The sequence below is a fragment of the Linepithema humile genome, chromosome 4 (assembly GCF_040581485.1).
Source record: "Linepithema humile isolate Giens D197 chromosome 4, Lhum_UNIL_v1.0, whole genome shotgun sequence".
Taxonomy (NCBI): Eukaryota; Metazoa; Arthropoda; class Insecta; order Hymenoptera; family Formicidae; genus Linepithema; species Linepithema humile.
In genome coordinates, this window is record NC_090131.1 from 10859128 (window position 1) to 10990596 (window position 131469).

The following is a 131469-nucleotide window of genomic DNA, read 5'->3' on the forward strand; positions in this document are numbered from 1 at the left end:
TATAGTCAAAGGGCTGAACGGGCTCGAACTGGCATCACTGGCTACGCATGAACTTGGCGCTAGACAAGTCTCTTAATTACAGTCCGTGCAGTGATGCCAATTTGAGCTTGCTGGCACCATGAGTATCGTAGTGGAAGGGATATTCATGGTGCCAACTAGCTCGAATTGGCATTACTGAGTCCGTGCGAAAGAAAAGTATCGTGAAATCTGATCAGAACGTAACAATAAATCAGATTTTAAGTAGAAAATATTTATCTTATTTACAAACATTATATTTTTTTGATAGCATGAAACCAAGAAAGAATACAACATAATTTATTTTAAACATACATTTAATTGCAATATTTACAGTGTATTTTAAAACATTGTAATTACAAAAATACTCTTGCGCATCTCACACATGCAATAGTAGTCCTAAAGATACCTCCCCGAGAAGATATTACACATATGCATATGTACAATATATATTTATATATATGCATATCTCACGTTACAGATAATACTTTCATATTTCTCTGCAAGCGCTATTTATATTAAACTCATCAAATTAAATATATGATACAGTTACAATTATTGCAATATAGTGAATCCTTGATTTTACGGACTCCTATTTTCGGATAAAATTTTGAGAAATCCGGACAAAATCTGAGAACTTCAAAGATATTTAGAATTTAAACGGCTCATCAATAATTCGTAAGATAACCAATAGACAATATACATTGGTTAGGGTAGAAGACAAGCGCATCCTAATAGTATTGCTGTATGAGCCATGTTAATAGCCCAACACATCACAAATCAGCGTATTTGAGCAATAACATGGTAACACAATAGTCGTTTCACTAATTGTATTTAACTTCGGAAAATTCAGACAATCAGACCATTGTTCTCCCCTATTAGTCTGTAAAATCAAAAGTCTACTACATATTAAGAGATTCGAAAACACTTATTTATTTCGTTACTATATTGGATCTTAATTATGGTTGTCATTTATGCAAAGATAATATCATCGAGTTGACAATATGATCATGTCAACATTGAATGTACGCGTAATTCTCATTCGTACTTTATTTAAAATATTATTTTTTTGACAAGAACGGTTATTTATTTTTCGGCAATATAAAAATTAAAAAATCTAAAACTAACCAAAATAGAGATTTTTAAAGACAGAAGAATTCAGTTATACATTTTAATGTAATTTATATTAATGTTTTCCATTTTTTAGTGAAAAATAAATCTTGCAGTAAAATGAATTTATTATACTACAAAATTGAAGAAATCTTTAGCAATATAAGTTACTTAACAATTATTTGTGTATACAATAATACTATTATATTTAACTCTTAACTACACTGGCGGGGTACAAACGTACCCCACCGCACACAATTACGCAAATATTTCTTGCGTGGCACAAGCGACGTTGCTGCGCCTCCATGTATTCTCAAAAACATCAACTTTTAACATTTCAGTTAAAATTTTTATCAAAATTTGGAGTACAAAACTACCCCGCGGGTGTAGGTGTAGGCTAGATTTGGCCAGTGTAGTTGAGAGTTAATATTGAATAAAAAAAGCATTGATTTAGATATTGTATATTATTAACTATTATTATTGCGTTCAATTATTTTTTGCGCATTTGGGCTTAAGCGGTAATAAGGTGATTGATATTGCAAACGAAAATAGTCTAATTAAGAACTTGTTGAAAACATTCCGATAATATTTTGACGATATTCCATTTATATTTTAAAAATATTCAATATCTTGAGAGAAAATCCTTTCTCGTTCGAGATTAGTACGTGATGTGTCACAATATATACTGTTATATAATAATATAATCACATATTTTAATTGCATTATGCAAACACATCTTCAAGTATAGTATTACATATTTAATTTCTTGAAATGCTATTCTTGTAAAAAACATTTTATTATAACATTATCATTTTCATTGTAACACATGAGATGCCATTTTATCCAATTAGAGAAAATACAAAAAGTCGTTATATAAGAGAGAAAATAGGAGATTAGTATCCATCTCTAAAAACTTCCGTGTTTGCATCTCAAGCCAAGTTCGTCTAAATTTTCAAACGAACGGCCAGCTCGCGTGATTGAGGACGCGGTCACCTTCACTCTCGAGCAATTATCTGACCCGGACGTCGTGCCGGTATCCTGCGTCGAGGTGCCAGGAGACTACTCAGGCCATGTGTCTCTTCGTGCTTCGTGCTGGCCGCTGTGCTAGTTTCAACGAAGATTGTTTCGGTCGGCTCTATTTCGCCGGTCGACGTGGCCTCTTCCTCGACAGAAACGGAGTCCTCTTGACTCGATTGGATCGCCGGCAACATCTCCGTTACTTTGCGTCGTGGTAGCAGCGGTGATCTTCTGATCGCCGGTGGCAGCGATGGTGATTTTGTTGTCGTCTTCGGTTGGACTTGTAGTCGATTACGACTGCGCAATTTATTTAAGGGATTTGGCGTAGTTGCGCGCGCTTGTGGTTGACTGGTTTCCACTGGTGCCTGAAAAACGAAAGATTATAAATATATATTTAGTAAATATTAAATATATTTATCAACAGTTCATAGGCATTCTTTATAGATAATGATAAATTCTCTCAATAATTTGAAATTGATTTTTAACGGAAATATCGAGAAAGAGCATCATTTATTCTATTTTTATTTTTTAACGTTATATATTTTTGAAACTAAAAATAAATTTAAAAAATTTAATAGATATAATAAAAAAGATATTGAACCACGTAAGTTGTTCGTGCTAATAATTACAATCTAAACCATTACTATATATACTTAATTTCAGTCAACAATTTGACCCTTCAGTCCATAAATTAATAATTTACAACGTATACAAAGAGAAATCCTACGTTCCAAGCTCGAATGTCTAATATTCTTATCAGTGTGAAGTCAAACAGTAAAAGAAAAATTGTAAATAAAAACGCACGCAATAGTTTCAATTAGATATCCATTATATCTAATAATGTCACGCAGTAAAACTATAAAAATACGCTAACAAAATAATGTATTCGATAGGTAAAAAAAAATTAAAAAGAAAACATATTTGATTTTAATGAAACATGATGTAAAAAATTAAGACAAACGTATTCTCGTTGCCAATGTTTGTTGTTAAGAGGCGAGAAAACAACTGTAAGCGACGAGTATAAAGAATAATCAAAGAAGATGAAACATAAAAAGAAAAGATAGGATTAATAATAAAGGGAAGGAAAAATTTAGAAAATAAATTTTTTTTAAAGAAAGGTAATAAATTAAGGATCGGAAGGAATAAAAAATGAGTTCAGTATCACTTTGTTTATTGAACGATTCTGCCGTTTAATGTGAACCATTTCAGAAATTAGCTCTTTATCCTAAAATCGCTCGTCCAAGATTTGTATTGATATTGTCTCAATCAAATTCATAGTTGGTGTTTAATCGATGGTTAAAAATAACCGAAAGGAAGCACTTTTTTTAATATCAGCCTGATGCTCATGCAATCCTGTCTTAAGTTAGCTTTTAGTTTGCTTAACATAAATAGCATCATAATCACAGTAGGCAATTTTATAAATCACACCGCAATGCAACACCTTATCTAATTTATCTTTACGTATTCTAATGAAAGTATTAAATCTGTTGGCTCTAGAATAAGCTATTTTAAAGTCATGCTTTTTAACTATCGGTACAAATTTTTTGAACACAGTCACATACGGTGAAATACGTTTTGTTCTCAGATAAATTAGCATTAATTAAAAATTTTAATTGATAATTTTATTGAAATCTACTTGAAATTAATTGAGGAAATAGAATATAGCTGTTATTTATTTTGTGAATTACTAAAGCTTATATATATAGTTCGTAAAAACTGTTTGTTAAATCATTTATCACTCGAAAACTATCGATACCACAATACTCTCGCTTTAAAAAATTAAGAATTTGTTATTAAATTGATATCCACATATTTTCCAATATTTTCTTTAGGAAGAATAAGTTTGAGTAAGCTGCTATGTATTTCTAGACATATTTTCTTTTTATATTTTTCTTTTTTGCCTTTTCTATCTCGTTCTTTCGCGTGCTTATCAATGCTTCGCATTTTCTATTCATGACGACGAGGTCATAAAAAATGTTCGAAAGGTAAAAAGTGGTTTCGTGCCGTCTCCTACCGGTTCTTGTTGATGACATTTTGAAAGGCCATCTAGTGAAAGTGAACGTCGAGAGAGAACTTTATCGAGTGACATCATCATGGTATCCTCATACCTAATTTTGCAGAGTATACTTCGACCATGTATACAGATTATATACACGTATTTGAAGCATAATTTTAAATTTGACCTTATCTTTGGTACGCGGAATCATTCGTCGATCGATATCTACATAATTATATAGCTTGTTCGATAATGTCGCGTTTGTGAGATAGTATCAGTATACATATATATCTATTGAGTTAATTAAAAAATTATTTTATAATTATTTTATCATAAAAAAACTTAAAGCTTTTAAAATTATTTTTTAATAAATGTTTAATAATAAAATAATTTTGAAATCCTAGTTTTAGAATTAAATTAAATATTGACCTCGTGAGTCTCCTCCTCGGTTCCCTCTCCGGCCGGCTCCTCGACAGACGTTTCAGAAACTTCCGGTGCGAGTGTCGTCGTAGTTGTTTGTCCCGGTTTCTGCCTCAGATTAACTCTAGCGCCCGGTCTGATAACAGGTCTGATTGCAGGTGTGTTAGAGAGTCTCACGCGAACAACAGATTTTGGAGCGCTCGTTACGGCTTCCGATGCGATCTGCGCAGCGGTTTGACCAATCTCAGAATGTGTTGCCTCCTTGGGTTCTTCACTGCCCGGTGCAGCCGTGGTCGGTCGCCCGCGTCTTCGATTAATATTTTGTTTGTTGAAGGTGGATCGTGTAGTACCATTTGACACTGTACCACCATTCAAAGGCGCCAATGTCGTTGCTGAGATAGTGGTTTTGCCGCCGGAAGGTACACGGAATCTACTGCGGCCATTTGATAGTTTCTCCGTGTTTACTAAACTCGAGGTTTCTTTTTGCACGGTATCTTCTTCGATCGGTTTGTGATTACCGGTTGGTCGAGGTCGTTTGAATCCACTGCCATTTAAGCTACCGCTACCGAAGCGTCCCCGGGTTTTCTGCGTTGATTCTGATGCGGATGCTTCGGTAGTTGTGCTAGTGCTGCCATTGGACTTGAATCTGATGAAAAAGGCATTATTTTGTAATTTTTATTTTTTGAAAAGAAATGTTAATCCGATAAAGAATAGAAAAGATATGAATGACAATTAAAAATATCTCTTTATACTTAACGGAATGAAATTAATGATAAGTGAGATTTTATGTGTAGATAGAAAGGAAAGAAGATAAAAAAAGAATATATATTTCTCAATAACTAATTAATGAGGATTTGTGTTAATTATTTATATAATAAATATATAAAAATTATGTAAAAATTGTATAAATATAAAAAAAGGTATTATTTATAGGTTGTATTTATACAAATGTACCGATTTCTCGAGATAGCTGGACCGCTGATTCCGGGTCGTCGGAATTTCCCTCTTCCCACGGTAACTTGAGTGGTAGTGGTCGATGGTTCTATGGTAGTCGTAGTTGTAATTATTGGTTCGGTTGTTGTCGATGTCGTTGTTGTATTAGTGGATTCCGCAACGATCGTAGTACCAGTAATATCCGTTGTTGTTATCAAGTCGGTCGTGATTTCATCGTCAGGCAGCGTTGTGTTGTCTCCTGTTTCGCTAGTTTCACTACTAGACGCGTCTATCAGGTTGTTTTGTCCTTGTTGCAAGAAAGCGTAAAGATCTAAAGCAACCTTGTCCATGATCGACGAATATTCCGTCGTTGGGTTGTCCGTAGTGTCAGTAGTGATACTGGGAACGGACGAAATTTCGGTAAAATCTTCTCTTCTTGCCTTGTCTTCTAAAATTACATGTTTATTGACAGATCTTTCTGGTGCAGCATCTTCGTCGCTTTCTTCATTGGAGAGTATCGGTTGACCTCTGCTTAGTTCCGTTCCAGTCTAAAAATGTGTTTGTATGTGTAATTTAGAATTTTCTTACGTGGAGTATCTATTTAAGAGAAATTGTCAATTATAAGAGAAAGTGTCAATTATGATGAAATTACAGTGAATAATTACACTAGTTTACAAAGAAAATTTTTTAAAAATTATTTTGAATTAGACAAGGTGTTTTTTATAGATTTTTGGATGCTGAAAACGATGCCGCAAACCAGATCAGAATTTCAAGATAACTTTAACCTTTCTTACGAAAAAATATCAAATATCGCAAAAAAACCCATGTTTTACATATTAAACCTCAATTATTTTGGAATCCTGACGCTGGTGCTGATGAAATTTGGTTTGCGGCATCGTTTTTAGCATCCAAAAATCTATAAAAAACACATTGTTTGGTTCAAAATAATTTTTGACTGTAAACTAGTGTTATCTTTTCTAATGAGATATCTGGTTCAATTTAAATTAAAATATTTATTTTTATTTAGTTCAAGTTTCCGATATTGACTAATTTTTCTGGAAAATTGTATCAAAAAGTTTTTAGTTGTGAAATATAATTTAACATCTGTTCTGGATATTTAGATTCATAATTTTTGTGCATTTGATTTGAATTATATAAACATCAATGTTCCCACTTTTGATATTGGAAATTTGATATATCAATTGAACATATCTACATTCAAAATTTGATTGTCGGGAGAAACTATAACTTAACTTTTAAATAAAAAATCAATTTTATTAAAGCAATTAATGAAATAGTTTTGATAAAATTCAGTTAATTACCTCAAGCATAGGACGTCTTCTAGTAGCAGGTAACGGTGCGTCGTCGATTACTTCTTCGACAGGAGCTGGTTCTTGAGCTCTTTGTGGTTTTCGGGCTCTGATCAATGGTTTCTCTTCAAGGTCCTCGTTAGGAGTAACACCTAGAAATCTAATAGGTCCTTTCGGTAAAGTTTGCGGAAATTCAGGACCTTCTTGGTGAGTTCGGAAACTACTGGAATCAACTAGATCCAAATTTGGTCGTAGTCGATTGCTACGCGCTCGTGAGGGTTCCGTTGTGCCTGTGTTGTGATTTGATCGCGATCTGTTAAAAAGCAAACATATAATTAATTAATTTTTTATATCGAAACGTAGAATTTTCTGTGGCAATAAATGCACTTATTTATTTATTATTTATTATTAAATACACATTTATTTTTAAGATAATATACTTTATTAAATGTGTGGTAAAGATTGAGATTTAATAAATTATTGATTACAATAAATACCGTGGTGGGAAACGAGTGTTCGCGGGTAGCCTTTCTTCAGAAACGTCTTCAGTTTCGACTAATTGTCTGCCCCTGTTGCCACTTCGGTTTGGTATAACCTCGTTATTGCTAGACTCCATGGTGCTCGATCTTTCCACAGGGTTATACTTGCTTCTGTTACTAGTGTTACTTCCTCTTCTAGGTACGGAAGTTGTTCTAGAAGGAATGTCGTAAGAATTCGTCACCGCTGAGCCCGCTGTGTTTGCTTTATTTTCATCCTCCTCGTCGTAATAATAATACACGTATTCATATTCGTAATCTTTGCCATTTGGTCCTTTCTTCACCTGTTAGGTGTAAAAGAAACACAAAGTGATCAAATATTAAATGTAAAATTGTGAAACAATGTCTGGAAAAAGTTTAAATAAAAAAAAATTTCGACAGAAATATATTCAAAATTTTATTTATGTATTATCTTTTAAAATGTTCAGAAAAATAATTATATTTTTATCAATTAGATTAATAAAATTGCCGTTGCCTTTAAGCTTTTAAGACATAAAATACATATTCTTGAAACATAGAACATTTTTTTATACACATCTTTTTTAGTTATTGTTTAAATTATAATATAGAAGCATTTTGATATTATTTTTATAACAATTATTTCCAAAATTTTAATAAAAATAATATTTATTAAAAATAATTTCTGAGAATTTAAAAATAATATTATATAAGTTTATGTAAGATTATATAAGTCTTTTACAATTTGTAAAAGATTCTCGTTATATGCATTTTAATTTATTATATTAAACATGTGGTTATATACAAGGTGGTCAATGCAACTGTGTTGGGTTCTGGCACCTGTAGGAGATAGAAAAAAGGTAAAGACAATAGTTGAATGACATGACAAGACAAGTCAAAATAATCATTATTTACGTTTAAACATTTTATTATCTTACTGAAAATATATTCGCGTTTATTTGTTTCCGTTGGTTGTTTCTTAGAAGAACGGATTAAAATATATTTTTTACACACAAATATAAATATGATCATCCTGATGCTTGATGAAGAGTGATGAAGAATATGAAGAGTATGGAGTGTATAAAGAAATTGATCACAAAATGTTTGTGACACAGTGGAACGTTCAAATATCATTTTGAATAAAGCATATACCTCACTCAAAAATTTCAAATATTTCGTAAAATATTTACTTTTCGAGCACTTTACCCTAATACCTTTACACACAGAATATTTAGAAAAACCTATTTATGTACAAAAAAAAATTTTATTTTATTTTTAAAAAAGTGCAATTGCATTTCTTTGGTGCATCATTGCGCCTACAAAGGAAATGAGTTCATAGAAAAATATGTCTTGTTATGCCATTCAACTTTTGTCTCTACCATTTTTTCTATCATCAACAGAATAATTACTAGAATCCGATTCAGTTGTGTGAACATCTTGTATACAATTTAAGTATAATATTTATAATGTACCTGAATACGAGAATTTGTACCAGCCGGTATTAAACTCACGTCGCCCAAATCGCCAAAGTTCGCATCAGAGAAACGCGCAAAGCCATCTTTGTTGTCTTCTCGAATAATATTTACAGGAACAAAATCGAAGGGACTATTCTTATTACGTGCTTCACGTGGAGTTGTCAGAATAGGTAACATAGTTGTAGGATATTCCGCGCTAAAAGTGTATAAATATAGCATTATTATTAAAACAAAGAAAATTTTCAAAATTTTTTTGTGTACATATTATATAGAGTCATTATACAGTATTGCATATATCTTTTTTATGCCATAAAAATATGTAGGAATATTAAAAACATGAGTGCATGTGAGTGAGAGAATGAACGACGGAGACCCCTATTAAGTTGGATCCCCCACCATCGCCAAATCAAGTCGCACCTATCAATTAATTTAGTGCTAATTATGTGCTAATTAGTTGCCGCAATCCGGATTTTGTTGCTCTTACCGTTTAGCAGGAAATCACGTTTAAAGTGTGGGAGGGCGGGGGGCAGCTTGACATTAAGCTGTCCCCTCCCATATCAAAAAAATATATAGAATGCTCGAATCAAAAAATCATTTATACCAGAATTTGTTGCTATTTTGTTGCTCTAAGATAGCGTGAAAACATTTTGAAAAAATTGTATTATTTACAGTAAATGCGTAGTGTCGTATAGTGGTGTATACTGGTATATCTTAAATAATGCAATTTTTTCAAAATGTTTTTACGCTATCTTAGAGCAACAAAATAGCAACAAATTCTAGCATAAATAATTTTTTGATTCGAGCACTTTATATATTTTTTCCGCTATGGGGAGGGCTAACTTAATATCAAGATAGCTCACTTAATATAAACATCAATTCTTGCTAAACGACAAAAGCAACAAAATCTGGACTACAGCAACAAATTAGCACATAAATAGCACTAAATTAGTAATAATAAATTAATTAAAAGATGCGAATTCACTTGACAATGGTTACGCTGCACCATGTCATGTACATGATCTAAGTAAAATTGACTAAAAGAAATTTGTTGTTTGTATGATTTCGGTATCAAATTAATTTACAGACTCTGTACTATCGAAATATATAAGAAATATATAAGAAATTGAATTTGTTGCTTGTTCTAAAGTATTGAGAAGCGATACTTTGTCGTCGCGGACCGGTACGGCGCGGACTAAAAACGTTATAATTACTTTAAAAAATTTGTTGCTCGTATGTTTTTGGTATCAAATTAATCTGCAGAGTCTGTACTATTGAAATATATAAGAAACTGAATTTGTTGCTCGTTCTAAAGTATTGAGAAGAGACACTTTGCCGTCGCGGACTCCGAATGACGCGGACTAAAAACGTTATAATTAGTTAAAAGAATTTGTTGCTCGTATGTTTTTGGTATAAAATTAATCTACAGACTCTGTACTATTGAAATATATAAGAAATTAGCTGCCCCCCCCCCTCGTATATTCCACAAATATAAATAATATTAAGCTGATACAATATTTTACAGAAAGAAAATATATTTTTGTATTTTTCTGAACAAAAATGGATTAATTAAAATGCTTCATATTTTTTTATACGAGTAAAAATGCAAAGAATTTACTGGAAAATCATAGGATTTAACAGTTGAACAATCAAGCACCAGATACCGTTCTAAATGATCAAAGAAAATAAATTTCCAAAAGAAAATGTGAAAGATAAATCAATATTTTTAACTTTGAGAAATATATATGTAGGAATGCGAATGTATAAGTGTATGTAAATGTATTGATGAGCAAATGGAAAGAATGAGCGGAAGAGATCTGAGCGTATGACGGAAGTGATTGAAGTGTGCGGTATGACTGTCGGCGCGAGAATAAAGCGAGAAAAAACGCGAGAGTGGCGTAGACTAAAGATTGCCGAAGTCAACACAATCACCGAAGAAGCGCAAATGTATGAATCTGTGAATGCATGTGTTTCTATAAAAGCGGGCTTCCCAAAAGCCAAAGAAGAGAGTCTGAAACTGACTATTGTAGAGTGCAGATCGAGCGAGATTATTATAAAGCGAGAACGTTTCTTAATTTCCTCATTTTAACCTAATAAATCCCACATATATATAAATTGTACATAATATATCATATATAATTTAATAATTAAAAATTGTTTTTTGATAAATTATAATTGTATAATAAAGTAAAATAAGACAGCAAATTTAATCTTTCAAACGTTTTAGTATTAACACAAGGATTCAATTAATCGTGTTTATTAACGATTACTATAAACGATTACTATAAACGATTATAAACGATTGTCTCATTATCAGTGTACTTTATTTATTGAAGTATTTCGTAATTAAGCGAGCTAAGAAAATATTTTACCTGACGTAGACTCCCGGAATAATTTCATCCTGTTCGCTCGGTCGTGGCCCGTTAGAGTCAACTTTCTTTATTCCTTTTTCCTGCAAAATCTTTCCTGTATCACTGAAATTTTCGAGCTCGACTCGCGTTTGTCTTTTAGGGGTGAGAATCTCCAGATCATCTTCTTCAGCCGAGTCGAAACGTCTGACAGAATCGAAGGTAGCCATTTTCTTCTCGGTATTCTCATATTTCTGAATAACTTTTTTAGTATGCTTATTGTCTTTAAGCGCAACTCTTTTGTCATCAATATACTCATCATCGTCATTCAATGGCTTTGCTGCATTTTCTGGCAATTTATGCGATGTTACAAATTCTGAAAATCCATAAAAATTCTTAGGTTTTTGATCAATTGTCAAAAATTCCGAAAATGATATTAAAGGATTTTTGGTTGATTGTAAAATCTGAGAAATTTATAAAAACTTATGAGTTTATTTTACTTGTTAAATTAATTTGTTCTATATTTGTGACGGTGATTATATGAAAGTGAGCAAATAAAGTGAGTCACATATTTTTAATTTTGAGATATTTCGATTATTGCGTTTGTATGTACCTATTAAAAAATATTTTTTTTTAATGTAACAACATATTTTCGGGAACACTTATTCCAATAATGTAAATTTCTTCCGTGCTTGTAAATTTTTCGAGTAGCTTATAAGAAAATATGAAAAATAAAAATATGAAAATATGATAATTGAATTTTATTAAAAAACAAATTAACAAATATGTCTATTTATATTTACATTTTATAATTATAATTATGTTTAATTAATTTTCAGCAATATTCTAATTTTTTTTTTTCTTTTTTTGATAGTAAGATTTCCAATTTCAGAAGTCTCGAGAGCTTTAACATATTAATAATATGTGAGCACCTCAGAGATGAACTTATTAAGTCACATTTTTTCGAAAAATGAGTTATTGTTATTATAAGATGTTATACTCCAATTTTTACCCAATGGCAAATGTTTTCAATGAATATTTTTATTTCAATAGAGATTTTGACTGTATAAAGTCACATTCATCAAGTAAACAGTGTTAAGTCACATTAAAATCATATTCTGTAATCACATAACTTTATTTTCTGAAACATATCAAAGTTTGATGTTATATCTGTGAATACAAAAAAATCTGTAAATCATTTTAAGTATTTTATTGACATGAGAAAATATAAAAAGCGAAAAATTTCTTTAGATTCTTCTCCTGAAAAATTATGTTTATGTGAAACTTAACACAGTTACCTTTGATGTGCTCATATATTATTTTATCAGGAGACGCGGTAGTGTCTCCGGCTAAGTTAAAAAAATGACATTACTAAGTCTTTTATTCTGCGCCCTCAAACACTGAAAAAAATGTTTTGCTGATGTAGGTAGATTTCTAGATGTCACAACAAAAATGTATCGCTATTTTTTGTATCTGCTAAAATATTGTTTGTCACATCTAAAATTTATAACAGCAACATTCTAGCAATATCTTCTAGAAAATTTAGGTCTCATTGCCAAAAAATAATAATTGCATTGAGTAAATGAGTTTTGATACTGTAGCTAGAACGAGCTATATTTCTTGTGAGAAATATAGCTCGTTCTAGCTGCCGATTATAACGGGCATTATACAAATTATGTTAGATGTAAGGATCATACTCCCATAGCAAAACAAATCACAGTGATATCATAATGATATTACTCTGTGACGCTCAAATATGTCATAATAAAATCGTGGTGACATACGAATGTCTGCTTTATCACAGATATAATGTCGCTGTGACATTATTGTGATATGAAAAATAAAATAAAAATATAAAATAAGAAATAGATATTTATCTACTTAATTTCTGAACAATCAGTCTATCTAAATTTCCTGTTTTGATTTAGATATTAAACTGATAGAAAGTTATTACATCTTTAATATTATTAGCTGCCTTTTGCAAGTTTGATATAATTCTCATGATTAAAACTTAAATACGAGATAGATAGCGCATAAATGCGTCACATAGCGGCAAGCAAACGAACTAATGACTAAATACTGTTTTTGGAATGTTGTAATATTTCTGCGACATTTGATGTCATATTATGATGATATCACCACGACTGTAACTATATAATGATATCACTGTAACTTTCTGATAATGTCACAATGACATCTCAATTTTTCTGTAACCTTGTGACTCTATTGTAAGTCTGTTGTAATGTCACTGTGGTTTTTTTTGCTATGGGGGTATATTCAGTTGTCTCTCGCCGTTAGTCTTTTTGTGTACCACAGTCAAACTTTGTAACAACTATTAGCTTTAACATGAATAGGCGTCGCAGGAAAACTTTCTTTCTAAATTTCACAAATAGTTCATATATAAATTCTGTCTCTGTCATTTAGATTGATTAAGTGCCAAACATATTCGATATCACAGTATTTGCTAATTATTTATCTACTTTAGCTAATTTTTCGCACCCAAAAAATTTTTGCTGTAGTTGCAAAATTATTTTTTTCAGTGTGTGTGTGTGTTATGTCATCAGATAGGTTTAGATAAATAAATTTTATATAATAATACCGATCTTAATTTTCTTTGGCTCAAATTACTCGTGGCGATGGCACCTTTTAGGATATGCTATGTGTTATTTAAAATTTCTTATATTTTAGTTGCTACAAACTCCCGAAAAGTCGACTTCACTGAAAAAAAATAATCTTGCAACTACAGCAAAAATTTTTTGGGTGCGAAAAATTAGCTAAAGTAGATAAATAATTAGCAAATACTGTGATATCGAATATGTTTGGCACTTAATCAATCTAAATGACAGAGACAGAATTTATATATGAACTATTTGTGAAATTTAGAAAGAAAGTTTTCCTGCGACGCCTATTCATGTTAAAGCTAATAGTTGTTACAAAGTTTGACTGTGGTACACAAAAAGACTAACGGCGAGAGACAACTGAATATACCCCCATAGCAAAAAAAACCACAGTGACATTACAACAGACTTACAATAGAGTCACAAGGTTACAGAAAAATTGAGATGTCATTGTGACATTATCAGAAAGTTACAGTGATATCATTATATAGTTACAGTCGTGGTGATATCATCATAATATGACATCAAATGTCGCAGAAATATTACAACATTCCAAAAACAGTATTTAGTCATTAGTTCGTTTGCTTGCCGCTATGTGACGCATTTATGCGCTATCTATCTCGTATTTAAGTTTTAATCATGAGAATTATATCAAACTTGCAAAAGGCAGCTAATAATATTAAAGATGTAATAACTTTCTATCAGTTTAATATCTGAATCCAAACACGGAATTTAAATAGACTGATTGTTCAGAAATTAAGTAGATAAATTTCTATTTCTTATTTTATATTTTTATTTTATTTTTTATATCACAATGATGTTATAGCGACATTATATCTGTGATAAAGCAGACATTCATATGTCACCACGATTTCATTATGACATATTTAAGCGTCACAGAGAAATATCATTATGATATTACTGTGATTTGTTTTGCTATGGTGGTATGATCATCACATCTAATACTCAAAAAAATATTTCGCTGATGTAGTTAGATTTCTAGATATCGCAACAAGAATGTATCGCTATTTTTCGTATCTGTGAAAACATTGTTTGTCACATACAGAATTTATAGCAGTAATGTTCTAGCAATAGCTTCTGAAAAATTTAGGTACCATTGCTAAATGTTATTCATTGCATGATCTAACACGTGATTGATCTTATATAGATAGGCGCTTTAGAGAAACTTTCTTTTTAAAGTTCACAAACAATACAGATATATATTCTGTTTCTGTCATCTAAACTGATTAAATAATTACATATACAATATCACAACAGTTGCTAATCATTTATCTGTTTTAGTTAATTTTTTACACCTAGAAAATTTTAGCTATTATTGCAAGATCATTTTTTTGAGTGAACATAATTTGTATAATGCGCCCGTTATAATCGGTAGCTAGAACGAGCTATATTTCTCACAAGAAATATAGCTTGTTCTAGCTACAGTATTAAAACTCATTTACTCAATGCAATTATTATTTTTTGGCAATGAGACCTAAATTTTCTAGAAGATATTGCTAGAATATTGCTGTTATAAATTTTAGATGTGACAAACAATATTTTAGCAGATACAAAAAATAGCGATACATTTTTGTTGTGACATCTAGAAATCTACCTACATAAGCAAAACATTTTTTTCAGTGAATAGAAAAATAAGTCTTCCTCAAAAAAATTAAATGGTCATTTGTTGATATTTTTGTTGAAAAAGATTTTCAAACGGCTGTAACTTTAACTACTAACAATAAAAATTTGTATCAACTTTCTAAAAATAGTATTTTAAAATATCAAATCTCTATTTTTAAATGCATTTGGCTGAATTCTTTTTTTTCTGATTTTAATTTACGTTGATTGATTACGAAGATACAAAGTTAAAGTAAAAAGGACTATTTTTTTCTTTCAACCCTTGATACTTCGGTAACGAAAAATCGGACAATAACCGTCGACTATTCAATTTAAAGAAAAAGTTTCAAGCTTTTTAATGCGTATAATAAAGTTTTTTTTAGAATTTTTATACATGTACACACTCGCAAAGAAAAGCAAAAAATTTTTATTTTATTGGGCTCTTCTTTTTTTGTAAAGTAAAGTCCGAAAAAAGATAAATTTGGTCAAATGCATTTAAAAGTAAAGATTTGGAGCTTTAAAATGCTTTTTTTTTAAATTGATACAAAGATATTTTTGTTACAAAAATACGACCAAAAATTGTCTTTTTTTTTCAACAAAAATCAAGTAATTTCTTAATTTTTTTGAGAAGTGTATATTAAAAATATACACCAATATTCTAGTTTTTTTTCTTTTTTGATAATAAAATTTCTAATTTTTAAAGTCTCGAGTGCTTTAAAATATTTATAAAATATTATTTTATATTATTATATAAAATTTATTTACCTGAATTACTATCTGACATATTGAAAGAATAAATACTTTTTTTATCATACAACATAAGTTTATCAGGGGACAGTGACTTACAAGGAAACAGACGCAAATGTTTCCCTCCAATTTTGACGAGCTTTAAATATGTTGTAAAGCAGCTCAAAATAAGAGACACGTATTTTTTTTATCTGTTTTCTCGCACGTTTAGGGTTGAAACAACCCCTACAAGCTAAAACGGTTTTTTTTTTGTTTTGACTGAATATCGTCAAGACTGTAAGAGATATAAAAAAATGTTTTAAAAGTTGCATGGTCTTTTATAAGCTTTATAACCGCGTAGCTAGATTTAAAAAAAATTATATATTTATTAATTTACCCCCCACCCCTTATTATTTTTACAAATTTCAAAATTTTTATTGTGACAAAAGTTGTAGCATTTTTTACGCTGAATACAATCATATATGAATTTATTATGTTTCGAAATCGCATCTTTCAGAAATAAGCCGTCAATATCGCACTATATGCGTCGCGCTAAAAATATTATTGCGCAACACAAGCGCGGCATAAACGATATGTCATGCAGCGCGATGCATATAGTACGATATTGACGGCTCATTTCTGAAAGATGCAATTTTGAAACATAATAAAATTATATATGGTTGTATTTAGCGTAAAAAATGCTACAACTTTTGTCATGACAAAAATTTTGAAATTCATAAAAATAATGAGAAAGGGTGAGGGTAAATTAAAAAATATATAATTTTTTTTAAATTTAGCTGTGCGGTTATAAAGCTTATAAAAGACCATGCAACTTTTATTCAAAACATTTTTTGATATCTCTTACAGTTTTGACGATATTCAATCAAAACAAAAAAAAACCGTTTTAGCTTGTAGGGGTTGTTTCAACCTTAAACGTGCGAGAAAACAGATAAAAAGAATGCGTGTCTCTTATTTTGAACTGCTTTACAACATATTTAAAGTTCGTCAAAATTGGAGGGAAACACTTGTGTTTGTTTCCTTGTTAGATCACTGTTAAAATAAATGTGAACATTGTTTAACAGCACATTGACCAACGCCATTAAGTGATTCAATTTTGAATTATTTTTCAAAAATAGGTATATGTTGTTATAATGTTGATCGATGTAACATAAAGTAAGGAATAAATTCAATTTCCAGATTTTTTACTGAATCCACTTTCATAATAACTGACACATTTGAAACTTGTAAATTAATATGTACTTTCTTTATATTTCTGTTTAAATTAATATCTAATAAGTACCTTCAATTGGAATAGCTCGAGGCGGTTGATATGTTGTTGCTATGACATTTTTTGCTCGAGTCAAATTGTCACCGGATATCTGCACAATGTCCGATGAACTATCAGCTAGCGTGTACGTAATGACACCACATATTCTGCAAATTTTAATATAATGATACATTAATAAAGTTGAACTGATTATTTTCAATTACTATTATGCTGGTAATTATTTTTAAGTTACAAAGACTATACGGATGTTTTTTACTGTTTATTTTTCATATTTTTGTATCATAAAGATCAGTGTTAATACAAAAAAAAAAAAAACAAGAGAGAGAGAAAGTTATCATATCATATCATCGTGAATATATGATGATACATCAGCGAAAGTGATAAAACGCATGTGAAATGCAAAGAAGCAAAGAATAAACGCAAGGCGATGGAATGCATATAACTAATGCAAGGCTTAACGTGGTGAAAGTTCACATTTGATCGTCGAATCACAGACTTTGTTCGACTCATCCGGTTCTCTCAGTTGGACCACGCTCCATTCTTTACACTTATTGTGTGAAAATTAAAGTTTACTCACAATGACGAGAAACTTATGTCATTCACAAGAATAAAAATCAACAGTTTGAAGAATTTCGTAATTTTACATAAGTGTTTGCAAAAGTAGTTTGAAAAAATTTACTTTGTTGAGGCAAGAGATATTTTGCACTAGCGTAAAGAAATCATTTGATGTTTCAAAGAACTTCATTATTAATTTAATTATAAGGAATATTAAGATCGTTTATCAGCAGATTCCCGGATGCCAGTATACGATCTTGTTTCTCTTTTTTTCTCAAGATCATAATTAGTAACTGCAAGACACGTAGCGAAAAGAGTTGATAAATTTTAAACATTTTAATATTTACTTATTTTACATTCAGTCAATAACATCCCGACATTTTAATTTTTATTATTAATGTGCATAAATAATCTGCATAAATTTCTTGTTGCTATTTTTTATGTACCATTATCTCATTTAAAGGAAAAAAACGTGCTTTGTTAAATATTTTTTTAAATTAAAATAGCGACACTGTTATAAAATTGTGTAAGAATATTGCAGAAAAAATATTATTTCTAAAAATATTGAAGATTAAAAACATTTTGTTTAAATAACCAATTTAAAAATGCTATGTTTGTAATAATACTTTCTACATAAGCATAAGATTCTTCTAAAGAAGAAGAGAAACAAATCTTAATAAGGTCAAAGAAAGAGTAGCAAGACAATAAGAATCTTGATTTCGTGGCGATGCATTCACAAGGACGATCGGTTACTATCGATTTTCTCCATGAACGAAGGAGAGCCGCTTCTGAAATTAGCACGAATGTCTAAAGCCTTTTTTTTACGAAATACAGCTAGCAAGGGCATCTTGTGGTCATAAAATTGACATTTTAAAAGTGGTTTTTTGACGCAATGCCAAATATGTTCTTTTAATGCAAACTGTTAGGATTATTCATGTATTTTAATATTATGGCAGTTTCTTGCTGCCACTTGTGATTCCTTGCTGAATTATTATTTTTATAATACAAAGATGTAAATCTATTTTTGATAATTTCTTGAATCGTGTAAAAGTTTCATTCTAATTAATATGTACATTATGTTTTTTATTTGTGATTTTTGACTATTTTTATTTTTATCATAATTTGATAAGTATGCATCCTGCAATGATAATACTTACTTAATAAGAAAAATATATCTATTAACAGATGTGTGTCGGGATTATAGATTAATGTCTAGGTGCAACAATAGGTGCATTTATTCGTTTTTTATTCTTTCCTGTGCATAACTCTTATTAGACAAAAATAATAAAATCTATAAAGAGTACAAGAGCGTTTTTTTTTAATATCTTATTAACAGTGCACTTATATACATCCACATAGTTAATATAATTCATTTTTTCAGTTTTTTATCTTTTACAAAAAAATTAAACTTATTGAGATTTTTAAATATTCAATTAAATTGTAAATATTATTTTTTAATATTTATTTAAATTGTATAATCTGTAAAAAATTATAGACAAAGTATGCAAAAGCAAGTGTAATTGATGGTATGACATTTTTCTTGTTTTTTTATTAACGAAGAGACCATTTGGACTGCGCAAAAATGAAAGGTATTATATTTTGGCATTTTTTAAAAATAAAAAACTTGATTAAAAAAATTGTTTTATTATATTTTAAAAATACATATTTTACTGTTATAAAATAAAAAATAAAAAAGAATAATGTATCTAATATAGTTTTTTTTAATCTAATATAGCCGCTTTAAAAATCTGTTTTTCAAAGCATAACATTAGTATGTGCAATGTTATGTAAAAAATATTTATTTGAAACAAAAAACATAAGAGTGATTTTTAAAGAAGGTTCTAGCTATCGTCATATAAAATTTTTAAAAAATTCGAGAAAAAAGAAAAATTACGCATGTTTGAAAAATACTTCAAATTTTAAGAAAAAAATTCTTTTATTTTGTATTTTTTTCAAGAAGGAATTGTCATAAAATAAATTGTACGTACGACAATAGAGCACACTATTAAAAATATTCAGTAAAAATATTCAGTAATTCAAATTAATTAGACCAAAGCTAATTAAGATATGCTGCACACCAGTTCGATAAACTTGATTTTGACAAAAATGCGATTAAAGTTTTAGTGACAATATTAACTTAGAATCTCGCATAGCAAAACTCGTCATAACTTGATAAATTTTTCGAATTTTGACAAGCGACTTATGGAAAAATATTCTAGAAAGTTTAAACTCTCTTTTTAAATAAAAAACAAAAATTGATGTTTTGAAAATTTTAAAGTGATCTCTTCTTTTAAATAGTAAAAAGTAAAAAAGCGCGCGCGCGTTCTTAGCTTCCTTTGTTAATAGCACTTGCAATAAAATTTAATACAGGATTAGTAAATGACTGTGTTTAACTAACATTTACAACCCTATTTATAGCTTTCTTCGTTAGTTCGGGATAAAGTTTTTTTGGTTTTAAATTTTTCCTTGATGGATAATCCGAAATCTCAGCTTTCTATCTCATTATATAATTTGAAGAAAATTATTGAATGAGTATATAAATATTTATATATGTATATCAAGAACCATACATTTTCAGCAAATCATTTTTCACTTATGAAATTTTTGATGAACTAAAAATAATTTTTTTTTGTCAAAAAATGCCAAGAACAATTTTCTTGGTTTATGTTTAAATTCTTGCAATGCGTTAGATTTACTTTCAACTGATAAGACAAACTTGGAAACTTATATATTTAAACAAATTAGAATCTTTGTTCACACTACTGAAGTCAAATGCTTAAAAGATTAATTTATCTCCCTTTTTTTAAGTTGAAATAAATCTAGAGATATAACTCAATCTTGAATTGAAAACGGAGACTTAACGCAAGAATTTATCGTGAAACCATATGGAGAAAGCGGTTTCGCTTACAAGCGTATCTGCATAAATATACTGCATGTACGTAGGTATCTCCAGTGGCACGAGACATTGGCATTACGTAAGTCACAACACATTACCGCAAAAGCCTATTACTAGCTCGTAAATATTTCTTTTTCGTGTGAAATCTTTTTCTCCTACGAAATACAGCTTTCTGCACATAAATTTGTTAAAAGTTAGTTGAAAGAAGTGACGAAGTCAAATGGCTTGTAGTTTCTATTAATTTCCCCCATTCTTATATGTTGTATCAGAAATTACGAAAATATATATTCAACGTGTAAAAGTATTTGCAGCAATTTAATTATTTAAAAGAGATGCAATGATACATTTTATATCATACACAGAGTTTCTAAATCGCTATAAATGTTTTTATTGAAGTTACAGTTTTATCTGTAAATGTAGTGAAATATTTATCAACACATTTATATTCAAATCTCCATTAATAAAAATATATTGCAAGTTATGCAGATCATTTATCGCAGATAGCATTATTATAAAATTAAAATACAAATAACAAAGTACTTAACACTTTCGCGGCCGCTCATGTATTTTTACATTTATATTTTGGTATAAGTCAGTAGCCGGTCACGTATTTTTATGTTTATACTTCGGTATAAGTTAGGAACCGGTCACGTAATTTTACGTTTACTGTTTTTTGCATCATTGTATTAGGTCGTGTAATATGAAATGTCAGATTTTACATCAGTTCAATATAATAGAGTGGCTCCAAGCGTTGAGCAGAGCCGAATATATGTATAACGGTCGCGAAAGTGTTAATAACGCAGATCTATTCACTTAAACTTTCTATTATATTATGTACAGTAAGTTTTTAATTTTATAATTTTTTGCAATAATCTTACAATATGAGATATACAAATAATGACATGTTTTATCGCAAAAGGCTTCAAATTTACGTATTTGTAACGCTTTCGCCAAAGTAATGTGAATCCATAGTACATACTTTACCATTACTCACTTATTTTACTTTGGTTTTGAATCTTGTTTGAAAAACCTGGTATAAATAAAATATGTTTAAATTTAAAAATTAAAAACATGCATTGAATTGACTATTTAATTATTTAATTAATTATTTAATATATTTTTTTATTAATATTATTAATATTATTATTATAAATTTAAATAAATAGTATTGATCTAATTACATTAACAATGTTTCTATTATAAGTTATTTCTGATGCAAGCCTAATAAGATATATTTTTTATATACAATACTTTTGAAAATATAAAAAATGTTCAAATATATTTAGTGTGAAAATTTTTTACTTACTCTTCATATTTCAAAAATTTTTATATGATTAAATTATGATCTAGTTAGACTGATTTCTATTCTTGATCGATAATTCAAGATTAATAATTTAAAATTAAGGACAATGTCTGGAAGTTTCTCTCAAATAAATCACATGTACACATCCTTATGAATGAAACTGTGAGTAATCAGTGTATCTAAAAGAGTGAGTCGCTGTTCGTGCGCACGTTTCGCTACAATAAGTTGTAACTCAAAAGCGTAATATCTTTTGCCCATGAAAAGCCGTTTACTTTTGGATCGATAATCGTTTATAATCATTAACCAGGATTTTGTAAGTCATTTTAAATGAGACCTTTTTTCGCTATTTGCATCAGATACAACAGAACTGATGCAGATTGATGTGGATTTTATAAATGTTGCATACGTGTGTATCAATATGTATGTGTGTAAATAATTTTCTCGATTTATTAGTATGTCCTATAATAATTACCGCGCTATCAAACAATCATTAAAATTAACAATCGATAAATCAGCTTTGTTTTGTATTTTTCGGAACAGAATGCAAAATAAGTTGTATATTACATTGAAAAAATATTACATTGAAATTATAATACAAATATAAAATAATATAATAATAATATAAAACAAAATTTGATAATATCAATTGATGAAATTTGATGATGAATACCAAACTAGATATTTGAATGAATAAAAATGACGTAAACAGAAACTAATTTAGAAGTGCAGTGCATAGCGTGTTGATTGGATACGCATCAATTAAAGACACGCATGAGGTATTTACTGAAACTTAATTAGTATTTTCAATAAAAGAATATAGTAATGTAATAAAAGAATATATTTTCAATGTAGAAGAAACATATTAATGAAAATTAAGATTCAGATGAATAAATTGTGTCAAATCTGTGTTATTCGTGAACAATTCGTATTCAGTAATTAAAACTCTTCATAACTTTTTAGATTTTTAATATTTTTTAAATACTGAAAGCTTTCAATTTTTATAAATTTTTAATAATTAAAAATAATAATTTCTTTATATAACTTCTATTTATATATGGCGATGCGTATTCTAATTTAATCTAATGTATCATCTCTATATTAGCTAAATTTTTAGATATCAATAGATCAAATTACTTAACCATCATTTAAAGCTACCTACAGAACTATAGAGTTAACTATATATATAAAAATTAAGAAACTCTCTTTTATATCAACGGTTACGTCCTTTGAATATATTGATATTTGGTATATTTAATATATAGAATATAATATTAATATATAGAAGATAATATTAGAATACATATATTATATATATTATATATATATTTCAATATTTTATTATCATTAAATTATTTAATTATTATTATTATTAAATTATTTTTGTGTTTCCAAAAAATTGGGAATAATGTTCTTTCTAAAATGACCAACCTATATTTAAGTTCTTTACAAAAAATTTAATTTTACTCGAATTGAATTTTCACATGCGTCCGCCGAAAATCGTAAGATAAGTATTCAAAAATTGATTAATAATTGTTGATTAGAGTACTTACAGAAGTACGCTTCTTAACCACATGTCTGCACCACACACAATTTTTTCCCTTTTTTACTCGCTTTTTTTCTGCTAATGTCGTGGAAGGCAAACAGCTGGTTGATTTAAAGAAATGAAACTCTTGTTGATGAATCAGTATATACCCGGCGTATATCAGCACTCTCGACGATATCGGTATATTCTCTTTTTTTCAATTACTACCGATGTTTTATATATATTTAAATGTATTGTCACCGAACACTTGTGATCATATCTCTGCCCTTTTCTCGACCGATTTTAATCGACACTTGTTTTCCAGGCGTTAAGAGACAGTTTGCAGTTACTGTAGCTGCCGTGATGCGTTCACCGGGTGAGTGAATTCTCCGACGTGACCTCTGTTAAGTTTCGTGATGCGACTTCGACGAGACGCGGTACGAATGAACCAAACGGATGGCGAGGCGAATGCATCGAGATAGATGGAGAGAAAGAAAGATCGAGTGAGAGTGAGTGTGTATTGAAAGAGGGAGAGAGAAAGAGAGAGATAGAGAGAGAGGGAGGGAGGGAGAGAGGGAGGGAGGGAGGGAGGGAGGGAGAGAGAAAGAGAGAGAGAAAGAAAAAGTGGGAAAAGGAGCACTAGGTAAAAGTAAGAGGTAGCCGAAAGATGTGGTGAGGGTATGAGAACGGTGGCAAATGCAGGCCTCTACTTATACCGCCACCCACCACGGCCACCTGAAGACTTCCCCACCAGCCTATAAAAAAGTGAACACTGCGTGTACTTACAGTTGAATTCGATGCAACTTGGCACACTCGATCTACACACAGAGACAATAAAATACTTTGAAAGATCCTAGTAGACTAGTTAGCTAGTACGTTCGACTGATAGTTCAATTGAGCCCAACTTTTTTCGATATTATACTATATCATTACATATAATTTGCGATGTCCCGTCGATATATTTATTAAATTTAAATAGAAGAAAGTTATATTTATAATCAGGGACTCGGACTGAACCGGAATTAACCGGAAAAACCGGTAACCGGAACCGGAACCGTAATCATAATTGTTTTGTTTTTTGATTAAACCGAAACTGTATTTGAACCAAAATTTCATAAAGTTTATAACATCGGAACTATAATCGGATCAGTTAAATTATTTATTTTTTTTTTCAGTTTTTTTTTTCGGTTCCGGTTCCGGTTCTTATTCAGTCCAAGTCCCTGTTTATAATTGTTTATTTTATATACAATAAAAAAGTATATTTGCGTAGTAAGAAATACATTTATAAAATTTCTCTCTCTCTCTCTCTTTTTCTCTCTCTCTTTCTATCTCTCTCTTCTCTCTCCCTCTCTCCTTCCCTTCCTCCCATCCTTCTCTTCCACCTTTCTTTTATTCTTTCTTTTTCTTCTTTTTTTTTTAAATAAGAAAGAACTGAGAATGTTCAGCTTTTCACAACCAACTACAAAGTCTCTATTTCTTTATCCAATGTGTTAAAATCTTTATGTGTTACATGTGTTAATGTTTTTATCTTGCATAGTACATTACATTTGAAGTAGGAATTAAAACAATATATAACTTTAATGAGTTGAAAATCTTGAAAATATATTTAAGAAGAGGATTGACAAGCTTTATATAGCTAATGTTTACAGAATTTTTCATGCTTATTGATTACTCCTCACTGCTATTAGATTTCTCTTAAATTTCCCTAGTCATTCTTTTTTTAATCGCCCTAATATTTCTCTCACCATACTGCTAATGCAATCTTACCATACATCGTATGTTTCTTTCTCTGAAATTGTTTTCAAAGAAAAAAGTGAGGATTTTACAAAAAGGAATGAGAGATATCAGAGAATGTCACGATTGACTCAGACACTTTCACAAAGTGAAGTTTCATCTGAATCACGCAAAGTACATTGTACAGAAGATCCTTGCATTAGAAATGCGGAGCTGGTCAGAGCAGCTCTCGAATTTCGAATAATGATAAAATGAGAAAGACAACAGGAAACTATTAAATGCAGCATTGCTCTTTGACAAGTTTATCTTTTTTATCGCAACGACAACTAGCGAAGCGCAATTCCGCTATTTCGAGAGCAAAACGCGACATGAAAGAATCGATAATCTTTATTTGGGGAGTTGCTACGGCATCTTTATTTATTCCTACATTCAACAACAAGATGTCTTTTCGAGTTCTGCCTTTTTGCGCTTTATTTTTATCGTCTTTCTCGTAAAATCACAGATTTTCTTCTTCCGTTCAATTTATTAACATAAACTTTGTAACATAACATATTCTTGCTTAATAATCTTTTATTTTATTCAATTATTTTATATTAAGAAAATTAAAATTACTTTAATTATATCTTATTCAAGAATAATTTTCATTCAAATATGCTGCTGCGATAAATTAATAAAAACTTTAATAAAAAAAGTCATATTAAATAACATTTGAAACGGAGATCAAAATTAACTCTTTGAGTCCTTATGTCGTAACGTATATGATACATATATGTTAAATAAAATTACATTTTATGGTTATTTTATTATAACGGCAAAATGTATAATATGCATCAAAAAAATAATTGTTTTGGAATAATCTAAATCTAAAATTGACGGATAAAATTGAAACAGATTAAATTATTATTGTTCATAAAACGTGGATATCGAGATTTAATTTGTTGAAATAATGTTTAATTTATGTTAATTTAATTATTAACGAGAAATTATGCAAGAAATTTAACCTTTCTAATAATAATTCGCGAAGATGGTGCGTCTCGATCGTTAACCGTAGGTGTCAAGGCCTAGTGAAACCGACAGCCGTATAAATTACTCAGCCTGGAGCGTCGCGCCAAGAAATCAGAAAAAACAACGGCGCGGCGTTAAAGGTCTTTGCGTCTCTTGTTGCGCAAGAAGAATGTTGATCCATTAGGATCAAGTCAGGCCATAATAATTAGTCAGCAAATGTGAGAATGTGTGCGTGTGTGGAACAGTATTATATCGACTTCATTAATTTTTTTCCAAATAAATTTTAACAGAATGACATGTTTTAAGGAAAAAGATATACTCGTTAATGTGTGCTTCAACATCTCTAAGCGCGAAATTTCTTGTGCCGATACTTGGTTAACAGTTTCGATTGAATATTAGCGTTGTAATTTTTTAAAAAGATACAATGCAATTTTACATAAGAGTGAATTTCACACTTGCGTATAAATGTACAAATTCTATATTTTTTTGATTTTATTTTGAAATATGTAGTAAATTTTTTTTCACACATTGCGTTTTAAAGCACAAGATACAATCTAGAAATTGAAAATGTGTACATTTATCGTCAAATATAGATTGTAGAAGAAATACAACTTTATCCGTGACAATATTACATCTGGGATCAAGGCTGGAATGATCAAAAACATTCACTTTGTGGCACTTATATAGGAGTGCCAGTGTTAATTTGCATTAGAATCTTTCGATTCGTTTGCAAATTTTTTATATATTATTGTCATAGATATAATTCCGGTATCACATTTGTCGTGTTGTTATGGTTATTTTGATTGATCCTCTAATAATAATTTCATGTAAATATAAACGCGCAAAACATAAAAGAAAAAAAAATCCAAAAATATTGGATACATAACAAAAGTTTAAAATTAAAATTTAGCTGAATAATTATCTTTTAATAAATTTATAGTTTTCTCCTAAAGATAAATTAGATCAGATATTAATCAGATATTGGGATACAAATGTGTGAGTAATCATGGAACTAGACTAACATAAGTAAAAAGAAGAAATGAATCTAACAGTGTTGATAATTTGGGATAAAGAGCCAGAACAATTATCGCTATTAACTATTAAGTATAAGATTAAACAATATTTTACATCGGATTTAATAATCAAATGTTAATGTCACTGAAGATGGCCGAATCCTACGGCCGAAACGTATGATGATAAATTAAAATTGAATTGGATTTAAAATAAACAATTTTAAAAAACTCCGACATCATGCCAGCTCTTTACCTCAAATTATCAACACAGTTGAATATAATTACAAAGGTCTGTTCTACACTTATTTCTTAAAAATTGAATTTATCCCTTTTTTTGTGTTATATCGATCTATATTATAATAACGTGGAGCCATTTTTGTAAAATAGTTGAAAACGTCGCTTAATGGCGTTGAAAATTGTGTCATTAAACAGAATTCAATTCATATTTATTTTGACAGTGATCTAAGTCATTTATCACTCTGATAAACTTATATTTTGAAAATAAATATTTATTCTTTCGTTATGTCAGATGTAACAGTTAGGTAAATAAATTTTATATAATAATATAAAATAATATTATAAATATTTTAAAGTACTCGAGACTTCAGAAATTGGAAATACTACTGTAAAAAAAACTAGAATATTGATGTAGATTAATTAAACATAATTATAATTATAAAGTGTAAATGGATATATTTTTATTTTGTTTTTCAACAAAATTCAATATTTTTTGTTTCAAGTTATATTTTCAAGTTATATATTTTAATTTAAGTTAAGTTTAAGTTAAGTTTAAGTTTAAGTTATATATTTAAAACTTATTATTAATTCTGAAAACGGTTTAAGTTATTTGTGGTATAAAAAACATATTTTCTCACAAGTTAAAAAAAATAAAATTTTACAATCACGGAAAAGATTTATAAGTGTTTTGGGAAATATTTATTACATAACAAAAAAATATTTTTTAATATACAAACCCAAAAGTTAAAAAGTACCTAAAAAAATATATGACTTAGCCCAGATAATCACCGGTACAAATTACGTGTCAAATCATAGATTTTTACAATTAGCCGAGTGTTTCTATTTGTTAGAATGCACGGACCAGAAGATAGTCTGCGATGATTTTCTGTAGGCGTGTATATATGTAGTGACTGATACGTATAACTATGTGTGCATATCTACACACATATATATCTACGAGACTTTCTCTTACGGTAAGGAGAGCACCCGTACGCGATTCTTGAGTAGGTAGGTAAGTACGCGAAATGTGAAAGAACAATGTGTTTTTGCCAGGTTATTACACTGCAAATAGGGTGACATAACGTTAGTGATTCAATCGTTGAAACAAGCTTTTCGCCACGTAGGCGAACGTAACATGAAAATATTGCATTATGCACCGATCGGAACGAAATGCGTCGCAATGTAACATTTAAATCGCGAGATCTCGTGTGAGAGTAGTGAAGCAATCGAGTACAAAAGTAGGAGTCTTTGATTATGTAGAACATGATCGTTGCTTCGCTGCAGCCATACAGCCACGGAATATATAATCTTCTTGATTCTTTCGCAAGACAAATAATCATAGCACCTCAAAATTCACCTAAGCTGGCAGTTTGATTTCTATTGCGCTGTAAACCGCAATAATATTAGAATTAGAACAAATCGTTCTAAATTGCATCCGCAAACTATATTTTTATAAATTAAAACAAAAATTCCAAATACAGAAGTAAAAGCACATTATTTTTACAAAGATATTATCAATATCTAAAGATGATAAAAATATTATTTTACAAAATAAATAATATTATATTATGTATTCTATAATAAGATTACAAAACTTTATTTTAACAAAGAGTATAATTGTTCTAAATAATTAGATAATATAGTAATCTTCACTCCTATAGATTGTTCTGAGTGGAATAAAAACGTCACTTTTACGTGTTTTACACTTTAAATCAGAACACTTATTCACGAAATTAAAAATTAAAAGAAAGTTTTTTTCTATCTGCAAAAGGCAATTTATAAATAAATGTAACGGCCAAATATTGATTTTTGAAAACTTAAAAACAGATATACTATGTATTTGTATATTAATTATAATAAATGAAACGTTATTCGAATCAGATAAAAAGCTATTCTTAATTTACTTACTTAATTTACTTACTTACTTAATTTACTTTTAATACAAGTATCTATCGTAAATCTATCGTCTGTTTAAAATCCGATAATTTAGTCTTTTTGAAAACGCCTTTTGAATTATAATTTTGCTTAAAAATCTTTATGTTTAAATATTTCTTTCAATTATTCGAAAAAGGTAATTAAATAAAATATGAGTTATTTTTTCGCGAACAAGGTAAACTTTCTACTTCAGAATCTAATGCTTTCAGACACGATGAGCAGTAATAATGTTTTTTTTTTTATACTACTTATAGCATTTTTTTGAAACCAAAAAACTTTTTAAATTTATATAAACTATTTTTTTAAGCCTTTACGTAAACAACCAAAATTAATGATTGTAATAATATCAGCAATATATGATAACATTATGTACATTGTAGATCAGAATGTTTAAAATTAAAATTATATTCTACGCTATTGTCAGGGATGCACCGCGACTGGTCATCAGCATTATCATCGTTGTTCACAAAATCTTTACTATCATCATCAGCTTCATCAAATTCATCAATAGATTCTGCTGATTTTTAACAGTAATTTCATGAATAAACAATACATTATACAGTCACCATTTTTACTCGTATTTTATTCGTATTATCCATAAAAATTTGCGGTTCTAAAATAAAATTTTATAAATATTAATATAAATTTTATAAATATAATATATAATTTTTTAATATATACAGGGTGTTTCAGATCAAACGCAGGTCCTTGAAGGAGTGGATAGATCTCGATAACGTGAGTAAAAAATGTCCGTATAAGAAAATTGTGGGGTCAACAGTTTTTGAATAAAATGCATTTGAAGTTAACTAATTACGGGGTTCGCATTTCGCGCCGTCAGGGGCGGCGCGGCATGAATCATTCTCGTTTGCAATACATTCTGCCACATCAATTATATATCGTTTAGAAATTATTATTAACACTATCATATTAGTAAACATTAAAATAAAACTCAATTGTTTTAAACAATCGCTTGTGTATAAGAAATAAATTCTTCAGTTACTAGAGAAACATTTTTATTGCTAAAAATAACATAACATAAAATAACATCGTCAAATAAATTACTAACAACTGATAAGTGAGAGTAATAGTGAAATTAGCAATAAAAATGTTTCTCTAGTAACTGAAGAATTTATTTCTTATACACAAGCGATTGTTTAAAACAATTGAGTTTTATTTTAATGTTTATTAATATGATAGTGTTAATAATAATTTCTAAACGATATATAATTGATGTGGCAGAATGTATTGCAAACAAGAATGATTTATGCCGCGCCGCTCTTGACGGCGCGAAATGCGAACCCCGTAATTGGTTAACTTCAAATGCATTTTATTCAAAAACTATTGACCTCACAATTTTTTTGTAGACATTTTTTACTCACGTTATCAAGATCTATCCACCCCTTCAAGAACCTGCGTTTGATCTGTAACACCCTGTATATAGAAACTTTTATTTTAAAACATAATAATAATTTAATTAAATTGTGTTACGGTTTAGGTGGCCAAAAGAAATGAGATGTAAGAATCAGAATTACTTTAATATGTTAAACTACAAACTAACAATAAATATTGCTTAACGAGCGAGGCCCGGTAGAAAAGTGAGTTCCAGAACCACACATCATGAATGCGCTCGGTATTATCGCGAAAGTACCCCGCGAATCAAACATAAATCTTGACAACACCCTCGAATTACGCGCAGCAATGTTATTCTCGTAACACCTTCTCTTCTTATATAATTTCTTACTGCATGTTCTGTATTATTATGAATCTTATTCTTTAATTGTACAATCACAGTATAATACATCATATCACACAACATACAACCAGATACCGCAACTATTACTAATGTCATATTTGCTTGCACAAAAGTTTGACTCTCAACAAGTGCATTTAACGGTTCCGGTTGTGAAGGAGACGGAAGACACTCAGTTATTCTCTTTTTTACCTGATTCACAAGTTCTATGATTACTCTAGGATCACTTTCATTCCCTCGACTTATTATGTTTTCAATCGGATCATAAACATTATTTATATTAATAACATGTCTTGATATTGGAGTTGCTTCTCCAATCGCTTGGATTTGGTTTACGGATTTGTCTAATCCACGTACGACCATCATCTGATTCAATTTCATAATACACTTTGCCGTATCTCGCCATTATTCTATCAACTCTTCACTATAATTCCTACATTAGACATACATGCCTATTTCAAATACCATTTGCTTTTTAACTCTCATTTTTTCCTCTTCGCAATGAGGAAATATCAAGTTTAACTTACAAGGGGACATCTAAGCTTTGACATCACAGATTTTGCCGAATTTAAAATATATTCTACTATACCCCTCCGATTACTACACAGCATAATAACTCTTGCCAAATGCAATAGTTTATAAGAATTTATTATTTAAATCATTAATTTTCCGTGTGCGTAATCTACTGAGCCGCTAGAAATGATTGTCAAATATCAAGCGTAGCCGAGCAAGTAAGGCAACCGGCTGGAATGTTAGAGATCTCGAGTTTCAAACTCTCCTTCTTACAACTATTTTTCTGCATTGCTTTTAAAATGTGCAATCAAATAAATTATCAGTTAATATATTTGATATAAATATTTAAAAAATATTATCTTATAATTTTTTAAATTTTTTGTATACTTTGAAGGACATACTTTAAAGGAATAGATATTAAAAAAATTCTGATTTGCTATGGAATTAGAGAAAATAAAAATAATGTTGAAAATGCATATTAAAATTTATTAAAATGTATAAAAAAATTAAAATTGTCGGTTTTGGAATTTTGTTGACAATCAGAGTCAAGAGACAATCTGAGTTTGTGCACATTTGTGCACATGTTAACGTAGAAACACGTGAAACACATTATCAATCGACACCAAGCGCATTTAATAAATGCAACTTTTTTACACAAACACGGTTTTTTATTGTTATTGAAAAGCATACTTTGTTTACATTTTAAAAAATTTAACAAAAATTTTTATTTTTTTCTAACATTATACTAGTAGTCATTGCTTTTCTGCAACTTTGAAAGTTGTGTTACTTGTGGGAATTATATGAAAATTAAATTGTTATTTGTTATCTGTGGATAAAAGTGACTGTAAAAAAGTTGCATTTATTAAATGCGCTTGGTGTCGATTGATAATGTGTATATGTGTGTATACATACAATAGCTGTTTAGTATCAAATTAATACGACAGAAAAATTACATTAATGTTTAAATAAATTTTTCTTTACTACAGAATTAAATATCAGTATAATCAAAATCGATAAAATTATTATTTTGTCATTTAATTTATTTTATTATTTCTCATTATGTTTTATATTGAAAAAAAAAACTTATTTTCAATAGTGCAAGTTGTCAAATATTTAATAGAAAAATAAAATTAATAGAAAAAGTCATTTCTGAAGAAGTGCAGACTTAAATTGTTTGTATAAAAAATTATATATGTATTAAACGTATATGTACATAAAATAACATTTATAACATATTTAAAACAAAAAAAAACATTTTTGTTAATAATGTAAAATAAAAATATCACATAATTTGTAAGTCATTTGTAGATGATTTTTTAATTTCAAGCAATGAGAAAACTTTTTAAAAAATAAAATCTGTTAACTAAATTATAAAAAAAACTCTTAGTTAGGTAGGAAGAGCACAATAAAAACATTAATTGCTTTTGGATAATATAATAGCAATGAACGAATTTAAATAAATGCGACTATAAAAATAAGCTAGGGACACCAATTTTAGTCAAATAATATTATTTGATCTGGAATAAAGGAGCATAGACTTTTACATAAAGCATAACGCATAAGGAAATGAACCAATCAGACATCCGTAGAATGAGAAATGGTGAGGGAAATGAAGGACTCTGATTGGTTGACTCTCTTATGTATTATACCTTATGCCTTATGTAAAAGTCTGTGCTCCGGCCTTAAGTTTTTATATATTTCCTACTGACAACAATAATCTAATCTATTTCGCTTAGCACTTCTCAATTCATCGATTGTGCGACTGCGAACAGTCGATTCTTTGTATAGCATCATGGGTATCGAGGGGTTGATGACTTAACTTTCCCTTTATCTAACCTTAAAGGTCTGTCCAGACAAATTTGCATAGGTGCATATGCGTATGCATAGGGAAATGGATTGGTTTATGAGAAAATGCATAAGGAAATGGACCAATCCAATTCTTTATGCATATGCATATGCACCTATGCAAATTTGTCTGGATAGGTCCTAACTCGGATGAGCCACAAGTAGGATCATCCTCCGGTCTAAACCGAACATTATGCACCGTAATATATTTCGGCGATCAATAATTAGGTCGATAAGTCCGCGCTAGTCGACCGCTATTGGCTGATGACGCCACGGATAAACTCCTACGTTTCCCCCGCATCCCGAAGGGAAAGGAAACAAATCATGACAGTGTATATGACTTTAGGAGTTAAGAAAAGCACCTACCCGAAATTAGGAAACCACCCGGCATTTGGGCACTTTTCTCTATTATATACATATATACATATATTATAACTACGCTACAAGCAACAATTAAGAGATAAAAAAAATTGCTTAAAAAAGACAATTTTCAAAGCTTTGTAACTCCGCGAAAAGTCGTGTTTTAATTCGAAAAAAGCTATTTTGATAACGCTTGATCCATTAAAGTAAAAATTTTTGATGCAACTTTGCATACACCTGGCTTGAAAAAAATCGCGGAGAATTTCCATTAATTGCATCTTGTAGTGGAATCTTTTTTCTTTTGCTTGAGTGATTGCTGTGCGTTTTTTTATGACCGAGTTGAAGAATTATGACCAAGAATTAAAGAAAAAATTATTATTTTAATTTTGATCGTTTATTATTCGTAAAAAAATCATCGTGCAGTACAAAATAGCATTGGAAAGCTGAAAGTTAGTCTTTTCGAATACTATTGGTTTTTAGCTCTACTTTGTAGTACTTTTTATTTACTTAATCTGCTTTTGCCAACAAAACATCGCATTAATAAACATGTAAAAAAACGCATATTTTATGTTTCTTTATTAACTTAATATAATGTCGCGAAGAAAGGCAATTAAAATCACTGAGACAAGTTTTTTTAGTCCAATTCTATTCCAACAATAAACGATAACATTTATCAGCTGAAAAAATTTTTCTGTGTCCATTGTATTTGAATCAGTCGAAATTGCTAAAAATTAAAGGATCACTCTGTTCTAACCTCAGTAAATAAATGAAAAATTTCTAAAAACAATTTTTATTATTTTTTCTATAAAAGTTATCGCACAACTTTTTAAACAAAACATGGGAAAATTTTTTTTAATGGAAATACTCAAAATTACCCAAAACACACCATGTAAATCGTACATTCCTTACCTGATGTGCTTACAAAACATTTTAAATTCTCTTTTTATTCTCTCTATATCTAAAATGGAAACAACTCGAGGTTCTAGGCTCAGAAAAGTTTTTCTGAGATAGTATAAATTTCTTTTAATTTGATACTTTAAGTCCCATAACAGTAAGATGTAAAAGATCAAAATTCAGTACTTAAATTTCGACTCGGATATATTTAGTATTTATTTTTTATAATAAACGCTTTTAACTTCTGAATATTTTATAGTATACTCTTTTAAAAAATTCAGTAACAATTCAAGATATTAATAGTGTCTAAAAAAATGTATATGTTTATTATATCTATGTGGACGTTGAATTATTTCAGAGACTATTGTCATTCATTGCAGCTACTTCCGCTGCAGCGCCATATGTACTCTCTATATATCAGTCGAAGGTTAAATATGGCAGGCCATTGACTGCAAATCGTGAACACGCTTCTGGTGCAGTGTGTACGTAAAAATTCCCGGTATCCCAGCGGCCTTTTCGAATAATAATGAGCCATCGAACAAAGCCGAGATCGCGTCGAGGCAAGCAAACTGAAAAAAAAAACGACACAAATGAAGGAGAAATTAAAATCAACATAATTATAAAAAAAGAGATTTCTTTTGCGGTTAAATTTTTGTAATCAATATTTATATTTTAGCGATAACTATGCAAACATTTTTAAAATTCTTTTTTATATATTCGAAAAGTGTGCAAGTTTAAGAACTTGTTTTTATCAGAAAATACTTGTAAAGATCCGAATTCATAAATGTGGTTTTTAAATCTTATAAAAAGCGTGAAGTAGTTAGGATATAGATTAATATATAAAAAATAAGCTAAGAATTTGAAAGTCAGATCTTTTTATAGATAGATAATAATTTTTTGCTTTTAGCTTTTTTATTTAATAAAACTTGTTATTTTACTCTTAGTTTCTTAGATGAAAAAATAGGTATTATGTTTTTCTTTTACAATTAATTATTTTATATCTGATTATATCTTCTATAAAGAAATATTGTCAGCGTTATATAAGGAAACGCAATGGTAAATATAAAAAATATAAGAGAAATAAAGATTTGCCCTAAATTTTTTTACGATGAATGTCACGGTTGTCTCAAAAATGTTTGTAAATAAAAAACGTAAAAATTATTTCCAAAATACGCATTTCTAGTCAAAACACGTTAACATTAAACGAGAGAACATCTCGAAATAAATGAGAAAGGAAATTACCTGGACCGGTCGATCTCGGCTGCGAAACGAGTGGGAGGTACTTTCCATGAAATTCCTTTAGGCGCCAATGGATTTCATCATTACGCAAATCAAAAACATTCTTTATTATTATTCACATTTAAATTTTGTTGCCGATTTATAGCGACGGTAAAAGTTTTTGATTTTGCGTTATAAAAATAGAAAACATAAAAAATATTAAAAGAAATTTATTTTGCAAGATTGCGAATTTGCGTTGATTAAAAATTGGCGATTAATTAAACAATTTCTGAATTTTTTACTATTTTTTTCTCCATTTTTTTCATTTTGATTATGTAATATAGGGCGGTATTCATAGTCCGTTTTTATATTCAAGATTGTCTTAAGTGCTGACTTATATTCGCTCTCTTCGTCACACACAGATTGTGTCTGACGAAGAGAGCGAATATAAGTCCCTACTTAAGACAATTTTGAATATAAGAACGGACTATGAATACCGGTCATAATCATTTAATGTGAATTATGTTATACTTGCTCTTTAATTTTTTATTATTCCATTATGTCTACCATAAAATTAATTTAAATTTGTATTCTAAGTTTTAACGTAACAAATTCTGTGTCAATAACAAGTTTTAAATAGTTTTGAGTTTTGAGTTCACAAAATGTTAGTAAATACCAACGTATTAGAAATATGGCAATTATGAAATGTCACAATGTATAAGTTAAATCTGTTTTTTTTTAAAGCAGAAAGAGAGTCAGATACAGTTCTGTTATAAAGTTACAATAGCTACTTTATTGTTCTATCAAACAATTTTTGCCAATGACACTGTCATTGTTTTCGTAACTTCATCAATATTTGTGTGTGTGTGTGTGTGTGTGCGCGCGTGCGCGCGCACACACACACACACACTCCTTAGAAATTCCGGTTCTTTCCTGTCCTTAACATTGCATGTTTTAGTCATGTCTAAGTTTAAATATATGAGAAGATATTTCACATTGAGATTTCACTTCGATTTATTACATTTTCGAGAGATTTATAATTTGTTTTGTGTCTTTGCGTCTATAATTAAAAATAAAACATAGAATAAGAAAGAGAAAAAAGCTCGAATTGTAATCTATCAAATATACAGGGTGTCTCAGAATGATGGGACAATCGCTTGTATACGGATAGTGCGGTAAACTGAACAGAAAAGTCCTTTACCGTTTTGCAATTGTCGCAATAATAAGTGAGATATTAATTAAAAAGGATTGATGTATGATAGCGCGTTGCATGTGGCTAGACTGTGGACTGTACGATTTAGGAACAACGGCGTGCTGCAAAGCAAAGAAAGACAACTGCGCATGGCGAGAAGAGTAACACGCAAGCAGTGAGCAAACGAAAACGGCGCGTGAGGCTGGGTCTCCGTACTGTTGTTATTTTTTGTCGTCTTAGGACCTATCCAGACGAACTTGCATAGTCGCATAAACATCTGCATAAAAAAACTGATTGGTCCATAAGCGAATGCATAAGGAAATGGACCAATCAGTTTCCTTATGTATATGTTTATGCGATTATGCAAGTTTGTCTGGATAGGCCCTTATGACCACAGATATTTACACTATAACTAAATCGCTAACTTCCATTCATCTTGTACATAAAATTGGTATCCGAAAACCATTTAATATGGTGGTCGCACATGCAAAACGTTAGTAGGAAAGTAATATAGCGAATATCTGTGCCAATATCTAACTGGCTAATACGTACACGTATAAACATCATGTATAGTCATGTATATCGTACATAACATCAACCAATTAAAACGTGATTGCTGTCTTACCAACGTTACGCATGCGCGAGAATTTAGTACACAAATTTTGGGGTCATGATTTGACTCGAGTTAGCAGTCTAGTATGAGTGTTTTCCATTTATATGCGCTTGTGTCAACTTGTGTCGACTTATGTCAACTTAAGTTAGTAACCTCAAATACAATAAATGGAAAGCATTTGGTCAACCACGTTTAATCACGTTAGACTCACCATCTGAGCAGAGTCAATCGAAATCGACTTGTGTCATCGACAAAAAGCGACACAAATGTAATGGAAAGCAGAAATGCTAATAGGAATCATCTTGTGTCAACTTGTATCACTAAATGGAAAACACCATATATAGTATAGATGTCTGTGTTTGTGTCACGCCGCTGACTCACCTATACTTCGTCCAGCGAGAGAATATACTCGTCTCGGACGAAAACTCGTCCGTTTCGCGCAGGTCTTTCCTCACGGGACACTTAGAAAGTCCCTCCACTCCACATGACTGTACTGCTCGTGCAACTTGTCAATGCCAACGCTCTCCCCACTTTGGCCGCTATGTTTCTCCTGCGCAGACTGAGGTATATTCTCTTCCTGGGCAGAGTATAGATCGTACCCGTACTGGCATGTTTGGTGTCCCTTGCTGGCAATAAGAATTGATTATTTCCATAGCAAAAATACACGCTCGTCCTGATTAATTATTGATTTATTTATAATTGTGTAATTAATAAACTTTTTTATTATAAGTGTGTGATACTTTCAGTTGCTTCATATATTATATGTCACATATACAGGGTGTCAATTAAGTCCCGGGACGACTAAATATTTTCTCATGTAAGGTATTTTTGAAAAAAGTCAAGGTCATTTCTGAAGTAATTTTTAACGACGAATTCAACGGTGACCTTCAATTTGACCTTGAGTTTGACCTTCAAGGTTATTTTAAGGTTAGGTTAGGTTTTTTAAATAGAAACCCTTATTTTTGATTCCAAAATCTAATAGCTGGTGTCAAGAGCTTTTCAAAACACTATAATGAAGTTATTTTTTATTAAGTACTTTTCGAGTTATGAGGCTTGTAAATTACAGTATTTTGACATAAAATACAAAATATCTTGTAAAACATTTAATTTTTGGGAATCTTACCTTAATACTTTTATGCATAAAATAATAAAACGAATCAATTGGTATAAAGAAAACGCATAGTTGCTTTCAAGAAAAAATATGTAGTTTGTAACATGCAACTACATACTTTTTCTTGAAAGCAACTATGCGTTTTCTTTATACCAATTGATTTGTCTTATTATTTTATGCATAAAAGTATTAAGGTAAGATTCCCAAAAATTGAATGTTTTACAAGATATTTTGTATTTTATGTCAAAATACTGTAATTTACAAGCCTCATAACTCGAAAAGTACTTAATAAAAAATAACTTCATTATAGTGTTTTGAAAAGCTCTTGACACCAGCTATTAGATTTTGGAATCAAAAATAGAAGTTTCTATTTAAAAAACCTAACCTAACCTTGAAATAACCTTGAAGGTCAAGCTCAAGGTCAAATTGAAGGTCACCGTTGAATTCGTCGTTAAAAATTACTTCAGAAATGACCTTGACTTTTTTCAAAAATACCTTACATGAGAAAATATTTAATCGTCCCGGGACTTAATTGACACCCTGTATATTCGTATACCGTTGCACGTAAACAACCTACGGTCTAGCCATACGTAACGCGCTATTATTTGTCAATCCTTTTTAGTTAATATCTCATTTATTATTGCGAAAATTGCAAAACAGTAAAGCCTTTTCTATTTAGTTTACTGCGCTCCACCCGTATTAAGGCACTATAAAGTGAGTATTCTCACGTCTACTCACGTCTCCGCCATTTTTATTCCATTCCCCCACTCCTTGCTCTCTCGCCTCTGTCACTGAGCTGAGAAGTTTATGATGATTAGGTTATGGCTTCTAAGCTGCTCGAACTCTGTGTTTACGTGTATTTTAATTATCCGACTGTAAATAAAAAAAAGATACAAAATGCCTTGCTGCGTTGCGGTCAATTGTACCAATAGAACAGAAAAAGGCGCTTGATTATTTTTGTTTCCTGCAGATGATGTTCGTCGACAGCAATGGATACGTAATCTCCGCAGAGAGTTTTGGACACCAACCAAATCATTGTGCCTCTGTGAAGTAAGTTTATTCTCTTAAATTTCCAATTTACGTAGCTTTTTCTGTTTGTTTAGAATCATGGATCGTTTTTTAAGTGTAGTTTAGATTCGTCACCGTTTGAAATTACATAAATATGAATAACTGTAATCAATAAGGACATTTATCTTATAAGCAATTTTTTTATTTCAGAAACATTTTGAAGAATCACAGTTTAAGACTGGTCGAGCAGATAATTGGCGAAAATTAAAACCTACGGAGCAGTTGTTACGTGTGGCGGCTAAATAGCCAACCACAAATAGAAACAGAAATACCGTCGCTAGACGGAGAGAAAGCATAAGTTACAATATTCACCGCTAGAGGGCTACGACTGGCTAAAACTAACTCGTAAGTAAAAAGCCACGAGCTGCCTATATATGAACATCGAAAAACTATAATCGACACGTCCTCGGATCTGAGTGAGCTTACACATAGTAAGCCTCAGATCACAGACAAAGTAACCCGGCATTACTCGAGGTGTGCCAACTCACTTTGGCCCTCGAAAATTGCCTTTAAGGCGCGCCAATTAACTTTTGGCCCTCAAAAGAGATCAACGGCACTGTCGTGCCAAGACCACGGAAGAGGAGACGTTCCGACGAACCTCCTCAGCGGCTGCAACTTTCACCGAGGAAACCCCCTCTGCAGCCACCTTTCGAGGGAATAACCGAGGTACCGACAGGACCGCAGTCACTAGACCAGGGTGTCGCACCAGGGCAGGCAATTTTACCGTGGACTCTGATACCCATAGAGTTCACGATAAAGAGTTCCGATCCCCGGACAAGAAACCAACGGACACCAGCTTCACAGTCCGTAGCCACCCAGACCGAAGAACACACAGCCGACGCCACCACGCAGACGGAACAAGCAGTCCAGATAAGGTGCCGCTCGCCGAGTCCCGGCAGTACGCCTTTTCAACTTCCGCCAACACCAGGGAAAAGCCTGGAGCGGCTGGTAGCCTTCCGCAGACTAGAACGTCTTCTTGCGCGTCGCAAGAAATTCAAGACGTTATTTTAACCGGACTCTCGCAAGCCATAACACCGGTTGCGAGTAGTCCGCGCCTTAGGGCGCCATAAATCTTGTAAACACAAAAACCACGTTAAATAGAATAAACGAGATTGTTACTAGCTCTGACTCCTTTGTGCAACCTACCCAAAAATATCTGGCAACCGCCACATTACGAAATAATTTATTTTTCATATAGGAACTGTGACGTGACGCTTTTCGAGCGCCGTCACAAGGGCGATAGCCCGGCCGAGGGAGCAAGGAGCCCTGGTGTTGCTCCTCGCGTGGAGAGAGCAACCCGCGAGACTCCACAATTTTTGCGCGTTGTTTGTATTGTAATTCCTGTTTTTGTACCGTAATACCGTTTTTGAGTTGTAAGGCGAGACCCCGTGCGGGCGGCGTTGCGTGTTTTGTGCCTCAGGGCGAAGACAGCATTGCCAGGGAAGCCGGACACCGGGGGATCATCCGCAGGGGCCACGCGTTAGTGACCCCACGAAAAAGGTCAGGTACCGCGATTCCGTCGCCTCCGCCATCCAAGCCCTATCTAACTCCGCTTTGGTTTCAGCCACAAAGTCAAAAGCAACACAAAGACACGCAGCAGCGGACCTCGCCCGGCTGCAGACGGCTTCGAGGACCCCGAAGATGCTGCACCCGGAAGGACCGGAGTATGGCCCGGCCAGCCTAACCAGTCTCTTCCGGGAACATCGACTTACCGACACGTTATCAGCCGAAAGACTTGAGGAAACCACAGTGAGCGGAAGGGGGCGCCCTGGATGAACTGTGGGCGGTTCTCAGGGGCCCCCCTTTTCGGAAAATCGGCAGGATGCGCAGGAAGGCGACGCGAATCTGGAAGGACCTAGAGGCAGAGCCGAGAAGAGTCACTGTTCGGTGTGCCGCAAGTGCGTGAGGACGAACACGAGGACTCAGCCCCACGACGCCGAAGACGCCGAAGACGTCAACTCGATGTAAGCCGCCTCTCGGGTAGCCGTAGAGTTCCGTCCGGTTATGGCTGGTAGCGTGAGTCTGTTTTGTATTTAGTGTCTCTCACACAACTAACCGAGATTTTTGATACCGTGAGCGCGTATTGACGCTCAATTACCGCGTGTCCAGCCGGCTCCGGATATCGCGTAAAAGTCTCTCCGTCTTGCGTGAATTAAGCGCCGACAGTCTCTTTCTCGTTGCCGTTTCGTTTGCCGTTCGTTTCGTTACCGTACCGTCTCCCCGTTACCGTTTCTTTTTGTAGAATACTGATTAATTGCTACCGTCTTTCCGTTACCGTTTCTTTTTGTAGAATACTGATTAATTGCTACAGTCTTCCTTACGATATCGTTTGATTACCGTTTTTGTCGCGTTATCACCGTACCGGAAGTACCGTGGGTGGATGTCCGCGGACGGATTTTGCTCGGGAGCGTTCTCCGCGAGACCGCTGTTACCGCCACGTTAGCGTCTCGGCGAGAAACGTGAAAGCCCGCGAAAATAGCCGTTCCGCGACATCTCATCTCTGGCCGTTAGGCTACCGTCGTTCAAAGTATATTTATTTGGCCTTCACCGGCCGTATCGGATGGTCGTAATACAAGTCATTTGTTTTGTCGAATATCGTCGGATCAGCTGCGAATTATCGTGATCGCGTTTCCGAGATTTCATATGGTTACCGAAATTTGTTCTCGTTATCAATTGATTGAGCGAATTACCTTACTACCGTATTAAACTATTTCCGCCGTATCGGCTCAGGCCGAACGATCTACGCATCTTTACCCTTGTAACCGAATCATGGAAATACATTATTGTTAAATATTAATGATTGAGTTGTCCTTGTGTTCACCTCTCACTCCAGATATCTACGTTAAGTAAAAGAACTGCGCCCCTCTGCCATACTGAGCGGGGAGCGGCCGAGCAAATTTTGAGAACTATTAAAGTTACCGATACCGCGGTGCGATTATTCGCACCTGGCGCCCATTTCCGGTTACCGTTATCGCGTGAGTTACCTTGCTCCCGAATTGTGTGGAGTACCGCGAGTTACCGAATCGTGCAGTTATTGCCGATTTCGCGAGTTACCTTGCTCCCGACGAGCGTGGAGTACCGCGAGTTACCGAATTAAGCATCTGTTTCTGATACCGTAAGTTACCGAGTCGAGCAGTTATTGCCGATGCCTCGAGTACCGATTTCCATTGGGCGTGCTCCCTCGGATCTGGCGTGATTCCGAGGCTAGTTCACGTCGCAGAACTTATTCGTCTATATTAAAACATTAAAATGTACACCGATTTCAGATTGAGATATTTAGAATGTAAAAAAATTAAGTATATTGATCTCACAATGGAGAATTAGAATGCATAAATTAAATAGGAAAATTTTAAAAGAAATTATAAAGGAAAAAAGTATTACGTTCTACCCGGGGAAGGGCGGTCGGATCGTACAATTTATAACTCCAGGTCAGGATTTAAAGGGGTTTGACTCTGCGAGCCGAACGGTTTGTTTATTTTTCTGTAAAACGGGTCTACGGCGGATAGTCGCTCTTATTCGTTTAACAGAGTCCGTTCAATGATTCCTTTTTAGGTCTGAGATAGTGATCTCAATTACCTGGGACGGAACTCGTGCAATCTTTAAGGATTAACAGGAATGAAGAGGGTTTAGCTTAAAAATTTCATCGAGATTATAATGAATACATCATTTTTAATATTTAAATAGTAAAATTAAATGGTTACAAACATTATGACTGTTTCAAAATATAATACAAAGGAAAAATTTCTGTTTTAATTTAATCAAATTGTTAGAATTTAAAGAACCAAATTTTATTTTTAGTTACGTTTAGCCACTCATCAGTTTTTAGTTGACCTACCGTATGTTCATTTTCTTTTTCGATTAAGCGACATATTTAGTTTTGTTCTCTATCATTCTCTATGTACGTCTCTTCTGTCTTCGCTTCTTCTCTTGTGCGTTCTTATATAAGTAAAAGATCCTTCTTACTAACGTGAATTCTTTATATATACCCGTCCAAGTTCCCAAAAATCCAACAAGTTATGGGCCCAGGAACTAAGTTGCCGTAAATACTTGGACGTTAGGGTTCGTAAAAGAAATATTAAACAGTATCTTTCGTGAAAGACTTGACGATAACCTCTTTTTCATCAAAAACATGGCGTCGCAACAAAACTTATTACTGATGATCGAGAAGCTCAAGGGACGTGAAAATTTCAACACATGGAAATTTGCAATGCAAACGTATTTAGAACATAAAGACTTATGGAAATGTGTGGAAGGAACTGAAATTGATAAGAAAAAAATAACACGCGCAAAAGCCAAAATAGTGTTATCCCTGGAAAGCATAAATTATGTACATGTGCAATCGGCGAGAACAGCTCAAGAAGCCTGGAATAACTTGTGCAAAGCCTTCGATGATAAAGGCTTGACAAGAGTTGGTCTCCTCCGTACTCTAATTACTACACGGCTCGAAGATTGTGATTCAGTTGATAAATACGTAAATAGTATAGTGACAACGGCACATAAACTTTTGAATATTGGTTTTGAAGTTAGTGATGAGTGGATCGGCACGTTACTTCTTGCAGGCTTGATTACTATAAACCGATGATAATGGGTCTTGAGAGCTCAGGCATCGGAATTACCGGCGATACGATCAAGACAAAATTACTTCAGGACATACGGAAAGGTGATTTTGATCGTCTATCGAACAGTGAATCTGCCTTAATGAACAAACATTCGAAAAGGGTTAGTGTACGTGATAAGCAAGTGAGTGAGAAATCGGTTCCACGATGTTATGAATGCGATAAACCAGGACACTACGAAAAAAACTGTTATAAACGCATTGCTAGATTAAAAAAGGAAGGGAAATCTAATAAAAGTGAAATGAACAAAGAAACAAACAAAAAAGGAATCACAACCTAAAACATTTTGTACGATTTTTTCTGCGAATGCTATCGATCGCGAAAACTGATACATCGATTCTGGTGCCACCGCGCATTTCACGAACAATAATAGTTGGCTATCAAAAATTGAGAACGTACCTAACTCGACTTGTATAGTAGCCGATAACCAACAACTACGTATTCAGTCGGTCGGTAATGTAGAAATAGAGATAAATCATAGACATAGGAATATAGAGACGGAGCATAAGTTCAATACATAGACGAGGGGAGTGATGCCACTGAGGGACGGGTAGTGTGCCCATTTTTTATTGGTCAAAATATTGGTCAAAATGCGCATGTGCAATTCCGCTTAATATGAAAAATTGTCAACCATAGTTACGATTTCTTTCCTCTTTTAGAGAAATTAATTACTGTAAATATTAAATTGGTTAGTGATTAATTACTTTAAGTATTGAAAGCACTAACAACAGTGCTCTTAATACTTAAATTAAATAATAAATTATTAACCAATTCTGTACATTACAGTAATCAATTTTTCTAAAGATGCCTAATAACAATAAGAAAAGTATAACGGAAGATATCAATGGAAAATACGCAATAACAAAAAAAATTTACTAAAATTAATTAAAAAATATTTAATAAGAAAAAGAAAGAAAAATTTTTTAAACTATACACGTAAAAAATAATAATAGAAGAGGAAGAAAACAAAGAAGAGAGAGAAAGAGAGAGAGAGAGAGGGAGGGAGGGAGGAAGGGAGGGAGGGAGGGAGGGAGGGAGGGAGGGAGAGAGGGAGAGAGGGAAAGAGGGAGAGAGGGAGAGAGGGAGAGGGAGAGAGAGAGTTTAATAGAATTAAATACATCATTATATGATTATACAAATAGTATTTATTATTATATTATACTTACATGTTTATTATACAACATGCACTGTAAAAAAATATACATACATAGTTTATTACATACCTTTAAATAATGTTATTTTATTATACAATTGGCGATAACTAGGTTTATTTTTAAAATTTAAAGTTATATAATGTAATCTTATTTTAATGTATTTTTGAATAATCGCTTGTATTAAATGCACAATATGATTTTCTAGAGGTGACTGATCATGTGTATGCTCTTTTAAATCTTCAAATAAAGATATATTGATGAATAATTTTAAGACTTGATTAGAAAGATATGCCTCATGAAACTTTTTGTTCATTAATCCATTATTATCACTGACATGAAGAGCATGCCTAATCACAGTCTCACATTTATTACATATCAAGAGACACGGTAGTGTCTCGCGCCAAGTTCACGCGCAGCGCAAGACCGACCGTGTATCTTTACGCGAGCACATGAGCTGATAGGAGTCGAGATTTTCATATCTCAATAATGCGTGGACCGATCGAATTTATAATAGGCTCAATCGATAGAGCACATGCGATATACATGATAAAAGTATCTTTACTTTTTTTGTACATGCTTTCTAAAAAAATATATTAATTGCCAAAGTTTGCCAAAGTCGAAATATGCCGAAATCTATGTAAGTCTTGGTCGTCGTCGTCGTCGTCGTCGTCGTCTGTTCGTTATCCTTCTCTAATATATAAGTTTGTCCTTTGCCAACTAGAAGCATCAAAATGCGACATGGTTGTCCTTTTCTACAGCCCGCGAAATGTCGATTCCCGCATAAGAGCGTCTTTTTTCTTTCCTTTCCACTCTTAAAAAAGGCATGAAAGATCGATACTCGAATGTATCGAAATCTCGAAAGTATCGAAGTGTATTGTTGCATTTTTATCGCGACGCTGATTGGTTATCTCAATGTTGTCATGTGCAAAAGTATATTTTGACAGTTCATATTTAAATGGTTGTCAAGGCAATATTGATTAGCAATTTATTGATTAGCAATTTATAAATGTTTCTATGATACTTGTTTACATTTTCAAAAGCTGTCAAATTGTACAGACGTATTCTCTGTTATTTTTTTAAAAAGAGTGAAAAAAGAGTGAAAAAAAGTGAAAAAAGGAAAAGGAAAAGATAAAAGGAAAAAGTAAAAAAAAGGTAAGTAATAATTTTAAAAATTCTCATACCTATAGCGCGCACCACTTCCAGTACATGCTTTCCTCTCCGTATTTATTATTTGTCATTTCAAATTAATATGCTTTCGCTTCTTGTTAGACATTTATTCTTTACTTAAATTTAAAAAAACTGCACCGCTGTGATCTATCCAATCATTTTGTTACATGCTAAATTTTGGTAACTGCACATTGCATAATAATTGTATAATCTTAAATTACACAAATTTATCAACTTTTTAAACACTATTTTTGATGCATGATTAGCATTATGATATAATTTTAATGTAATAAATTCTTGAACATAAAATAAATTCTAAATTATTGTGGAATAGCAATTAAATATACAAAATATACAGGCCAATAAAATTAATATTAAAAATTATAAGATGCGATAAAATATTTAAATGGAAAGTAAATAAAAAATTATTTTTTTATGTGAACAAAAACAAAATAATTACAACGAATAAGATTTGCATGTGATTTATAAACGTTTATAGATTTCAAATTTTAAGTAGCAATTCCAAATTATATTAAACTGTTTTAAATAAAAAAAAGTCTTTTAATTAAATTTTCAAACTAAAATATATTTGCAACGCTGGTAAATGTTGTTCACTGAATCAAAAATTTCAAAATTTATTTAAGAAATAAATTTTTAGATTCTGGTTTTCTCTATCTTAATTATCTAATTGTAAGTCAATCCGTTAAAAACGGTGATATTTCCGTTACGCTTTTCGTTCCAATATTTGCGTTTTTGAATACATTATATAATTAATTAATTATTAATTAATTAATTATTCTATAATTTTTTCACATTTCAAGTATTTAATTACATTATTTAAAAATTTTAGAGAAATGAATTTTAACAAATATCATCTAGCAATTGCAAATATCTCAAAGTCGATCTTTCAAATGGAGATTGTTGCTTGTATGAAATTAAATCATCAATGTATTTTAATTTCATACAAATAAAAATTTTTATTTGAGAGATCGACTTTGAAAGATATTTGCAATTGCTCGATGATATATGTTAAAATTAATTTCTCTAAACATTTTAAATAATGTATGTATAAATAATAACAAGAAGATAGCAAATAATTTCAGCATTAACGATTTTGTGCTTTGATTAATGTATAATATTTTTTTTTACATTGGCTGGATAGCTTAATATTAAAACGGTTTCAGCATTAAAATAGTAAATAGAGTATCAAATTATAATTATTAGCTCAATATTAAGCTATCCAGGCAATGTAAAAAAAAAATATTATGCATAAGTCAAAGCACAAAATCATTAATGCTGAAATTATGTGCTATCTTTTTGTTATTATTTATACGTACATTATTTAAAAATTTTAGAAAAATTAATTTTAACAGATATTAGCGAGCAATTGTGAATATCTTTCAAAGTCGATCTCTCAAATAAAGATTTTTATTTGTATGAAATTAAAATACATTGATGATTTAATTTCATACAAACAACAATCTCCATTTGAAAGATCGACTTTGAGAGATATTTGCAATTGCTAGATGATATTTGGTAAAATTCATTTCTTTAAAATTTCAAGTACTTAATTACATTATTTAAAAATTTTAAAGAAATATATATATATATATATATATATATATATATATATATATATATACATATATTATAGACAAATTAATACACACACATACATATATGTGTATAAATATTAATATTTTATATATATAAATGTACATATATATATATGAATAATTTTTACCTGATTTGTTTCTTGTTACATATGTTAACGATTATATATGCATATATATTTATACACAAAATACCAGAAAAAAGGGAAAAGAATAGAGTGAAATAGAAAAGTAAGATATAGCATTTGAAAATGTATTATATATTACTCAATTAAGCAATTAAAGCGTGTCACAGTGTAAAATGGAAGATACGACATAGCTATTTTTGTACGGCAATTGTACATATTTTATACTAATTTCTGACAATGGCCACTTTTTGAGATTAGACAGTTTATTAACTTTAAATACTCCTACGCGGGAACTCTCGGAAGGTATAGTATAGAAATTACGTTTGTTAATAAATTCTCTACCGATAACAATTGGAATCTGCAAACGCTCACAAAAAGCTATGTTTTCAATTTGAATAATAGTTCCGGTAGCAGTACCACAGCAGTTATTTGGACTTTTATTAAATATTTTAAATTTTTCAAGAGCAACACCACGGTACTGACGTGTACAATCTGGTAATATCGGACCAACATTATGGGGATATAAAAACTTTGGAAATTTATTATCTAGATCTGTGAAATAATTAAACTCAAACGACATTATTTCCTCAATTCGTCGTCCGATTTGTTCAAGTGGCTTATTACGTCCTCTAACTTTTTTCTTAATATTTTGCATATAATTTTCGAAGGGAAATGCAGATACCGTATGTAAGGTAAAATCATCTAATTTGTCGACAAAATAATCTGCATCATCAATTATGTGAATATTGTTATGAAAATTGTGGGCAATAAAGTTTTGATTATATAATATTATAGTCGACTGAACAAAGTGTTTTAAAAGTGCTTTGGCAAATTGACGAAGTTCTTGTTCTTTGCAAAGATTTGAGTTTAATGTGATTAAATAGTTATATGGTATAATATATAGTTGGATGGACCATGATCCATTGTGGTAGATCCAACCATAATTTTATAGTTGGATCGATCATAATCCATTGTGGTAGATCCAACCATAATTTTATGGTTGGATCGACCATAATCCGTTGTGGTAGATCCAACCATAATTTTATAGTTGGATCGACCATAATCCATTGTGGTAGATCCAACCATAATTTTATAGTTGGATCGATCATAATCCATTGTGGTAGATCCAACCATAATTTTATAGTTGGATCGATCATAATCCGTTGTGGTAGATCCAACCATAATTTTATAGTTGGATCGATCATAATCCGTTGTGGTAGATCCAACCATAATTTTATAGTTGGATCGACCATGATCCATTGTGGTAGATCCAACCATAATTTTATAGTTGGATCGACCATGATCCATTGTGGTAGATCCAACCATAATTTTATAGTTGGATCGACCATGATCCATTGTGGTAGATCCAACCATAATTTTATAGTTGGATCGATCATAATCCATTGTGGTAGATCCAACCATTATTTTATAGTAGGATCGACCATAATCCATTGTGGTAGATCCAACCATAATTTTATAGTTGGATCGACCATAATCCATTGTGGTAGATCCAACCATAATTTTATAGTTGGATCGACCATAATCCATTGTGGTAGATCCAACCATAATTTTATAGTTGGATCTACCATAATCCATTATGGTTGAATTAACCATAAAATTATGGTTGGATCTACCATAATTTATTATGGTTGAATTAATATTTGGTAATAATTACTAAATCACTTCGTCCTAATTACCAAATATTTGGTAATAATTACTAAATCACTTTGTCCTAATTACCAAATATTTGGTAATAATGATTAAATCACTTCGTCTTAATTACCAAATATTTGGTAAGTTCTAATAAATATTTACTTGAATAAAAAAATTATTTACTTGATTCTAATAAATATTTACTTGATTCTAATATATATTTACTTACATAAAAAAAATCATTTACTTGATTCTAATAAATATTTACTCGATTTTAATAAATATTTACTTGATTCTAATAAATATTTACTTGATTCTAATAAATATTCACTTGAATACAAAAAATTATATATAAAAAAAAATTATTTATTTGAATCAAAAAAATATTTACTAAAATCAAAAAAATATTTACTTGATTCTAATAAATATTTACTTGAGTCTAATAAATATTTATTTTATTCTAATAAATATTTAATTAAATAAAAAAAATCATTTGCTTGATTTTAATAAATATTTACATGAATAAAAAAAATCATTTACTTGATTTTAATAAATATTTATTTGAATAAAATAAATATTTATTTAAATCAAAAAAATATTTATTTGATTCTAATAAATATTTACTTATATTCTAATAAATATTTTCTTGATTCTAATAAATATTTACTTGATTCTAATAAATATTTACTTGATTCTAATAAATATTTATTTCAATAAAAAAATTTATTTACTAGAATAAAAAAAATATTTACTTGATTCAAGTGAATATTTACTTGGAATCAAAAAAATCATTTACTTGAATCCACTCTTAAAAAAAGCAGTAAAAATCTATACTCGAATGTATCGAAAGTATTGTTGACGCTTTTTTGCGACGCTGATTGTTATCTTGATTATTCTGGCAGTTTGATAGTTTGAAAGCAAAAGTTATTTTGGCGGTTATTTAAAATTAAAAAAATTATTTTTAAATATTTAGATTTTATAATTATTAAATTGTAATAATAAGTGCGCGCGCTTGTACTCTTAAAAAAGGCATGAAAGATTGATACTCGAATGTATCGAAAGTATTGTTGACGCTTTTCCGCGACGCTGATTGGTTATCGCGATTGTTCTGACAGTTTGATACTTTGAGAGCGAAGGTTATTTTGACGGTTATTTAAAATAAAAATAATTTATTAAAATATTTAGATTTCTTAATTATTAAATTATTATAATAAATGCGCGCGCGTAGCGCGCGCCTGTATTGTTCTAGTCTTTTTCTAAAAAATGTCTGTCTTTTTCCAACATGGCGGCGCTCAGACCTGTCAGCTCGCAGCTTTGATGATATTAATCACATTGATATAATTAATATCGGTCGTAAAATGTATACATAACGTGTTGTGGAGACCAATAGAGATAGTGTATATCATCAAAATAATAGTATGCTTTATAAAAAAATTTTTTCTCGTCTTGAAGTGCAGAAGTGTATATTTCTCGTTTTAAAGTGCAAAAGTGTAGCAAGACACATGCTGACAACACTCTTAGGCCGGTATTTAAGAAAACTCTTAGGCCGGTATTATTTAAGAAAAACGGTAAGAAATTTCATATTTTAATATTCTTTTCAGTACATATTAAAAAATACATATACATTTTTCAATATTCTTTTCAGAATAAAAATTTTGCAGCGGCAGCAACAACGACAGCAATGTCAGCAGGGAAAACAATTTATATACGAGTACTACGTAAGTTATTTAAAAATTAAAAAAAGCATCCTGAAATGAAAAAAATTACTAATTATATTTGTTTTGTTACAGCACCACGATGGAATCGACGAAGAGGAGGCCGCGGTGGAGATCGCGGTGGAAACAGAACGTTCCACCTCCACTTTTAATATTAATATTAAATATATTTTGTAAAAAAAAATACATATTTTGTATTTTATTTAAATAAAATGTTAATGTATTTATATATATAAATAAATACCATGTAGTATTATATCTCCTGATTTACTATTATCCTGAAGTAGATAGAGTATAGTGTAAATCCTGAAATAGATAGAGTCGTGTAAAGACGTTTAATTTTTAATATAATATTCAATGTAAGAGACGTTTATCTTAATTGTTTAATTTGTGGTATTTACTAAATTTAATTTGTGGTATTTACTAAAAACGTCTGTGCACGGCTCTATCTATTTCAGGATTTACACTATACTCTATCTATTTCAGGATAATAGTAAATCAGGAGATATAATACTACATGGTATTTATTTATATATATATAAATACATTAACATTTTATTTAATATGTATTTTTTTTTGTATTTAATATTAAAAGTGGAGGTGGAACGTTTTGTTTCCACCGCGACCTCCACCGCGGCCTCCTCTTCGTCGATTCCATCGTGGTGCTGTAACAAAACAAATATAATTAGTAATTTTTTTCATTTCAAGATGCTTTTTTTAATTAAATAACTTACGTAGCACTCGTGTAAATTGTCCTCCCTGCTGCCACTGCTGTCGTTGTTGCTGCCGCTGCCAAATTTTTATTTCTGAAAAGAATATTGAAATATGTAATTTATGTTAATTTATGTTAATATGTATAAAATAACCGTTTATAATGTATGTTAATCTTACCATTTATAATGTATGGTGGTAAGTTGGATAAGTTGGATAAGTTCGATTCCAAAAGCGATAATGAGGGTTGGTGTGGTGACGGTAGCGGCGGCGGAAGCGGATCCGAAGGCGGCGGCGGCGGATCCAAAGGCGGCGGCGGCGGCGGCGGATCCAAAGACGGTGGCCTCGGTGGCAGCGGCGGTGGCCCCGGTGGCAACGGCGGTTCCAGTGGCAATGGCGGTGGTCCCGATGGCAACGGTGTATTATTAGTAAACTGTTCTTTGAAAGCCTTCATTTCTTCTCGCAATGCAGCGATTGCTGCAGCATCAGAAATCGCTGCATTGGGAGAAGTGTTTTCTTTTTCTGTTTCGCTCATTTCTGTAATCATATTTTTTTTTTATTACATTAATTCTATATTATATTATACTAATTACTTACTTTTTTCTGGCTCTGCGGACATTTTGTGTCATCTGTCAGAGTCGACAGCCATAGAGTCGCATTTATAAATGACTTACAAACTGTGCTACGAGAAGTGGAAATGCTGCATTGTGATTTGTCAGCTGTCATTATAAACGCGATTGGTTACGGAAAACACCAATTGAATACTTTTGAGGCGTAGCACAGTTTGTAAGTCATTTATAAATGCGACTCTATGGCTGTCGACTCTGACAGATGATACAAAATGTCCGCAGAGCCAGAAAAATGTAAGTAATTAGTATAATATAATATAGAATTAATGTAATAAAAAAAAAATATGATTACAGAAATGAGCGAAACAGAAAAAGAAAATACTTCTCCCAATGCAGCGATTTCTGATGCTGCAGCAATCGCTGCATTGCGAGAAGAACTGAAGGCTTTCAAACAACAGTTTACTAATAATACACCGTTGCCATCGGGACCACCGCCATTGCCACTGGAACCGCCGTTGCCACCGGGGCCACCGTCTTTGGATCCGCCGCCGCCGCCGCCGCCTTTGGATCCGCCGCCGCCGCCTTTGGATCCGCTTCCGCCGCCGCTAACGTCACCACACCAACCCTCATTATCGCTTTTGGAATCGAACTTATCCAACTTATCCAACTTACCACCATACATTATAAATGGTAAGATTAACATACATTATAAACGGTTATTTTATACATATTAACATAAATTAACATAAATTACATATTTCAATATTCTTTTCAGAAATAAAAATTTGGCAGCGGCAGCAACAACGACAGCAGTGGCAGCTGGGAGGACAATTTACACGAGTGCTACGTAAGTTATTTAATTAAAAAAAGCATCTTGAAATGAAAAAAATTACTCATTATATTTGTTTTGTTACAGCACCACGATGGAATCGACGAAGAGGAAGCCGCGGTGGAGGTCGCGGTGGAAACAAAACGTTCCACCTCCACTTTTAATATTAAATACAAAAAAAATACATATTAAATAAAATGTTAATGTATTTATATATATATAAATAAATACCATGTAGTATTATATCTCCTGATTTACTATTATCCTGAAATAGATAGAGTCGTGTAAAGACGTTTAATTTTTAATATAATATTCAATCTAAGAGACGTTTATCTTAATTGTTTAATTTGTGGTATTTACTAAACAAACGTATGTGCACGGCTCTATCTATTTCAGGATATTATCCTGAAATAGATAGAGTAGTGTAAATCCTGAAATAGATAGAGTCGTGTAAAGAAGTTTAATTTTTAATATAATATTCAATCTAAGAGACGTTTATCTTAATTATTTAATTTGTGGTATTTATAAAATAAATATATGTAAACGTCTCTTAGATTGAATATTATATTCAAAATTAAACGTCTTTACACGACTCTATCTATTTCAGGATTTACACTATACTCTATTTCAGGATAATAGTAAATCAGGAGATAATACTACATGGTATTTATTTATATATATAAATACATTAACATTTTATTTAAATAAAATACAAAATGAGTATTTTTTTTTACAAAATATGTATTTTTTTTGTATTTAATATTAATATTAAAAGTGGAGGTGGAACGTTCGGTTTCCACCGCGACCTCCACAGCGGCCTTCTCTTCGTCGATTCCATCGTGGTACTGTAACAAAACGAATAATTACTTATTTTTCATGTTTTTAATAATATATTATATTATACTAATTACTTACTTTTTTTTAATTCTGCGGACATTTTGTGTCATCTGTCTATCAGAGTCGACAGCCATAGTCATATTTATAAATGACTTACAAACTGCGCTACGCCTCAAAAGTATTTAATTGGTGTTTTCCGTAAGCCAATCTTGTTTATGACAGCTAACAAATCACAATGCAGCATTTCCACTTCTCGTAGCACAGTTTGTAAGTCATTTATAAATGTGACTCTATGGCTGTCGACTGACAGATGTTTGTGTTTACAGTGAAGCGGTGGAAATATTTATGGTGTTTTTGTATTAAAAACTGCATCAGTATATTACTTAAGGTATGTTTCCGTTGTTTATTTATAATAATATATATCCGAAAATATTGCTTCACATATTACAATATGGTCGTGATAGTGATGATATGGTCTATGTGAACAATATTTACTATAAATACTATGTAGTATTATCCTGACATATATTTATCACGATAATATTTATAGTATATATTAAAGTATTTAATATTTATTTAATTCAACATTTATCGTGTTAAATACAAACAATATATGTCATTTATTGGAGAAACAGAGAAAGACAGTGAGAGAGAGAGAGAGAGAGAGAGAGAGAGAGAGAGAGAGAGAGAGAGAGAGAGAGAGAGAGAGAGAGAGAGACAGACAGACAGACAGACAGACAGACAGACAGAGAGAAAGGGAGCCAATTAGAGGAAACGAGGAAGGAAACTTATTAAATAGGTAATACAAAATTGTATAATTACTGTAACATTAAAAATTGAAATAAAAGATTGTATAGCCATCATTACTTTATTAAATGTTTATTTTGTTTCTTGGATTTCCAGAGAAGTTTTTTTGTTTCTTGGATTCCGGAGGAGTTTAGGTGTAAGTATATATTTTTTTTTATATAAGAGCTGCTGTGCGCTTACAAAAAAGAAGGGTTGCTGTGCACCTTATAAAAGTATTACTGCGCTGTGCGCTTATAGGAAGAAGGGTTGCTGTGCACCTTCAAGAGTGACTGCTGTGCGTCTTTAAACACTTGTTATAAAAAGAAGAGTTGCTGTGCACCTGTAAAAAGCAATTGCTGTGCTCTTGCAAATAATAATCTAAAATATATATTTAATTAAAAGATAAAAATATTTAGAATGGAAAAACAAATTGAAACCGTGTGAGCTTTTCGAGCGCGGTATAGCTCGTCGGAATCCAGGTTCGGTCGGTTGGGGGTGTGTCAAAGAAAATGCGTTTAGTTAATGGTAAATTAGAAGACGTGTTTATTTAATTTAGTATGTTTGATGACTGTGTGTGTACATGCGATGCGAAAGAATTATTAAGCAACGGCTGAATAATTATTTGAGCTAGGTAAAATACATATAAAAGGATATATCGGTGAAATCAGTAACAGAATATCGGTGAAGTAATTATTTGGCAATGGCGAAATAATTCTTGAAGCGGCGTGGAATAAATATAAAGCAGCGTGAACGTAAGCGAAGTATCGGCGGTAGCGGAATAATTATCTAAACAATCGGTGGAATAATTATTTAAGAGCGGTGTAAATTAAATACAAAAACGACGTGAAAATAAATGTGAAACTATAAAGAATGACGTGAGGCGTCCCGGTGCGGTCGGCGAGAGCGCAAGCGGGTGATCGTGTCGCAACGGTTGGTACGATACGGAGCGCTTGCCGGTGAGTGCGTTCGTAGTATCGCGAGTGTTCGATCGTAGATCGATGCGGACTATTCGGCGGCGCGGATTGGTCGACGTGATTCTGCTTGCCGGACGGATTACGATTTTGAAATCCCGGCGAATAAACGCGGTGTCAGGACTTAGGCTGCCGATTACGCTCGGCGGGAGTACGAGGATGCTCGTACGAAGGCGGAATCTTAGAACGGCGACTTAGCTTGGTATGCGGAAATGCCCGCAATACGAAGTTCGGTGGCCTAGAGGAGCCAAGTACGCTCGGCGGGTATACGAATGGATTCGTATGCGGGAATCAAGAATACCGAGGACGCTCGGCGTTACACGAGGATACTCGTGTGCTGGCACAGGTATACGAAAAACCGAGTATGCTCGGTTGAGGACTACGAGGACACTCGTAGAGGGATGTTCGCTGTCTATCAGCGAACGGAGTCTGGTGAGAAGACGTTCAGCCGGGCGTCTTTTATACCCGGCTGGCAGCCGATCGGCTTTGAATCGGCAAGTATCGGCGGTTTCGGCGGCGAGTCCCCCACAAAACGGAATTTCGGAACGGTCGGGTGTGGGGGATTTTCGGCGGTTGACCGCCGCTGTTTTTGACAAAAAGCTTATCGGCGCTCGATGCGCCCTTGGTGGGCTACGGACGATGGACGGTCCGTAGCCGTAACGATGCAGCTTGCGGGCTGCACCGTTACAAAATAACGCTGTCGTCTGATCAAAAACGTATTATTGCTCAAGGCGAATGGTTAAATGATATACATATGGAGCATTTTGCACATCTTTTAAAAACTTGTTCAGATTATAGACCTGTGCAAACACAAAAATTGTATTCTCTTTATACAATACAATGTGCATCAGAATATAAAAAACATATACAGATATTATTTAGTTCGTCAGGTCTAAACGCATTAGATGGACATTGGATATGTAGCTATTATGACAAAAAAAATTTATTTATTTATGATTCGTTTAATAATAAAAAGTTGCACAGAGATTATGAACAATTTTTAAGATGATTATTTCCAACTTATCCTTTTGAAAAACGACCTATCAAATTTCCAGCTGTGCAATGTTAACCAAATAGTAATGATTGCGGTGTTTTCGCTATAGCTTTTGCAATTTCGTTACTATTCAATATTAAACCAGAAAAAGTTAAGTATGATCATAGCTTAATGCGTTCACATTTGATAAAAATTTTTGAATCTAATGTAATTGAACATTTTCCTCAAGATCCAAAATATGGTGTTCAAAAAGTACTTTTATTGGCATTAATAAAAGCAAAAGAAGCTGAAACAACTCGTAAGCGTATGATACATCAAAATAAAACAAATGAAAAGAAATTAAATCAATTGAAACAGTATAATCGTCCTTGTAAATTAAAGAAATTAAATAATGATTTGTTAAAAATGCAAAAAAACATAGCAAATTTAGACAAAATTGCAGATCTAACATTAATTAATAATAATCGTATTGATCAAGTTTATAAAAAAGATTATAAAGAGAATGAAGGACGTATACAGGTGTACTTAGAAAATGATATGCAAAATGAAAGATATCGAGATCAAATGATTATAAAAACTGAGACAAAAATAGTTTTGTCATCCGAACAAAAAAATATTATTGTTTAAGGTGAATGGCTAACAGATTTGCATATAAAACATTTTAATCATCTTTTAGAAAGATGTTCTAATTATAGACTTGTCGAAACATTGCTATTACAATGTCTTGATGAAATACAACCTATACCTGACAATAATGAACATATACAGATATTATATAGTTCGTCAGGTCCTGGCGCATTAGATGGACATTGGGTATGCAGTTATTATGATGCACAAAACTTATTTATTTATGATTCATTGAATAAAAAGAAGTTGCATAAAAATCATGAACAATTTTTAAGACGATTATTTCCGACTTATTCTTTTGATCAACGGCCTGTCCGATTTCCTACTGTGCAGCAACAACCAAACGGTAATGATTGTGGTGTTTTTTCAATAGCTTTTGCAACTTCATTACTATTTAATATCAAGCCTGATACAGTAAAGTATGATCATAGCTTAATGCGTTCACATTTAGTAAAAATTTTGGAATCTAATGTAATAGAGCATTTTCCTCAAGATTTAATATATGGAGTTATTCAAAAAGTATCTCCGTTAGCAATAATAAAACCAAAAAAAGTAGCTCCTTTACGTACAATAGGACAAAATAAAATAGAACAAAAATCAAATACATTAAAGAACAATTTTGTTGATCAAATTAATAACAAGGATAACCAAGAGATAATAAATATAGATGATAATATTACATTGACTAACAATTTTGTTGATAACAAAGAAAGTTGCAAAAAGGAAAATCAAGATATATGTGATTACTTAAAAAATCATGCGCATAACGAACGACATCGATATAAACAAAATTTAGAATATAATCGTGCTAAAAAGATACAGAAATATAAGGAAAATTTAGAAGATAATCGCGTTAAAAAAAAGCGCACATATAAAAAAAAATTAGAAGATAATCGCGCTAAAAAGAAGCGCAGATATGAAGAAAATGTAGAAGATAATCGTACTAAAAAGAAGCGCAGATATGAAGAAAATGTAGAAGATAATCGTGCTAAAAAGAAGCGCAGATATGAAGAAAATGTAGAAGATAATCGTGCTAAAAAGAAGCGCAGATATGAAGAAAATGTAGAAGATAATCGTGCTAAAAAGAAGCGCAGATATAAAGAAAATGTAGAAGATAATCGTGCTAAAAAGAAGCGCAGATATAAAGAAAATTTAGATTATAATCGCGCTAAAAAGCGGCAACAATATGATAAAAATTTTGCAATGCGATGCACGCAAGAGCGCATACGTTATTCTAAATTGATGCAAAAGGAAGAAAGTAGACAAAAAATATTAGAACGTAAATGGAATTATAACAAACAATATTATAAGAAAAAGAAAGAAGAAAGAGAAAAAAAGAATGAAACATTGAAATATAAACATAACATAAAAAATTGCAATGTTACTAATAACATCACTAAAAAATATAGAAATGTTCGGTGCAAAAATTCTATAAAATTAAAAAATGGTTCTTTGATAACATTCATTAAAAATATTTCGAAAAAATTAAATATTGAATGTAATATTGAAAAACAATTAGAAGCTGAGAAAATAGTACGTTGGTGTAATAATGTTAGATATAATTATATTGACGACATGAATAAAATATTATATAGACTTAAAAAGAAAGCAGAAGTATGTTTGACTCTTGTTGCTGAATGTCATACAATTGATGAACAATTGAATGCTTTGTGTGGAGTATCTAGACATACAGCTTCATCCGAAAATTATTTTGCAGATTCTATGTATTGTAAAGCAACTTTACAAGAATCTTTAGCAATGAATATGGAAGGTCAAGTTATAAATGTGTTACCTTTGACAACAGCACGAGCGAAAAAGTCATGGTCGTGTTGTCCCACTTTATGTAAAATTGATAATCCAGCTTTGATTAAACGTTATCAAAAATTTCTTGAAACTGTTGATACATGTGCTTTAAAAAATATACCTACATTGGTAGAAGATATGTATAAATGTACAGTAAAAACTTCAGATTTAAAATTGGGTCACGCGCAAAGTTGTTACATCGATTTAACTCTTTGTAAAGCGATGCTTTTACCAGTTGTATTGCTATCGCCTCACTTTCCAAAAGTAAGAAATATTAAACGTTTGATTTATCAACTCACAAGTGTTTGTGGACAAATGTTTAAGTTAGATAAAGCATTAAATTGTGCTGATTTAGATGTATTAAATAAAATTGTGACTGCAGCACAAGAAATAACAGATATGTACAAACGTAAGCAAAGCGATGCAATTGCAAATGAGGATGATATATTTTCTAAATATAAGAATGCATTTAAGATATTGAAAAAACGCTTAATGGATACACCGCGTCATGCTTGTGTATCATGTGAAAGACTTTGTTATAGAAGAAACGTTTCTGAGATCACAAGTCTTAGAATAAAAATGGATACTCCAATTTGGAAAGATTTAATGGAACATGTAAAAAAGCAACAAATTAATTCGCAGTACATATGTATTTATTGTAAAGGAAAATTTCGTGAAGGTTCGATGCCTGCATATTGCATCTTGAATAATCTTTGTACAAATCATGTGCCGGATGTGATATCATCTCTTAACACATTCGAAAAGATTCTTATACAGAGAGCTAAAGCGTTTCAAACTGTTGTTAAAATGGGAACTGTTATGAATAAAAAATTACCTGGAAGACAAATGATACAAAAAGTTAAAGGTAGAACCTTTCATTTACCACTTCCAATACAAGAGACATTAAACAAATTATGTTCTGAAACTGATGCGATAAATATTAATCATGAATTATATATCTTAGTTAGAGGTATTCCCACAAAATCTAAAGTTATCTGGGAAGAGATGGTAAATGTTACAAAAGTAATTGATGCATTGATGTGGTTGAAGAACAACAATCCTTTATATTCTGGAATAATAATACCGAATTCACACGATGATTTAGTTTTGCAATTGAATAATATGGAATTCCAAATGCAAGAGGATGAAAATGTTGAAGAAGATATATTTGATGAGGAACATGAATTATTAAATAATTCAAAATCCAAAATGCAAGAAATGGAAAACGTTGAAGATAAGGCATTGAGTCGACATGAGGCATTACTAACTCAGATTATTAATGATAATGATAACTATGAGCAATATTCTATATATCCATTATATGAAAAAAGGGAAAATAAAACTGCAACGGCTTTATATCAAATGTTAAAAATTCAGGATATACCTATGGATAATCGTGAAAAATGTTTGGATTTGTTGTTTTCCTGATTTATATCCTTACGGTATTAATGGAGAGCATGCAGATAGGGAGGTCAAGCTTCATGACCATGAATTCATTAAATGTCGCTTAATGTCCAAACATCCGCAGTATAGATTAAATCAACAATATCTATTTTATTTGTTAAACGGTACCAATATACGTCAGTTAAAACGTGGAATTTATCATAAAATGTATACTACTAATCAACGAGCTCGTTATACGGCTAAGGAATATTTAGAGGCAATGTCCAAAGATTTATTAGAATCTGATTTGAGCACAATATTTGCGTCGCTAAGGAATACGGAACAATTTTGGCGTAGACCGAGAAGTGATTTAAATTGTATGACACACCATTATGGACCCGCAACATGGTTTCTAACATTAAGTCTTGGTGAATGGTTGTGGGAAGAATTAGGTGAATACATTCGTGAAGTAAATGGATGGTGTGATACATCGTTAAGCACCAGTGCACTTATCGCTAAAGATCCTGTGTCAACATCGAGATTTCTCGATAACATGTTTTGGGCAATGCTTGATTTTATTTGTTCGGAAGATAATCCAATTGGAGAGGTAATGCATTATTTCTGGCGACGAGAATATCAAGGTAGAGGAATACAACATTTTCATTTATTAATTTGGATTAAAGATGCCCCAATTATTGGTGAATCTAGTATGGAAAAAGTTTCCAAATTTATTTTACAACATGTTAGCTGTAAAATTCCAAATAAAAATATCTCACCACTATTGCACAGGCGTGTTAATACACATCAACGACACAAACATAACGACTATTGTCTTCGTTCTAAAAAAGTAGGACGTAAAGTTGTTCGAGTATGTCGTTTTGGATTTCCTCGTTTTGTTACTGAGTCTTTAAAAATAATTGAGGTCAAAACTGCAGTCAAAATAGCAGGTAGAAAACAATTGAAACATAAAAGTAGGCTTTACAATATTCCTCGAACAGAAGAAGAAATCAATATAAATGATTATAATCCTGTCCTTTTAACTGCTTGGGAAGGAAATATTGATATACAATTTATTGGCGAAAAATCGACATTGCTTACCTGGTACATTACCAAATATATGAATAAAGCGGCAAAATGTGAGTTGTCTGATATTATTCTTGATGCTAAAAATAATACAAATAAATCATTGGCCAGCCGTCTTTGGAATATTGCTTTGCGATTTACGAGTAACAGAGAATGTGGAGCTCTTGAAGCTGCTGATACATTACTGGGTATCGCTTTATATGGAACCGATTCAGATACAACTATTAGATGGTTAGATGTTAATCGAATTAGATCACGAAAATTAAAAACTCGTAAAGAGATTGAGGCACTTGCTAGTCAATCGACAGATTTATTTCATGAATCGTTGATAGATGATCACTATCCACAGAGACCAGAAGAACTGGAATTTATGTCTCTTTACGAGTTCGCAAAATGGTATGATATCAGAAAAGCCAAACCACGAAATAACAAAGGTGAATTTTATAAAATGGGCAATGGTTACTATCTTATACGATGACAGCGAGGATATCTTATCAATCATTATAAATATAATATTAAGATACAACCGGAAAATTATTTCTTTTCATTATTACTTATGTTTCAACCGTGGAACAAATTAGAAGATCTTAAAAATGAATGTGATACTTATGCAGAATCATTTCACAAAGTAAAACTACATTTAACGGAAGCATTAAAATATCACGAAAAGCTAGAAGAATTGCAAGAAGCATTTGAAGCTGCTAAACAGTTAGTTCAAGAATGTTTAGATAAAGCACAAAAACGTGAATCACAGGATGATCCTGATAATCCGATAGGTGTTGAAAATATAGAAGCGGGTGAAGCAATGCAAGACTTTAAAGATCTCAGTGATAAGAATAATATTCAAGAAATTGATGTCTCTGAAATGATAGGACAATTAAACATGGATCAGAAAAGAGTATTTGACAGAATCATTACCACTATACAGTCAGATAATTCAATATTGCGACTGTATGTTAGCGGAGAAGGTGGTACTGGAAAAAGCTTTTTAATCAAAACTGTTACATGTTGGATCAAACAAAATCTCGAAAAAGATACTGCTGTATCAGCACCTACTGGTATAGCAGCGTTTAATATAGACGGCTTGACAGTTCATAGATTGCTTCAATTACCTGTTGAACATGGTCATACTCCTAAATATAGAAAATTGTCTGACCATGTGTTACCAATTCTGCGAACGAAGCTAAAGGATGTTATTCTTTTTATAATTGATGAAGTATCAATGATATCTAATTTGACTTTTATGTACATACATCTTCGATTGTGTGAAATATTTGACACAAGCGATTGCGACGATGGTTGGTTTGGAAAAAAGCATATTCTTTTGCTTGGAGATTTACTTCAATTACCTCCTGTACGTGAAGATTTTATCTTTGCAAACTTCTCAAAGGAAAAAATAGATAAATATTTCGGTTGCTTAGGAGTTGCAAATTTGTGGACAACATTATTTAATTATGATGAATTAACAATTAATATGCGTCAGAAAGGAGATGGATCTTACCGTGAATTGTTATCGAGAGTTCGTATTGGTTTACTAACAAAATCCGATTCTGACATTCTACAAAAGAGAAAGATATCTTTTGAGGGAGATTCCTTCGAGTCTAGATTAAACGAATTGTGTAATTTTATTAATAATATGACATCAGATACTGTTTGTTTGCTGCCTACTTGTCACATGTGTGATGTTTTAAACGCTGCAATGTTAAGTCGTATTTCTTCGAAAGAAATAGTATTAGTTGCTGAAGATACGGTCAAGTGTAGTCCATATGTAAAAAAGAAAGTGTTAAAGGTATTGGAAAATAATGATGAGGACAACTCTAAAACAGCTGGGCTTTCGAAACGTATTACTATAAAAATTGGAGCAAAAGTTATGATAAGACGTAACATAGATGCTACTTTAGGTCTTGTAAATGGCACGATTGCTCAAGTGATTTCAATTGTACAAGATATATCTACCGATCGCGTAGAAAGCATTAAACTTCTTTTACCATCAGGTTCGGAATATTTAATTCAAAGAGTAAGTGTTAAATTTGAGGTAATGGATAGAGTGTATGTTATTAGAGAACAATTTCCATTGTCTCTGAGTTATGGAATTACTATTCATAAAAGCCAAGGATTGAGTTTGCAGAATGCTATTATGGATATAGATAATTCTGTATTTAGTCATGGTCAAATTTACGTTGCTTTGTCACGACTAACATCTTTAGATGGGTTACATTTAATTAATTTTGATCCTTCATCTATAACAGCTAGTGAAGAAGCTATTATTGAATATAATCGATTAAAACGATTAAACAATGCAGAAACAAAAACTATTTCTCTTGTAAAAGAGCGATATCGTAGAATAAAAGATGTTTTATGGGCAGTGCCAAAAATAGTTAATTCTATTCAAGAGTCACATGAGAAGGTGCGAAAAAATATTACTTGGAACATGTATGGTTTCCAAAATGTAGATAAAGTTTCATGTTATGCAAATGCAGTATTACAATGTTTGTTACATTTAAATTCTATTAGAAAACAAATAGCCGATTATGATAAACTAAACGATTTAAATGTATTAATGTGTCATTATGAAAATAAAGTGCACAACTTGAATACATACGTTATACGGCAATTTTTAGGAGAGTATTTTTCCAAAAGTGTTAAACGAGATGCATGTGAATTCTTTACAGCTCTATGTACAAAATACGATAGTATAAAAAGTTTAATAGAGCATCAAGTTACTACCATTAAACAATGCAAAAGTTGTAATTATACAAAAACTATTGTTAATAATAATATTTTTATTTCAATTCCAATAAATAAATGCAAGAAACAAACTTATGATCTTAATGAGTTATTAAACTTAACATTTTCCCATTGGTGTCAATTGAACAACGAATAATGCAAAAATTGTACCAAAAATGAAATATTAGTTAAAAGTGAATTTACATTAAGCAGAGATATCATTGTTATTCATTTAATACCAATTCAAGACGGTAAATCAGTAAAAACAGATAAGTTTACTTTGCGTGCTGTTCCAACAACTAAAGTAATAATTGTTGGGCAATTGTACAAAGTAATGAGTGCTATACTTCATCATGGACCATCTATCGAAAAAGGTCATTACACAAGTATATGTAGAGAAGAAATGTCTAACATTTGGATTGAAGCTGACGATGCATTAATTAAAAAAAGACAATGGCCTAGAGGTGCTAAAGATGTTTTTGTTATTTTCTTACAGAAAATTGATCAGTAAAAGTAATCTGCTTTTATATATATATATATATATATATATATATATAAAATGCAATAATTTAGAAATGCAAATAGTTTTTTATACCCTTTTTATGATCATAAATAATTTTCTTTATAAAACATGTTGTGAAGTATAAAAAAATTATTAGATTTGTTAAGTTAAAAAAAGGACCGTCATATTGAAAAAATATGACGGGGGTGGTGGTGGGACCTCATTGGTAAAGTTTATTATTACCATTATTTTTACTAAAAAAAAGAAATAATATCTCACAAAAATAAACCTTTTTTTTTAAAAAAAGGTAAAAAAAGGGCGCCAAGTACACGCCTTGTTGTATTAAAAAAAAGTTTTTATCATAAAAAATCTTTCAAAAAAATTGTCTTCTTAAAAAAAGTTTTTCTCATAAAAAACCTTTCAAAAAATCTTTTTCTCATAAAAAAAGCCTTCCAAAAAAATTTTTCTCATTAAAAAAAACCTTTCCAAAAAATTGTCTTCAGAAAAAGTTTTCCTCATAAAAAAACCTTTCAAAAACAGTTTTTCTCATTAAAAAAACCTTTTAAAAAAATTGTCTTTTCAAAAAAAGTTTTTCTCATAAAAAAACCTTTCAAAAAATAGTCTTTTTAAAAAAAGTTCTCATAAAAAAACCTTTTCAAAAAAATATTTCCTCATAAAAAACCTTTCCAAAAAATTGTACTTTTAAAAAAAGTTCTATATACTAAACAAATTAAAATTTGCTATATATTCTGTCTATAAAAGAGGTGATATCAGAAAATGACGCCAAGTTTAAATAAAACCTTTCAAAAAAAGTTGTATTTATATATTTAACCAAGCATCGATAAGACTGTATTTAGTTATTTTTGCATCTTTATCTAGTTATTTAAAAATTATATTCATATCTACATTTAGTTTATTTTTTTTTCAAGCAAAACATTTTAAAATAATTGCATCTATATCTAGTTACTTTTGCATGTATATTTAAAAATTATATTTCTATTTACATCTAGTCAATTTTTTTGAGGTATACATTTTAAAATAATTGCATCTGTATCTAGTTATTTTTGTTTCTATATTTAATTATTTTAAAATGATATTTGTGCTTATATCTTATTACATAGTTGATTTTTATTAAGTATACTTTCTAAAATAATTGCATTTGTATCTAGTTATTTTTTTTATATCTGTACCTAGTTAAATAAAAAAATTTTTCAAACTTAATCAAAATAAAAAAATATTACAAAATTTCGCAAAAAACTTGGCGCTGCTATAAAATAGCCTTAAAATTTCGGCTCAAACTAGAGCAACGGAACGGCGAGCGGTGACGTTATAGCCAATCAACTTACAATTTTACCGTAAGAACAAGAGTTTAATTGGCTATCGCGTCGCCGTTTGCCGCTCTGGTCACTTTGAGTCATTATAATACTTATGCCCGATTCCACCAACGTAGATTAACTTTAATCTCGGTTCAACTTACTCTTCACCTTTTTTTAATTCTTAGAACTAGAAAAAGATGAAGAGTAAGTTGAACCGAGATTAAAGTTAACCTACGTTGGTGGAATTGAGCATTAATCATGTAAATTGTAAAATTATTGCGCATTTTCATTGCTCTATAATATTTTAAGATGTATAATAATAATATTTTAAGGCTATTTTATAGCACCGCCAAGTTTTTTGCGAAATTTTGTAATATTTTTTTATTTTGATTAAATTTAAAAAATTTTTTTATTTAACTAGGTACAAATATAAAAAAAATAACTAGATACAAATGCAATTATTTTAGAACGTATACTTAATAAAAATCAACTATGTAATAAGATATAAGCACAAATATCATTTTAAAATAACTAAATATAGAAACAAAAGTAACTAGATACAGATGCAATTATTTTAAAATGTATACCTCAAAAAAATTGACTAGATGTAAATAGAAATATAATTTTTAAATATACATGCAAAAGTAACTAGATATATAATTTTTAAATATACATGCAAAAGTAACTAGATATAGATGCAATTATTTTAAAATGTTTTGCTTGAAAAAAAAATAAACTAAATGTAGATATGAATATAATTTTTAAATAACTAGATAAAGATGCAAAAATAACTAAATACAGTCTTATCGATGCTTGGTTAAATATATAAATACAACTTTTTTTGAAAGGTTTTATTTAAACTTGGCGTCATTTTCTGATATCACCTCTTTTATAGACAGAATATATAGCAAATTTTAATTTGTTTAGTATATAGAACTTTTTTAAAAGTACAATTTTTTGGAAAGGTTTTTTATGAGGAAATATTTTTTTGAAAAGGTTTTTTTATGAGAACTTTTTTTAAAAAGACTATTTTTTGAAAGGTTTTTTTATGAGTTGTAATAACGTCATTCGACGGAAATATTAATGCTTTCCGATTTTTTATATTTATCAGATTGTTATTATTGTCATCTTTTCTTGTTAATGCACAAATGCATTCCTCACAACGTAGATTTTTTAAAAATTGTTTTGCAACATAGCCTGCTATATATTCAATAATATTTTTGGAAAAATTAGATATTTCTCAGCTGGTTGAAGTTTGGAACATTTCTGGAACAATTTTTTTAAAATAATTTGTCGCTTTTGTCCTTTTGCAGGAAGGAAGTTTTGAGACCCACAAAGTACAAAAGAGACCGATCCGATACATGCGTCGAAAGACATCCTTATACCCAAAAAACCACTCCCAAAATCACTTAAACAATTCTAGCCAAGCTAAAAATGATTTGTCGCTCTTTTTCTTCTGCACGGAGAAAGTTCCGAGGCCCTCACACGACATGCAAAAGAGACCGATTTGATACATGCGTCGGAAGACACCCTTATACCCAAAAAATCACCCCCAAAATTACTTAAACAATTCTAGACAAGCTAAAAATAATTTGTCGCTTTTTTCCTTCTGCACGGAGAAAGTTCCGAGGCCCTCACACGACTTGCAAAAGAGACCGATTCGATACATGCGTCGGAAGACACCCTTATACCCGAAAAACCACCACCAAAATCACTTAAACAATTCTAGCCAAGCTAAAAATGATTTGTCGCTCTTCTCCTTCTGCACGGAGAAAGTTCCGAGGCCCTCACACGACATGCAAAAGAGACCGATTTGATACATGCGTCGGAAGACACTCTTTTACCCGAAAAACCACCCCCAAAAGGGTGTCTTCCGACGCATGTATCGGATCGGTCTCTTTTGCATGTCGTGTGAGGGCCTCAGAACTTTTTCTATGTGAAAGTAAAAGAGCGACAAATTATTTTTAGTTTGAGGAAAATCGTTTAATTGATTTTGGGGGTGGTTTTTCGGGTATAAGGATGTCTTCCGACGCATGTATCGGATCGGTCTGTTATGTATGTTATGTGAGGGCCTCAGAACTTTCTCCGTGCAGAAGAAAAAAAGAGAAAAATCATTTTTAGCTTGGCTAGAATTGTTTAAGTGATTTTGGGGGTGGTTTTTCGGGTATAAGGGTGTCTTCCGACGCATGTATTGAATCGGTCTCTTTTGCATGTCGTGTGAGGGCCTCGGAACTTTCTCCGTGTAGAAGGAAAAGAGCGACAAATCATTTTTAGCTTGAGGAGAATGGTTTAAGTAATTCTGGGGGTGGTTTTTCGGGTATAAGGGTGTCTTCCGACGCATGTATCGGATCGGTCTCTTTTGTACTTTGTTTGTGGGTCTCAAAACTTCCTCCCTGTAAAAGAGTGACAAATTATTTTAAAAAAATCGTTCCAGGAACGTTCCAAACTTCAACCAGCTTATTTCTCTAACATCTGTTAAATAATTGTGATCATTTATTATATGAAATAGATTTTCAGCTTCAAATAGATTATCAGCAGAAACATTTATATCAGTATCATTAATCAATCGTGATAAACGTGTGCTAATATTTATAACATCTTCAGAATTAGACAATTTATTAGCTGATGAAACATGTAAAATTGCAATGTGTTCTAATGGAATACAATTTCCGGTATGTACGTCACGTACTTCTGCATGAACTAGTATTTTTTTAATAGCTGCTTTAAATTGACGAACAGTGGGATTATTTCCTCCATGACGTCTTATACATCCAAATAATAATTCAACATGATCCTGGCTTAATTTATAAAAAGGTATATACTTTAAAAGTTTAAGCTTTTCACAAACTTTTTCATACAATTGAAGCGTGCTGTGAATACAGATTAGAAAACCTATAAAACCTGTTTTTCTGCGAGAATTAATTAAAAATTGACCATTACTTGTTTTTAAAAATAAAATATATAACTTAATTTCATTCAATTTATTTGTTATTAATTTTATATTTTGCATGTTTAAAGGTTGCTTAAATTCTCTTTGCTTCATATTTTTTGAGTTTAAAATATCAAATAAATCATTAAAGACTCGCAAAAATTGAATTGTTCCTTGACAAAATTGAAACTCTTTTAATTTCAAATTGTCTTTACAAAAAGAAAGTGCATTTGCTACAGATGTACTAAAAATTTGTGATGCTAATTTTACTTTCATTTTCTGCTTGTAATAATGAATGTAAACACTTTGTAATTTATTTCCCAAATGCATACCTTTATTTTCTTGAAATTCATGCAATTTAAGTAAATCTGACCAATTAACAGATTGATCATTTCCATCAATAATGTTTTTAACATCTCCAAAAACATTACGTACTAACTTTAACATATGGCAGGGATCCGGAAATGCGAAAATTTCTTCCCCTGTGTCAGAATGTGGAAATGATGTCTGTAATGATGTAACATTATCAAAATTACATCCAAGAAGCTTAAATAAACTAAAATTTGTACTTGTTCCGTCACAAGTAACAGACACCACTCTCAAGCCAGTATTATGGATTGCGGAAATGCATTGTAGCGTAAGGTTTCTTTTTTGCTCGGCAGTAAGTTTGTTTATAAAAAAATATGCTATAGGAATTTTCCATGCAGAATTAATGCATACAATAGTAAAAACTAAAGCTTCAGTTGCAATAACAGTATTATCACATGCAATATAATCACCCATATCAACGTAACCACAAAATTTTGAACCATCATATTCCACATGCGAATTGCCATCTCATCAAAAATTAAGGATCCTACTAATGGATAATCTGTACTTTTTACACGTTGCTTAATACAATTCAATGCTTCCGAACTAATACCAGGTTTTCCTTCAATGCTACGATACCATTTAGCAATAGTTTTTACATGCGACAAGCAAGAATTAAATTTAGAGCGAACATATTCATATGCACGTGGAGAATAATAATGTATAGTTAAAGCAAAAATGCGCAATTGCTCATCATATTTTCTAGGCAAACATTTGTTTTTCTGCTTTATTAATTGTTTAAAAAGCTTAACATTCGATTCATCCAAATTTTGTAGAATATCAGCTTCTTCATTATTTAGTAAATTTTTTTGTTTTAATGTATTCAATAAACATTTTAATGTTGTTATCCGATTAGCTTTTCGACGCACATTTTGTTGTAAGTTTCGCATTTTCTTTTTATAATGCTGTTTCAAAAATGTTATTCTTTTCCTCAGTCTACATTTCTCAGGAGAGTAATATGTTCTGCTAGGTGATACCATGACTGCTTTGTTGTTTCTTGATGTTGAAGGTTGTGCTAAAAGTAATGATAATATAAATATTTCATTATTATTATAAATTTCAAAAATAATGATTAAAAATTGTTACATTAATTTAAATTGTGTGTTAAATTTAAATTGTTATAATTTAATAATAACTGCTACAATAAAATAACTATTTCTTAGATATGAAATTATTCATGATTGGCGTTGATGGTCTCTCTGTTGATTCTTTAATAACTGCTATATTATGTCCTTCTGTTTGTATTTTGTAAATATTATCTGTTTCCATTTGTGTATTTGATATATATATTTCACATTCTCTCTGAAATACATATATTTAACAAAAAGATATGAATTTATATTATACATATTTCAAAATATTTCTGTTGTTATTTAAACCTATATACATCGTGGCAAAACATTAGGCTTTAGTCGCACGATAGACGATGACGTACAAAATGCTTCTTCATCAAAATGATCAGAACATATACGTGCTCCCACAGATATACATGATGAACTTATGTTTAAATGCTCGAGCCACAACTTTCGTGTTACAGAATTTTTTGGAAAGTTAAAAACAGTATTCTTACATTTATTGATAAAACAAGCTGGGCAAGCAAGTATAACGCGAATTTATTACCTGTGAAATGAAATTTTTCGTTTTATTCTTCCGCTTTCAAGTAGTAGTAGTAGTAGTAGTAGTAGTTTGTTTATTGATCCCCTTAGGGTTACAATTTTCTCTTACATTTCCGTTTCTTGCCATACATTTCTTTCTTATATAATAACCTCATTCTATACTTAATCTCTACTTATTCTATTCTTATCCTAACTTAACATATCCGCTTATGGAGCAGGAGCGTGAGCCTTATGTACTCACCCTCCTCCTCCCCTCATCCTATATACACACACACTTCGCTCGCTAAAGGGACTTCCGTTTCTATTGCTTTCCTTCCATCTTATATGTGTTATTACTTTTTACTTTGCCCCTTCTTTCATTCTCTCTTTCTCTCTCTCTCTCTCTCTCTCTCTCTCTCTCTCTCTCTCTCTCTCTCTCTCTCTCTCTCTCTCTCTCTCTCTCTCTCTCTCTCTCTCTCTCTCTCTCTCTCTCTCTCTCTCTCTCTCTCTCTCTCTCTCTCTCTCTCTCTCTCTCTCTCTCTCTCTCTCTCTCTCTCTCTCTCTCTCTCTCTCTCTCTCTCTCTCTCTCTCTCTCTCTCTCTCTCTCTCTCTCTCTCTCTCTCTCTCTCTCTCTCTCTCTCTCTCTCTCTCTCTCTCTCTCTCTCTCTCTCTCTCTCTCTCTCTCTCTCTCTCTCTCTCTCTCTCTCTCTCTCTCTCTCTCTCTCTCCTCCCTTCCCCCTCCCCCTCTCTTTCTCTTCCTTCCCCCCCCCTCCCTCCCCCCCCCTCTCTCTCTTCCTCCCTTTTTCTCTCTTCCTCTCTCTCTCTCTCTCTTTCTCGCTCTCTCTCACTCACCCACTCTCTCTTCCTCCTCCCCACTTCTTTCCCTTTTCTCCTCCATCCTTCTGTCTCTCTCTATCTCTCTCATCCATCGCTCCCCTTCTCCCTCCTCACTTAGAACCCAGCCTATCGCCTCTTGCCAACTCCCTCCTCCCTCCTTTCACTCTCTACATACCTCTCATACGTGTTCCCATGTTTCCCTTTCTCCTCCACATAGTCTGCACTTCCTTTTCTCCTCTTCCTCCCAGTACCTTCCTTCTTTTATTTAATTTCCCAACCTAAATCTCGCCACCCTTTTCCATCTGCTTTCCCCCCATCCTTTTTTTAAGTATCCCGGTATTCTCGCCCCTTTTACTTCTCTATACCATCTGCTAAATCTAGATTCTTTTATCCTTTCCCATCTTTTCTTCCTCTGTTTCTCCCTGTCCTTCCTCTCTAACTTTCCATACCACTCCTCTCCTTCCTCTCTCTTCCTTTCCACCTCCTCGATTGTTATCTCCCTCTCTTCGAAGAATTTCTTTCTCTCCTCCTCCCAATTTGATCTTACTTTCCCTTCTTTAAATCTTTCCTTCATCTCCTCCCTACATTATTCCCTTGCTATTTCACTCCCTCCCCCCTCTTCTAGCCTTTTCTCAAACCCCCATGCCCTCCTGCCCGTTCTTCCCCTCATCTTCTCCCTTTGCAACTCTTCTCTTACTAAATATCCTGGTGTCCTCGCTTCTACCCCCAATACCCATCTCAAATATCTCTCTTCTATCCGTTCCATTTCTTCCCTTTCCTTCCATCCCACAGTGGGCCAAGAGACCAGAAAAACTGGCCAAAAGTCCGTCTAAAGTTAATTTTGTTTAAAATTGTGAAATTATATACCAATATAAGGTTTTTGGGGTCGCTGATTTCGAATTTAATATTACCATTTTGAAATTCAAAATGGCAAATCCAAAATGGCGAACATAATATGCAAAAACAAGTCAATTTGTACTGAAAATCTTTTTTTAACGGTTTTTGGGGTAACTGTTTACGAATTTGATATTATTATTTTGAAATTCAAAATAACAGATCCAAAAATCTTAATTTTTTATGTTTATTATAAATTATATGTTAAATTATATTTAAAAAGAATTTTCTTTTTTAGTGCTTTGAACTCTTACACCTATCGCTATCTAATGACGGAGAGTAGTGACCAGATATTATATTATTTTTGTCATTCACTATTTGGGGTGTTTTTTAGGAGTGAAATTTTACAGATCACATGTAATTTATAAATAATAATTTATGTATATAGTATAATTTATCTATAAACTAACCATTATATTTTTAAAAAATATTTTTTATATTAATTCTCCGAAATTAATGTTCTTCATCTGATAATTCTACTTCGTCCAAGCAAACATCAGTTTCGGAAAGTACTTTATCGTCGAAGTTGCAGTCGTTTGCTTCTGTTTCTTGTGACGTGCTCTCATGCTCGTCTACACTCGGAATTTGTAATAACTTTCTGGCCTCTTCTGGGAGTATAAAATGTTTTTTATGTTTTAATCGTGATTGTAGACTCAAACTCGATACAATCGGATCTGAAGAATCCATTATTCGATTAAAAATATCTTCGAGATTTGCTTTTCGACTGTGTTTTCGACTATGACGGGATCTAAAGTTCTTATAATCTTTATTTCGTGCCTCAGAGGCCTCCTCTCCGAGCATACCTACGGGAAGTACGCTAGTTTTAATTATTTGTCCACCATGTATTAGAATTTTATGTGTGGTTGATGTCATTGGATACCATGGATAAAGGGAGACATAAAGTTTGGCGGTTGAAATGCAAAATTCTTCGGACAGAATTGGATTAATCGGCAGATGAGAAGATAAAGTAATTAATATAATTTTGAATTTATATAACAGTTGTCGTTCGATTCCGAGACACTCCGCTAAGCAATCGATGTTTTCAAATGCTCTACGAGCAGTATTTCCGTCATTGCTTGTTCCACTACCACCACTTTTTGGTTTATCAACTGACAGCCCAAGTTTCTGAAAAAGCATCGATTGAACTTTTTGCTTTTGTTGATTAAATTTTATTTTTAATTTATCGCCTCTGACTTGCCAAGTTTGAATGGTTAATCTGTAGGAGATGTGCAAAGAACACTCGAATAATCTTATCCACGCATGAAGTGGACTAATTCCATACTGCAATGAGTTTGCTTCCGGTGAAAATTTAGGAGAATTTATATTTGAAAGATCATTAAATTGTTTGGGAGTTGCATGGCAAATAGGGCAAGTTTGCATAGATTTTGTATTAGTAATAATATTTAAAACCTTGCCATCTATTAATGTCATATGTAATGAAAAATTTATACGAATATGGCACTCTTCTAAACTCAGTTCAAAGGTTTGCAATCGATTAATTTGGTCATCAATATTTTGCTTTTGTTTTAAAATAATGTCTCGTGACTCCTTGACGTACTCAAGATGAATCGGTCGACAAAATCTCGAAGACTGAGAAGTTTGGTTAAACCATAAAATGACGTTTTTATCTATTGATAACTGCAATGGAATTAGTGTCGTTGCAAATAAACTTTCATCGCTTACATTTTCTTGCGATTTATCTGCATATGATTGTTTATATTCCGAATGTCCACTACTGCCATCGAACCCCCAAGAACACATAAGGACTACGTCTATGTTTGTTAACTTATTTTTTCTAACATGTTGAAGAATTACTGGAGCTTGTAGATCAATAAGTCTCTTCGCAGTATGGTTAATAAGTGGTTGGAGTGGAACTGAAGCAGACGTTTCGGAAATTGTCATCAATTCTTGTGATGGCCTTAATTTTGATTTTGCCATTCTGACTTCGTTATAAGACGGCCATATGTCTGTTCCAGATGCAAGTGTCTCTAAACGCATGTTTATATACAGTTTTTTAGACACATTGTTGTCTAAAATAAAATTTAATGCTTCTTCGGGGTTTTTTTTTCTGATTTGATTTGTTTTTGTAGTTATTAACTTTCGCATTTTTTCTGACTGTTCTGTACTCGATAAATTGGTTAGAACATAATGCAAATCATTATCGCCCGAATGTCTTGCAGCATGACGACCCGCCATTATAAGTTTTTCAACATTATGATCATGTTGGACACTGATCTCTGCCGCTTCGCGTCTTTTGGATCTATTTGATTTTTTATCGAAAGCGAGAGTTGGGCGACCCATATTAGTAGTCTTATTTTTAAATCTAAGATCAGTAGTTTGTAAATTGGGAATTTCAAATTTGGAATCCAACCATCCTGAATTGTTTGATTCATATCTATTTCTGATTCTATGAGCAGCATTAAATCTTGTATTATTTTTCGCTTTTAGAGAGGCTAGTGCAACTCGTAAACGTTTCAGTGCATCATCACTGACATCTGTGATATTTACATTTAGTTTTAAGAAAATATAATCTCTGACTGCATCCAATCCTTGTTCTTTATTTTCTTCTAGTACTTTAAGAATTTCACGTTTCGTGAAATGCATCGTTTCGATTAATGCAAAGCGTAATCTTAATATCAAAATTCTTTTAAATATAAACTGGAAACTAAATCAAACCCTTAAAAGCTATTTAATAAATAATAAATGAGAAACACTTAACTAATTTATGAAACAAAACGCAGAATATAGAAATTAGGATACACAATATTATTAAAGTTACAATACGTCTGAATAGCTTGATAGCAATCCCAAATCTGACTGCCAATATTTATCAATAACAACGTATCGTCCGTCATAGAGACATGAAAATAATATCCGATCTTATTTACGCAACCAGATCTTCAGTTGTCAGAATGCCGATCAATATTATCAATCAGTTCGTCAGCTGACGAATATCATCGGGCGACAAAATCAAAACGGCGAGAACGTAACAGTCTTAATAATTGTCAATAAAATTATAATCTTATATTAATATAATATGACCACCTTTGCACCAATCAATTGCAAATCTACTATTTTTTTTAGAATTATGTTCGTCTCCAGCACAGCAGTTATTTTGCATTTCATCGCCATTCCAGAGCTATTGCCAGTTTGTATTTTATTTTTTAAATTTTATTTTGTATTCTATATTAATTAATTAAGCGTTTCTCATAATTATTGTATTTAAATTAGCTTTTAACGGTTTGTTCTAATTTCTACTTTTTAGTTTTAAGTTTCATATTTTTCTATTTTTCTTTTAAGGTTTTTCTTAATCCAGAATGACACACATACGCACGCACGCATTCACATCCACCCACACACACACACACACACTTTTACACTGATACAAGACGAGCGATCGCGCCGCGCCGCGCTGTGAAGCATTGCGCGCGGCTTTAAATGCGATTTTCTCCATAGAGTATGAATTCGAGCAAAAATGTGCAGATTTTTCTTGAAGTGCACAATATAAATTATTGAATAACATGAAAAAAGTTTCGATTGGCCGCGGAACATTTTGGAACATTGAATTACAGAAGTCGACATCATGAAAAATATAAAAATTCACGACTCTTAAGCATCTTATTTTATAAAAATTTCAGTATATTTTTTAACTTTTTAAGTCTTCTGTTGTCTTAATGTTTCTATACAGACATTAGAAATACTTATAAAAATATTTTAAACTGTTAACTAACACAAACGAAGTAATCGCTACTACTGGTATGATATTCATATTTCTAAGTTCGGACTTGCACCAACGAAACAATAATTGATTAATACGCATAAAAATGGTCTCACATGTATATTACCATGTCTCAATGATGATGGCATACACTTTTTCTTTTAATGCCGTAAGTGACTTTTGCCCAGTTTTTCTGGTATCCTGGCCCACTGTGCATCGCCATATCTCTACCCCATATCCCATTACCGTCCAAACCAATTTGTCAAACATCCATATCCTTCTCCCTCAGTCCCTCCCAAATTTTTTTTTCCCTATCCCCCATACCTGCCCCATCACCGCTGTCGCTTTCTTTGCCCTCTCCCTGATCTGCGCCTCCTGTCCTCCGTTCCTTTGTATTTTGTACCCCAAGTAACTAAATTCTTTCACCTCCTCAATTGCCTTCCCTTTCCATTTCCATATCTTTTTTTTCCATCTTCCTCCTCCCTTTCTAAATCTCATTATCTTCGTTTTTTCGGTGTTCAATTCTAATTTTTTCCTCTCAAGGTATCTCTCTAGTCTCTCCATCATGCCCCTCATCTCCTCCTCCTCCTCCGCCACCAACATCATGTCGTCTGCATACGCTAATGAATATATCCTATGCCCTCTTAGTTTAACTCCCCCCCGTTTCACCTTTCCCATTTCCTCCTCTATATCCGCTAACATTATATTAAATAATAATGGGCTTAATGGGCATCCCTGTCTCACTCCTCTCGCCGTCCAAAAATTCTCCCCTTTCACCTCCCCTCCTACCCTTACTTTGCTTTTCGTTTCCTTTAACACCTCCTCTACCCTCTCCACGAGTCCCTCCCTTACCCCTCTCTCTCTCTCATTGCCCCCACCAATACTTTTCTATCTACAGAATCAAACGCTGCCTTAAGGTCTATAAATAATGCCGTCATTTTCCCTTTCTTTTTCCCTAACTGCCTGTTTACCAAGTAATTCATTATATAAATATTATCCAATGTCCCCATCCCTTTCCTGAAACCTGTCTGATTCTCCGGCACTATCTCCTTTTCCTCCACTTCCTTCCTCAACCTTTCTGCCAACGTTATCGTGTATATTTTATAACACGATGACATTAGTGTCACCCCTCTGTATTCTTCCACTCTCTCTCAATCCTCCTTCACTATTGGCACCACTACTCCCTCCTTCCAGTTCTCCGGCCATCCTTCCTCTTTCCACACCCTGTTACACCATTTCCATACCCACTCCTCCACTTCCTCCCCACCGTATTTCCAAGCTTCTCCTGGTATCCCATCTGCCCCCATCGCCTTCCCATTCCTTAGCCTTTTTATCGCTTCCTTTATTTCCTTCCTGCTAATCTCTTCCTCCTCATCCCCCTCCTTTTTTTCCTTCTTCCATTTCCTTTTACTACTTTCCTTTCTGCCCCCCCCCCTAATAACCTCATAAAGTACTTCTTCCATTCCTCCATCCCTATCCCATCATTTATCCTTACCCTTTTCTTCCTCTCTCTATTTATTATTTCCCACACTTTATTTTCCCTTTTTACCTCCCTTGCTCTTTTTTCCCATTTTTCATTTTCTTCCTTCCTCTTTCTTTCACATAATTCCTTATATTCTTTTCTTTTTTCTTTGTACTCCTTTCCTTCTCCCCCTTTACTTCTCCATCCTCTTAGTTCCCTTCTTACCTCCTTCTTCTCTTCACAATCTCTGTCCCACCAGCCTCCCTTCTTTCCCTCCTCTTTCCCCAAGTCTCTCTCTACTTTTCTTATTGCCTCTTTCATCTCCCTCTCCATCCCTTCCCATTCTACTCCTATTTCTTTCTCCCCCAATTTTATCCCCTCCATCCTTTGTTTGAATTCTTTGCACCCTTCTTCATTCCACACTCCTCTCCATATTCTTCCTTCTCCCCTGCTTCCGCTCCTCCTCCCTTTTTTTCCTTGTCTCTCCCCCTTCACCCATACCTTCAATGGTTGATGGTCTGAGTCTATTTTGTCCTCTATTCTTAAACTTTTTATTTTTTCCCTCGTGTCCTCATCTGCTATTACATAGTCTATCACCGTGTTCTTTTTTCCTCCTGTAAACGTGAACTCCCCTTCCTCCTCTCCCTCTGTGCATCCATTCAGTATTCCCCACCCTCTTTTCTCCAGGAACTCCACCATTACTCTTCCTTCTCTATTAATTTTCCCATCCTTTGATTTTCTTCTCCTTCCTTCCTCCCTCCCTATCCTATCCTCCTCTTCTTTTTCTATTTTTATACCTCCTCCCTTTACCCCCGTTCTTGCATTAAAATCCCCCCAATTATTGTATTTACCTCCATCTCTTTCTCCCCCACCCACTGTCCCATGCTCTGTAGCATCTCCTCCATATTTCCATTAACGTATACCCCCACTACCCTCCATTTCTGTTTCCCCTTTCTTATTCTTCCTATTATCAGCCCTTCTCTTTCTGTTTCTATTTTTTTTTCCTTTTTCCATCATCTCCTTTTTTATTCCCATTATCATTCCCCCCATCGCCCTTCCTTTTTTACTCTTCTTTTCGGCTACTTGTACTCCCCATTTGTAACCTCTTGGTAACTTTTCTTTCACCATCCTCCACCTTTTCTTGTTCATCCATGTTTCTACTAGTATTATTACTTCCCAATTCTTTAATCCTTCCCAGAATTCTCTATTTTTATTTCTCACTCCTGCCACATTCCAGAACCCTATTCTCCACTCCTTCTTCTCCGCTTCCTCCCGCTTCTTTTTTTACCCCTTTTCCTTTTTTTCTCTATCCTGTGTTCTCCTCTTCCTCCCTCCCCCCTTCTTCCTGTCCTCCTACTTTTATGTTACCCTTTCCATCTCTTAACACCTCCTCCTCCTCATCCCACTTCCACCACTGTCCATCTATTCTTATTCTCCCATACCCTACCCATACATTTTTTCCCTTCCTTTCCTCCTCTCGGGCCCTCTCCTCTAATTTCCATCTCATTCTCCTTTCCTTCCATGTCCAGTTCTCTACTATCCTTTTTTTTCTACCCTTTAATGTCTTCTTTTTCTACCATATCTCCCTTCTTTTCTCCTCATTCTCTATCCTTATCCCCACTATCTCTCTTCCTTTATCCCTGTCCTCCGCTATCTTCCATGTCTCCTCTATCTTTACCTCTGCTCCTATATCCTTCATTAACCCCTCTACCGCTTCCTTCTTTCTTCCTTCCTTTACCTCTATCCCTTTTATTACTAAATTCTTTCTCCTCTCCTCCCTCTTTTTTCTTTCCATTTTCCTTTCTATCTCTTTCAATCTTACAAGGAAAGGGACCCAAGTGTCTCCCTCCGATTTTGACGAGCTTTAAATATGTTGTAAAGTAGTTCAAAATAAGAGACACGTATTTTTTTTTATGTGCTTTCTCGCACGTTTAGGGATGAAACAACCCCTACAAGCTAAAACGGTTTTTTTGATTTTGACTAAATATCGTCAAAACTGTAAAAGGTATCAAAAAATCTTTTAAATAAAAGTTGCATGGTCTTTTATGAGCTTTATAACCACGTAGGTCGATTTTTAAAAAATTTTATATTTTTTAATTTACCCCTACCCCTTTTTATTATTTTTACAAATTTCAAAATTTTTGTTATGACAAAAGTTGTAGCATTTTTTATGCTGAATACAACCATATATGATTTTATTATGTTTCGAAATCGCATCTTTCAGAAATGAGCTGTCAATGTCGCACTATATGCGTCGCGCTGCGATATATGCATATATATGCATAACGCATCGTTTGTGCCGCTTGTGTAATCGATGTTTGACGCGCATGTGTAATTGATAAGACGAATAAAATTAGAAATAAAGATTAGCATATTATGAAATATTCGGAAAAATGTTCTGATCAAAGAACAAAGTTCACTAAAGTTGTTGCCAAGGCATCTCCTCTATATTACACTTTTATAGTTATACTAGAACAATACAAGCGCGCGCTGCGCCCGTACACTTATTATAATAATTTAATAATTATAAAATCTAAATATTTTAATAAAATTTTTAAAATTTTAAATAACCGTCAAAATAATCTTTGCTCTCAAACTATCAAACTGTCAGAATAATCGAGATAACCAATCAGCGTCGCGGATAAGCGTCAACAATACTTTCGATACATTCGAGTATCGATCTTTCATGCCTTTTTTAAGAGTGGATTATATCGAAAGAGAAATAAATAAATAAAAATCTTACAATTAAAATGCAATTTATTGTTTTTCAATGGTAATGCAAAAAATTCCAATTAATTTTAGGTTTTTCTATTCAATAATTAGGTTTTTCTAATCAATACTAGAAACATTTGTTTGTTTATTATTTTATTTCTTTTATAATAATATATGTCGAAACAATTACAACTTTACCTTCAACAATAACATACTACATATATTGAATATAATACATATATTAACATATATTAAAAACAGATGAATTTATGGAACAAACGTATCACAAAGGTGATGTTCGTGAAAAAAGTGATTTATACGAAGTGACTTTTTGCACCATGCGCAAGTAATTATTGCAGGTGCGCCACAAATATCGCATGTTGGTTTTGACTGTTTATGGAAACAAAATTCCACTGGTGTTTCGAATTCTTCGGGCTTATTTATTACGTATCCGCTTTTATACTATGCGTATTTCAATAAATTTCTGAATTTTGGCGATGAAAATTGATTATGAGTCAATGACTGTAGTTTTAAAATGGTGTTTCTTGCATGCAGATTGACTTCCAGACCTAAAAGCATTACAGTATCAGAAAAGTGTCTAATGAAATTCTTCCACAAACGAAAACCATATACATCCAATGGTTGTATTTTTCCTGTTATTCCAGCTGGTATAGTCAACAAAATAATATCTTCTGTAGATTCTGGTTTAGATTCTTGAATAATATTTGGACAATGACCAATCCACGAATCTAGTAGTAAAACAGATTTTGGACCTACATTTGGAAAAAATACGTCTTGCAACCAAATTTTAAAATGATGCGCTGTTAATTTTCCGGATTTCGAAGCCGTAACAAAAATATTAGGTGCCTTAAACATTGTTTCTTGCACTCTGGGACCAAATGTTCCACTAACTTCTTTCAGTACAATAGAAAGAGTCGATAATAATCTACCATCGGCTGAAACAGTAGGTTGTATAGTATAGCTATGCGTAGTTGCCGATACGGATTGTACTGCAGATTCAATCTTTTTTGTTCCTTTATATGTCAATGTACGACCGGCATGAAGTTCTAATTGGAATCCGCTTTGATCACTGTTGTAAATATTTTTAACTCCATATTCTATTATTTGATATTTAACGTTTTCAATAAATGTGTTACATTTTTCTTCAAAATCGACGTTGACATTATAGATGTTTTTCTTATAAATTTTGTTATTTTACGAGATACAATATTATGTATTATTTTAAATTTTCGTATTCATCGCGATGAAGCTGTAAATCCTGGTACATTTAAATTTTCCTGTGCCCGAATAGTCCATCGAGCTAAATCAGCGTCGTGAACAATAATTCTATTTTCAAGAGCTGTATGAAAATTATTTAATGTATATTCCGAAATTTGTTTTAATTTTTTGAATCTACTGCCACCTTGATTCACTTGAATTTCCCATCGTCGTAATTGACGTAATGAATATACTTTCCGAAATCTTTGTTTAACTCCTTCTAATGTTCTTGGCCTTGTTGTACTGCTTTTCCAAAATTCGACTGCATTTTTTTTATATTCATACGGAATACGTCCATCTGTAGTACATATAACTTTAGGATTTGCGTCCATAGCTCACCTTCTTCCTCTTTATCTCCTAGTTCGAATTGCTCTGCTGTTGGAATATCGTTATCGTTTTCATAATCTAAAGATTCTTCTACTTCCATTTTGTATCTCTCATCGCGCATTTCTTTCAGCATAGATTCTATTTTATGTGCCATTTCTCGTTCTTCAGATGTTATCGGACTTGTTGATAGATTAAGGGCCGAAAAAGTTACGTATACTAACATTATTACGTTAAATGGATTTAATTGAACCATTCTGAAAAATATATGGTAACAATTAAATATTTCTCCTTATTTGTGTACAAAAAAATAATACTTACTTTATAGTGAATTTGCTGTTCTTTTTTTGATGCTGTTTTATATATTGTTTTTCCGTAATCACTAACAAGCGCACAACTTTAAAGCGTAATATGCACTGCCAGGATATGACAACGCGCTGCGCTATAAATACACTCGAAATGCGATTATAAAAGTGTAAAATAGAGGGGATGCCTTGGCAACAACTTTAGTGAACTTTGTTCTTTGATCAGAACATTTTTCCGAATATTTCATAACATGTTAATCTTTATTTCTAATTTTATTCGTCTTATCAATTACACATGCGCGACAAACATCGATTACACAAGCGGCACAAACGATGCGTTATGCATATATATGCATATATCGCAGCGCGACGCATATAGTGCGACATTGACAGCTCATTTCTGAAAGATGTGATTTCGAAACATAATAAAATCATATATGGTTGTATTCAGCGTAAAAAATGCTACAACTTTTGTCATAACAAAAATTTTGAAATTTGTAAAAATAATAAAAAGGGGAGAGGGTAAATTAAAAAATATAAAATTTTTTAAAAATCGACCTACGTGGTTATAAAGCTCATAAAAGACCATGCAACTTTTATTCGAAACATTTTTTGATACCTCTTACAGTTTTGACGATATTCAGTCAAAACCAAAAAAACCGTTTTAGCTTGTAGGGGTTGTTTCAACCCTAAACGTGCGAAAAAGCACATAAAAAAATACGTGTCTCTTATTTTGAACTACTTTACAACATATTTAAAGCTCGTCAAAATCGGAGGGGGACACTTGGGTCCCTTTCCTTGTTAGTTTCATTTCTTCTCCTTCTCCTTTTCCTTTTTTCCTTTTCCCCTCCCTCTTCTTTTCTCCCTCTCCCTCCATCTCCTCTATTCTCCTCTCCAATCCCTTTATCTGCTTTTTCATCTCTTCTCTCTTCTCCTTCCATCCCTCCTCCTTCTCTCTAAATTCCTTCATTTCCCTTCTTATATCTTTTATACCTTCCTTTATTTCCTCTTTTATCTGTCTCATTTCCTCCTTCCAATCCTCCAGCCCTATTCTCATCACCTCCTTTATCACCCCCTCCATTTCCCCTTTTCATTTCCTCATCTCCTTCTCTCCCTTCTTTATCTCTCTCTGTTCCCCTTCTTTCTTTTCCTCTTTTTTTTTCGGTGATCTAGTTGTTTTTTTACTTTTAATAAAAATCTCTTTTTCTTCCCCTTCTCCCTTTTCCCATGCCTCCTCTCTCTTCCTCTTCCACATCTCCTCTATACATCCATGACTCCCACATCTCACTCTCCCCCTTCTTGCTTCTCTTATTCCTTCAGCCATTTCCCATTTCCTTTCCATCCCGCTGTGTCGCTACCAGTCCCCTACTCCTATTACTTTCTATTCTCTATACACTCTTTGCTCTCTTTTCCTATCCCGTTTGTGCCCGTCTCTATGTCCTATATTCTATGCCTGTCCTATGCCTGTCAACCCGTCGCCTTTTTCCTTGCCCTTTCCCTTTCTCCCTGCTCCGCCCCGTACTCCCCTCACTCACACACTCTCTCTCTCACCTCCACTCTCTCCTTCACTCACTCTCACCCCTCCTTCTGCTCTCCTCTCGCTTCTCACGTCACCCCAAAAACTTTGTTTTACTCCACGTGTCTCACTCTATCGCACCGGAAACGGAAGTCTCCCGCTTTCAAGTTTTTTTTTTCCAATTTTGATTATCAGATTTATTTTTACAAAAAGGGACGGAACATTGCACCATTTTATTTAAAATTATTATTTCACTTCACGTATTAAACTTCACTGAATTTACAGTAGAAACAGTAGAATCCTAACCTAAGAAGCTGTGACTATACGATACGACGCCTGCGTAGAGAGACAGCCAATAAAAAGTGGGCACACTTTACCTCGGCACCTTCCCCGCAAAAGCTTCCTTCGCAGAACGAAATGCTCCATCCCTATATTCCTATATCGATGGGATAAATAGAAATGGTAAAGAAGACAATATGCTAGTAACAAATGTGCTTCATGTTCCCGATCTATCTACAAACTTAAGCCCCTTGCACAATGCCAGGCAACAGGCAATAGGAACAGGGAATAGGAATAAGAAATAGGAACAAGGAATACCAACATACCAGAAACTATATATCAATGCAGAATAGACTGTGACACAGGAAATAGACATAGAATTTTCGTCACGTCGGAAATTCTGTGCCTGTTGCCTGTTGCCAACCAATCATTGCGTTCGGATGTTATAGGTTAATTTACGAATTCTTGGCGCGTGTATGCACATGTACAAGACTTTTATCAGAAGCAATGATGGATTATCGTGATTATTCCAGTCGTTTCGACGAGGACGAGGAAAGGTATTTTAGCGACGAATTGGAATCATTCGATGAAAACTCCAATAAATATATAAAATATGGTGATGAATTATTAATTGACTTAGTTCGTGCTCGCCCATATCTTTATGATAAAAGAGTAGACAATTATAAAGATGCGAATATGAAGGAAAATGCATGGACAGAAATTGCCACTACTTTGAACACTACACGTAAGTAAACTTTAATTTAACCTTTTACTGACTTTGAGTCTCATTATCAGAGATAGCCCTTCTGCGTTTCAGTCTCCATTCTGTCTCATTACCATTTTACATATCATAAGATTATAGTTGTTAATATTTGACGTGTATAATATAGTTATAGAGTGCAAGAATCGATGGCTACGTCTTCGCCAACGCTTCAGCAAAGAGAGGCAGCTGCGGGAGCAAGAGACGAGGAGTGGAGCTCAAAAACCTACAAGACAAAAATGGGTCTTGTTTGACAGTCTCAATTTCTTAGAGAGACATATACCTCAAAGAAGGTTTGTTTTGTTTCTTCAGTCATAAATCTATTAATAAATTTGAACAAAGTATATTCAACAACGATTTATCATTTCAGAGGCTTTTCTAATGTCAACTGTATGAAGCAATCAAGCAGTATCAGTGAGACATTGTTGAAAAATAAACATTCAATGATCATTCAGAAAGATGAAATATTCGCCAATGACGACTCCAATGTGCGATAAGTTTTTTTTATCAATGTTATCTTACTAGAGAAATATGTTTTGAAAATTCGTTTTACTCACATTACAGCACAAGACATCAGCTTCAATATCCGGCCAGTATACATTGTCGAAAGGAATAAGCCACACAGTGCCACTTGTAGCAAATGAAGAAACTTCATTGGTAAGTAATTTGGAGTCGTGAGTAATTGAATCAACTGATTCTAAGAAAGTGTAAAATTTACTAATTTTAATATTCCTTTGCAGTCATCGACATCTTCATATCGTTCTCAAACACCTGTTGCGGAGAGATCGGATTTAGTCAGTCCACCACTCTCTTGCTTTTCGGGGAACCAGCAGAGAGTTTTTAAAAAGCGGAAGTTTGACCCGGTGGAAACAGCGTTCCATCAAATGAATCATACTTTAAGTACAATGGCAGCTGAAGTGTGTTCCCAGAAGAAAGCGGTAAACGACGATACAGATGTTCTAATAGGAAAACTCGTCACAGCAGAGCTTCAAGCGGCAATAGAACCGCGTAAAAGTGAATTAAAGCAAAAATTTATGAAATTACTATACTTTTAAACATTTTCTCTTAATTTTATTTAAACATTTCTATTAATTTTATTTAAAATCCGTTATTTCATATTATATTTTATTTTTATTATTATTATTATGTAATTTAAAAGTTTTAATTTTGTTATAATATCAGGAGAAATTAATTTTAATTTGAAATACTAGAGAAATTAAGTTTCATTACAATACAAGAAAAATTTATTTTAATTACAAATATATTTTTAAATACTATAGTTTCTTAGAAATAAAAGTTTATTTGGCTTTTAATAAAAAACAATTTTATTTTTTGCATATAAAAGTATTTACTGTATTTTTCTATATAATAGTCATCACATATTATATTTATGTACATATATTTATATACACAAATCACACATATAAAAGTATAAAAAAATATATAAAATGGAATATATATATATATATAAATGGAAAAAAAAGTTAAATATTACTTATTACAGTACTTACTACAGAATATAATACAAGTTATATTAGATAATAAGAAAAAAATATTAAATCATCAAATATAAATAGAAATTTTAAGGTACATCGTGATGTTGCCCTCGACGTATGTATTCATATTGCCAAGGAACTTCCCCAGCTGCTGTCATGAAATATGATGAAAGAGTATCGCGCATTGTATATGCTTCTCTAGTGGCTCGATGTGCTCCTGCATTTCTCATAGGTCTTATTTGATCAATTTGTGTCTGTTGTCTCCATTCTCCTTCTATTAAATCCCCTTCTTCCGTTTCTCTGTCTGTAAATTGGGGATGACAATACCTTTGCTGCAGCGGGACTTTTTCATCATTTTTAGTTTTTAAAAAATTATGCAAGCAAATTGCTGCTAGCACCAATCGGTCAGCAACATCTGGACTAGCACATATTGATCTTAGAAATATTCTCCACCTGGCTGTAAAGATTCCAAATGTATTTTCAATTATCCTTCTGGCTCGGGATAATCGATAATTAAAAATTCTCTTTTGTTCATTTAAAGACCTCCCTGGATAAGGTCGCATCATGTGTGTAGACATTTGAAATGCTTCATCCCCAACGAAATAATAAAATACTTTCTTATCACTTCCTGGTAGAAGAGTAGTGCCTCCAGGTATGTTGAGCGTATCTGAGTATAGAGATTTTCCAAAATCTGATCTAGAAAGAATTCCGCCATCACTTTCACTGCCATACGCACCAACGTTGAACAGTGTAAACTTATATCGAGCATCACAAGCAGCCATCAGCACAATACTAAAAGTCTTTTTATAATTAAAATATGTTGAGCCAGAATTCGGAGGTGCTTGGATAGATATGTGCTTGCCATCTATTGCTCCAACGCAGTTTGGCAAATTCCATAATTCTAAAAAATCGCTGCTGATTTTCATCCATTCTTCTTTTGTGGGATGTTTCACATAAATTGGCATCAGAACATCCGCTATAACAGAGCATGTTTCCTTGACGATCATATGAGCAGTGGACTCTCCTACTCTGTATGCTAAAGCTACAGATAGCATCTGGTCTCCTGTTGCTAAATATCTGTAACAAAGTTGATAAACTTTCCAAAATTCAATCCATGCATAAAATGTACAGTTTATTATTTTAAAACACATAATCTATACCTCAGAGTTATTGCAAGACGTTGTTCTGGACATATCGGAGTTCTGATACTTCTTTTCTGCAAGAACGGACCCACTAGTCGCAGTAATTCATAAAATGTAGGCACATCCATTCTCATATACCGGAAAAACATATCTTCATCTTTTTTCAACTCCGCAAATAAAGTTGCGAAATCACCATACTGTGCACGTCGAGTATTGATGGGACGAACCCACCATCGCCTGTTCCTCCAACATTTGGATTTTTTCGTCTTCCATACAGTGTACAATGCTAGGCTAGCTACTTGCATTGTACAGAGAAATAATATCATGTTTTCGTCATCCATAGCAAAATTATCTAAAAAGTATATTAAAGAAAATATACTAATAAAAAAACCATATAGTATTATATATACAGAATTATATAAATACACGTGTGTGTATGTATGAGTATATATTTAACTTACTTTGTTCAATAAAAACCTTAAAATGTTAATATTTTATTAAATATTAATATTAATATTTAATATTTTTGCGTCACGTTGCTGGGATCAATTATAAACACTACGAAGCAGCCGACAAAATTCAAAAGTTCTGATTGGTTGGTTCTTGTCGCTATCGCATCATTCTGCATTGGGAGCGATAATTTCTTATTTCTTATTCCTGTTCCCTGTTCCTATTGCCTGTTGCCTGGCATTGTGCAAGGGGCTTTACTCTCTGTAAGCAAGATAACATAGCGTGGATACACCCATGGTGTAAAGAATATAAGGTGAAGCATTCCGATGGATGCGCAGTGGTTCAAAAGTAGTGGGGAACAGCGAACCAATCAAATATGCTCGGTGATGCAAAATTCAATATGGCCGGCGCACGATAGAATCAGTTACATAGTTTTGACAATGATTGACATCGGTGGCTATCACTTGTGTGCATGTGTGAATATTACTTGTGAAGTTTTGACAAGTCGACGACAAATTTTCAACCATGCCAAGTTGTTTCGTGAGAAATTGTAAAAATCGGACAAATTATATATTCAGCAAAAAAGTGAGATATTACTCGTTTCCTCAAGATCCTGAGCTGCGAAGAAAATGGTTACAGGCTTGCCAGAGGGATGAAAATTCAAAGATTACATGTGGTTAGTAAATATTACATTGCATTTACATTTTTCATATTAATAAACATATAATAATTGTATTGTTTAAATATATTATTTTTAAATAACTTACTACATTTATAATTGGCGCGTTTCCTCATCGGGCAAATTTGATTGGTTGAAATTTGAAGTCGCCGCCATATGCGCAATACTTCACCTTACATTCTTTACACCATGGATACACCGTAACATTTCATAGGGCGGTATTCATAGTCCGTTCTTATATTCAAGATCGTCTTAAGAACGAACTTATATTCGCTCTCTTCGTCAGACACAATCTATGTGTGACGAAGAGAGCGAATATAAGTCCGTGCTTAAGACGATTTTAAATATAAGAACGGACTATGAATACCGCCCATAGGCCGGTATTCATAGTCCGTTCTTATATTCAAGATCGTCTTAAGCACGAACTTATATTTGCTCTCTTCGTCAGACACAATCTATGTGTGACGAAGAGAGCGAATATAAGTCCGTGCTTAAGACGATTTTGCATATAAGAACGGACTATGAATACCGCCCATAAAAAGAAGTGCATCATCTATGACGAGGACAAGAATGTAATAGCCACGGACTAAGGAATAGAGGGACGGAGCACAAGCTGTACCGGGGGAGCACGTTTGCGGCGGGGGGGCGCCATATTCGTTTAGTAATCACCACACATAGAATTCACTATTTGCGTATGTGTGAAAAATGAAAGTCAGATCCTGCGCACAATAAACAAAATAGGAAATAGAAATAGGAATAATTATTAAATATTAGAAATAAAAAATTGGAATTATTTATTTTAAAAATAAAAAGAATAAAAAAAATTAATGCATGAATTAAGAATTGAAACTAATTAATATATTTTATTCTCTTGTTAGATGTAAAATAATTTCTCTTTTTAATATTAAATGTTTATTGCTATTTCTAATATTTTGTCTACTGTATGCAGAGCCTCAGAGTAATAAAAGTTAAAGTATTTTATAAAATTTATAGTACAACAATAATAAAACCGCCTAACCTCTTTACGCTTGTCACTCGTTATGTCTAGTGGCACCACTACACGAGTGTAACCATGTCACAGACACAGAATCTCTGTGTGAGAATCGCTACATCAATATGGCGGAAAGCAGTCCCCCCCGCACGCTTGAATTACCATCCCCTCTCGCCTAAATTAGGACTTTAGACTCGGTCCCTCTATTCCTTAGTCCGTGGTAATAGCCACAGCGATTAAAGATCACGGAATGTACAAACTGGATAAAACCAAAAACCGAGTTAATGCTGTAGTGACTGCGTTAGATTATAAAACTTGGCACGTTTAGGACACCCAAGCCATGACGCGTTTATAAAAATGAAAGACACTCTATTGGACGGTATAAAGTAAATTAATGTAATGAATAGAAATGTAAGGTATTTTTACGGCCGACCGACAGACGGCGCCCATAAGGCACCAGGCGATATATTGAATCGCAAGACATCAATTCCCGAATAATCAATGTAGCTAATCGATCCATGCGCGCGCTACCGGATCCGCCGAAGGTTCTACAACGTTCTGGAATCTTCCGAATCCGTAAGATTATCCAGAGAGAAATCCGGAGAGACACTCTGTTCGGAATCGGCATAAAGACCAGTCGCGTTTATTGTATTAGAGTCGTCGATTAAACCGTGAAACTAGTTCTAGTCAGTCGAACGATAGTCGAGATATTCTGTATTGGGTGCTTGAAATAAAGGCCATTTGTTATACAGTTCGAAAGTAGTGATTTATTCATACACCCCGGTTACAATAATAAATATAGTCGGTAGCCAATCGGAGCACGCGGTTTGAACAAATACGCTCAACGGACATTTTGGACGAGCGAACTCGGTGCTCCGACCGTTACAAGTTTTCTTAAAGAACTAGTCGGATTTTTGTCCAGCCGTTTCGTGCGGTTTGTCGTCGAGAAAACTACTCGGAGAACTTTCAGAAACATCTGTACATCTTGTATTAAGGGTAAGCAGCACCGCCTTCGCTCCGTTCAGTTCAAGTGTTAAACACACAACGCAATCGCTAGAACTTATTCATTCAGATCTTTGCGGACCTATGCAAAACAAATCATTCGGTGGTTCGCGATACTTCTTAACGTTCATCGATGACCATACAAAAAAGGTTTTCATATCTTGAAAAGTAAACATGATGTTCTCAGCTATTTTAAAGAATTTAAAAGCTTCGTCAAAAATTAAACAGATAAAAAAATAAAAACGTTACGTACAGACAATGGCCGCGAATATATTAATAATAAATTTAAGAATTTCTTACGTAAAGCCGGAATTAAACACGAAACAAGCGTGGTGTTTACGCCTGAACAGAACGGCGTTGCTGAGCGCTATAACCGCTCGATCGTAGAAAAGGCCCGTTGCATGATATTTGAAGCGAATCTTGAATTACCGTACTGGGCCGAATCGGTAAATACAACGGTTTATTTAATTAATATTTCACCTACAAAGTCACTAGATAACACAATTCCAAACGAGATTTGGTCAGGCAGAAAACCTAACGTATCGCATTTAAGGATTTTTGGCTGTAAGGCTATGGCCCACATCCCTAAAGAAAAAAAAACGAAAATGGGACCCGAAATCTGAAGAATATGTTTTTGTAGGTTACTCTGAAGAAACAAAAGGCTATAGGTTATTAGATCCAAAAACAAAAAGGGTTGTTATTCGACGAGACGTTACATTTATTGAAGATATAACACAACAAGGTAAAGTTGATAATAACGATTCTAGAAACTTTGTTCCGCTATTCGATGAAACGTGTGTAAATGACGAGATTGACGAGGATAACATGAATAGTGATTCCAACGCTAGCGATGAAGAAGACAGCTCTCACTATTCAACGGTCACGGAAAATCAGTCTGAGAGTGACGACGAAGAACAAACTATACAACCACGTCGCTCTACGAGAATACCCAAGCTTAAATCTTACAACGACTATTATGTATATACACTAAATTCTGCTGTTACAGATCCGACTAGTTTGCAAGAAGCATTAACTGGACCGCACGCCGATAAATGGAAGCAAGCTATGAGAAAGGAAATTGATTCGTTAATAAAAAACGACACTTGGAGTCTGGTTGAACTTCCGAATAATCACAAGGCTATACAAACCAAATGGGTCTTCAGATATAAACCAGGACATGAAGACGGTGCCGCTGAATTTAAAGCTCGTTTAGTAGCAAAAGGCTGTCAACAAAAAAGAAAAATCAACTACTCTGAGACCTATGCACTAGTGGTACGTCATGCCTCTTTACGCCTACTCTTTGCACTTGCTATAAGATACAATCTAGATATTGATCATATGGATGCTGTGTCTGCCTTCTTACAAGGAGAACTGTCCGAAGAAGTGTATGTAACTTAACCCAAAGAATTTAAGATCAAAGATTAGGGAAATTACGTATATAAACTTAACAAGGCAATCTACGGACTAAAGCAAAGTGGCAAAGCTTGGAATAATAAGCTGCATTCAATATTATTAGATATCGGGCTTAAACAATCCTCCAAAGATCAATGCGTATATTACGATATAAATGAAGACAAGATAATCATATTAGCAGCCTACGTCGATGATTTACTGATCTTCACCAATAATTCCAACAAAAAGAAAGAATTAAAGCAGGAACTTATGAGAAGATTCGAAGTTAAAGATCTAGGCCCGGTTAAAAATTGCCTAGGTATACGAATTACGCGTGATCGCAAAAACGGCAAACTATATCTAGATCAACAAGAATACGCTCAAGAAGTACTCAAAAAATTTAATATGATTGATTGCAATCCCATCTCGACACCGCTCGAATATAAAATTGAATCAGATTCCAACAAATCTGTGAAAACGGAGCATGAAGATCATACAATTCAAGAAATTCCATATCAAGAAGCTGTCGGATCCTTAATGTATCTGACAAGGAGATGGCAAGAAATGCGAAATACGAAATGCAATGAACCATAGTACGTTCGAAAGAGGGGATCGAGAGTATAAACACCGTAAAAGGATTTAGGTGAATGGGCCTTAGTTTCGGAGAAATTTGCATCTAAAGTTAGGCATTCGACCAGCTGCGCGTTAAGTACTATGGATATGTATCAATAAGCATGAAGCGCGTTGGCTGCACAGTCTAAAGTGCGCGTGTATCATTTTTGTCATTTGAAGCAAAGAGGTTCGAAACCTCGCAGTAACACATTTATATATATATATATATATATTTAACAATTCTATTTATTAATTTAGTAAGTTTTTTATATATATATATGTAAGAGTGGAATTCGCACTCTTAACTAACGTTTCTTAGAACGAGGAAATTAAGCCATTCGATGTCTCTATAAATGAGAATTTTATTTTTTTTAGTAATAATAACATCACAGACAGATAATACTAATTACATAGATTCGCTTTTAACCTAAAATGCGGTAGCGTAATATCTCCGCACTTTTCCGTTTGATTAGTAATGTAATTCACTGACCTATAAATGAGAAATCGAAAGTACTGTGGCTTTTCCTATTCCGAGTTTCTTTCTGGAGTTTTGTAATTGTTTCGAATCCTTACACGTGGTGTTACACTGTTCCTGACTCAATTTTGTCGGATCATCTCTCTCCTCTCTCTCTTTTCTCTTATCTCTCAATTTCACTCTTGTCACCTGCTGCCACCTTTTCGGATCGACGGCCGGACGGCCTTTCTCGGATAACCGCGCATTTTGAAAGAGAGATGTTTGCACAATCTCTACTTTTACATATATATATATATATATATATATATATATATATATATATATATATATATATATATAACAATTCTATTTATTAATTTAGTAAGTTTTTATTATTTTTTGTAGCAAAATAAGAATAATTAAATAATATTTGTTGTATGTAATACAAAATAATAAGAATTTTTTATATTGTCATATGGCATTTGTAAATAACAAGAGTTGTTCTTATATTTGTTGTCAAGACGATATCGATTAGCAGTTTAAAGGGTCTCTATGACAGTTTGTAAACAAGCTGTCATATGTCAGATCTTTGATAGCTGTCTGCTCGGGCGGACGTTTATGACAGCTCCGATCTTAGTATTGTATTCCCGGTTACTAATTATTGAGTTTTGTATTATTTATTAAAGTGTTCTCTTTTATAAAAAGTGTTCATTTATTTGTGCGAACTGTGCGACGCGTTTCGGAAACGCAACAATATATATAAAAAAAAAATGTTATTGCGAGGTTTCGAACTTCCTCGCTTCAAATGACAAAAATGATACACGCGCGCCTTAGGCTGTGCAGCCAACGCGCTTCATGCTTATTAATACATATCCATAGTACTTAACACTCAGCTAGTCGAATGCCTGACTTTAGATGCAAATTTCTCCGAAACTAAGGCCCATTCACCCAAATCCTTTTACGGTGTTTATACTCTCGATCCCCTCTTTCGAACGTACTATGGTTCATTGCATTTTGTATTTCGCATTTCTTGCCATCTCCTTGTGAGTCAGTGTACCAGACCAGATATAACATATGCTGTCAGCTATCTAAGTCACTTTAACCAATCACCTAATTTATTACATTGGAAATCTGTAAAAAGAGTAATGCGTTACTTAAAAGCGACCATTGATTTTAAACTTGAATGATCAAGAAACGACAAAGAGAAGTTAACTGGTTTCTGTGATGCCGACTGGGCCTCGAATCCAGAGGATCGTCGCTCAATATCGGGATACACCTTCACATATCAAGGTGGCTCAATCTCATGGGCTAGCAGAAAACAACCCACTGTTGCGGTTTCAACGACAGAAGCCGAATATATGTCTTTGGCAAATGCAACGCAAGAAGCCATCTGGTTGAAAAGTTTCTTCAAGGAACTAACATATAAACTTGTGGAAACAGAACCAATAAACATTTATTGTAATAATAAGTCAGCGATTGAACTGTCAAAAACCAGAAATTACAAACCCCGAACTAAACACATTGATGTCAAACATCATTTTGTTCGTGAGAAGATACAAGATAATACAATAAATGTCCAACATATCAGCTCGAGAGATATGATCGCTGACATTTTAACAAAAGCTTTACTCGCCGTTAGCCACAAAAAATTATCAAATCTACATTAGAGTTAAAGAAATAAAATTAAGTTCTAGGAGAAGTGTTAAAATTTAAAGAACCAAATTTTATTTTTAGTTACGTTTAGCCACTCATCAGTTTTTAGTTGGTAGTACCTACCGTATGTTTATTTTCTTTTTTGATTAAACGACATCTTTAGTTTTGTTCTCTATGTACGCCCCTTCTGTCTTCGCTTCTTCTCTTGTGCATTCTTATATAAGTAAAAGATCCTTCTTACTAACGTGAATTCTTTATACAGGGTGTCAATTAAGTCCCGGGACGGCTGAATATTTTCTCATGTAAGGTATTTTTGAAAAAGGTCAAGGTCATTTCTGAAGTAATTTTCAACGAGGAATTCAACGGTGACCTTCAATTTGACCTTGAGCTTGACCTTCAAGGTCATTTCAAGGTTAGGTTACGTTTTTTAAATAGAAACCCCCTTTTTTGACACCGGCAATCGAAAGAGCGGAAAATTTTACGTTTAGATATGTACTAAGTCATAGGTAGTGTTTGATCTTGAGGGTCACTCTAAGGTCATTTAAGCTCGAGTAAGGTCTGGATATCTTTTGGAATAGATGGTTTTCAGTTTTTTTTTAACGACCAAAACTAATAACTTTAACAAGGCGTATTTAGTAGTGACCTAGAGTATGGCATTGAAGATGACCTTTAAGGTTGTTTCAAGGTCAATTTTTTTTATTTACTTTTAGCATTACCCAGGAATAACGACGTGGACGTAGTAAAATCTATTCCCTTTGGGGTGCTTAATTAGCGTGAGTCCCCTTGCCTCTCACGTCCGGGGTGCTTGATCAGCGTGAGTCCCCTCGCCTCTCACGTCCGGGGTGCTTGATTAGCGTGAGTCCCCTTGCCTTTCACGTCCGGGGTGCTTGATTAGCGTGTTTTCTTTCAAGATTCGAAGTTTAGCGCAGATGTTCAAACTGCAAACCTTGAGCTTCTTGACAAAAAACTATGCGGTTGTAAAAATGAGATACAGCATTACGAATCATCACTCTATCAATTAAAGCGGCCTCTTGCATAATCCGATTCCGCAGTTCATCTAAGTTTTGTGGTTGAGTGGCGTATACTTTACTCTTTAAGTAACCCCAAAGAAAATAAACAAGAGGCGTCAGATCAGGGGATCTAGCAGGCTACTCAATTTCATCTCTTCTTCCAATCCACTTATGAGGAAACTGAGTATCTAAATACGCTCGAACGTCCCTACCGTAATGAGCGGCTGCTCCGTCCTGCTGAAAACATGTATCATCATAATTATTACCTGCTATTTCTCTTATTCTTGGCATAATTTGATTTCTGAGCAGCTGTTCATACATACCGGCATTGAGATTACCATCAATAAAAAAAGGGCCTATAAGTGTATCATTTAAGATGCCAGCCCAAACATTTAGCTTTTGTGGATATTGTGTGTGACTGTCCAACATCCAAGCAGGATTTGTTTCGGACCAGTATCTGCAATTGTGTCTATTCACTTCACCTTTTAAAGTAAAAGTAGCTTCATCTGAAAAAACTATATTGTACAAAAAAAGAGGATCTTCATCGATTCTGTTCATCATCGTTTCGCTAAATTCGATCCGACGATCAGGATCATCTTCATTAAGCTCCTGTACCAAATGAATCTTGTAAGGATGAAAATGTATGCTTTTCAAAACTTTACGTACTGTTTCATGAGAAGCGTCATGCTCATTACCGGCTCTACGTAGACTAAGATGCGGGTTTTCAACAAATGCTTGAGCAATTTCAATCTGTTTCTCCTCAGATGCTACAGATTTTGGCTGACCACTTCTCTCAAGGTCCTTGACAGTCCCATTATCCATAAAGCGCCGTACAGTCCTTTCGACTGTAGATTTTGAGACAGGACTTAACCCGTCTCCATTACGAAAAGTGCGATTAAATAGCACCCGAACTTCATTATAAGATCGCACTTGATCTCCCCAACCACGCATCATTAATAGAGATACCCTCTCTTGTTCCGAAAGTTTAGTATACGACATAATGTTTTCTTGAGATTAAGGTAATACGTAAATCGTATGTATGTATTTACGTAAATTTAGTTTTGATTCGTAAATTCGTAAATTTGATTCGTAAATTCGCCGTCCTCTTGTTCACAGGTCTGTTGTTTGTCGCTGTCACAATTGTTTGTCTTATTGCTAAATTTTTCAAAACTTGCTTGCTTATACAGATCATTCTTAAAGTCTTTTCACTCTCCTTGTAATTTCTAGCGGATAGACTCGTTATATAGGTCTCTTAAATAGATCGTTTTTCGCTTTTAGTACAAACACTCTTTCTTGGCCGTCTCGGCCCGGAATTATATCCACTACGCGCGCAAGAGGCCAATCTATACGTTTGTGAGTATCGTCGCCGATTAGGACGATGTCGCCCATCTTTACTTTTCGCGTTTCTTTCTTTTTTCCGTTTTTCAGCAGCAGCTGACCTAGATATTCGGTACGAAATCTTTTCCGAAGATCCTCGATAATTTTTTGTCTGTGTTTGAATTTCTTATTTAATTTTACCCGATATATTATAACATATCACAGTCTGGGACACCGTACTCCCGAATCTCTTATAAAAACATAGATGATGACAAAGGTCTAAGATCGTTTGGATCTTCTGATATGTATGTTAGAGGACGTGCGTTAATTATTGCCTCCGTGTCACATAGGATTGTATTTAAATTCTTGTATGAGAGACTCGCCTTTCTTAGGACCTTCCGCAGTAGTGCTTCCAAAATTCCTACGATTCTCTCCCACCAACCACCCCACCACGGTGCTGCTGGCGGATTAAAGTACCACTCGGCGCCAGTGAAATTAGTTTTGTTATCGCTGTATATAACGTGTGGACAACCGCGTCTAGCTATAAATCTGCATAGGCATTCGAGGAAATCTTGCGTAGATAGCAACGATGCCAATTCGAAATGTATCGCTCGGTATACGGCGCATGTAAAAATACAGATCCATCCCTTCCCTCTCCCGCGCAAAATTAAAGGTCCTGCAAAATCTATACCTATTATTTCAAAAACTGTTGCATCGCGAACTCGATCAGGGGGTAAGGGAAGCGTTTCGCATTCCATGTGTTTTGCTCTCTGTTGTGACGTGACGCTTTCCGTCGCGCCCGTCACAAGGGCAGTGGCCCGGCCGAAGAGGACGGAATTTGGAGTTGCGTCCCCCCGGTCGAGGAGGAAGCGATTTCTCCCGCTTCGACGGGTCTCGCGCTCTCATTTAAATTATGATAATCTACCGACAAGCTTAGAATTTTAGCGTTAGGGTGTATGATTAATTTATTGTGTTGTGTAACCAACGTCAGGAAGAAGCGGACGCCGTGGGATTTAGGAAGACGACCTCGCGACAGTGGAAAGGAAGCCCGAAACACCCATAAAAGATCATGTATTGAGTCTCGCGTTGAACATTGTCGTAATAGCAGTTACCGATCCTCCAACTTTACAGGACCGAGGTTATGGGGAAGCCCCGACAAGGTCCACGATAAAGGGAGCACTGCAGTGCGACCGGATACCGGATGACGTTGCCGCCATCACCAAGAGTCCAAACAGACGGTCGGTGCAGCCTCGGCCTGGCCAGCCGGGCAGATCGAACCGGAGGACATCTAACTAACAAAAGGAACACCAGAGATTATCCTCTCCGATTCGGCTGACTTTTATATATATGAAAGTTCAGTTCTCCCACTAATTCATGGTAAACTAATACGATTCACCTCTCAAGCATTTGCGAGAAAAACGCGTTTAAAGATTTTCGAGGTGGTAATGTACCAAGCGGTGAGAGTGAGTTGGCAAGCAGTGGCGTGGCGTAGTGAGTAAAGCGTCTGACTGGAACGTTGCATATCGTTGGTTCAAATCTTACTTTTACATTTTTTTTCATTTGTATTGCAGTGCATTATTGCATATGTGTTTAACTTTTAATATTTTATCATAAAACTTAATGCTTTTAGTTGTAACATTTTAATTGTTATATTTTAATTACAGTATTCAAAAAGTGTTCATTTAATATGCTGTAAATATTATGTTATTAAAATTTATTGTAATTGTAGGTTGTGTTGTGCAATTAAAATTTTATAATACAATTGAAAAAGAAAGGAAAAGGGATGACAATAAGAAAAAGGGATGACAATAAGACACTTTATTAGCGCGTACCTTTTCTTATAATGGTCCGTCTATGTCTGCTCGTGCGGCTCTCCCCACTTCAACCGCATATTTTTCTCGCGCTCGTCTTTTCTTTTCTGTCAGCGAATCGCGACATCTCTACTCATTTCTTTCCGGACAGTATTCAAACTCATTCCGAGATCAGCTAGTCAAGAAGAAGAGGATGAAATTTATAATACGTTAAATACAACATGTACGTCTAAATCACAAATTAAAAATTTTACTGCAAATGAAGTAGTAACTGCCATACATAAACTAAAACCTAAGAAAAGCCTGGATATGATTTAATTACAGGACTACTGCTGAAAGAATGGCCCAGCGAAAGGATTAAATTCATGAAATACTTATTTAATGCAATACTTGGTTCTGGTCACCTCCCACTGCAGTGGAAGATGGCCCAAATAATCATGATCCACAAGCCAGGGAAAAACACGGATGTAAAATTATATAGACCTATTAGTCTGCTTCCAATTCCGTCTAAAGTTTTTGAAACATTCTTACTTTAAAGAATGATACCGCTAATTATGGACAACAGCCTAATTCCAAAGCATCAGTTTGGCTTTAGACCCAAGCATGCTACGATTGACCAAATTCATAGACTTGTCAAAAAAATCCACAATGATTTCGAAGCAAAAAAGTACTTTTCGGCAGCCTTTCTCGATATCTCTCAAGCTTTTGACAAGATTTGGCACAATAGGCTACAAAATCAAACAGCTTGCCTGTACATTATTTCATGATTCTTAAATCATATCTTCAGGATCGCTACTTTATGGTTAAGCACGGCGAAGCCACAAGTCAACTATATCCAATTACCTTAAGAGTTCCTCAAGGTAGTGTGCTGGAACCAACATTATACTTACTATATACAGCTGACTTACCTACAAACGGGGTAATGATTGCAACTTTTGCAGACGACACTGCCCTGTTAACAGCTTATAGTGATCCCACTGAGGTATCTAAACTCTTACAAAAAGGACTAAATGAATTTTAAAGCTGGATAAAAAAATGGCGGATAAAGCCTAACGAAACCAAATCCGTACATGTAACTTTTGCTACACGCAGGGACACTTGTCCACCAGTAGTCCTAAATGGACATACAATCCCGCATGCAGAGGCCAAATACTTAGGAATGCATCTCGACAGAAAGCTAACGTGGAAGAAGCACATTTTTACAAAGCGGAAGCAACTGGGACAACTACTCAGAAAAATATACTGGATTCTGGATTGTAAATCTACTCTTTCCTTAGATAATAAGATCCTAATCTACAAGAGTATTCTGAAATCTGTCTGGACCTACGGGATTCAACTGTGGAGAACAGCAGCCAACTCAAATTTGGAAATTCTACAGCGATTCCAATCTAAAATGCTTTGCATAATTGTTGATGCATCCTGATTCGTCACAAACGAATCATTGCACAGAGATCTAAGAATACCTACTATCAAAGAGGAAATAAAAAATTTTGCTCTAAAACATAGAGATAGACTGCAGACGCACCCAAACGATTGCGCCGCTGGCCTGATAAGGGGAGGGAGAGTGGTGCGCAGATTGAAGAAGAAGATTTCTCAAGATTTGGTCATCTAAATCAAATTCATTAAATTAGGAGGTTTATATTGCTGAAGATATAATCCACTGAAGACACCTATTTTCTCATTTCATATGTATTAATAAATGTCCTCAGCGGGAGAGATTGTAATATCCCATAGAGTTATATAAAAAAAATGGAATAATATATTTTTTTGACTCAACTTCTAATAGATCGTTTTAAGACGCATAACGACCTATGATTAAAGATCATTCAACAAGATCGTTATAAATCACTGTGATGGAAAATAATTTACTTCAAAGAACTGATCGAACAATTCGGTGATTTACTTATTTACATACACACTGCTAATACAAATGTTCAAAATGGTGACCTTGAGCATCGATGCATACTTTAAGTGTACGGCCACACATCACGCGTACGACGGACCGGAGAGTACAGCGGAGTGGGCAGCGGAGCATCTTGCGGTACAAAGCAATGTTGCCATATGTGAGTGTTCACATATACAGCGGCGAGGAAAGTGTACAGCTAGCGGGCTAGCTGACTGGTAGCAGAGACATCAAATTTATTTGAAACGTTCTGGCGTAGTGTGCTGAAGTATGTCAAGTCAAGACTATAGTCTTCATGGATTGCGAGATTTTGATTAGTAAAGTTTTGATAAAGTGATGATAAAATTCTCCTAAAACTTTTTTTGATGTATTTATTTCATGTACTCACTTTCCGTTTTCTTTGTAACATACGAAATTTTAAAAATAAATTTTCGTATAGAATTAAATTAGAAATAGACATTTTAGCAGCAAGCGTTGTCTCGGCAATGATCTTGGTATATTCAATACTGTTTTTCCACTATTCCAGAGAGAATACGCTTTACAATACGCGTTTTAATCCACTTTATGTGTAGTCGCTTTCCGTTTTACGCTATGTTCTGCTCTGCGCTGTTCTCTCCATCACCCGTAGCATGTGTGGCCATACACTAAAGCGTTTTGATACGGATAACATGGCATGTAGAATTTTATTTGAATCAATTGCAGAGCAAGCTCTTCTTATACGCTCTTTCATGTCTTCTTTGGTTGTTGGTATTCGCTGTACACTTATTGTTAATTTTCCCCACAAATAGAAGTCCAAAGGTGTCAAGTCTGGGAAATGTGTAAGCCATTTGTGATTTTCTAATTGTCCAATCCAATGATCTCCAAAGTTTCTGTTAAGAAACTTTGTAACAGTCCGTGCAGAATGAGCTAAACATCTGTCTTGCTGATGCCACATGGATTATCATATGTATAGTGGAATATCTTCTAACAATTGTGGCAAAACTTCTGTTAAAATCTGTTTATACTTACGGCTATTTAATATCCCATCAATAAAATAGAGACCAATTATTTTATTATTACGAAGTCCGCACCAGACGTTTACAGACGAAGGTCTTTGTTTGTCCACTTCTATCAGCTACTGTGGATTTTCTACTGATCTAATGCATGTTGCAAAGATTAACTTGCCTATAGTTTGTAAATGTAGTTTCAAACAAAATTTTGATCAAAAACATATCATCGTTTTGCAATTTCCGTAGACCTTATTCGCACAATTCTAAATGATTTTGAAAATCATTACCATGTAGTTGTTGAGGTGAAATGTGAAAAAGGTCAAATTTGTTGGAATGGAGTATTCGCAAAACACTTTGTTGACTGATGCCACTCTCACGTTTAAGCTGTCTTGTACTGACACGTGGATTTTGTACTGTAGCTGCTAAAATGTTCATCGTGTTTCCATCATCAGTTGTTTTCTTGGATTGTTAGCGTTTTTTGTTATCACCGCTTCCGGTTTCTTGAAAATTTTTTATTATGGTTAAAAAGGCAGATTGTGAGGATTTGACACAATCAGGAAATCTTTCAGCATACAAACGCACTACTATTCTCATAATTTGGCGACATTCATTATAATTGAAAACCATATCAACTTTCTTCGTTTTCGTATAATGCGTTTTGGAAGTTTGAATATTACCAAGCCGCACTTTGGTCGGTAGCATATTGCAAACTAATAATAGCATATAACATACGCTGTCTTTATATTATGAAGCGTACAACATGATTTAATGTTTATTTACATTCTATGATCCGTATAGCGATTACAAGAGCAATATATCAACAACCAGAGAAGACATAAAAGTGTTCGATTGGTTCCTTGAAGTAAATTATTTACCATTACAGTTGACCTTTAACCACGTTAATTGATCTTTAACCATAAGTCATTATGGCGTCTTAAAACGCTCTATTAGAAAGTGAATAAAAAAACATTATTCCATTTAAAAAAACAAAGTTGACCTTTGCATCTCCTCTACATCTCCACCTACAAAATCGCCAAAAGCAAGCGAGTTATTCAAGCCTGTTTTAGATGTCTCATCCTGTATACTCAATATATGTGTATATTAATTAATTGATTTAATTAATTAATTTCGTATTTATTACGTAAGGTTAAAAATAAGGAAAGCATATATTTTCTTCAGTTAAATGTATACAGGGTGTCTCAGACTTACCGTATCACCGGTTAATGGTAGATTCCTGAGGTCATTTGGAGACAAAAATTTTAATGTTAACAGAGACGTCTCTGTTTTACCTTCTACTTTTCGTAAAATTCGTTTTTTTTGCTGCGTGGCTTGAAAAATCCTTTCAAATCGACCATCCGTAGTGTATTAGCATATGTACTTTACTTACAGAAAAGGACTTTTCATTCTACATAGCCAGAAAAAAATTAAGTGTATTTAAAAAAAATAGGTTAAACAGACCACTTTAGGATCACCTTAATCACAACGTAATTTTGCGACTGCTGCATTGGGTGCGAGGAACAGAATTGTAGTGCCCAACAGACGAATCAATGTTGCCGTTGAACGTCACGCTCGTATAGTATCGAATGAAGAAGCGGTCTTACAAACCGTGAATGATACACCCAGATATAAGTGTCCGCGAATTGAGTTCACACACCAACTGCAAAAAATGCGCTAATTCGTATTAAAAGTTTAATGAAAAAATTAATGTTATACGTACCTATTATAAAAGATGTTCAAAATGTCCACCATCGCATTGGATGTACAATTGCGCACGTCTAATTAAGCTTTGCTGCGTGTTACGCAGCATTTCCGGTGTGACAATCGCGAATGCCTCAGTTATTTTTTCTTTTAATTTTTCACGATTGTTGATGTGTTTGCGATAAACATTATATAGATAAACATTAGATAAACATATTCTTTTATCGTGCTCTAAAGAAAAAAGTCTAACGGAGTTAGATTTGGAGATCTCGCTGGCCAATTTACAGCACCTCCGCGGCCTATCCATCTATCCGGATAGCTCGCATCCAATACACGACGCGTGCGTATAGATGTTTGAAACGGCGCTCCGTCATGTTGAAAAAACATTTGTAATCTTTGGTTTAGTGGCACATTCTTCAATAATTTCAATAAATCAATTTGTAAGAAATTACTATAAAAGTGTCCTGTGAGTCTCGTAGGCATTTCAAACGGACCAATCTGAAATACACTGAGCAACAAAATTATCGCAACAATAAATTTATATCAAAATTTTACATAACTTCAAATAATCGTAACTCCGTGAAAAATTATCGTATTAAAAAATTTTTTTTTATTTTGAAGTATAAAGTCTTTACTTTAAAAAGCATTTGTCAGATTTTGAATTTATTCCTTTCTCCTCCCGCTGTCTCTTTAAAAGTAAAGACGTGTTACGTCTCCAAAAAATTGCACAGTTTGACGTACTCCACGGGGTGGAATAAATTTTTTTCGCAAATGTCACTATCGTAAAATTTGGACTTTTCCTTGCAAATTAAAAAAAAAAGGCATTGAGAGCCGTCGCGGGATGTTAGTGCAAAATTATTTAATTTTTCTTAAAGAAATTAATTTATTAGTCTACGTGAGACAGTTAAGTTGTACACCGATCTCTGGTTCGAGATACTTAGAGTGTATGAAAAGTTTAGTACATTGTCTCACATATGGAGAATCATTATGTACTGATAGGAATTATTGGAAAGAAAAAAAGAGAGAGAAAAAATATCAGGGCGCGAGTGGCTAAGCCGGGAATTGAACCCGGGTCTTCCGCTTGCCGGGCGACTGTTCTGACCACTAAACTACTCAGACCCCACGCTTCTAACATTTATCTCTCCTAGATTAGGAAATCAACAATTCTGTAGGACGAACGCGTCATAATGCGTGATTTAAAACACAAATAATACATATAATGGAAAGGCTCATATATGATAACTATCAAATAATATAATGATAGTTGGTTAATTAATGACCCGGTTCACAAATTTTGTCAAAATATTTTATGTACATAGCTGTCTGTTTAGTCGTCCAGTAATGTACGAAGAAAGGATCTATACCTATGGAATGCACCGATCCTTGGTGAACTTTATACTTCATTTGCAATATACTTTGTACAGGGTCTGTTACCGATACTTCTAAGTTAATATTGCATCTTTCCTCTTTCGCTTTGCGTAACACAGATAATTTCGGCAAATGAGGAGGTTCAGGATCACCTAAATCCATTATTTTGTCAGCTTCTTTCCGACGCAGTATGCTTGGCATAATATTCCCTTCGACCATTGCCGTGAAAGCTTTAACACGTTTGGTTCCTTTCAATTGTCATTTTTTACAGTATCGATAAGAAGCATAAAAATGGCGTACTTCGCACTCTATACAAACGTCCGATTGTGGAGCAGGTTCATTTACAATGCATCCGTGAAATTCATTACCGCATTCGTTACACGAACCTGTAATCTGTAGGTAGATACTACTTTCAGTCATTTTTGCTCTTTTAAACGAAAATGCACACGGCAGTTTCGTTTCTTTGTAAACAGCAGCGAATAAGATATTACTCCATGCTTTACGTTGTAATGTTAAGTATGTTCTACTGTTGAGCTTTTAACAGTGGTACTCACATTTTCAGGCTTAATTTGTAACCATTCTTTAAAAGTGAAAGAAAGGTTGAAGCAAAGGAGGATGTTAAATATAGGTCGATTTTGGCCCATGATGTGAAACCAAAACTACAAATGGTTTCTTATAGATTTCATACCGTAGAATCACGTGGTAAAGTTTGTTTTCCTCTAGACAGCGGGGAAAGTACGGAAAAATTGAAAAAAGACCATGAAAAATGCAATTTTCCGAACTGGTTGAAGTTTGAAACATTCCTGGAGCGATTTAAAAAAAATAATTTGTCGCTTTTGTCTTTTTGCAGGGAGGAAGTTTCGAGACTAACAAACAAAGTACAAAAGAGACCGATCCGATACATGCGTCGGAGACACCCTTAGCTTGGCGAGAATCATTTAAGTGATTTTGGGGGTGGTTTTTCGAGTGTAAGGGTGTCTTCCGACGCATGTATCGGATCGGTCTCTTTTGCATGTCATGTAAGGGCCTCGGAACTTTCTCCGTGCAAAAGGAAAAAAGCGACAAATCATTTTTAGCTTGGCGAGAATTGTTTAAGTGATTTTGGGGGTGGTTTTTCGGGTATAAGGGTGTCTCCCGACGCATGTATCGGACAGTCTCTTTTGTACTTTGTTTGTTAGTCTCGAAACTTCCTCCCTGCAAAAGGGCAAGAGCGACAAATCATTTTTTAAAAATTGCTCTAGGAATGTTTCAAACTTTAACCAGCTCGGGAAATTGCATTTTTATGGTCTTTTTTCAATTTTTCCGTACTTTCCCTGCTGTCTAGAGGAAAACAAACTTGTAACGGTGCAGGCCGCAAGCTGCATCGTTACGACTACGGACCGTCCATCGTCCGTAGCCCACCAAGGGCATATTGAGCGCCGATAAGACTTTATCATAAACACCGGCGGTCAATCGCCGAACGGACCCTCACATCCGACCGTTCCGAATTCCGTTTAGTGGGGGCCCGCCGCCGAAATCGCCGATGCTTGCCGATCCGAAGTCAGTCGGCCGCCAGCCGGGTATAAAAAAGGCCCGGCTGTACGTCTATTTCACTAGATCCTGTTCGCTGCTAGACAGCGAACATCCCTCTACGAGCGTTCTCGTAGTCCGCCGAGCGTACTTGGCTTCTATGCCTTTTGCTTCCAGACACACGAGCGTTCTCGTGTATCGCCGAGCGTTCTCGGTATTTTTCCCACTAAAGCACGAGCGTACTTGGCTTCAAGCGTCTTATACGAGCGTTCTCGTATACCCGCCGAGCGTACTCGGCTCCTCACCTCTCAGACACAAGCGTTCTCGTGTAACCCGTCGAGCGTACTCGGCTTCCAATCCAATTATCGCGTTTCTGTGCACCGGTATTTAAAGTTAAAATCCATCCGGCAGGCAAAACCGCGTCGACCAATCCGCGCCGCCGAGCAACCCGTATCAATCGACTATCGAACGGACTCGCGACGCATCTACGAACGCGCCCGCCGACAGGCGCTCCGTCGTACCAACCCATTGACGTATGAATATCTGGACGGAGCGTAAGGTCGGATTTTGGGCGAGGGGATCGACATTAGCGGGGCGGGGGATCGGCCATATTGTCTGGCGACATTTTGGCGCTCTGTTTGAAATTCAACATGAATTGATAGAAAGAATTGTATTATTGAATTAAAGGAAAGGAAGTGAGACTGGTTTTAATCGTTCAAAATAATATTTTTTTGTAAAATAAAATAATTTTTATTACAATATTTAAATTGATAGATGCAAGCATTAGATAATTAAATTGATACAATATTATTAGAGATACAGGCTGTTCCGATATTCACTGCAAGTATTAAAAATTGATAGTGTACATGACGTAAACTATAGATTTCCAGTACTTGCAGTAAATATCGGAAGAGATATAGTATACAGTCGTCAATTAAAAATTAAAAAATAAGATAGAGTAATTTGAAATACTATTGTCCTTGGAACAAAGTTAATTTATTGCGAAAGTGTCTTTCACTTTGTTTATTATCTTCCATAGCTTTTTTGCAAATATGATGTAATCTAACTTTAATATATTTGGCAGCAATTGCTTTTGTCAAATGTACTATATGGTTTTCCAAAGCATTTTGATCATGTGAATGTTCATTTAAATTACTAAATAAATTATTGGAGTCAGTAAATTTCCGAAGTACTGAATTTACAAGATAAGAATCTGTAAATTTTTTTTTCATAAATTTTCCTCCACTTTCTGCTAACGCAAAGCGGATAATTCTTTCTGCTTCGTGACAAATTTTCGTTACACTAGACGATGGGCATTGTAAATGCCCGCGGCTTTTTAATTGTATCAAAATAGAGTTGTCATTATTTTTATCATCTGAAGTTAACGCATGAACACATTCTTCGCAATATAATGATTTTTTAAGATGTTTTACGACAAATCCAGCAATATATACAATAATTCTTGACGAAAATTCGGTGATTCTACGAATGTCTGGAAAGTACCCGTGATCTTCTATAATGTCTGCAGTCACATTACAGTTTAATTGTAGATCATCATTTAATGATTGTAACGGAGTTGAAGCATTGATTATTTGTTCACTATTTTGGGAAGAAGTTACGTGTAAAATTGCTATGTTTTCAAGAGGTATACAATTACCAGAGCCCGAATCTTGAATTTCGGAATGAATTAGCAATTTTTTAATAGCTGCCTTAAACTGGCGACTTGTTGGATTATTATTGTAACCTCCCTTGGATCTAATGCAACCAAAAAATAATTCAATGTGATCTTGACTTATTTTGTATGTTGGAATATATTTCAAAAGCTTCTGCTTCTCACAAACTTCATTGTATAAGCCTTTTAAACTCTCGATACATATCAAAAATCCAACAAGCCCCGTTTTTCTTACAGAATCAATAATTGGAGTCCCATTTTGCAATTTTAAATTCAAAATATAAGTTTTACATTCTTCTAATTTGTCCATTATTTTTGTATAATTCCAAGAGTTAATAGGTTGTTTATAATTAAACTGATTCATATTTTTTGAATTAAAAATGTCAAATAAATCATTAAATTTCAATAAAAATTCTATTGTGTTGCTGAACAATCTTGAAACTGTGGAAGACGTAAGTTTTCTTTACAAAGTTGAAGTGCTTGAGCAACAGATTTACTAAATAACTGAGTAGCAAAACGAACTTTTATTTTCTGTTTTTTATATTGAATATGTGCTGACCGTAACTTATTTCCTAAATGTAAACTTTCTTGTCTTTGTAGATCATGTAAATCTGAAATGTACTGCCATTTGATATGTTGGTTTGATCCATCAATAATTAATTTCATATCTCCAAACAAGTTGCGAATAAGCTTTATCATATGACATGGATCAGGAAAAATAAATATTTTGTCATTTGTAACTGGATGAAGAAACCAAGTCTATAAAGAATTTGGCATTAAAATACATTGTAATTTTTTTGCCGTAGATAAATTTGTGGTAGCACCATCAAAAGTCAATCCAATCACTTTCACACCAGTATCATGCAGCAAGCAAATGCATTGATTAATCAAACCACTTTTTTGATCTGCCGTTATTCCATTAATAAAAAAATAGCCCACGGGTACTTTCCATGCAGCATTCATACATACAAAAAGAAAAACCAAAACATCTTTGGCAATGCTAGTATTGTCGTTTATAATTCCATCCCCAAAATCAACGTAACCACTATAATTTTTACCATCGTATTCAATGTGTTGTCTAATCGACATTTCATCAAAAATTAAAGTGCCTAATAGTGGATAATCTGCAGCTTTTACCCGTTCAGTAATACTATTTAATGCTTCTTGCATAAAACCGGGATTTCCATTAATTGATTTGTACCACTTACTAATTGATTTTGGGTGTGGAAGACATGAATTGAAATGTGTGCGTACATAGTTGTATGCTTTAGGTGAGTAATAATGCAAGCTCAAAGCAAATTTTCGAAGCTCAGGAGAATATTCTTTAGAAAGAAATTTTTTTTTGTTCTTTGATATTTTACTTTTTGCTGTTAAACGCTTTAACAAATGTATATTACTCTTACCTATTGTTTTTAGAATATCGGCATGTTCGTCTGCTAATAAACTTTTTTGTTTCAGTTCTTTTAGAACTGTATTTAATTGCGCGATCCGTTTCTCTTGCCGCTTATTTTTTTGTTTCAACGTTTGCACTTGCCTTTCATAATATTTCTTCTGATTCATTAACGTTTTGCGCAGTAATTTTTTCCGTGGTGTATCCTCCAGTCGCTCGGTATACGCATTATCAACTGAAGTAGACTCTTCTCTTTTTCTTTTTAATGTTATCGTATCGCTGTCTTCGACTTCTTCTCTGCTTATTTGCATTTCCGGCTCGCACTGTAATTGTACATAATATTTAAAATTTTATTTATTGCAATTAGTTAAATAAAATTAATCTTATGCTCGAGAAAAGTACTCACAGTCAAATCATCCTCGTGCACTGACTCTGTTGATGTAGCTGACACAGTAGCTGACAATGTATTACTTGACAAAGAGACTTCTTCTGCACCCGCAACTTTTGAAATATTTGACTGTAAATATAAAATTTATTTTAATATATACACTGCCGCTCAAAAATATCAGATTGCCTACCGAAAATATTCGCTAATTTTAAATATCAATAACTCAAGTCTAATTATCGTACAGAGGTGAAAAAAATGCAAATCAAAAAGGAGAAGCTTTCCAGTCGCGTTGATGAGCTCATGCAGATATGTCACCTTGTCACTGCATTGTGTTAATTTACTAACGTAGTTTTTTGTAATTTTTTTTACTATTTTAAACAGCTCCCGTTTTTGTGAAACTAATCGCACATGAAAATTATCAATTTTATAAAACTAAAATGTATACTAATTTTCTTATTATAAGATATTAATTTGTCTAATCATAAAATATTTAAAAAATGTATTTTGTTAAGAATGTATGTATTTGTAATATTAATAATAAATATATAAATATTTTTTATATTGTTTAATATTATTTATCAAAAATTAAATTTTGACTATGTGTAAAAAAATAGAGATGGACAAAAAATACGCGAAAAAAAAGTTGCTCCAAAAAATTTGAAATATAAATTCCAGCCGCTAGATAACTGCAAGACGCAACTTTTTTCCCTTTCGACGTAAGCGTCCAGTTTTCGAAATAAGAGATATTATAAAAATACCGCACTTTTGCACAAAAAAAATAAATATACAAAAAAGATTGTAAACAAAATCTTAATACTCGAAATTAAAGCTGAAACTACAAGCTTTCAAATGCTTTTTCTAATTTTCATGTGCGATTAGTTTCACAAAAGCGGGAGCTGTTTAAAATAGTAAAAATAAATTACAAAAAATTACGTTAGTAAATTAACACAATGACAAGGTGACATCTGCATGAGCTCATCAACGCGACTGGAAAGCTGGGAGTTTCCTTTTTGATTTGCATTTTTTTCATCTCTGTACGATAATTAGACGTTGAGTTATTGATATTTGAAATTAGCGAATATTTTCGGTAGGTGATCTGATACTTTGAAGCGGCAGTGTACATTTATCCATAAATTTTATATCATAACTGCTCTATATAATAATAATCTAAAGATTTTTTGATAGATTTTAGTATATCAATTATGTGATCTCGAATAAACTTTTCAAGCAGAATTATATTAACATAAATAAGATAATATAATTCAAATATAAAACGATATTTACAATTGGAATGGCATTTTCTCTCAATCTTATTCGCGTCTGAGAACTGCGATCAAAGTCATCGTCCGAAAAATGCAACGAGCATAAATGAGGAGACTTGGGTAAACGTTCCACCTGAAGGCCCATAACTTTAGCCCAAATTAATTTTTTTGATTCATCTTGTGGAAATCTAATAAAACACATAGCAACTAAATTGTATATAAAATAAATAGTAGCATGCAAGGTACATTTGAAAAATGTTATGACATGTAAATTTATAAAATTAAATATATAAAAATATAACATTAATATGTAATATATCGCGTATTGAAATTATAGCTAACTAGTATTTGAAATAATATTTTCAAGCTGTAGCGTTCTTGCCTTAGCATAATCTCAAAGGTTGGAGTTCAGGTAGTTGATGGCTCGCGGAGCGTACAGAACACGCGCACCGTCGGCACCTTATATTTACGCACGCACGCACTGATTCAATTTTACAATCACTAGCTTGTCTAATATTTTGAGTACTATTTTTTGACTACTTTGATACGCTATCGCGATTTTATAAAATAGAAGTCGCAAGTCTATTAATTGCTTTAATAAGAATTTTCAAAGTTATCGCTGCTCGCCGCTTACTCGCGTCGTGGCTTTTCGCACAAGAGAGCGAGCACGGCATTCGGCGGATCGCGGCAGTGTCCTGACACCCCCCCGATCCGCAGGAATGCGCCCCAAGAACGCTTCAATCTACCTAAGTCCGTGTGTAAAAACAGCGTTCACGCGGTTCACGCGAGGAGCTTCCGTCAATAAGCCTATATTTGCGTTAGAGACAAACAACTCGAAAGACGGATAATGTATAATGAATACAAAGAATCTAAATTATTTATATGAATCGACGAGATTGTTCGACGCTCAAACAGCAAAAACATTTTCATTAAATTTTACTTTATTTCAATATATAAAACCGGAGCAAATTTTATTTTGTAGGTTACAAATATACAGTATACTTACCGGTGAAATGTTATTTCAATATTTTTTTCAATATTAATTTGCTCTTTGCTTTTCCGGTAGCTTTTATTGCAACAACCGATTGCAATACAAAGCGGCATTTTTGTAAATTTATTTTTTAAGATAACTTTTTTGTACACACAATACACGTGTCATGTCACACAGAAACTGGAGCACTGGACGAACAGACGAAAACACAGTTGTTTCCTTAGTCTACTCATAGATGGCAGGACTAATGTCGCCAGACAATATGGCGGCCCCCTCCTCCCCTAAAATGTTCACTCTCCGCGCCTGTGGGCTCCGTCCAGATATTCATACGTCAATGTACCAACCGCTATGACTCGAGCGTACGCACTTGCGCTAAACGTTCCGCCGATCGCACCAAGACGCTTCACGTCACGCGTAAACGAATCACACACCGCTTTGACACATTCGTCACGTCTAGACGAATCATACGTCGCCGTTATATACTCAAACAGTTATACGAATCATACGTCGCATTTATTCACTCACGCATTTATATAAATCATACAGAGTACATTTATACAGATTTTATATCGCAATTATACACTTTGCACACTACATTTATACAAATCATACAGCGCATGTACACACAGCCATCAAGCTTATTATTCATTCAATAAACGCATTATTTTACTATCATCTCTCAAACGCGAGTTCTTCTTGACATACCCCCAACCGAACGAATCCGGATTCCGGCGAGCTATACCGCGCCCGAAAAGCTCACACGGTTTCAAACTTTACCACGTGATTCTACGGTATGAAATCTATAAGAAACCATTTGTAGTTTTGGTTCCACACCAAGGGCCAAAATCGACCTATATTTATATAATAATAATATATCTTAACGGGGGGGCGTTCTTCTTTCGAAGCACCGCCCGCGGCATCCAGACATTGTCCATTGTGCCTCCCCTCATAAACTTACTTATGAGAGACCCGTTTTTCTCCAAAAGAGAATCAGATCCCTCACCGGTAGCTCCCTGATCTGCTCGGGCCCAAGTAGTGCTGAGCCCAGCATCCTGTGTCTCAATCCTGCATGTGCAGGACAGTCACCGAGTACATGAAGGCTTGTTTCCTCGTCGTCTCCACATGCCCTGCACCTGGATGTATCGCAACGTCCAAGCTTGTACATGTGGTAGTTTAAGGTGCCATGACCCGTCAGTATGTGTACCGCTGTCCTGGCATCTCTCCTACTCAAAGCCCTTATGCTCCAAGCCAGTTCCCCATTAAGAGTATCTCCCATTAGAGCTCTAGCCTGTCTGCATTTGGACTCAGATTCCACTCTCCAGTGTCTTAGATGTTCTCTGCGGAGCCATTCTTTGATCCTCCCCTTTCCTGGACAAAAGGGGATTCCCAGAGCCGGTCCCGGTTCTACCATCGTTGTCTCTGAACTCGCTTTTGCCAGCTGGTCCGCACATTCAATACCCTGGATGCCCGAGTGACCAGGCACCCATGTAATGGTGACTTCTTTCTCTCTCGCCAATTCGTTCAGAACGCCTCTGCACTCCTGAACCAACCGCGACGTTATTGTCGGAGCCCCCAGCGCCTTGATGGCTGCCTGGCTGTCCGTACAAATTCTGATGTGCTCTTCCGCTTCTACCCTACTCCGTACGGTCTGAGCACAGCTTAGAATAGCCACAATCTCCGTTTGGAATACCGTGGCATAACTGTCGAGAGAAATGCTCTCCTTCCATCCCTCTCGACTACCAAAGAAGCCGGCCCCGGAGTCCGTGTCCGTCTTGGAGCCGTCCGTATACCAGACATCTCCTCCACGCGCTCGAGCCCCTAAGTTTCCACCATTCTTTTCCCACTCCTCCGGCCTCGGTATATGCACTTTGAAGCGCCTATCAGAAGCCTGAATAATAGGTATTCTGTCCTGTCGCATCTCGAATATTGGATCCAGTAGAACGTTTTCCGGCAGCCTCGTATGCTGGGCTCCCTTCTTCCATTTTAGTTTGCATCTTAGACGGTATGTCGCCACTGCTGCCGCAGCCACTACCACTTGATGAAATGGTTCGATGCCGAACATTACGCCCATCGCCGCCACTGGTGTCGTAACCATAGCACCTAGGGCCCCTCTCAAAATCAGAGCCCTGACATGCTCCAGCGCAACTTTGGCTGTTTTATTTTGCACCCTAGTCCACCATACTACAGCTGCGTATGTGAGTCTGGGGCGAAGCATGGCTGTGTAGATCCAGTGTATCATACTCGGTTTCAAACCCCAAGTCTGGCCAACGGTCCTTCTGCACATCCAAAAATACTGGCACAAGCTTTTGCACCGGTTACGAAGGTGCTCCTCCCAAAGCAGTTTCCTATCCAGGATAACTCCCAAATATTTCACTGATTCGGTCGGAACTAACCTTACTCCTTCAAGAGTGGGTCCCACAATGGTGCTCACTTTGTATTTGCAAGTGAAGACAGTAAGACCGGTTTTTAGTGGATTTACCGTCAAACCCGTCCTCTGACACCATTCTTCTACAACTTCCAGTGCCCCCTGCATGAGCTCTAGAAGCGTCTCTAGAAAAGGATTGCACAAGTGTTGCCTCGCACAAGTATTGCCACGTCGTCCGCGTAGCTTTGTGCAGTAAAGCCTCTATCGTCTAGTGCCTTTAATAAACTGTCTGCTACCAGGCACCATAAAAGTGGGGAAAGTACTCCGCCCTGCGGGCAGCCTCTTCCCACCCACCCACAGACTTTTGCAGTTCCCAGCGAAGTCATCAGACGCCTCTCTAGCATGCCCCGGATCCATTCGACGAGCTTTATCAAGACACCCCTTCTGGCGGCTTCCTCACACACTACCTCGTGCGGTGTGTTGTTAAAGGCGCCCTCTATGTCCAAGAAAGCACCCACTGCGTAGCCCTTCCTTTCCAGCTGCTCCTCAATAAACGCTACTGTTTGATGTAGAGCAGTCTCGGTGGAATAGCCCGAACGATACGCGTGCTGATTTTTGTGGAGAGGGTGACTCTACAGAGTTGTCTCCTTCAGATACGCGTTCACCAGTTTCTCCAATGTCTTAAGGAGAAACAATGTTAGGCTAATTGGCCTGAAATCCTTTGCCTTGGTGTAGCTCGCTCTTCCCGCTTTCGGGATGAAAACTACCCTGGCCAGTTTCCATGCGCTGGGTGTATAGCCCATCGCAATACAAGATCTTAAGGTTCGGGTCAGTGGGCCCACGATCTGTTCCAATCCCTCTTGTAGAAAAGCCGGAAAGACGCTATCCGGTTCCGCTGACTTGTAGGGCTTAAAGGTGTTAATTGCCCACTTGACCTTCTCGGGCATGACAATCTTGGCCGCCATTCGCCAGTCTGCTTGTCGGGCTCTTCTGAGTGAGCCCGGCTCCTTATATGCAAATAGCTCTCCCGGCTCCCTATGGAAGTCCGGAAAGCTCACTTCTAGTAGATGCTCTAGACATCGCTCTCCAGTCACCACCGTCCCATCAGGGAGTGTGATGGCTTCCAGAGTCGCATCCGGGTTCCTAGCGAGGATCCTGCAGATTCTTGCCGTTTCAGGCATTCCTTCTACTTCCTCGCAAAACTTTTTCCAGCTTTCCAGTTTCGCCCTAACCACAGAGTCTCTATATTCCTTCTGTGCCCTCCTAGAGAGCTTCCAGTCGGATTGGCGGCCCGTGTTCCTAGCTCTGTTCCAGGTCCTACGAGCCGCCACTCTGAGACTCTGCAGTCCAGGGGTCCATCAGGAAGTTCCTCTACTATTTGTAACCGCTCTTTCGGGGCAATTACTTTCGTAGCAGTTTACCAGAGACCTCTGCAAGTAGTCCACACAGGTCTCCAGTTCATCCTTTGTCCCGTGCCTCTTAGGGAAGCTTTTGAGACTGCTGGCTAGGTCTTCCCTATAGGTGTCCCACTTGGTTTTCCTCGGGTTCCTGAATTTGATTTCCTTCCCCCTAGCCTTAGCTATCCTGAAGATGATCTGCCTATGGTCAGAGAGCGAGGGCTCCGTCGAGACCCTCTACTCCACTACCTCCTGTATCAACTGCCTGGAACAAACAGTGATGTCGAGCACTTCTCTTCTCGCTATAGTGCAGAAGGTGGGCTCGTCTCCTGTGTTGAGAATTTCCAGATCCGTAGATGCTAGAAACTCCAACACTTTTCTCCCTTTCGTTGGTGTCCGAGCTTCCCCACACGGTGTGATGCGCGTTAGCGTCACATCCCATGATCAGGGGAAGCCGTTTCTTCTGGCAGTATTCTGCCAGTTTTATCACCGGTGCAGGCAGCACCGCCTCCCCCTCGTCATGAGAGAAGTAGGCCGAGCAAATAACCATTTTCTTCCTGTCACCAGAGTCATCAGTGAAATTTACTTCTACAGCCGCAACGTCCCTGGAACACAGGTGAGTTATTAGCTGGGCTTCCATACCCTTGACGGCCACGCAGGCCCTGGGCCGATCCACTGATGGGACCCTAAAGAGCCTACCGCAGGCCGCGAAGCCCCTGATGCAACCCCGGATTACCCAGGGTTCTTGCATCAGTGATATGCATGTTTGCCTCCCAGCTTGTTGCCTGGCCAGAACAGCCGAGGCCCCTTTGCTGTGATGCAGATTAATCTGGGTGAAGGCCACCCCTCTCGATTTCGCCATTTAACTACGGGATCGTTTTAGGGGGCTCCTCCTTATCCCCCTTTACCCCCCCCCCTGGGCCTCACTTACCCGAAAGGCAACCCTGTCGAGCCCAAAGAATGGTTTGAAGTCCAGTGTCTTCAATTTGAGGACACTGGACTCCGGGACACCGAGGATCAGGTTCCCACCCTTCCTGGTGGCCCCTACCCCCTCCGCGAACACTTTCCAGCTCCCGGTGACGAGACCTGGGTTCTGCTTCTCCAGCCGCTTCAGGACCGTGGCCGTGCCCTCGGGAGGTCCCGGGACCCAAACCACCGCCCTGTGCTGCTTTTGAAGCGCGTCCGTGCCCATCACCTTGAGCCTGACGTCCTCCCACGGAATGATGCCGCCGATCCGCCCCACGAGCCAACCCAGCGACGCTTCATCCGCGCACCGCCTCATCTTACCACCGCCGCACCACTCCTTAGAGGGGTGCCGTGGAATCTGGGCACCGGACCCTTCTGGATCCCGTCGATCTCCTTCGAGACCGCACCCCTTAACAGAGTCAACTGCTCAGCAGTGATCTCTGTCTCGGGGTAGTCCTCCGCCACAATCACCCTCACCAGAGGGTCAGTAGCGTCCGAGTAGGCATGGTGCCCGTCGTGAGCCCTTTGCCTCTTCAGCGGACGGCCGCCCGATGGAGGGGTTTCCTTGGAGCCCCTCCGACGTTTACCATCGGTGTGCCTTTGCACCACCTCCACCGGCGTACAAGGGGGAGCCACGGGAAGAGAGCGAGCCTCTTCCAGAGCCGCTGCTCTCATCCGCTTCGCCCTCTTTCTTTCGGCCCCGCACCGATTCTTTTTCGCTGGAGGTGAAGCCTCCTGCCGCGCAGCCGGGCCGGCCTCACTTCCGGAGCCTTAAGGGTCCCGTCCGTCACCACCGTCCCAGCTCCTTCCCTCGGAGACCCGTCACGCGAGCTCTCCCGATTACCCACTTCGTTCTCTAAGTTTAAGTTTTTATCAAAATTCATAGTGGTCCCACGAGTAGCTAGGGAATTACACGATCCGCCCACGCAGAGCCCCGCATGCGTGGGTAAGGCTGGATACTCTGGGGTTTCGCCCAGTTCCCCAGAGGCATTGTTCGCGACACTGCTCCCCCAGTGACATGCAGCCATTGCCACGATGGCTTACAACTTGGCTTGGGGAGACCTATATTTAACATCCTCCTTTATCATCGTTTTCATCGGTGGTATTCGAAATTTTAATATTCGAAACACCCTTTTCAACGTTATAAACTGAAGTATCTTGTCCCAAATATTATATCGATTTTGCTTAAGAATAACATAAATATGCTTGGGCTTCAACTTGTTTGATAGTTCCGTCGAGATTTTTTGATAAAGGTCGCATTTTGGTACCGCAGGTAAGCCTCGTTCGTCGATTAGGTTTCTGTAATCCTTGAACATAAATAATGATTGGATGTGTTCCATTGTTTGTCCGTTTTATTTTTCGACAATTTGTGAATTGACGATGCGATATCGTAAACCTATAGTTATCAACCGTAGTTTTGTTATCAATTTGCATAAAATACTTCAGCGCAAAATAATGAAAGCATTTGCTATCTATACTTTGCTTGAATCTGCTCAACGGCAGTTATGACACATATGGACACATATGGACACGTATGCCAGAAAGGAGAAAAAAAAACTATGTAAAAAAATTAAATTCTTGCTCTTTGTGAGTAGTCACACAGCAACCCACAGAAATTAACTATTGTTCTCAAAACTTCCACTATCACGTAAACCTTAAAACAAAACGGTTTATTGCAATCACACTATTTTAAAATGGCTTCGAAAAGTAGGTATCTAAATAGACACACTTTTCGAAAGAAAAATTTCTTATAACCCAATGGAATAGTTCCCGTAATATTTATTGTTTCAAATAGTATGAAGCACATTCCACAGTTGCTATTGTTCTACGAATTTTCAAAAAAAGTTACATCTGATTAACCAGCTATAATAACGTTTTTTTTAATCTAGCTCGAATTCTTAAAATTAAGAGCTGCGATTTGCATTATGTACAGAGGAAGAATTAAAGTTGCTGTTTTTAACTGACAAATTTTTTCCAAAAAAATTTAGTCATAAAATGTTTCGATACGCGAATAAGATAACGTCCCGTGGCGAAACAAAGGAAGCGCGGCCGCTCGACAGCTACACCGCGACACACTCGAGAACCAAATGCCAGAAATTAAATTTGCGCATTCAAACTGGCTAAAACTTACATTATCTCAGCAACTATGATTTTAGAAGCATGGTTTTTTTCTTTAATTTTGGATAGCTCGACAAAATATTAAGAAATTTTTAAATTTTCTCGTTTTTCTCAAAATACATGTTCGATATAAATTTTTTTTTAACGAAATAATGTTCGGTAGGCCTTGTAAATGGCCAAGTTACCATATTTACGTATTGTTAAAAATTGCAAAATTCGGTACTTTTGGTCCGGTTGAGGTGCAAACAAAATTCAAAGCGGTACAAACCGGTACAAACGACTTTCTATCGAACCCCGTTGGCCGCGTTTCGATATCTTAAAAAACGAGTTACCGTAATTACGTAATGTCCAAAATTTTTCGATTTTCTCGTTTTTCTCAAAATCTAAATTTGTTAGAAATTTTTTTCAAACGGTACAATGTTTGGTACAACTAGTACAATGTAGTACAGTTGAGAAAAAGGCATTTTTCGAAAAGTGTGGGGCTACTAAAAAAATTCAAAAATTTGGATTTTTTGGAAATTCGTGCGTGATTTCAAAAAATTAACTACGGTGCAATTTGATACAAAACTAATATGTACAATGCAGTACAATTTCGATTATTTTAATTTTATTAAAGTGTGGGACTAACTTCATACACATCTCGTGCACTTGTTTGAACGAATTTCGTTAAAAAAATCAGGATCAAGTCTGACATCATATGTATCAGTAAAAATAAACTCCACATTATTTAACAATAAAAATATTGTTTTAGCTGCAATATGACATGAATTCATAGTAAAGTAGTCTAGTAAAATAGTATACTATTATTTAAATTATTTAATTAAAGGAGTAAGAAAAAAAACTACTGGGAAAAAGAATCTTTCCGAACAAAATATTCATACAAACAAGACTCTTTCAATTCAACCCATATTTTTTCATCAACGTATTGCAACACACAGAATAGATTCGTTTTATTTTGTTTAATATTTGTAATTAATGCCATATTATTAAACATACAAAAACCTAAAAATTATAAATAAATTTCAATGTTTGCATTCGAAATCACAGTGAAAAGTTAAATATGTAATAAATTCTGCTAAATTGTAAGAATGTACTATGAATGTCCTTTGAAGATTAGATACATATTTAAATTCAAATTCAAGTTTTTCTTTTACTAATATTTTATGATCACATATAGAAGCTATCTATTAAAAAGAAAAGTCCTATCATAAATTTGAACTATTTGAACTTTGGCATCATATATACACCATATAGAATGATAAACTATACCATTATGATTATCTTACAACTTTTAATGATAATATCGCTATGGTTATGCATCGTTGCACAGAATTTTCTAATATGTTATAACTGCGCAACGATACGTAATAAAAGTGTAAGCTTTTTATAAGGAGGAACTTGAATATTAGATGATATCTTAAATGCTGAGGGCTTTAACAGGATTTTAATACATAACGATGACGGAGATCGATCGACTAGGCATTTGTGTCTCTTTTGGTGTGCCTTTTTCTGGGCGAAGCGGTCGATCAAGTAATTTTGTGATTTTGGGTATTTTGGTGAAGTCCGAGCGGTCGAAATCGAACGAGTGAAATTCGTGGTCCTTAATTCGTAGGCTGAATACGTGTATGCCGCGTGTGTATCCTACCGGGTAGATCGCCGCTATGAACGCGATCAGCTGTTCGTGCCATCCGTGAATAGCATTATATCGTGAATTTTTTGATAGATATTTCTTTTTTTTTAATAATATATATACGACAGCTTTTTTTTTTAATATATACAACCATTTTTTTGAAAAGTAAAACACTGTTTTGTTTTGATTGTAATAAAATTGACTGGAAATTATAAATATTGTTGGAACTAATTTAGTATACATAGAACAGAAATATTAAACTTTGAGCTATTTAATTTTATTTATTTTAGACAAATCATACACTAAAGTCTCTAAACAATTGTCACATAAGGCATAGTGATAAATGATGTGATTGTATAAATTTTAATTTTACCATACATTCTGTCATAAAAGTACACGTTTCGAGACTTTAGTGTATGATTTGTCTAAAATAAATAAAATTAAATATCAAGGTTTAATATTTCTGTTCTATGTATACTAAACTTACATACCTGCAGATTCCACCATGTGCATAAAGTACACTTACACTTTCTGTTCTGTCTGTCCACTAAACTAACTACACAATACTGAGGGTGCCGTCACATACAGCCCGTAATCCGTAATCCGCACCGGAAGTCCGCAAAAATTACTAGGTATTTCGTCCGTAACGTTACGTGTGTTTTTATCTCCTTGTGTCCCATGGAGCCGTAATTCCATGAAATTTCCGTAAAAGTTACTACAAGTTACTAGTTATTACAAGTAATGCTTTTTCTAATTTTATTTATTTAACTAAATTTGACGATTTAATTAAAACTTTTGTTAAAATTATAATATATTCTGTAGTTTTCTTATGAATAAAATACAAATAAACAATTATAATCTGTTAAATAAAAAATAGTACTACCGTTACGTCTGTATTTACGGCTCCATGGGATACAAGGAGATAAAAACACACGTAACGTTACGGACGAAATACCTAGTAACTTTTACGGACTTCCGGTGCGGATTACGGATTACGGGCTGTATGTGACGGCACCCTGAGGCCGGCGTCACATAGAACCCGTAATCCGTAATCCGCACCGGAAGTCCGCAAAAGTTACTAGGGATTGCGTTCGTAACGTTACGTGTGTTTTTTCTCCTTGTGTCCCATGGAGCCGTAAATACACACGTAACGGTATTACTATTTTTTATTTAACAGATTATAATTGTTTATTTGTATTTTATTCATAAGAAAACTACAGAATATATTATAATTTTAACAAAAATTTTAATTAAATTGTCAAATTTAGTTAAATAAATAAAATTAAAAAAAGCATTACTAGTAATAACTAGTAACTTTTAGTAACTTTTACGGAAATTTCATGGAATTACGGCTCCATGGGACACAAGGAGATAAAACACACGTAACGTTACGGACGCAATCCCTAGTAACTTTTGCGGACTTCCGGTGCGGATTACGGATTACGGGTTCTATGTGACGCCGGCCTGAGAGTGTTGTCAGCATGTCTTACTACACTTCTGCACTTTAAGATTGAATAAAATTTTTTTCATAAAGAATACTATTATTTTGATATACACTATCTTTATTTGTCTCCACAACACGTTATATATATATATATATATATACATTTTACGACCGATATTAATTATATCAATGTTAATTAATATCATCAAAGCTGCGAGCTGACAGGTCTGAGCGCCGCCATATTAGAAATTAGAAAAGGAAAGACGTTTTTTAAAAAAAAAAATCTGAACGCATTAGTTGAGTGCGTTCTGATTGGTTGCGTGTTGACAACGCTGACCAATAAAACATGCGTGACATTCTAGCGTGACATCCGAGAAAAATAATGATTTTTTAGATTTCTCGACTTTGGATGCATATATCTTAATTTATAAAGCACACAGAGCAAAAACAAGCATACTTTCTTTATATATTTTAGGTATGCGTTTTCGATTGAGCCTATTGCCAACTCAATCGGCCCAGCCGTTATTGAGATCCGATAATCTCGGCTCATCTGAACTTTCCGTCTCGCGTAAAGAGACACGGTCGGTCTTGCGCTACGCGTAAACTTAACGCGAGACACTACCGTGTCTTTTGATATTAGCGCCACGACCCTGATTGCATTTTCCCAATTCCGTACGCAACTATCAGGAGTACAAATTAGTTCGGTCCGTTTTTTTGTGTTCAAAAATGCATTTATTTTAAAACAAAATGAATGAACAGATTAATTAAAGTATTGTCCATCGCTGGCTACTACTTTTTCCCATCTCTCAACCAATTTTCGAATTCCATCTCGAAAAAATGACTCGTCTTTAGAGGCGATCCAAGTTTGGAGCCAATTTTCGATTTCTGCGAAAGAAGTGAACCGGTGACCTGCCAAATCGTGCTGCATCTTTCGGAACAACCAGTAATCAGAAGAAGCAATGTTCAGAGAATATGGCGGGTACGGTAAAACATCCCATTTGAGCGTTTCCAAATATTTTTTTACGACTTTTGCGACATGAGGCCGAGCGTTGTCATGAAGAATAACTTTATCATGTCTTTGCTCGTATTCCGGCCGTTTTTCTCGCAATGCACGGCTCAAACGAACCAATTGAAGCCGATACCGATCGCCCGTAATGGAATCGCTAGGTTTCAGCAGCTCATAGTAAACAACACCCTTTTGGTCTCACCAGATACAGAGCATGATCTTCGAACCATGAATGTTCGGCTTTGGTGTTGATGTTGAGGTCGATGACAACGATTGACCGGGCTCAGCGTAGTATTTTTTCCTCTTGGGGTTGTCGTAGAATATCCACTTCTCATCTCCAGTCACAATCCGATGCAAAAAACCTTTTCTTTGTTGCCTTTGAATCAGCAGCTCGCAAGTGAAAAATCGCTTTTCAACGTCTCTCGGTTTGAGTTCATAAGGCACCCAATTTTCTTGTTTTTGTATCATTCTCGTGGCTCTCAATCGTACAGAAACGGCTTGTTGAGTTACTCCCAATAATCCTGCAAGCTCCTCTTGCGTTTGACTCTGATCTTCTTCGAGTAATGCCTCTAATTCTTTGTTTTTGATTTTTTTTGGCTGTCCAGAGCGAGGCTTGTCTTCAACGCTGAAATCTCCATCCTTGAAACGTCGAAACCATTCCCTACATGATTTATCAGTTAGAGCAGTGTCACCATAAACTTCGACAAGCATTCGATGGGCTTCAGCTGCACTTTTCTTCCAATTTAAGCAGAAAATTAAAACCTCCCGCAAATGCTGCTTGGTTAGCACAAAATTCGACATTTCAAACACAGTAAAAATCAAGGTTTTTGTATGAAACTCAAAGCGATATAAACTGAATATTATTAGCAGATGTCTAACCTCTCTGAAACCGCCAAAGCTGTCACTATGAACTATTCACAACAGTTAAAGTTATCTTTTGGAAAACGGACCGAACTAATTTGTACTCCTAATTTTATTCAGAAGTATAATTTCTGCTTGCCGCTTACTAATTTGATTTTCTTTTCTTTTGTATTTTTAAACAGTCAAATTTTTGTAACATTTTTCCCGTGCAATTTGATCTTTTCTCTTTTTTGTACTATATTTCATAATAAATCTGTTAATTTCTTTTGTTACTAACGTTATTGTGCATTATTTCTTTAATTGTGTTGTGTTCGTTTCTCGCCACGACTCGTCGCTTATCTATTTCGCGCGACCAGCCCTTCACCCTGCCCTAACCTCTGTCGTTAGGTTGAGTTTGCCGAATCCATCATAGCCGATTTAGTAATTCTGGCGTTTTGTGCAATTCAGCTTACAAGGGAACCGTCACAAGTGCCCCCCCCCCCTCTCCCCCCCATTTGATTCTCCTTGAAATATGTTGTAAAACATACAATTTTAGGAGACACGTATTTTTTTATAGTGGTACCTAACTCAAATTTAGAGAGTGAAACAACCCTTTGAAAAAAATGGGTTTTTTCTTTGTATGTGAATATTGCCAAAATTGTAAGAAATATCAAAAAATGTTTCAAATAAAAGTTGTATGGCTTGTAATGGGCTTTATAACTGTGTAGTTGAATTTTTAAAAATGTTTATAATGTATAATATGTTTATAATAAATATTTTCTAATTTACCCCCACCCCTTGTTATTATTTTTTCAAATTTTAAAATTTTTGTAATGACAAAAGTTGTAGCATTTTTTACGCTGAATTCAACCATATATGATTTTATTATGGCTCGAAATCGTATCTTTCAAAAATGAGTCATCAGTGTCGCACTATTTTTTTGTTTAGGCTTTTCCATTTCAAACTTTATTTATTCTTTCTCGAGTTATTTTTTCGTCTCGTTCATTTCTTTCGGTCATTTTACTTTATCAATATGTTGCGTTTGGCGAACAGGCGCAGTCGCAAGCCTTATCCCCCTCGTTGTGCGCCACCTTGTCGTGATGAGGGGGCTCACCGTGGGATGGCCCGCTGGGGTCATTCTGCGGTGCTAAGAGCGCACAGTTCCTTCTATGGAGGGAACGGGAGCCCGGCGACTCCCTTAGGGACTTGTCCCAATCGTCGGTAGAAGATGGGGACTCCGACTTCAAACCCCAGGTATCTGGACCCGTTAGGCGTGTTTTTCACGCCACCGGGATAGAGGAGTAAACCTCGAGAAAAAATCCGGGACCTAGCCAGTCTCGTTAGCACGCCGGTGTTCCGGCATAACGACTGGCCTCCCATTGCACGTGGGGAGGTGCAGCGACTCACACCGTAACCTCAAGCATGGGGCCGGGGGCCGGTGCTTGCACGGGCCGCGAGAGTGGTAAAACCTTTATAAAAAGACCCGGGTTGGTCGGACTCATCAGCCATGGTAGGCAACCGACCTAGGAGAGGAAAACTCCGAGAACAAACCACAGGATTGGAGGAGGGGGAGGTGCGCTGCTCTTTCCTTCGGTTGTACCCGGACTCTGTGCGTTCGATCGGGGGTCGGCCTTCCCCGCGCTCGCGCGCCATCACACACACATATTCACACACACACACACTCTTGGTCCCCGCACTTTCTGGGCGCCTTCGTCGCTGCGAAGCTGCTCGGAAGTCGGGGGCCATGCATGCATCCGGCGGGGGGCTCTTGCGCATCATATTGAAGCGTGGGAAACCACTTCCCGCCTGCATTCACACACATACTCACTCATCATTCATACACATATACACGCCATTCTCACACACACTTTCACCACATTTACACCCGCCTGGGTGGGGACCTGTGGTCCGCCCCCGAGTCTGGGTTGCCCGGGCCGGCATGTGGTGGTGAGGGGGCGGCGGCTGCGCCGGGACGCGTTTCCCGGGGGAATCCGTATTCTACCTGGGGGCGCGCTTTCGATGTACGACATCGCTCGTGATCCGCCGCATGTCGGGCCTCATGCAGGCGGGTGGCGGGGCGGGTCTCCCTCTGGCCGGTCGGTGGCGTGCGCCGAGCGGGCCAGTCTTTTTGGGGGCCCATGAGGCGTGCGCGCCGATTTGTGTGTGGGGGTCTGGGACAATAGCGCGGAAGTCTCAAGCCAAGGTGGAAGGCATCGTGCCGAGGGCTGAATGGCCGCAGAGACTTTAAAAATGTGTGGTCGCAAACGATCCCTGTGGGGCACCTGGCGCAACCCCACAGTATACTAGTCGCCTTACCTCGGCAAAGAGGCTCTGCCGGGGTGGACAGATGTTTCCTACCACAGTCGTGGCATAGATATGGAGACATTTAAAGACAAAAATAAAAACACAAAGCGGGACGAACCGAATAACGATGACATAAACATTCAAAAAGGAATAGTGAGGGCATTGAAAGGAACGGAAGATGTGAAAGGACCAATGGCCGCCCAAGCAACCGCGACCGACAAAGGGGGTGTCGGGCAACTTCAGCGCGACGAAAGGACGTCAGCGCATAGCAGGAAGTCCTCGCCTGCCAGCGCCAAAAGGAAGGAAAGGGAGGCGTTCTCGTCCTCGAGTGAGAGCGGCGAGGACGGGGACGCCCCTTTTAGAACCCCGAGGGGGAAGTTGAAAGGAGGACCCGGAGAGGAGGCCGGGATATCGCCCTCGAGTGAGAGGGTGGAGGTGGGAGAAGCTGCTAAAAGGGCGAAGGGAAGGCTAAGGAAAGTCAGGAGGAGGGGCGTGGCCACCCCTGACAAGGACCTCTTGAGAAGGTACAGCCGGCTTCTCAATGAGGTCAAAGTTTTCAGAGGAGAAAACCTGAGGCTCAGGAAGGATTTGGAAAGGATGAGGAGGAAAACATTACCCCCTCCTCCTTCTCCTGCTCCCGGCCCGCCGCCTCTTAGCCCGGTGCTTGGGTTCATGAGGAGAGTGGCCGAGAGAGCGAAAGAGAAGGGATTCCCCTGACCGTCCGCGTGGGACCGGGCAGCGGGACGATCCTCGGCAAGAAAAGACGCTTCTCCCTCCCCCACTACGGGGGGGGGGGGGAAGAAATTTTGGAAAGGTTGCCAGGGTTGCTGGAGAAATTAATTCCAGCCATGGTATAAAGACAAGGGTATGCTCATGCGCATGACCAATCAGCGGTTTTGTTCTTGATTACGTCATAACAAGCGCCAAATTTAAAGCATATAAATTTGACATTAGTAATTTTAAAAGAATTTTTGGTTAAATAATATATTAATTTGATTAGTGTGAATAATGGATTAGAAATAATCTAATTTTAAATGCAGGTATAGGATTAATCAACACACACACACACATTAATACTAGAATTTTATTTTTTTATTAGTAAATTTAATTAATTTTTTTTTTCGTTTTCTTAGTTTTGAAGCAACAAGTTCTTTATTTATTTTGTTAATTCTAATATAAGTTCTAGTCCTAATTAGGCATAATATCACCTCTTTCGGAATATCGGCGTGTAATTTGGGTGATATTAAGTTGTACAAAGTTTTAAAAATATATTTTTCCTTACGTAGAATTGTACCGTGGAATTTTTCAAATTCTGTATTTACTATCCTAGCAGTCTGCAACCACTGTTCCAAGGGATACATACATTTTCCGCGTGAAATAAATTGAAGCCAACTTATATCGCTGGGAACATCCATGTGTCTCGTTTCTAAACCTAGTGTGCTATATTTGTTTTTAAACCGAAATGCAACGTATCCTGCTACATATTTTAATGCCTCTTCTTCTATGATGTCACTTATATCTAATTTATCTAACGATAACAATAGCTGTTCTTCTTCATAAGTTGGAGTGAAAGAACATAGTTCAAATGAAATACAATTATTATTTTCGCATACGCACGATTTATTGCAGCAATGCATAGATTTTTCTTCATTGATTTGTTCCCTACTATCTAACGATGCTTGCATATTTATTAACAAAGATTCGTCAAGATCGGGAGAAGAATGGTCGATTTCTTCGCTTTCTTGAATATTGATTTTGATGATAACAAATCACTTGAATGTTTACCTAAAATATAGCGCTTTAAACGAAATTTGAAGTCTAGAGCATTCGGGTGATCGTAAGTGGCTCCCAATGATCGGATAAAAGAAAAGAAGTGTTCCAGTAAGTCCTGGTTTAAGCGGTACGTCGTTATGTAAGAAATATCGTAGGTGTCATATTTCTTCTGTAAGTACGGCAGTAACTGTTGCAAGGAAGTGTTGCTTACGCAAATTCCTTTTTGAAAGCTCAATATATTCTTATGCTTTCCGATTCGGCATTCGCTTATAAATGCAGTCATTTGATCTAATATTTCATTTTGTTTCTGGATATGCACACCATAAGCACATTTTCCTTCTACTTTATAAAACTTGGATTTAGCATTGAATACGTCGAACCAGTCATTGCAGAGCTGAATAAACATAACGGTATCTTGAACCTCAATGTTTTGCAAAAAGCCTTTTTCAGAACACCATCTTATTGCATGTGCTGTTGTATTAGACAGTAGCTGCGCAACAGGCAAAACCTTTTGCCTATCTGAACCTTGTACGGTTAAATAATCATCTGTAATTTTGTGTGCTATTTTCAAATCTTTAGAATTTAAAGATATCAATTTCTGAATAACTGAGCTTTCTATTTTTTTTCCTTTCCAATAGAAACCATCATCAAGAAAATGATTTCTTAGCAACTTCAATAGATGCGGCATATCTGCAAACACAAATATTTGCAAGTCATTGCAAACTGGATTCTGAAAATAACATTTTTTAGGATGCATGCCAATCTCTAATTCCAACCACAATTTCATATTTCCTGGTCCCATATCACTCGTTACAGCTACCACTGTATATTCAGAATCATGCAATTTTGAAATGATCTCAAAAAGAGTGCTTACATCTATCGATTTATCATACTGATAATAAATAGGCTGTTTCCAGCTCGAGAAAAGGCTACGTACCATTACGCATTGACAGGTCCTATAAGGACCAATAACTTGTTCTGTTTCCCGATCTATACTTATTTTATTACTTAAATACATTTCGTCAAATGTAAGCACAACTAGTTTTTCGACATCAGACATGCATTTTTTCTTAGCTTTCATCACATCAAGCACAACAAAAAGAACACCTGTCTCAATACGAACTCGGTTTGCCCACCTTCAAAGTGTTGACAAGCCAGGAAGCGGTATTTTCATGACATTTTTCATGTATCGGTATCCCTTTGGGCTTGCACACCGCAACGATACAGCATTCGTGATGTCTACGGAAGACCACTTGACTTTACTCAATGATGGATTTAACAAAAGTCGGATCTGTCCTGGAGTAAAAAATTTTCCCAGCAGCTCATACATTCTGTTTTCGAAGCGTTCATTTTCTGTTTTTATCCGTTGTTCAAGTTCGTAAACCTTTGCTTTCATCGCAGCGTTCTCGAGTAAAATGTCTTCTCTAAAAATATAAAATAAAATTAATAAAGTAAGTATATATAATTGTAAGTAGTAAGTATATAATTGTAAATTTCTTCAAAGATTTACTATGATTTAATGCTTTTTTTATTACATTGTGTCTTATAAAACTTACATTTTAGAAAATGGCAACACTTTATTATCTGTGGATACTGTGGATGATGAAGCATCACCAGATACTGGCGAAAACACTGGAAATGCTTCAATAGTTATTGAAACGTCACTGGTTCCTGACAAAGGCACTACTTCAGTCAACGAAGCATCACTCGACATTTGCTGAGACATTTCTTCGTGGAATGTATTTGCAACTGATACTGGTAGAGGCACTGCTATATAAGAGGCTCTTGCAGTTGACAAAGCTGCCTGATCAAACTCATCCTTGGTTAAAACACTAGATGTTGGAGGAAGATGCAATGTAGGAATAGCATCCAAATGTAACTTTTTCCCTTTACAAGGACTATAATGAAGCATTTATTGCTGCAAAGACTTCACGAAGCACGTTTCATCAAAATGCTTAGAACATATCCTAGCTAGACAAACAAAAAAATAAACTTATATTATTAACAATGTTGGTGTACAATTTGCATAGTGTCGGTATATAATTTGCTTACAACAATTCCTTATAAAGGGAACAAGTCAGTTGCAAATACATTCCACGAAGAAATGTCTCAGGAAAACGTTTTTTAGAAGTTGCAAAAATACTTTAAATTCAA

The 131469-nt window shown here is 34.4% G+C and overlaps 6 protein-coding genes across 8 annotated transcripts; 3 read left to right on the plus strand and 3 right to left on the minus strand.

Moving 5' to 3' along the window:
- Nucleotides 1-326: 326 nt before the first annotated feature.
- LOC105669276 (mucin-2) lies at nucleotides 327-24289 on the minus strand. Its single transcript, XM_012362149.2, has 9 exons — nucleotides 23672-24289; nucleotides 17380-17513; nucleotides 11140-11491; nucleotides 8768-8966; nucleotides 7299-7621; nucleotides 6814-7114; nucleotides 5513-6039; nucleotides 4568-5204; nucleotides 327-2507 (listed from the first exon to the last, which is right to left on the minus strand). The coding sequence occupies exons 1-9, from the start codon at nucleotides 23692-23694 to the stop codon at nucleotides 2121-2123; spliced, it is 2883 nt and encodes a 960-aa protein (XP_012217572.1). The 5' UTR covers nucleotides 23695-24289; the 3' UTR covers nucleotides 327-2120.
- Nucleotides 24290-49468: 25179 nt separating this feature from the next.
- On the minus strand, nucleotides 49469-53731 carry LOC136999345 (uncharacterized). The gene is made up of 4 exons (XM_067353052.1): nucleotides 53486-53731; nucleotides 53069-53425; nucleotides 52912-52983; nucleotides 49469-52842 (listed from the first exon to the last, which is right to left on the minus strand). The coding sequence occupies exons 1-4, from the start codon at nucleotides 53505-53507 to the stop codon at nucleotides 52766-52768; spliced, it is 528 nt and encodes a 175-aa protein (XP_067209153.1). The 5' UTR covers nucleotides 53508-53731; the 3' UTR covers nucleotides 49469-52765.
- LOC136999346 (uncharacterized) lies at nucleotides 53694-55631 on the plus strand. The gene is made up of 4 exons (XM_067353053.1): nucleotides 53694-53751; nucleotides 53812-54147; nucleotides 54233-54304; nucleotides 54374-55631. Exons 2-4 carry the CDS (start codon nucleotides 53814-53816, stop codon nucleotides 54448-54450), a joined length of 483 nt encoding a protein of 160 aa, XP_067209154.1. The 5' UTR covers nucleotides 53694-53751; nucleotides 53812-53813; the 3' UTR covers nucleotides 54451-55631.
- A 7629-nt stretch (nucleotides 55632-63260) lies between these two features.
- On the plus strand, nucleotides 63261-65469 carry LOC136999492 (ATP-dependent DNA helicase pif1-like). Its single transcript, XM_067353834.1, has 2 exons — nucleotides 63261-65177; nucleotides 65392-65469. The coding sequence occupies exons 1-2, from the start codon at nucleotides 63327-63329 to the stop codon at nucleotides 65467-65469; spliced, it is 1929 nt and encodes a 642-aa protein (XP_067209935.1). The 5' UTR covers nucleotides 63261-63326.
- Nucleotides 65470-85957: 20488 nt separating this feature from the next.
- Nucleotides 85958-87433, plus strand: LOC105677934 (uncharacterized). 2 transcript variants are annotated; one of them, XM_067352773.1, is made up of 6 exons: nucleotides 85958-86090; nucleotides 86174-86278; nucleotides 86424-86586; nucleotides 86664-86781; nucleotides 86858-86950; nucleotides 87034-87433. In XM_067352773.1, exons 2-6 carry the CDS (start codon nucleotides 86230-86232, stop codon nucleotides 87346-87348), a joined length of 738 nt encoding a protein of 245 aa, XP_067208874.1. In that variant the 5' UTR covers nucleotides 85958-86090; nucleotides 86174-86229; the 3' UTR covers nucleotides 87349-87433. The 2 variants fall into 2 exon arrangements, with proteins under 2 accessions (XP_067208874.1, XP_067208875.1); XM_067352774.1 differs by lacking the exon at nucleotides 85958-86090 and having other exon boundaries at nucleotides 86113-86278.
- A 183-nt stretch (nucleotides 87434-87616) lies between these two features.
- On the minus strand, nucleotides 87617-89705 carry LOC136999230 (uncharacterized). Of its 2 annotated transcripts, XM_067352772.1 has the most exons (3): nucleotides 89393-89705; nucleotides 88950-89283; nucleotides 87617-88866 (listed from the first exon to the last, which is right to left on the minus strand). In XM_067352772.1, the coding sequence occupies exons 2-3, from the start codon at nucleotides 89270-89272 to the stop codon at nucleotides 87876-87878; spliced, it is 1314 nt and encodes a 437-aa protein (XP_067208873.1). In that variant the 5' UTR covers nucleotides 89273-89283; nucleotides 89393-89705; the 3' UTR covers nucleotides 87617-87875. The 2 variants fall into 2 exon arrangements, with proteins under 2 accessions (XP_067208873.1, XP_067208872.1); XM_067352771.1 differs by having other exon boundaries at nucleotides 88950-89705.
- Between the last annotated feature and the right edge of the window lie 41764 nt (nucleotides 89706-131469).

Bases quoted from the DNA above. Each gene is read 5' to 3' on its own strand.
- LOC136999345 (XM_067353052.1), bottom strand. From the start codon at position 53,507: ATGTCCGCAGAGCCAGAAAAAA. The intron at 53,426-53,485 runs GTAAGTAATTAG...ATATGATTACAG, and splicing joins GTCCGCAGAGCCAGAAAAAA to AAATGAGCGAAACAGAAAAA. The intron at 52,843-52,911 runs GTAAGTTATTTA...GTTTTGTTACAG, and splicing joins ACAATTTACACGAGTGCTAC to CACCACGATGGAATCGACGA.
- LOC136999230 (XM_067352772.1), bottom strand. From the start codon at position 89,272: ATGGATGACGAAAACATGATATTATTTCTCTGTACAATGCAAGTAGCT. The intron at 88,867-88,949 runs GTATAGATTATG...ACTTTGTTACAG, and splicing joins CGTCTTGCAATAACTCTGAG to ATATTTAGCAACAGGAGACC.
- LOC105677934 (XM_067352773.1), top strand. From the start codon at position 86,230: ATGAAGGAAAATGCATGGACAGAAATTGCCACTACTTTGAACACTACA. The intron at 86,587-86,663 runs GTTTGTTTTGTT...TTATCATTTCAG, and splicing joins AGACATATACCTCAAAGAAG to AGGCTTTTCTAATGTCAACT. The intron at 86,782-86,857 runs GTGCGATAAGTT...CTCACATTACAG, and splicing joins TCGCCAATGACGACTCCAAT to CACAAGACATCAGCTTCAAT.
- LOC136999346 (XM_067353053.1), top strand. From the start codon at position 53,814: ATGAGCGAAACAGAAAAAGAAAATACTTCTCCCAATGCAGCGATTTCT. The intron at 54,148-54,232 runs GTAAGATTAACA...TATTCTTTTCAG, and splicing joins ACCACCATACATTATAAATG to AAATAAAAATTTGGCAGCGG. The intron at 54,305-54,373 runs GTAAGTTATTTA...GTTTTGTTACAG, and splicing joins ACAATTTACACGAGTGCTAC to CACCACGATGGAATCGACGA.
- LOC105669276 (XM_012362149.2), bottom strand. From the start codon at position 23,694: ATGTGGTTAAGAAGCGTACTTCT. The intron at 7,115-7,298 runs GTATTTATTGTA...GCTTTTTAACAG, and splicing joins AACACTCGTTTCCCACCACG to ATCGCGATCAAATCACAACA. The intron at 2,508-4,567 runs GTCAATATTTAA...TTCGTTTTTCAG, and splicing joins CCGAGGAGGAGACTCACGAG to GCACCAGTGGAAACCAGTCA.
- LOC136999492 (XM_067353834.1), top strand. From the start codon at position 63,327: ATGTTTCAACCGTGGAACAAATTAGAAGATCTTAAAAATGAATGTGAT. The intron at 65,178-65,391 runs GTGCGAAAAAAT...GGCAATTTTTAG, and splicing joins TTCAAGAGTCACATGAGAAG to GAGAGTATTTTTCCAAAAGT.